Consider the following 121,896-nt stretch of genomic DNA (forward strand, 5'->3'; position numbering starts at 1 on the left):
ATCTTGCCCTAGTAGCAGAGAATAATTAGCACTACACTAAAAACTGATCCAATATCCAATACGGATGAACAAATCTTAAAAAACAAATCTCAAAAGGATCAATTTATTTACAAGTATCTAACTTCATTCCAGAGCAGAGCTCAACATGATAAAATTCACAGTGTCTGACATCCAATAAAAAATTAACAGATTTGAAAAGAAGCAGGAAAACCCAACTCAAATTGAACAGAAAAATCAATAAATTGAAATAGACACAGAACTGATACAGGTGTTAGATTTAAGAAACAATGACATGAAAATAAAAGTTATAACTATATTTCAGATACTCAAAAAATTCACTAGAGATATCCATTAAAAAAAACAAATTTAACTTCTTTAGATGGAAATGAAAATGTGTGAGATGAAAATTATATTGAATATGGCTAGCAGTAGATTAACCATTGCAGAAATAAGTGATCAGTGAATTTGGAAGACATAGAAACAAAAACTATAAAACATAGAAACTATAAAACATAGAAACAAAAACTATAAAACACACACGCAAAAAAAAAGAATTGAAAAAAACAAAGCCTATCAATAGTCATGGGAAAACTTCAAAGGGCCCAATACAAAGGCAGCCGAAGTCCTTGAAAAGAAGAAGAGAGTGGACAGAAAAAAGATTTGAGAAAATAAGAACCAAAAATATATTCTAAATTTGATCATTATAAACTCCAGACCCAAAAAACTGTCTTAGTCTGTTTGGGCTCCTCTAACAAAAATACCATATACTCAGTGGTATATAAACTACAGAAATTTATTTCTCATGATTCTGGAGGCTGAGAAGTTGTCTTCAGATTTGGTGTCCAGTGAGAGCTCGTTTCCTGGTTTGTAGATGGCTGTCTTTTCACTGTGTCTTCACATGGCTGAAGGGTTGATGGAGTTCTGTGGGGTCTCCTTTACAAGGACACTAGTTCCATTTCTAAGGGCTCCATTGTTATCTCTTAATTACTTCCCAAATGTGGACATACCAAATACCATCACTTTGGGGATTAGGCTTCAACATATGTATTTTGGGAACACACAAACATTCACTCTGTAGCAAAATTCAATGAACTCAAAGCACAATGTAAAGAAAACACATAGCACATGAAAATCAAATTACTTAAAACCAGAGATTTAGGGACACCTGGGTGGCTAAGGGCATGATCCCAGGATCCAGGATCGAGTGCTGCATCGGGCTCCCTGCGAGGAGCCTGCTTCTCCCTCTGCCTGTGTCTCTGCCTCTCTCTCTGTGTGTCTTTCATGAATAAATAAGTAAATTTTTAAAATAATAGCCCAGAGATTTAAAGAAACCAGAGTAAAAAAAATTAAATTATGTATAGAAGAACAAAAGTAAAGATGACAGAATATTTTTCATTGTAAGCAGTGAAACTGAGAAAACTGTGGAGGAATATCATAAAGTACTGGAATAAACATATATCATCAGAATAGAATTTAATACATAGTGAACATTTTTCATAAGCAAAGGTGAAATAAAGATGCTTTCATTTGGGACACCTGGGTGGCTCAGCGGTTGAGCACCTGCTTCAACCCAGGGCATGATGCTGGAGTCCTGGGATCAAGTCCTGCATCAGGCTCCCTGCTGGGAACCTGCTACTCCCTCTGTCTCTGCCTCTCTTTTGTGTCTTTCATGAATAAATAAATAAAATCTTTTAAAAAATGTTTTTATTTATAGACAAGCAGAAAAAAAACCTTGTCATCACCAGTAGACCTACACTACAAGAAATGAAATGAAATGAAATGAAATGAAATGAAATGAAATGAAATGAAATGAATGAAATGAAATGAATGAAACTGTTTAAGACAGTCCCTTTAGGCAGAAAGAAAATGGTAACTAATGGAAATTTGTATCTATACAAAGGAGTGAAGAGCACTGGGAACAGATATCTGTATGGGTAATTATAGAAGGATATCTTTTTATTGTTTCAAAAATTTAAAAGATAAGAGACTTTTTAAACAAAAATAGTAACAATGAAGAATGGAATTTATAACAGAAGAAAAAAATGTAATGTATGACAACAATAGCACAAAGTCCAGGAAGAAAACATGAAAATATACTGCTGTGAGTCTCCTACTAGACATGAAATAATGTAACAGCAGTCAAGCTTAAAATGTTTTAAGTTAAATGTGAATGCCATAAACTGTGAACAACCACTAAAATAACAATAAAATTACAGCTAATAGGCCAGAAAAGGCAAGAAAATGGATCATCAAAAATAATCAATAAATTAAAACAGAAAAAGAGGAAAAAGTTAAGATAGTATAGATAGAACAAACAGAAAATAAACAGATGATAGACTTGAACTATATCAATAATGACATTAAATGCAAAGGCAGATTGTTGGATTGGTTAAGAAAATAAATAGCCAAATATATGCTGCCCACAAGAAAAATACTTTAAATGCAAAAATACAAATAGGTTAAAATTAAAAGGATGGAAAAAGACATATTATACAAACATTAATGAAAAGATAGCTGAAATGGCTCTATTAGCATCACAGTAGATTATAGAACAAAGAAAGAATATTATCCAGGATAGAGAAGGTCATTCTATAACAATAAAGGGATCATTCATCATAAGAACGTTATAATACTAAATGTTTATATAACAATAATCATTTACAATAAACATAAATGATAAATGCTTAATATTATCTAACAGACCTTCAGAATTCATAAATAAAAATCTGATAAAATTAGGTGAAACAAAGTCACATATATAGGACATACCATTGAGCAAAAGAAAGCACGTTCTTTTTTTTTCGTATATTTTTTTTATTGGAGTTCGATTTGCCAGTATATAGCATAACACCCAGTGCTTAGTCCATCAAGTGCCACCCTCAGTGCCCATCACCCAGTCACCCCAACCCCCCGCCCACCTCCCTTTCCACTACCCCTTGTTCATTTCCCAGAGTTAGGAGTCTCTCATGTTCTGTCACCCTCACTGATATTTCCCACTCATTTTCTCTCCTTTCCCCTTAAGAAAGCACATTCTATTCAAGTTCATGCAGAATATTTACAAAGAGCGACCATCTTCTGAGCCACAAACTATATCTCAATAAATTAAAAAAGATTCATTATAAGATACATTATAAGAAGTATCTTCTCTGTTCACAGTAAACTTAAGTTAGAAAGCAACCCAGGAAGATAACAGCAAAAATCCCCACATATATGGAAACTAAAGAACATGCTTCTATAAACCTTGGGTCAAACAAGCAATAAAAAAGGAAATTAGAATTAAACTTTAAAAACCAGTACATAGTGAAACCCCAATGCCAAGTGGAGGACAAAAACAAAGACAGTAGAGGAAGTTAAAGCCTTTAGTGCCTATGCTGTGGAAAACATTAAATATAGCCCAACTCTTAATTGGATTTACATAAATCCTTCTATTAAAGGCCTAATTGCTTTAGTTTCTATTACCTCATCCAACATGTATGACTTTCAGCAAAAAATTACAAGGCATGCCAAAGGCAAAAACAAAACAACACACACAGACAGAAAACAATTGAAGAAGCAAATTCAGCATCAGAATGAAACTCAGATATGACACAGAAGTTGTAGTTATCAGGCAGGAAATTTAAAATGATTATGAATGATATGAAAAGGTCTCCACTAGAAATAAAAAAGGAAACATGCAAGACCAGATAAGCCACATAAGCAGACACAGAAATTTGACAGCATTTTTTTTTTGTCTGTGAACTCAAAATGGTCAAGAGAGAGTTAGTGACCCTGAAAAGAGATGAACAGAAATTTCCCAAACTAAAATGTTAAAAAAAAAGAAAGAATGACAAAAAGAGAACAAACTATAAACATTCAAAAACTATGGGACACTATCTAAAGATGTAACATCTGTGCAATTGGAATACCAGAAGAAGAGAGAAAGCAGAAGAAATATTTGAAATGATAATGGCTGAGAACATCCTAAACTATTTGACAGATATGGAAGCACAGATCCCAGAAGCTCAGAGAATACCAAAAAAGGATAAACACTAAAAGTATTACACCTAAGCACATTATATTCAAACTGCATGAAACCAAAGACAAATGGAAAATCTCAAAGGAAGTTACGGGAGAAAAACATATTGCCCATGGAGGGATGAAGATTAGAATTGCAGTCAACTTCTTGTCAGAAACCATGTAAGCAAGAAAAGGTAGAGAGTGAATTGGAATCCATCAGGGGAGTGGAATGAATTATATGCCCAGCAAAAACAGTGTGCTGAGTAAAAAAAGCCAGGTCACATGTGGTACAATGAAATTTATATAAAATATCTGGAATAGGTCAAGCCATACAGACAAGAAACAGATAAGTGGTTTCTGAGGGTTGAGGAAAGGAAGTAATGAAAAGTGACAGCTTCATAGGTGGGAAGTCTCCTTCAGGAGTGATAAAAATGTTTTACAATTAGATAGAAGTGATCGTTGCACAGCACTGTGAATGTAATAAATACCACTGAATCATATGCTTTATGTGACGTGGATTCCACCTCAATAAAAAATAACGTGAAGGAGAAATAAAGATTTATGTACAAAAACCAAAGGAATTCGTTGTTGGTGTACCTGGCCTGCAAGAAATGTGAAAAGGCAGAAGAAAAATGACATAGATCAGAAAAATAGGTCTGCATAAGAAAAGGAAAGAAGGTCAGAGAAAAAAAGCGAAAATAAAATTAAACTTTCTTTTTTCTTATTATTAATAGATATAAAGGTTAACCATTCGAAGCAATAATAACAGCAGTATTTTGGGTGTTTATAGCATATGGACAAATGAATGACAGGTATAAGGTATAAGAAAAGGTATAAGAAAAATTATTTGGGAATACTCTATTACAAAATATTCACATTATGTATGAAGTGGTATAGGGTTATTTGAGGTGAGCTTAGGTTATTTAAAAGTATATATTGCAAACTTCAGGTAAATCACTGAAAGGTTTTTAACAGAAGTACAACCGATATGCAAAAGGAGATGGTAACATAGAATCACATAAAAAGATCTGTCAAGACTAGAAAAGGTGAGGGATCCCTGGGTTAGCGCCTGCCTTTGGCCCGGGGCATGATCCTGGAGACCTGGGATTGAGTCCCACGTCGAGCTCCCTGTGTGGAGCCTGCTTCTCCCTGTGTCTCTGCCTCTCTCTCTCTCTCTCTCTCTCTGTCTCTCATGAATAAATAAATAAAATCTTAAAAAAAAAAAAAAGAAAAAAAGACTAGAAAAGGTGAGCAGGGAGCAGTGGGCATCAGCAGGGAACAGTGGGCAGCAGCATGCAGCAGCTCTTTCTACCCCCAGGTCCTGTCCCCATGCTTTAATAAAATCACTATTTTGCACTGAAAAAAAGAAAACCAAAAATAAGAAAACAGAAAAGGTAGAAAAGGGAGAAGGGAGATAAAAAAGAAAAAATACAACGAATAGAAAACAGTTACAAAGGTAGTAGATATTAATTTGACTCCATAAAAAAAATCATCTTAATCATGAATGGTTTAAATACACCGATTAAATGACTGTGATTGTCAGCATAGATAAAAAAGACAAGACCCAGCTCTAAATTGTCAATAAGAAACTCACTCTAAATTATAAAGACTCAGATACTTAGAAGTAAAGGGATAGAGAAAGATATATCATACTAACAGTAACTGTAAGAAAGCCGAAGTATTTATATTAATTTCAGTTGAAGTGTAATACATATAAAGGAGTTAATTCCCTAAGAAGACATAACAATCCTTGTATATAAGTGTTGAGTTGCTAAATTCTACACCTGAAATTAATATTACATTGTATATTAACTAACTAGAATTGTGGAGGCCGAGAAAAATTAAGGCCATCCCACCTAAAGTTTAGCATTAGCACAAGTACAGCCATCTTAGGCCCCTGTGAATAAGAGCTGAACTTTATGGGAAAAACTGCAGAATGTCCTCAATGTCCTCAGCAGGTAATCCCATATCAGAAAGACAACAGAGCCCACGCCCATGGTAGAAAGTCTCATATTAGAATGAAAACAGAGCTCAATGCCCTTGAAAGCCCCACATCAGAATGTAAACAGAACTTGGAGAAATTCTTCCACCCCTTCTGAAAATCCCCTACACCAGCCTATAAAAAACCCAGCTGGAACCCATTTCGAGGTCCAAGTCGGTGCTCCGCTGTGTCGGGTATACTTGGACCCAAGCTCCAGCTTGCTAATAAACCCTCGTGTGCTTGCATCGGTGTCGGCTCCTCGGTGGTTTCTCGGATTCGCAATCTTGGGCACAACAGAATCTAATTAAAAACTTCTGGAAAAACAACAACAATCCTAAACGTATATGTACCTACATCAGAATATCAGAGTACATGAAGCAAAAACTAATAGAACTGAAATGGAGAAATAGATAAATCGACTATTACAATTTGAATTTTAAACATCCTTATAATAGTCTCCTATTGCTGTTCTAACAAATTACCGCAAATTTAGTGTCTTAAAACTACACAAATTATCATATTAAAGTTCTGAAGTCTGGCAGATCTCACTGGGCTAAAACCAAGGTGTTGGGAGGATTCCATTATTTCCTTCTGGAAGCTCTATGGTAGAATCTGTTTCCCTCCCTTTCCAGTTTCTAAAGGCTGCTCATATTCTCTGGCTCATGGTCTCTATCCTTCATCTTCAAACCAGAAATGGCAGGTTGAATTCATCTCCTACTGCATCACTCTGACCTTTGTTTGATCTCCTTTTTTCACTTTTAAAGATCTTTATTATAATAGGCCCATTCAGATAATCTTGGATAATCTTCCTATCCTACAGTCAGCTGATTGACAACCTTATTTTTTTCTGCTATTAAGATAATCCCTATTTACTATGTAATATAACATAATCTTACAGATTCTGGGAATAAGGATGTAGATATCTTTAAGGGGCCATTATTCTGCCTATCATTCTCTGCTATCACTAATTGATAACTCCAGATTAAGACCAGGTGATCAAGATTAACGTCAAAAGTGTTGTCATGTTGACCACATGTACCCTTGACATGATGTGACTGTCTACACTCAATAGAGTGTGGGCTTCATCCCCAAAACACATAACTCTTGTCTAACCATTTAAGAAAAATGAAGACAAACCCTAATTGAAGGACATTCTATAAAATACTTTGTCAGAACTCTTCAAACCATCAAAGTAATTAAAAATAAATTATGAGAAATCATCATAGCCAAGAGTGGCCTAGGTTGACATGACAAATTAATGTAATATGGTATCTGGATAAAATACTAGAACAGAAAAAGAGAATTAGGTAAAAACTAAGGAAATCTGAATAAGGCATGAACTTCAGTTAATAATAATGCATCAACATTGGTTTATTAGTGTGAGTATAGCACTATGTAAAAATGTATAATATATAAATATATATAAAACGTATATCATTTTATACAAATGTTTAAAATGCTAATAGGGTAAACCAGGATGGAGTACATGGCAACACCTGCACTAACTCTGGGCTCTTCTATAAATCTAAAACCATTGTAAAATTGGGTGGGGGAATGGACAAAATAGGTGAAGGGGATTAAGAGGTACAAACTTCCAGTTACAAAATAGAATCATCACAGGGATGAGAAGTATAGCACAGGGAATATGGTTAATAATATTGTAATAATATATGATGACAGCAACTACCTTATTGTGGTGAGCATGGCATAATGTGTAGAATTGTCAAATCACTATGTTGTACACCTAAAACAAATATGTTATGTCAACTATACTTCAGTAAAAAGTCATTGTAAAAATTAATATAAATACACACATAGTGGAATCCACAATTTTTGAAATTCATTAACCTATTTATAAATTAAGAAAGAATTGATTAAAAATGGGAACAGTGAAAAGAAATATATATGCAATGTTATATATACATAACAATATATATACACTGAGACAAGGAGAAATCTTCACCAAGTAAATCTCTATGAAAAGATTATCTATAAAAGGACATGTTCTAATATGGGACTTTCTACCACTGGCTGGGCTCTGTTGTCTTTCTGACATGGGATTCCCTGCCAAGGACATTGAGGACATTCTGCAGTTTTTCCTGTAAAGTTCAGCTGTTATTCACAGGGGCCTAAGATGGCTGTACTTGTGCTAATGCTAAACTTTAGGTGGGATGGCCTTAATTTTTCTCGGCCTCCACAATAAACTGGAAAGGAAAGAATTTACTTCTGGGAAATGTTAGCTGAAAAGGGTTGTATTAAAGGATAGCACACAAACTACTTGGTAATTATAAAGCTAGATTCTCATGAACATGAGCAGTAATAAAACTCCCAGCCATCATGGGAGCTGTTTAGAGAAAACACCTGTATCACCAGTGTCTACGTTCCACTTGAGAGGAAAGCCTCTAATGTGGGAAAATTATAGCAAGCAAGGAGAATGTTCAAAGAGGGTGGAAAACCACAAATGACAACTGATGCTCCAAAGATTTAAGTGCAGAGCATTCAGAGAGTAAATTATCCTGCAAAAAAAATATAGAGAGAAGTGGAAGGTTGGCAGAAACGGTAACTTGAGAAAAGTTGAGGTATTTTAAAGAAGTATAAGGTATGATCTTAAGCAATTGCTGAAGTGTAAGAACAGATACATCATTTAGTATGATACCAGGAATAGTCTCCTTCTGGTGACCTAGAAGTTATGATATTGAACTTGGAAAAAAAGCAACTTTTATAGAATCATAAAGTAAATGTTTTCTGTCGGTACTCAGATTGGAGATAACCAATGAGCAAAAGGGAAAAGACTTGTGTGTACAAATATCAATATTAATACCCTTAACAATATAGAAGCTAAAGTGTAACTGGTATAACTGAGTTAAGATTGGACAAATACAGGGCACCTGGTTGGTTCAGTCAGTAGAACATGGGACTCGGGGGTCCCTGGGTGGCTCAGCGGTTCAGCACCTGCCTTTGGCCCAGGTCGCGTTCCTGGAGTCTTGGGATCGAGTTCCGCGTCGGGCTCCCGGCATGGAGCCTGCCTCCCCCTCTGCCTGTGACTCTGCCTCTCTCTCTCTCTATGTCTATCATAAACAAACAAACAAACAAAAAAGAACATGGGACTCGATCTTGGGGCCATGAGTTTGTGCCCCAAGTTGGGTGTAGAGATTATTAAAAGATAAATTAATTAATTTTTTAAAAAAGGACTGGACAAATACATTTGAGTGGGTGGTAGGGAGAATATGTGGAGAAAAGTGAGAAAGAGTGAATAGTCTGATAAAATGTATAATTCCCAGTGCACCAGAGTGTCTCAGGCCACTAAGAGCTCAACTCTTGGGGATCCCGGGGTGGCGCAGCGGTTTGGCGCCTGCCTTTGGCCCAGGGCGTGATCCTGGAGACCCGGGATCAAATCCCACGTCGGGCTCCCGGTGCGTGGAGCCTGCTTCTCCCTCTGCCTATGTCTCTGCCTCTCTCTCTCTCTCACTCTATCATAAATAAATTAAAAAAAAAAAAGAGAGAGAGCTCAACTCTTGATTTCAGCTCGGGTCATCATCTGAAATGGATCCCTGCGTTGGGCTCTGTGCTCAGTTCAATCTTAAATATATATATAAATCTTAAATATATATATATATATATATATAATTCCCAGCAATGCTTTTTAAAGCTAATACAATTTCTGTAGATGCTGCCCTCTCATGTTTGTGGAGTATACTGCAAGTAAGTCTAAGACCAGGCTGAGTATATAAAAAAAAGCTTCTGAAAACAAATCAAGAAGCAATAAGAGAGTCATTTCTAGTGTCTTTTAACCTTTTGAGCAATACTAGTAAAAAGCCAACTACTATAGTCATGTAAGGATATATAGTATGCAATTATTTTTTTATTTATTTATTTAAAAGAGAAAGAGCACATAAGTAGGGGGGAGGGGCGGGAGAGAGAGAATCTTTTTTTTTTTTTTAAGATTTTATTTATTTATTCATGAGAGACACACAGAGGCAGAGACACAGGCAGAGGGAGAAGCAGGCTTCTGTGGGACTCAACCCCGGCACTCCAGGATCATGCCCTTGAACCAAAGGCAGCTGCTCAACTGCTGAGCCACCCAGGTATCCCAGAGAAAGAGAATCTTAAGAAGGCTCCATGCTCAGCTTGGAGCTTGCTGTCAGGCTTGATCTCATGACCCTGGGATCATAACATGAGACAAAATCAAGAGTCAATCAACTGACTGAGCCACCCAGATGCCCCTACAGTAATTTAAAATACATGTGTCATTTAAAATTTATAAATAAAATATGTGTTACCATGAAGAAGGAAAAATGCTTCTATAAAGAGTGGAGAAGAGAAAATCATGAAACTGGAGTGCATGGGAAGGAAATGCTTCATAGAAAGAGCTAATAGTTTTCTGTCTGGGGAAATGACAAGAAAGAGAAGACTAAGGGTGAAGAATAAGGGCTACCTCTTTTGCAAGAATTGAGAATTCTCCCTTGGTAAGGGCATAAATCATTGGTGGGCAAGAAATATCCCCATAATGGAAACAAGAATTAAAGTTATCCAATCTCACAGCCACATGTTGAAGCATTGTTTTTTAAGTGTGAAAAATATTGGAATCTCATAAAACTACAGAGCCTAGGTGATTCATATATTAAATATGATAATTCTTTAACTTCTTTAAATTGAAGTTGAATACACAACTTAAGTTGAATACATTCAGCCGTATCCTTTTACAATGACAAGTATCATCTATGCCTTATGCACTTGGTAGAATTACATAGCAACTGCTGACACTTGAAAAGGCTGCCTGGAGCCTACACCATAATAATAATCCACACAATAAGACCCCTTGCTTTTGCCCCTAAAAAGTGGCCTCTCCTGGAACAATCCTTTTCTTTACTAATAACTTTCTTGCTCATACTCTCCTATAAAACGTGACATTTTATATAACTCCTTGAAGTATCTCTTGCTAGACGGAGCTGCTTGATTCATGAATTGTTTAATAGAGCTATTTAGGTCTTCAAATTTACCTTGTTGAATCTTGTTATTTATATTTAACAATATATTTATTTACTGTTATATTTAACAGTATAAAGCAGGACTTCTGTTAGTAGTAAATTCTCTATGTATGTGCAAGACATACACAACAGTAATCAGTATACATTCCTGAAATAATGGAAGAAAACTGATGCTGGAAAAATTTGGTACTTTTTTTTTTAAGATTTATTTATTTATTTGAGAAAAGAGAAATTAGGGGGAAAGGCAGAGATGGAAGGAGGGAGAAAATCTCAAGCAGACTCCACACTCAGAGCAGAGTGCAGTTCATGGCTTGATCTCATGACCCTGAGATGACCTGAGCCAAAATCAAGCCAGATATTGAACTGACTGAGCCACCCAGGTATCCCAAGTTTGGTGCTGTTAATAACAACTCTTAAATTAGGCATTTGAAAACAGAGTGCTGGAAGATGCTTTATTTGCCTAGGAAAAAGGAAGAGAGAAAAGAGGTGATACAACCATCTGTGACAAAAGTGATACAAACTGGCTGGCTCCAAATGATGAGAGAGCAGAAGGCTAGTTGAAGACAAAGCATGAGCTGACACCCTGCAACCTCCTCCACTTCCCCCACACTGGGTGGGATATATGTGACATTCCTCCAGGAAACTTCCAACTATCTTGATGTTAATGCTTTGCTAGAGGGAAAAAATGTACTTAACTTGATAGTTGCAAGGCCTCTAGTACCTTAAGATCTGCTTTAGCATATGAAAGTCTTTTTGGACACTTCCTTTTTTTCTTACTTCCCCAACCTCATAGTATATAATCAGTTGCTCATCACAACCCCAGTGCAGCTCTATCTGCCCACTGTCTTGTCCCTGTGCTTTAGTAAAATCATCTTTTTGCACCAAAGACATCTCAAGAATTCCTTCTTGGCTGTTGGCTCCAGACCCCACCTATATCCCAAAAGTGCATTACAAGGACCCAGAGGGGGTTCCTGCAGAACCAACTAAAAGAATCCTTGGCTTTGCACAGGATTGAAATCAAATGTGAACTGAAAGAAAGTGGGAGCCAAGTTTATTGAAGACATAGAGAGATAGAGCAGATGCAGAATGTTTGAGAGACTTAGAAAGCAGAAGAAGTCTCATCTTTGCTTGGGGCCCCAGTGTTTTTATTAAGGGTTATGGTCTGGTGTAACCTGTCTTCTCAGGCATCCAGAAGCTGCTTAAAACAAAGATTAGGGTTTAGGTGTCCTCAATAAGCTGCTTATGTCTGGGAACCAGGAGTCACGGTGAGTGGTCTGGAAAACGTAAATGACATTCCACCCAGTCACTCCTTAGATGTTATCTATTGTACTGAAAGACTCCAAAAATATCATTAACTCCTTGATCTTTGTAATGAGGACATATATTATCTGAACCATAAGGCATGTATAAGATGGGGGTGCAGGTAAAAAGTCTTTTTTTCATGGAGTCCCGTCTGTTTTCCTATCCCCAAAGGATAAACAAAGTCCCCAGTGAGAACATGTAAGAAAGAAAAGGATTCAACAGGGTTCAAAGAGTAATGTTTTGACTAAAAAAATAAAGTTTATATATACACCATGGCCAATGTGGAAGAAAGTAGGGTGAGATTTTTCTAACATTCCATAATTGGTATTTTCTACTCCTATATCTTAAAATAAATATGTGTTATATTTGCACACCAACCATCCTCTCCCAATTTTTTTGCCTGAGAACCCCAAAATTCTTTTGAGAAACGATGTCTTCCTATTTTTCCGTAAATGACTTTTGAGTGAGGCTCCAAATCCTGGACTATGGGTTAAATAGGTGATTAAGGCTGAGCCAGTTCACATATCAAATCTCTTCAGCCACAATAATTGTTTTGGGAAGAAGTATGCTACCTAAGTTGATCCATTTAGAGGGAATCTCTGGACTTACAAAACCTACCAAGAGGGAAAGCTCTGTATCTTTTATTTGATTTTTTTTTTTTTTTTTTTTTTTTTTATTTATGATAGTCACAGAGAGAGAGAGAGAGAGGCAGAGACACAGGCAGAGGGAGAAGCAGGCTCCATGCACCGGGAGCCCGACGTGGGATTCGATCCCGGGTCTCCAGGATCGCGCCCTGGGCCAAAGGCAGGCACTAAACCGCTGCGCCACCCAGGGATCCCTGTATCTTTTATTTGGCTTAAATCTTTTAAGATATGAGCTTGGCAATACTGTGGATAACTGTAAAGATGGATCCTACCTCAATTTGAAGTTAATTTGAAGCATGGCAGAGCCAAAAGATGGAGGTGTGGCCCTGTTATTATGCCATTTCTGGAAGGCATTTCTTTTCTGTCAGAGAAGATACTGAATTCATTTTTTTCATAAATTAGATTTATCATCATTTTAAAAATACAAATCTCTAACATATATATTGCTATTATTTATTATTGTTGAATACTTAATACATGGAAAATAATCTTTGGTGACAACAAGGATTTTTTTTTCCTTCTGCTTTTTTTAGGCAACCTATGCCATTGTTTATGGCAAATGCTGCCAGTGATATATAAATCTACACTCTGAAGTCAATTTTATATTTCATATCCTATATGCAAGGGCATCCCGCTGTCCTTTCTATTTTTTTTTATTTTAATTCCAATAAAGTCAACATACAGTGTTATGTTAGTTTCAGGTATAAAATATTCCACTGTCCTCTTGATTTTGTATATCAAAACTATAATCTCAACATCTAGATTTATTTGTAAAAATTACATTCATTCCTGAAATATTGTTTGTGTTGTTGGATATCTGTCTAGAATCATGTAATATGTACTGTTTTGAACAAGATTTTGGCTGGTTTAAAAGAAAAAAAAAGATGAACTGTGCAATAATTTTTTTTGGTGAGAATGTCTTGGTTGATTTATAAAGTTAATCATTAATTCATTTACTCTAAAAGAGCTACACAGATGAACCAAGGATACATAGCTATAAAATTGAAAACCTTTGCATTAATAATAAAGTTAGGGAGGAACCAAAGATAAGAGCAACATAATTTGTCCATAAATTAATCCTAGGGCTTTCTTGGTGTCAGATTATACAAATGGCATTTATATGCATTTTCCAACAACTGCTTACAAAAATGTCTTAGTAGTTTGTGATAGTTAAACATCAAGGGAAGCAATATGCTGAAGAGGCTAGTAGCAAGAGAAAAGAAGGAACTGTTTCAGGCGTGATCATGTTCCCTGACAGGTAAGGAAAGGGGTCTTACTAGGTGGATTGCCTCATCTTCCTTTGGGAGATGGAGGGTCCTTGTGACAAATCACCTCATTGGTGCTGACCAGAAAATTCTAGATGGATTGGGTTAAAATTCTACTCCTGGCAAGTTGAAACTGCAATTAAGTCTTGGTTTGCTCTCCTGGGGGCAAGTGACTCCATCTTGGGCCTGGCTTTCTGGTTAACACCAGTATCCTCTGACAATTAATAATCAAAACCCAAACTATATTGAGTGTTTTCATAGTGCCCAGTTAACATTATACTAAATTTCATGTACAACATCTTATTAGATCTTACAATTGTGGAGGCCGAGCAAATTAAGGCCATTCCGCCTCAAGTTCAGCATTAGCACAAGTACAGCCATCTCAGGCCCCTGTGAATAAGAGCTGAACTTTACCCTACTTCAGTTACAGGAAAAACCACAGAACGCCCTTGAAAGCCCCATATCAGAATGAAAACAGAGCTTAAGAAATTCCTCCACTCCTTCTGGAAATCCCCTAGACCAGCCCATAAAAACCCAGCTGGAACCCACCTGGGGGTCCAAGTCCCTGCTCCGCTGTGTCAGGTATACTTGGACCCAAGCTGGAGCTTGCTAATAAAACCCTCATGCACTTGCATCGGTGTCGGCTCCTTAGTGGTTTCTCGGATTCGCAATCTTGGGCACAACAACAATACCTTGTGAAGTTGATATCATGTTCATTTTAAAGGTGAAGAAAGCAAGACTTAAAATGTATAAACTGGAAAATGGTAAATCTAGACTTCAAACTCTAACTAGTTCAGCTCCCGTGTTCACTACCCACTACAGAGAGAATGTTTGAAACACAGGATATGAAACTGTCCTGACACTAGTAATCCCAAATGTCAGGATGCAGTGCAGACAAATATTTTTTTTTGGCCATTGCCATGTACATCCCCTATATTGCAGTCTTCTTTATTGAGGGTATCTATGACCATCTATGCACTGCCCCTCCGATACTCAAGCATTCATTGTGGACTATTAAAAACAAAATAAAAAACACCAGAAGTTACCTCTTATTAAATAATAACAGAGGCTGCATTCATAATTTTGGAAAACCCACTAAGGATAAAATCAAGCCATTTGTTTTGGAGATTTTAAAATGGTACCTAAGACACAAGTAGCCTAGGTGCTGGAGTTAGAATTCCTCCTTCTCCTCCTCTTCATTCTTTCTTCTCCTCCTCCTTCTTCTAGAAATGCTTCTGTGAGCTCACAGACAGACACAAAAAGGATGTCTAAAATGTTCAGCAACCTATATTTCAGATCACAACTTTTAAAATCCCACAATTTGGATGTAGAGATGAAATTTAAATGGTTATCATAGATCTGAGATGTTGAGAAGATTTTTCTAAAGATTACAAGTTGAAATGGAAACCTAGATACTCCAAAATACTGAGCTTTACAGAATATTTAAAGTCAGAATCAATGAGAGTTCTGATCAGATTATCCAAATGAATTTATAAATTTACATGCCAGAATGAGAGGTAGAGCTCACGATTCTCTAATTTATCTACAAGCAATTCAGAAAAAAAAATTAAATAGACTAGTTAATATAACAGATATAAATGATGTAAAATTTGGGATTCAGGAGTGAACAGTCAAGAAAGAAATCTTGACATGTTTTTGGTGCAAAAAAAAAAAGTGGTTTTATTAAAGCATGAGGAATGGGACCCATGGGCAGAAAGAGCTGCACTGGGATTGTGAGGAGTGGTTGATTATACACTTTCAAGTTGGGAGGGGATTAGGGTATAGTGTTAAGTCTCTAAGGAATTTGGAAGCAAAGTTACCAGGACCTTGAGGGTCATCTACTACTGTCTAGTAAAACCTTAGTCATGCGACCCTTCAGATGCATATCAGTGGGCCATATGTTTAGGGGATTGTAGCTAACATATATCTTGGTAGAGTAGAGATAAAGGAAGTTTCCAAAGAGAATTTTACAGGATCCTGGAGGTCCGGCTAATGTCAAGCTAAGGTTTTCTTTTGTCTCTGGCATTGTATTAACATGAAGGCAGTTGGGCTCCTGGAGGAAGATCACCTGGCCTGTCCTAAGTGCTTGTCAATGGGCTGGCTCTAAGTTACAATGCAGTTTAATTTTTTCTGTATTTCTTTTGCCTTTGTTTTCCACATCATAAGGAAATGTGCTCTGGCTTCTCTACATTTATAAGATGGCTAGAAATTTTATTTGTTGTAATTACAGAGTAATGACCTTCAATTTCTTCATAAGCAAGCTCTTACTCTTATAATTTCATTTCAAAGATCACCCTTGCCTAATATATTCTTTGAAATCAGAGTATTTAGAAGATAAAGAAAATGAAATAACACTTTCAAGATAGAACCAAAGGATTCTACCATAGCTTTACTCCAAGGCCAGTTATACTGTAATTTCCTGTATGATTTTTAGTGACATTCAAGTTTTATGAGGCACCTCAGTATCTTTACACTCATGAAGATAGTGATATTGATAAAGAACACTCAATGCATTGTGGGTGAAACTCTTAATGAGAATAACAGAGTTCAAGTATTTCCTGTCTTTGCCCATTGTGGTGGGTGTGATTAGAGAGTCCTTGAACAATGTACTCCCTTCCACCTCACTCTGCCTTGAAGACTCAGCATGAGCTACTAGATAAGAAATAGACATGGAGATGTCAGCATAGGCTTGTGGGTCTTAATCCTGGGTGCATTGTATAATCATTTGAGAATATCATTTAAATTACTGATTGATAACTCTACCTTCTGTTCTTCTCCTCCACTACCAAGAAATTTCTATTTGATTAGTCTGAGGTGGAATCCTAGTAATGATACTTTTTGTGAAGCTCTTCAGGTAAACCTAGCAGGAAGTTGGAATTGAGTATTACTGATCAAGAAGTAGGGTTAATATTTCAAACCAGTTGAGTAGCCAAATGGATTTTCATGCCAGTCTTTATTGTGCTGTGCCACATAACCAAGGACAATGAGAATCTGTATGTGGTTTGCTGGCTAACCAAAAAGTTTTAGATTTTTTGTATTTTTACTAAGCAGAATTTGGGATTGCTTTTATATTTTTTTAAAAAGACTTTATTTATTTATTCATTAGAGAGAGAGAGAGAGACGGGCAGAGACATAGGCAGATGGAGAAGCCGGCTCCATGCAGGGAGCCTGATCTGGGACTCAATCCTGGGTCTCTGGGATCACACCCTGAGCTGAAGGTAGACACTCATCTGCTAAGCCACCCAGGCATCCTTAATTTTATACTTTTGGTGGTTGTGATACAAAAGAAGTCTGCAGTTCTTTTCCTAACCCTATTTCCTCTGCCTGCTTTCTCATTCCACCCGAGGCAGTTAAGAGATGCTATGAATTACTCTAATTCAAGAATAATAGGATAGAATAGGGACTTCCTGTATTAGGATTATTCCTGGTCTTTCCATGAGACTGGGGAAAAGAGGAGAAAATAAAGCTTCTTTTCATAAATCTGGACAGGTGAGAAAGTTCGAAGAAGTTAAGGCTCCAGTTGTTACTACCTAAGATTGAGGCAAGTAGCATAGATAAGTTCTGCTTTAGGCTTTGGGTGAACATTTTTGGAAAATAACACTGGTAAGGACATTTCCCCTGGGCAAGTTTTCTCTCCCCATCAATGGGCTAAATAGAGACCTTAAAAGGAAAAGGGTAAAATTCCCTTTTTCTTTCAGGTATTGTCAAGAGACTTAAAACCTCTCCCATACTTTTGATTGCCAGTTTACATGGGGTAAAGTACATGATTATGCTATTCAAAATTACCCTGTGCCTAGACCCAAGGCATCTAGACCCAGGATAGAAGAAGGTTCAGAGCAGAAATACATAATAGTTCTATAAGAAGTTGGTGTCTTCAGTTTCTCCTTCTCACTTTATTCCCATTATTGACTTATGCTTTTGGACAGTCAGGTAGAACAAGGGTAACTGGCATTTGTGGATGCAAAATCTCACATGGAAATTACTAGTTCTCTATAATAGAGTAAATGTCTATGAATTATCAATTAAACTTCGAGCTAGGATAATACCATGCTGAGCAGCATTTTGAAAATAGCAGCCAGATTCTTAGAGGAGACAGGGACTAATTTTGAGGGTCAAGGCAGGCTATTCTGCATCTTCAAATATGTAATGTAACCAACCTTAAAGACACGACATATAAAGTGAAAAACTGCTACATTTAAAGAAAAACTGGATGAATTCTGGAAATCAGCATGCATTTCTGAGGCCATGGTAGTAAGTGAGTAACTGTAATCCACATTTTCTGATAGAGTCCCAGTGAATTAGCTATTTAGTACTGTATAAAAAATTACCCCAAAATTCAGTGGCTTAAAGCGATAAATGTATATTATTTCTTAGGTCAGAAAGTGGGGAGCAGTTTAGCTGAGTAGTTTGGCTTAGTCTGCATAATGTTGCAGTCAAGGTTTGGCTAAAGCTGCAGTCATCTGAAGGCTTGACTGGGGCTGGTGGATCTACTTGCAAGAAAATTCATTCATATGGCTGTTGACTGGAGAACTCAGTTCCTCATCATGCAGCTGAACAAGTGATGAGAGAAAGAAAGGGATGGGAGCTGCAATGTCTTCCATAGCCTGTTCCTGGGATTGATATACCATCACTTCTGCTGTTTCAGTTGATCATAGTGATGTCTAGGCCAATTCTGATAAAATGTGGGAGAGGACTGTACAAGAGTTAATTACTGGAGGTTGAGAGACATTGGGGATCCTTGTGGAGACTGGTTATCATATCCTCCTAGAAAGCAAAACATTTTCATTATTTGCTCCCCCATTACTGACAGTGCTTTGCTTTTTTTTTTTCTCTTAAATCAACCTTTTTCTCCCTGTTTCTATATTTCTATCTCACATAAAATAGAGGGACCATCATATTTTCCATATTTCCTACTGCTATAGGAATATTGTAGTAAAATAGGATTTTCTTCTTTTGAAAACATGATATTCCTAGGAGAGAATTTTAGGGCTTTTGTTCCATATTTGTGAGCAAAATATTCAAAGATATGATACTGAAGACATTGTGGATATATGAAGGCATGGTTACAATGAAAGGATGAAAAATAATTTTCTTCTCTCTCTTCCAACTCATACATTAATGTCATAAAATGATAAATGTATCTTCCTTACAATTCAATAGTCTTAAACGTCTAGTAGGATTGTCTGGGGTTACTTCCCTCATACTAAAAATTGTTGAAATACCTCTTTTTGTAATGATTGAGGTATAATTTGCAGACATATATTTTTATAAGCCCAGCTTTCAAGTATAAACTTTGACATATGTTGACAAATGTACACACCCAAATAATCCATATTCCAATCAAGATATAGAATATCAATTTTCCCCCAGGCAATCGGATCTAATTTCTTTTTTTTTTTCAGATCTAATTTCTATCACCAACGTTTTAGTTTTGCCTTTTCAAGAACTTATAAACTGTAATAATACACTATTGTATTTAATTTCTGTCACTCAACATAATGTTGTTGAGACCATGTATATGGTATAAACTATTGTATATGTCAATAGTTTATTCCTTTTATATTTTTCAGTTGAGTTCTATTGCATGAATATGCTACAATTTTCCCACTTATTTTCCTGCTGATGGGCATTTGGGATGTTTCTAGGTTTGGGCTATTATGAATAAAGTTGCCAAAAACATTCACTTTAAAGTCTATTGTGGACACATTTCATTTATTTTATAATTTTATTTTCATTCCTTGTCATTTATTGTCAAAAAAACAACATGATCTAGGATCATATAATTTTTGTTACTTGTGTATTATTTGTTTGTTTTCAATTTTGTTTTTGCTTTATTCTGTTAATATAGTGAATTAAGCTGTAATTTTTCTTTATGTATTACAGTTTTTATTTATTATTGGCTTTGACATACTACTATTTTAATTAGATTTTTCATCTGTGCAACCCATTCTGTGGGTTGTCTTTTCATTCTCTTGATTGTGTCTTTTGATGTATTAAAATAGTCTAATTTATGTAATTGTTCTCAAGGAAGACGAGGGTTGTTCCCTGTGCTGTTGATATGATATTGAAGAAACCACTGCCAAATCCAAGTTCATGAAGATTTTATCTTCTTTTCTTTCAATAGTTTCATGGTTTTAACTCTTAAATTTAGGTTTTTGGTACACTTTGATTTAATTTTTTAATGGTGTATGGTAGAGGTCCAACTTCATTCTTTTGCTAATGGATGTCGAATATTCACAACACCCTTTGTTAAAAAGACTATTCTTTTTACATTGAATGGTCTGGGCAACCTTATTGAAAATTATTTTGCCATATATGTAAGAGGTTACTCCTGGACTCTGTTCTTGTTTATTACTCTATATGTTTATCCTTATGCCAATACCACTCTGTTTTGATTACTATGGCTCTGTGCTGAGATTTTAAATTATGAAGTGTGAATCCACCATCTTTGTGAGTTTTTTTATATTAAAAATTGTATTTATTTAGAAATTTAAGGCTGTGTAAGATATGTTTTTAAACTGTACAGTGTCTTTTTGCCGTTAACACACTACCAAATGTGTCTTTAGAGAGCTCTGTCCTGTGATATTTTAGTAGTCACTAACCTTGTCTGGTACAGTATGGGGGTTGTAAATTGGCATGGAAATTCAAGCCAGGTTCTTGTTGGTACACAGCACAAATTAATTATATATGAGATAGTCGTTTCCATCATCAGTTGTCTCTGATGCAACTTATATTAAATAATTGTTCTGTTAACTGAATGCCACTCTGTATCCTCTTCCTTCTTTTTCTTGCTTTATACAGCCTTGATGACTTCCTTTTTTGCTGCATCAGGCTTTCCTTTAGCTTGCTATGCAACAATATCCTTTTAGTATTTTTCCTTAGCAGTTAGCAATTAACAGCTTAGCAGTTCCTTTTATAAGACTGCTTGTCATCTGCAGCAGTGCTATTCCACATCTCTCACAGTTTCTTTGCATCATTACCAATGAATAGATCAGGATGTCCTTTGATATTTGAGTGATACTCAGAAAAAAAAACAGGAACAGGAAAAAGGCTGAGGGAGGCCTCTTGACTGAATTGGGATCCTTGAACTTCCTTTTTGTTTCTCCTTTAGAGGAGATATAAGTTTTAATTTCTCTTTCATAATGGGGCTTATCTGCCTTTGCCATGTCTTCAAATTTTCCTTTCTCTTTAGCAGACATGATCTCCACTTCTCTGAGCACTTCTTTAAAAACTCTGAGAAGTTGACTGAAGTATCTAGGTGCTTCTTGTGCTCCTCCTGGCAAGTTTGGACAAAGAATGTGTATGATGACATCATCCTCTCAGCTTCTTAGGATCTCCTCTGCACGTGTTTAATTATTGTCTCAGTGAGGAATAGAACTGCCCAGTGCCATCTGGCTCTCACTTGCCCTGGAACTGTCTCTCTGGAGCTCATTGCACTGCAATGTCTGTGAGAGTGGGAGCCAGACACAGTATCTTTGTTATTTTTTTTCTTTTTATTTATTTATTTATTTATTTATTTATTTATTTATTTATTTATTTATTTTTTATTGGTGTTCAATTTACTAACATACAGAATAACCCCCAGTGCCCGTCACCCATTCACTCCCACCCCCCGCCCTCCTCCCCTTCCAACACCCCTAGTTCGTTTCCCAGAGTTAGCAGTCTTTACGTTCTGTCTCCCTTTCTGATATTTCCCACACATTTCTTCCCCCTTCCCTTATATTCCCTTTCGCTATTATTTATACTCCCCAAATGAATGAGAACATATAATGTTTGTCCTTCTCCGACTGGCTTACTTCACTCAGCATAATACCCTCCAGTTCCATCCACGTTGAAGCAAATGGTGAGTATTTGTCATTTCTAATAGCTGAGTAATATTCCATTGTATACATAAACCACATCTTCTTTATCCATTCATCTTTCGTTGGACACCAGGCTCCTTCCACAGTTGGGCTATCGTGGCCATTGCTGCTATAAACATCGGGGTGCAGGTGTCCCGGCGTTTCACTGCATCTGTATCTTTGGGGTAAATCCCCAGCAGTGCAATTGCTGGGTCGTAGGGCAGGTATATTTTTAACTGTTTGAGGAACCTCCACACAGTTTTCCAGAGTGGCTGCACCAGTTCACATTCCCACCAACAGTGTATGAGGGTTCCCTATTCTCCACATCCTCTCCAACATTTGTTGTTTCCTGCCTTGTTAATTTTCCCCATTCTCACTGGTGTGAGGTGGTATCTCATTGTGGTTTTGATTTGTATTTCCCTGATGGCAAGTGATGCAGAGCATTTTCTCATATGCATGTTGGCCATGTCTATGTCTTCCTCTGTGAGATTTCTGTTCATGTCTTTTGCCCATTTCATGATTGGATTGTTTGTTTCTTTGGTGTTGAGTTTAATAAGTTCTTTATAGATCTTGGAAACTAGCCCTTTATCTGATATGTCATTTGCAAATATCTTCTCCCATTCTGTAGGTTGTCTTTGAGTTTTGTTGACTGTATCCTTTGCTGTGCAAAAGCTTCTTATCTTGATGAAGTCCCAATAGTTCATTTTTGCTTTTGTTTCTTTTGCCTTCGTGGATGTATCTTGCAAGAAGTTACTATGGCCGATTCAAAAAGGGTGTTGCCTGTGTTCTTCTCTAGGATTTTGATGGAATCTTGTCTCACATTTAGATCTTTCATCCATTTTGAGTTTATCTTTGTGTATGGTGAAAGAGAGTGGTCTAGTTTCATTCTTCTGCATGTGGATGTCCAATTTTCCCAGCACCATTTATTGAAGAGACTGTCTTTCTTCCAATGGATAGTCTTTCCTCCTTTATCGAATATTAGTTGACCATAAAGTTCAGGGTCCACTTCTGGATTCTCTATTCTGTTCCATTGATCTATGTGTCTGTTTTTGTGCCAGTACCACACTGTCTTGATGACCACAGCTTTGAAGTACAACCTGAAATCTGGCATTGTGATGCCCCCAGATATGGTTTTCTTTTTTAAAATTCCCCTGGCTATTCGGGGTCTTTTCTGATTCCACACAAATCTTAAAATAATTTGTTCTAACTCTCTGAAGAAAGTCCATGGTATTTTGATAGGGATTGCATTAAACGTGTATATTGCCCTGGGTAACATTGACATTTTCACAATATTAATTCTGCCAATCCATGAGCATGGAATATTTTTCCATCTCTTTGTGTCTTCCTCAATTTCTTTCAGAAGTGTTCTATAGTTTTGAGGGTATAGATCCTTTACATCTTTGGTGAGGTTTATTCCTAGGTATCTTATGCTTTTGGGTGCAATTGTAAATGGGATTGACTCCTTAATTTCTCTTTCTTCAGTCTCATTGTTAGTGTATAGAAATGCCACTGACTTCTGGGCATTGATTTTGTATCCTGCCACGCTATCGAATTGCTGTATGAGTTCTAGCAATCTTGGGATGGAGACTTTTGGGTTTTCTATGTAGAGTATCATGTCATCGGCGAAGAGGGAGAGTTTGACTTCTTCTTTGCCAATTTGAATGCCTTTAATGTCTTTTTGTTGTCTGATTGCTGAGGCTAGGACTTCCAGTACTATGTTGAACAGCAGTGGTGAGAGTGGACATCCCTGTCTTGTTCCTGATCTTAGGGGAAAGGCTCCCAGTGCTTCCCCATTGAGAATGATATTTGCTGTGGGCTTTTCATAGATGGCTTTTAAGATGTCGAGGAATGTTCCCTCTATCCCTACACTCTGAAGAGTTTTGATCAGGAATGGATGCTGTATTTTGTCAAATGCTTTCTCTGCATCCAATGAGAGGATCATATGGTTCTTGATTTTTCTCTTGCTGATATGATGAATCACATTGATTGTTTTGTGGGTGTTGAACCAGCCTTGTGTCCCAGGGATAAATCCTACTTGATCATGGTGAATAATTTTTTTAATGTACTGTTGGATCCTATTGGCCAGTATCTTGTTGAGAATTTTTGCATCCATGTTCATCAGGGATATTGGTCTGTAATTCTCCTTTTTGGTGGGGTCTTTGTCTGGTTTTGGAATTAAGGTGATGCTGGCCTCATAGAACGAATTTGGAAGTATTCCATCTCTTTCTATCTTTCCAAACAGCTTTAGGAGAATAGGTATGGTTTCTTCTTTAAACGTTTGATAAAATTCCCCTGGGAAGCCATCTGGCCCTGGACTCTTGTGTCTTGGGAGGTTTTTGATGACTGCTTCAATTTCCTCCCTGGTTATTGGCCTGTTCAGGTTTTCTATTTCTTCCTGTTCCAGTTTTGGTAGTTTGTGGCTTTTCAGGAATGTGTCCATTTCTTCTAGATTACCTAATTTATTGGCGTATAGCTGTTCATAATATGTTTTTAAAATCGTTTGTATTTCCTTGGTGTTGGTAGTGATCTCTCCTTTCTCATTCATGATTTTAGTAATTTGAGTCTTCTCTCTCTTCTTTTTAATAAGGCTGGCTAATGGTTTATCTATCTTGTTAATTCTTTCAAAGAACCAATTCCTGGTTTTGTTGATCTGTTCCACAGTTCTTCTGGTCTCGATTTCGTTGAGTTCTGCTCGAATCTTTATTAACTCCCTTCTTCTCTTGGGTGTAGGATCTATTTGCTGTTTTTTCTGTAGCTCCTTTATGTGTAAGGTTAGCTTTTGTATTTTAGTTCTTTCCAGTTTTTGAATGGATGCTTGTATTGCGATGTATTTCCCCCTTAGGACTGCTTTTGCTGCATCCCAAAGATTTTGAACGGTTGTATCTTCATTCTCATTAGTTTCCATGAATCTTTTTAATTCTTCCTTAATTTCCTGGTTGACCCTTTTATCTTTTAGCAGGATGGTCCTTCACCTCCACGTGTTTGAGGTCCTTCCAAACTTCTTGTTGTGATTTAGTTCTAATTTCAAGGCATTATGGTCTGAGAATATGCAGGGGACAATCCCAATCTTTTGGTATCGGTTCAGACCCGATTTGTGACCCAATATGTGGTCTATTCTGGAGAAAGTTCCATGTGCGCTTGAGAAGAATGTGTATTCAGTTGAGTTTGGATGTAAAGTTCTGTAGATATCTGTGAAATCCATCTGGTCCAGTGTATCATTTAAAGCTCTCGTTTCTTTGGAGATGTTGTGCTTAGAAGACCTATCGAGTATAGAAAGAGCTAGATTGAAGTCACCAAGTATAAGTGTATTATTATCTAAGTATTTCTTCACTTTGGTTAATAATTGATTGATATATTTGTCAGCTCCCACATTCGGGGCATATATATTGAGGATTGTTAAGTCCTCTTGTTGAATAGATCCTTTAAGTATGATATAGTGTCCCTCTTCATCTCTCACTACAGTCTTTGGGGTAAATTTTAGTTTATCTGATATAAGGATGGCTACCCCTGCTTTCTTTTGAGGACCATTCGAATGGTAAATGGTTCTCCAACCTTTTATTTTCAGGCTGTAGGTGTCCTTCTGTCTAAAATGAGTCTCTTGTAGACAGCAAATAGATGGGTCCTGCTTTTTTATCCAGTCTGAAACCCTGCGCCTTTTGATGGGGTCATTAAGCCCGTTCACATTCAGAGTTACTATTGAGAGATATGAGTTTAGTGTCATCATGATATCTATTCAGTCCTTGTTTTTGTGGACTGTTCCACTGAACTTCTTCTTAAAGGGGAATATTAAGAGTCCCCCTTAAAATTTCTTGCAGAGCTGGTTTGGAGGTCACATATTCTTTCAGTTCCTTCCTGTCTTGGAAGTTGTTTATCTCTCCTTCCATTTTGAATGAGAGCCTTGCTGGATAAAGTATTCTTGGTTGCATGTTCTTCTCATTTAGGACCCTGAATATATCCTGCCAGCCCTTTCTGGCCTGCCAGGTCTCTGTGGAGAGGTCTGCTGTTACCCTGATATTCCTCCCCATAAAAGTCAGGATTTCTTGTCTCTTGCTGCTTTAAGGATCTTCTCTTTATCTTTGGAATTTGCAAGCTTCACTATTAAATGTCGAGGTGTTGAACGGTTTTTATTGATTTTAGGGGGGGGATCTCTCTATTTCCTAGATCTGAATGCCTGTTTCCCTTCCCAGATTAGGAAAGTTTTCAGCTAGAATTTGTTCAAATACATATTCTGGCCCTCTGGCCCTTTTGGCGCCCTCGGGAACCCCAATTAAACGTAGGTTTTTCTTTCTCAGGCAGTTGTTTATTTCCCTTAATCTATCCTCATGGTCTTTTAATTGTTTGTCTCTTTTTTCCTCAGTTTCCCTCTTTGCTATCAACTTGTCTTCTATGTCACTCACTCGTTCTTCCACCTCGTTAACCCTCGTCGTTAGGACTTCTAGTTTGGATTGCATCTCATTCAATTGATTTTTAATTTCTGCCTGATTAGCTCTAAATTCTGCAGTCATGAAGTCTCTTGAGTCCTTTATACTTTTTTCTAGAGCCACCAGTAGCTGTATAATAGTGCTTCTGAATTGGCTTTCAGACATTGAATTGTAATCCAGATTTTGTAACTCTGTGGGAGAGAGGACTGTTTCTGATTGTTTCTTTTGAGGTGAGGTTTTCCTTCTAGTCATTTTGCTCAGTGCAGAGTGGCCAAAAGCAAGTTGTATTGGGAAAAAGAGAAAAAGAGAGGAGAGAAAGAAGGAAAGAAAAGAGAAAGAGAAAAAAAAGGGAAGAAAAAAAACGAAAAAAAAAAGAGAGAAGAAAAAGAGAAAGAAAAAGAAAGGAGAAAAAAAAGGGGGTGGGGAAGGAAACAAATCAAAAAGCAAAACAAAACAAAACAAAACAAAACAAAAACAAAAAAAAACAAACAAAACAAAACAAAACAAAAGAACCACCGGGGAGTATCTTCTGATTCTGTGTACTTTAAGTCCCTTGGCTTCTCCTGGAGGTTGTCCGTCTAGCTGGTCTTCTGGGGGAGGGGCCTGTTGTGCTGATTTTCAGGTGTTAGCAGTTGGGGGAGCTGCTGTGCCCCTGCCTGGTGCAGGGCTCAGTGGGGGTTGTTTACCCCGTGAGGCCGCAGGAGGAACAGCCCCAGTGGCGGGGCAGCTCTGGAAACCTGGATTCAGCTCCGGCAGGAACTCCGTCTGCAGGGCCTGGAGGCTCCGGGGCGGGGCCGCTGATCTGCTCAGCTCGGGGCAGGAGCGTCCTTGGGGTCCTGGGCCCTCCCGGCCTCTGCCTGTCCCGGGGGAGGCCGGATCCTGGGCTGTGTCCCGGCGCCCTGTGCTCCGGAGCCTGCGCTGGTGGATTCGCGCTCCCGCCCCGCAGCCCCCTCCGCGGAGCTGCCACCCGAGCCCCACCGAGCTGCTCCTGGAACCGCGCAGCCCCCTCCGCACGGAGCCTCTTCCTCTGCCCGAGCCCCTCCGAGCTGCTCCCGCCCCGCAGCCCCCTCCGCGGAGCCGCCGCCCGAACCCCTCCGAGCTGCTCCGGGTCCCGCCGGGTCCCGCCGTGCGCGCTGCAGCCCTTAGGGAGCTCGGCGCACTCTCCTGGGCGCGCAGTTGCTCTGTTTCTGTCCCGGGGAACCCGAGGGCATCCCCGCCCTCCTGGATCCTGCTCCACCTCCCCACGAGCCCCTTTCCGCCCGGGAAGGTCGGTGCAGCTCCTGCTCCTCCGGGACGGGGCTCTCCTGTCCTGGGGACACTCGCCCCGGCCTCAGCCCGGCTCCTCGCGGGGCCCCTCCCCCTTGGAGGCTTTTGTTTCTTTATTTCTTTTTCCCCATCTTCCTACCTTGATAGAAGCGCGAACTCTTCTCACTGTAGCATTCCAGGTGTTCTCTCTTTAATTCTCAGGCCGAATTCATAGATTTTCAGGATGATTGGAAGGTTTTCTAGGTAATTTGGTGGAGACAGGTGATTTGGGGACCCTACTCTTCCGCCGTCTTGCTCCTCCCCTGTTATTTTTTTTCAAGATTGTTTTAGTTACTTGGTATTTCTTGAAATCACATAAACCTTAAGATGGCAATGATTTTTTTTCTTTTCATACTTTAAAAATATTATTCCTCTCATACCTGGTTTACACTATTTTAAGTAAGAAATCTGCTTCCATTTTTATATTCATTCCACTTTATATAATGTTACTTTTTTCTCTGGCCTCTAAGATTTTTTTTTTTTTTTTTTGTCATTGGTTTTGAGAAATTTGCTTTTGATGTGATTTGGTTTAGTTTTCTTTGTTTTTAGTATTGGTAGAGATACAAATCTTTGGATTTGTTTTGCATCAAATTTGAGAAAAATTTGGGACATTATTTCTTCAAATCAGACATTCTGGACCATTTGAATTATATCACAGCTCACTGATGCATTCTTTATTTTTTTCCCCAACTTCCTATCTTCTCAGTATCTCATTTTGGATTGATTCTGTCTTTGAACTCACTAATCTTTTCTTCTGCAATGCCTAACCTGCAGCTAATCCTATCTAGTATAGTTTTCATGCCAAACATTTTAGTTATCCTGTCTAGAATTTTGATTTGAGTCTTTTAACATATACTTTCCATGTTTCTACTTAACATGGTCAATCTTTCCTCTAGCTTGTTGAACATATGAAATATAGTTATATTTATTTTTAATGTATCTACTAACTCTCTCATTTATGTCATTTCTGGTTATACTTGTCTACTGATTGAATTTTCTCCTATTTCTGGGTCATATTTTCTTGTTTCTTTGCATGGCTGGTAATTTTCAATTGGATGTCAAACACTGGGAATTTCCCTTATTAGATGATAGATATTTTTGCATTCCATAAGTAGTTTTGAGGTTTGTTCTAAAACACAGTTTCTTGGTATGATTTGATCCTTTTGGGTATTGTTTTAGGATTGTTAGGCAGAATCTGAAACTATTTTTAGTGTAGAGCTAAATTCTCCCCACTACTAAAGTAAAATTGTCCTCAGTACTCTACCTGATGTCTTGAGTTGTGAGGTTTTTCACTTTAACTGTTGGAAACTAGGACTATTCTGGACCTTGTGTGGATTCCATTGACTGTTCCCCCAATTCTTCCCAGGTGATTCCTTCTCCAACCTTGGGTAGTTTCATCTATATACACTGTTCAGTGCTCACATGGAGACTTAAGGGGAGCACTCTATAGATCTCTGTGATATTCTTTCCCTCTGCTTGTACAGTTATTTCTTCTCTGGCACTTTGCAAACCCTAGCCACTTTGGTTTCCCTGAATTCCTAAATTGATCTACAAGTCAGAAAGAAAGGTAGATTCTTCTGGGGTTCCTGGAAACTCTCTAGGAAGTCAGCTGGGACAATTGTAGGGCCTTCCTCACTTGTTTTCCATCTCTCAGTTATCATTGTCCTTTGATGTCTGATGCCCAATGTCTCAATAATCATTGTTTCATATATTTTATTCCGTTTTGTTGTTGTTTGAAACCCCTGTTACTCTTTCTTGATCCAAAGCAGAAATTTTATGTTTAAGTTTTGTTTGAGATTTCACTGAACTCATAGAACAATTTTGTGGCCATTTATATCTCTTTTAATAATAGGTATTTTAAACATAAATTTTGAACTTAAACATACTGAAGTTTTGAGCCTTTTTCTTAGTATTTATTCAAGTGAAATAATTGTATATTTAGCAACTACAAAAAATTCCACAAATTATTGGCATTAATGAGTTTATTAATTATTTTTAATGAGTTTATTATTTTATTTTTTAATGAGTTTACCAAAATATATAAGAATACTATTCCTAAGTATTTTATGATGCTGATGATAATGTGAATTACATACCTTTTTAAATTGTATGTTCTGTATATTTTGGTTCTAAAGAAATGCATTGGTTCTTAAATATATTCTTATATCTAATAATGTTGGTATAATATTATGTGCATGTTATATGATTTGTTACTTTTCTGACCTTTTCTTCAATTATTATACTCCTGGCTCCTTTACACCAGTCAAATCAGCCTCTTTCCATTCCTTAAAAACAGCAGGCATGTTCCTATCTTACAGACTTTGTTGTAGTTGTTTCCTCTGACTGGAAATTTCTTCTTCCAGAAATCCACTTAGATAACTCCCTGACCTCTCCTATTCTTACTCAGGTATTATCTTCTCTCAAAGCCCTGTTTGACCCACTCAAATTTAACCCCATTCTCTCTTGCAGCTGTCAATAGTCCCCACCTATTGCTAATATTTTCTTTTCCCTCAGTAGTTGTCACTTTCTAATGTGCTGTATTCCTGAGTTGTATGGTAATTTCACTAATGGTCCAAATTCTTCACCTTTCTCAATATGCATGCTCAGAAAAACTTATTCTCAAAACGGTTATATCATAAAGATGGAGAACAGTTTACCTATTGCCAGGAGTTAGGAGCTGGGAAAAGAATGAACATGAAAATATAGTATGGCTTTAAAGGGGTACCATGAGGGAAACCATTGTAGTGATGCAAAAGCTCTGTGTTGTGATTGAGCTGTTGGTTATATGAATTCACACACGTGATAAAATTGCATGGAACTACACACACGAATACAAGTGCAGGTGAAACTGGTGAAATCTGAATAAGATGTGAGGGGTGGTATCCATGGTAATTCCCTGGTTTTTACATTGTACTATGATAAATTCAAACACCAATGGTGGGGATATAAAATGGTGCAACCAGTTGGAAGTCAATTTGCCAATGTCTTACAAATTTAAGCTTTTTTCTCTGCTATGAGGTAGTAATTTCACTCATGATATTTACCCAAGCAAAATATAAACAAATACCCACAAAAGAGCTGTACAACAGTGTTAGGGCAGAATTACTCATAAAGGTCAAACACTAGAAATAACATAAATGTCATTAGGTAAATGGATAAACATTTGTCATATATTAACATAATGAAATAATACCAATAAAAAAAAACAATTTTCTGGTAGATTTAAAATTAAACAGTTATGGTGAATGAAATCAAAACAATATTTGCTTCAGGGTAGAGGAGTGGACTGGAAAGGGGCATAAGGAAGCTATCTGGAATGATAAAAATTCTCTTCCTTTTTGGGTTTGTAGAAACAGAGTTGTATATATCGGCCAAAACTCAAAAATCTAAGAATGTTATTTTAGATGTAACCTAAATCAATGAAATTACAATATCTAACTTGTTATATTTTTTATTGGAATCTTCCTACATCTTCAATTAAATAATATCTACTAAATTTATAAATATAGAGTAAATTTTAATAAAACCCATTACAGTGATCCTGGTTTTATAAATTTTGCATTCTTTCAACTGTAGTCATATATGTTAATTTTAATATTTGACACATAGAAGTTCAGAACTGTGTTCATTCCTAGTGAATTGAATTCTTAATATGGCCAAGTTCCCAAAGGGTGTTGCCTGTGTTCTCCTCTAAGGATTTTGGTGGATTCTTGTCTCATATTTAGGTATTTCACCCATTTTGAGTTTATCCTTGTGTATGGTGTAAGAGAATGGTCCAGTTTCATTCTTCTGCATGTGGATGTCCAATTTTCCCAGCACCATTTATTGAAGAGATTGTCCTTTTTCCAGTGGATAGTCTGCCCTGCTTTGTGGAATAATGACTGACCATAGAGTTGAGGGCCCATTTCTGGGTTCTCTATTTTGTCCCATTGATGTATGGGTCTGTTTTTGTGCTAGTACCACACTGTCTTGATGACCACAGTTTTGTAGTACAACCTGAAATCCGGCATTGTGATGCGTCCGGCCCTGGTTTTCTTTTTCAATATTCCCCTGGCTATTCGGGCTCTTTTCTGATTCCACACAAATCTTAAGATGATTTGTTCCAACTCTTTGAAGAAAATTTATGGTATTTTCATAGGGATTCATTGAACGTGTACATTGCCCTAGTTAGCATAGACATTTTTACTATATTAATTCTTCCAATCCATGAGCATGGAATATTTTTCCATCTCTTTGTGTCTTCCTCAATTTCTTTTAGAAGTGTTCTATAGTTTTTAGGATATAGAACCTTTACCTCTTTGGTTCAGTTTATTCCTAGGTATCTTATGCTTCTGGATGCAATTGTAAATGGGATTGACTCCTTAACTTCTCTTTCTTCAGTTTCATTGTTAGTGTATAGAAATGCCTCTGATTTCTGGGCATTGATTTTGTATCCTGCCACACGGACAAATTGCTGTATGAGTTCTAGCAATCTTGGGATGGAGTGTTTTGTGTTTTCTAGGTACAGTATCATGTCGTCTGCAAAGAGGGAGAGTTTGACTTCTTCTTTGCCAATTTGAATGCCTTTTATTTCTTTTGTTGCCTGATTGCTGAGGCTAGGACTTCTAGCACCATATTGAATAGCAGTGGTGAGAGCGGACATCCCTGTCGTGTTCCTGATCTTAGGGGAAAGGCTCCAGTGTTTCCCCATTGAGAATGGTATTTGCTGTGGGCTTTTCTTTTCGTAGATGGCTTTTAAGATGCTGAGGAATGTTCCCTCTATCCCTACACTCTGAAGAGTGTTGATCAGGAATGGATGCTGTATTTTGACAAATGCTTTCTCTGCATTTATTGATAGGGTCATATGGTTTTGTTTTTCTCTTGTTGATGTGATCAATCACATGGATTGTTTTATGAGTGTTGAACCAAACTTGCATCCCAGGGATAAATCCCACTTGGTCATGGTAAATAATCTTCCTAGTGTATTGTTGGATCCCATTGGCTAGGATCTTGTTGAGAATTTTTGCATCCATGTTCATCAGGGATATTGGTCTATAATTCTCCTTTTTGGTGGGGTCTTTGTCTGGCTTTGGAATTAAGGTGATGCTGGCCTCATAGAATGAGTTTGGATGTATTCTGTCCCTTTCTAACTTTCAGAACAGCTTTAGTAGAATAGGTATTGTTTCTTCTTTAAACATTTGCTAGAATTCCTCTGGGAAGCCATCTGGCCCTGGAGTCTTGTGTCTTGGGAGGTTTTTGATAACTGCTTCAATTTCCTCCCTGGTTATCAGCCTGTTCAGGTTTTCTATTTCTTCCTGTTCCGGTTTTGGTAGTTTGTGGTTTTCCAGAAATACATTCATTTCTTCTAGATTGCCTAATTTATTGGCATATAGGTATTCATAATACATTTTTAAAACCATTTGTATTTACTTGGTACTGGTTGTGATCTCCCTTCTTCATTCATGATTTTATTAATTAACGTTTTTCTCTTTTGTTTTTAATAAGGCTGGCTAGTGGTTTAATCTATCTTATTAATTCTTTCAAAGAACCAACTCCTGGTTTTGTTGATCTGTTCTACAGTTCTTCTGGTCTCTATTTCATTGAGTTCTACTCGAATCTTTATTAACTCTCTTCTTCTGCTGGGTGTAGGTTTTATTTGCTGTTCTTTCTCCAGTTCCTTTAGGTGCAAGGTTAGCTTGTGTACAACAACTTCCTAGATACATCTAAGAAGGCAAGGGAAACAAAAGCAAAAATGAACTATTGGAACTTAATCAAGGTAAAAAGCCTCTGCACAGCAAAAGAAACAGTCCACAGAACTAAAAGACAACCTACAGAATGGGAGAAGATATTTGCAAATGACCTATCAGATAAAGGGCTAGTATCCAAGATCTAAAAAGAACTTATGAAACTCAACAGCAAAGAAACAAACAATCCAATCATGAAATGGGCAAAAGACATGAACAGAAATCTCACAGAGGAAAACACAGACATGGCCAACAAGCACATGAGAAAATGCTCCGCATCCCTTGCCATCAGGGAAATACAAATCAAAACCACATTGAGATACCACCTCACACCAGTGAGAATGGGGAAAATTAACAAGACGGGAAACCACAAATGTTGAAGAGGATGTGGAGAAGGGAATCCTCTTGCACTGTTGGTGGGAATGTGAACTGCTATAGCCACTCTGGAAAACTGTGTGGAGGTTCCTCAAAGAGTTAAAAACAGACCTGCCCTACGACCCAGCAGTTGCACAGCTGGGGATTTATCCCAAAGATACAGCTGCAGTGAAATGCTGGGACACCTGCACCCCGATGTTTATAGCAGCAATGTCTAGCCAAACTGTGGAAGGAGCTTCAGTGTCCATCGACAGATGAATGGATAAAGAAGATGTGGTCTATGTATACAATGGAATATTACTCAGCCATTAGAAACATCACATACCCACCTCTTGCTTCAAAATGGATGGACCTGGGGATCCCTGGGTGGCGCAGCGGTTTGGCGCCTGCCTTTGGCCCAGGGCGCGATCCTGGAGACCTGGGATCGAATCCCACGTCGGGCTCCCGGTGCATGGAGCCTGCTTCTCTCTCTGCCTGTGTCTCTGCCTCTCTCTCTCTCTCTGTGACTATCATAAATAAATAAAAATTAAAAAAAAAATGGATGGACCTGGAGGGTATTATGCTGAGTGAAGTAAGTCAATCGGAGAAGGACAAACATTATATGGTCTCATTCTTTTGGAGAATATAAAAAATAGTGAAAGGGAATAAAGGGGAAAGGAGAGAAAATGAGTGGGAAATATCAATGGGGGTGACAGAACATGAGAGACTCCTAACTCTGGGAAATGAACAAGGGGTGGTGGAAGGGAGGTGAGCGGGGGGACTGGGGTGACTGGATGACAGGCACTGAGCAGGGGCACTTGACAGGATGAGCACTGGGTGTTATGCTATATGTTGGCAAGTCAAACTCCAATAAAAAATACACACACAAAAAAATTCTTAATATGTCTTGTGTCTACTTATTTTTCAGAATGCCTTTGCCTTAATGATTAATTTGTTCCATTTACTTAATAAAGTTACAAATGGGGATCCCTGGGTGGCGCAGCGGTTTGGCGCCTGCCTTTGGCCCAGGGCGCGATCCCGGAGACCCAGGATCGAATCCCACATCGGGCTCCCGTTGCATGGAGCCTGCTTCTCCCTCTGCCTGTGTCTCTGCCTCTCTCTCTCTCTCTGTGTGACTATCATAAATAAATAAAAATTAAAAAAAATAATAAAGTTACAAATGCTTTACTTTGGTATGTAATATAACCATTTATAACTCTTGATATAATCCTTTTTTAAAACTCAAAAATAAGGTGAGAGATATTAAGAAGACCTAAATGCATGGATAAATATATTAAGATCATGATTTGCAAGATTCAAGATTTTTTTAAAAAAAGATTTTATTTATTTATTCATGGGAGACACACACACACACACACACACACAGAAGCAGAGACATAGGCAGAGGGAGAAGCAGGCTCCCAACGGGGAGCCTGATGTGGAACTCTATCCCGGATCCCAGGATCATGCCCTGAGCCAAAGGCAGACACTCAACCGCTGAGCCACCCAGGTATCCCAGTATCAAGATATTTTAAATGTCAATCTAGCCCCCCAATGATATATAGTTTTTATTGCAATTTCATGTATAGTACAAAAATTTACAATACTCCAACTGTGAAATTTTGGGGAATGCAAAGCATCTAGAATATCTAAAATAAATTTAAAAACCCAAAGACATCCAAATTAATTACTTATAATAAAGCTATAGTAATCTAGAAATTGTGGCACTAATGTAAGAATCAGCAAACATATATATTTAATTGAAATTGTCACTCACATATATAATTATTTGAATTTTGACAAAGAAGCCAAAGCATTCCAGAGGAAAAAAAACATCTTTTCAATAAAATGTTCCCCCCAAATTTGGGTAGATATCTGTATTTTAAAAAATAAGAGTCCTCATCTCTGCTTCATATTATAGTCAACAATACTTTTAAAAATCAGAGTCATAAGAATAAAAGCAATTAGAAATCCAAGCATAAACGCTTAAGACATAACATTTTTAGAGTATATATAAGTACATATCTTTCTTTATAACTTAAAATAGGCAAACACATTCTAACAATTTCCAGATATAAAATCACAGAAGATAAAATGATAAATTAAACTTAATAAAAATTTAAACTTCTTGCACATCAAAAGACACAAAATAAAATAAGTATGCAAACCACAGATTGAGAGAAAAGAGTTTCAAAATATATAACTGATAAAATACTTATATCCAAAGATAAAGATTTCTACAGCATACACAATTTAAAAACAGATGACTTGATAAAAATCGGCTGAGTTTTAAAAAGATATTTCAAAAAATAAGATATCCAAATTGCCAACATGTACAAAAAGTCATGTTCAACTTTATTAGTCATCTAAGAAATGTTAATTCAAAGCAGAATACAATCACCAGGAAGAATAAAATTGGCAAAAATAAAAAAAGTCTAACGAGATCTTATATATTTTGTAGGGAGTGTGAAATGGAACTTTGGAAAAACTGGTTCTTTGGAATAAGATATAGGAGTTTCTTTTAAATTATATCCATAAACCTGAAGTCTAACCCAGCAATTCCATTCCTCGGTTATTCTCAAAGTAATTTTTTTTAAATCTACAAAATGACATGAGAGTTGATTATGTGCATCATTTATGTGCTTTCAGAGATAACACAATTGGTAGCTTGAAGCTGACCATGGTGAAAGTATTTGTGTCACAGAAATCAGTAGATACTACAGAGCAGAGCTGATTTTTCTCACGAAGTCATCAAATGCAAATTTAATATCATAAGAAAAAAATTGTATACAATGGAATATTCCTCAGCCATTAGAAAAGACAAATACCCACCATGTGCTTCGACGTGGATGGAACTGGAGGGTATTATGCTGAATGAAATCAGTCAATCGGAGAAGGACAAACATTATATGGTCTCATTCATTTGGGGAATATAAAAAATAGTGAAAGGGAATAAAGGGGAAAGGAGAAAAAATGAGTGGGAAATATCAGGGAGGGAGACAGAACATGAGAGACACCTAACTCTGGGAAACGAACTAGGGGTGGTGGAAGGGGAGGTGGGCCGGGGGTGGGGGTGACTGGGTGACCGGCACTGACGGGGGCACTTGATGGGATGAGCACTGGGTGTTATTCTATATGTTGGCAAATTGAACACCAAATAAAAAATAAATTTATTAAAAAAAAGAAAAAATTGAAAACAAATCAATAATTATAGTTAATTATATGAGTACTGAAGTTTTTTATTAGTGATGTCAAACTGAATGGATTGATAAATGAATGGATAGAAGGATGCAGAGTTAATAAACAAATGGAGTTAAATGTTAACGATAGAAATTAGATTGTGAGTATATAGATATTTACTGCAAAATTCTTGATCTTTGCCAGATTTACAATCTTTTAATTAAATATGTTTTGGGGGATGCCTGGGTGGCTTGGTGGTTGAGCATCTACTTTCAGCTCAGGGTGTGATCTCAAGGTCCCAGTATCGAGTCCCACTTCGGGCTCCCTGCATGGAGCCCGCTTCTCCCTCTGCCTCTGCCTCTGCCTCTCTCTCTCTCTCTCATGAATAAATAAAATTTTTAAAAAATATGTTTTGGGGAAATATAACAATGCAGAGTTACTACAAAATTAATAAAGATAAAAACTTTTCTTAAAAAGGAAAAGTATGGCTGTGCAGGGCGTGTTTGTGTTGGAAATATGTTTCCATGCCTTGTTCCCCAATTTAGAGATAGTTAAGATTTTGAATACTATGCTATGAATATTGGTTGAATTTTGAATCACAAGAATCTATAAATTTGAGGAATATTTCTTCATATTTGATTATCTTTAAGTAGGAAAACAGCCTAGTCAGGCTAATAATTTAAAATTTTATTGTGCCTATAGGGCTAAATATAGTATAATACTGTGAGGTAAAAAGCCATTGAAAAGTAAAGATATGGGTCACCTGGGTGGGTCAGTGGTTGAGCGTCTGCCTTTGGCTCAGGTTGCAGCTCAGGGTCCTGGGATTTACTCTTGCATTAGGCTCCCCGAAGAGAACCTGTTTTCCCTCTGCCTATGTGTCTGCCTCTCTCTGTGTCTCTCATGAATGAATAAATAAAATCTTTTAAAAAAATGAGTAAAGTCACTCATGTGACTTTGTGGTACTTTGTGGTACTTCGTTATAGGAGTCCTGAGAAAATTGTAGAGCCATGTCTTTCTGGACATGAGGGGGCGAAGAGAGTATGGTTTGTTCTGCAACCTCAATTCTTTGATGACTAGAAGAAAAGTAATTGGTTGTTCAACTTTTCTTGTAGTGATAATTTACAATTATTTACATATGGGATTAAAATGGAAAGTGTACAATTTTGGTCATTTACTATTACTTCTTATTAACACAAATCAAACTTTCTTAGAGAAGTACTAATTCTAGACCTGGAGAAGGCAATGTATAAAGTTTGAGGAATGGGATGTATATAGTCTTGTTTTTTTTTTTTAGATTGTATTTATTTATTCATGAGAGACACACAGAGAGAGAGGCAGAGACACAGGCAGAGGGGAGAGGCAGGCTCCATGCAGGGAGCCCGACCTGGGACTCCATCCCAGGTCCCCAGGATCAGGCGCTGGGCTGAAGGCGGTGCTAAACCACTGAGCCCCCCGGGCTGCCCCTATATAGTCTTTCAAAAGCTCCCATATGGCTCTGAGAATCTGCACAGCTATGTTGTAGGCTCAGCTAGAGACTCTGTATAGTTGTGTGTATGCTCAGAAAAGACCTGAAAACAATCTTGATCTTTCACTTATTGCTGACCCTGATGCAAGCAGAAAGTGAAAACAAGGCGTGCTGTAAACTGCCTGCCTGAGCACTTAATGTACATGTACAGCCTCAATATACACATACAGCTCCTTGTCAAAGACTGGGATTTCTTTTTGGTGCCAAAAATGTTCTCTGTTCAATCATTAGCTAATGACCAAGCAAGCTGAATGAGATTTCAATGGCTACAGCAAACAAACAAAAATGTAAATTTGAGGAATTAGGCTTTAAAAAAAGTCTTTAAATAAACATACAAGCAGCAACAACATTTCTAGAGTTGAAACATCACAATATTTCAAATATCTAGTTTTCTTTCTTTTTTAAAAAATTTGTTGAAATTCAATTTACCAGCATGTAACACCCAGTGCTCATCTCATCATGTGCCTTCCCTAATGCCCATCACCTAGTTACCCCATCCCCCCACCCACCTCCCTTTTTGCAACCCTTTGTTTCCAAGAGTTAGGAGTCTCTCATGGTTTGTCTTCCTCTCTAATTTTTTGCACTTAGTTTCCCCATTCTCTTATGGTCCCCTTCACTAGAAATGTCTAGTTTTCAACAAAAGAGTCATGAAGCAAGCAATGAAGCAGAAAGCATTGTTAATACATAGGGGAAAAAATAAATAGCAATTGTTCCTGAGGAAGTCCAGATATTGTACTTGGCAGATAAAAACCTTATTTTTTTTTCCTTTAGAATTATTTTATTAAATCATAAATGTGTAATAGCTTCTTAACTCTACACATGTATTCACTTTTTTAAAAAAGGAAAAATATTGTATCTTATTACACCATGATTCTGGCTAATAGCTTTTCAAAACTTTAAGAAAAACCTTAAGAAAGGTTTTACATACATACAAAAACCAATCAATATAATACACGATATTAAGAGAATGATGAGAAAAAACACATTATCACCTCAAAGGAAGAAAAAAAATGACAAAATCCAATGTCTTTTCCTAATTAAAAAACAAAACACTTAACACACTAGAAGGGAATGTTTTCAACTAATGAAGGCCATTTATGAAAATAATATCATAATAAATAATGAAAATATCTAATCTTTCCTCTAAGTTCAGGAACAAAAAGATATCCACACTTACCACTTCTATTCACTGGAGATCTAGACAGAGACCAAAAACAAACAAACAAACAAACAAACTGCATGTATTCAAATGACTAAATGAACAATTGCAACTAAAATGTTTTATGAGTCTATAAAGTCCAAAGTCCAGAGTACCCTTGCTTCTGGAATAAGTCCATATTCCACCTAGCTACAGAGAGCAGTGTTAAGATACCTTCATGCTACTGGTGCATGTGACTGAGCTTCTGTCTAATCCAGGATTTTGCCCTGGGTGGTAAAATCACTCATTTCTGTGCTTGTATAAGGAACACAAAGACATTTCAGAATCCTGCCAACACAGCTCAGAATAGAGTTGGGAATTTCCTTTAGATTACAATTGAACGACCTGAAAAGAACTCCTTCCTGAAATGGTGACTCAGCAAATAGGTCAAGATACAAATTTATGTATGAATAATGAGACACAAAATAGTAAGTTTTACTTGTTTACTGCTATTATTATTTGTGTGTGTGTGTGTGTGTGTGTGTGTATAAGTCCACATGTCTAATGTTCCTAAGAAAAGTATTTGAGCCACAAAGATAGAGCAGACACCAGGGTGCAATAGCTAAGAGTTGAATCTATTATTCTGTCAGGTCTGGTCAACCTGACATCTCGTTTCTTCTCACTCCATAATTATAAATGGTCCCAAAGTTCTCAGTTTGATAACCTCTCTCATTAGATATTTCTTTCCAATAAGAAGAAAGATTCTCCTTTTTCATTTTCACCCATGCACTCTAATTTTGGAGAATCTCTGTGTCCCTATATTTTTCTCTTCTATCAGTAATGCTCCCAGGTGAGATGTTTTCTATGTAGTTTAAATTTTGCTGTACTCTCTAACCTCACAATTCCAACTCCTAGCTCACTTCAATCCATCCTTTTCTATATGTCATTAGAATGTCATTTATTTCAAAAATATGTCCAAGAATTAGTATTTAATATATGTGATATTTACATTCTAAAAGTTGAAAAAGATGACACAATAGGATTAAAAACTGATACTCTCATACTGGCCACTCTGTGTAATAATGAAATAAAAGCTTTTTTAAAGAAACATATTGCTGTAGAATTCTAAAAGGCTATTAATATTCATAGTGAATGAATTTTAAGGTGCACCAACTAGGGGTCTTAGGACTAGAGTAGGATCCAACCTATACTGATTATAATTCTGATTCATAGTAAGTACTTTAAAAATTGATATTTACTAAGACTGTCAATACGTGAGTAACTTTTTATGGTTGGGAAAATAATCAAGGACTGTCCAGATGCAAAATGGAAATTGTTCACCAGTGGAGTATCATTCAAGTTATTACTTGCATAAGATTTATATTATACTCTAAAAATGCTTCTTGCAAGAATATGGCATTGGACTACTTTGATGTTTACTTTCCATTTTTATTTGCTTTATAATATTTAAAAAAAGTGTTTCCCTTTTCCACAATAAGCTGTGTGAAACATAGTTGTGTACAATTTCTCCTATGTTTTCTTGTTTTATATACAAGACCATGTCTTACACAGAGGCATTTTTGCTACTATTGACTAACCTATTTAGAATTTTAGGCAAATATAACAGAATAGGAAATATAGTTTGTCATATTCTCTTTCTCAGTAATAATTCCATATCACTTTTGAAATTTAAGACAATTTTTCTCATTGTCTTAATTATGATTTTATGTATGTCATATATAATCCTTTGCTTAATGTCAAAGTAATATTCAGTAGTGGAAAAATATGAGGACAAAAATAAATAACTGGGTGATGGGCACTTGATGGGATGAGCACTGGGTGATATGCTATATATGTTGGCCAACTGAACTCCAATAAAAAAAAAGAGAGAGAGAGAGAGAATGAGAGTTTGGGGGTGGGGAGATAAGAAACAATGTTTTATAGAAATACAAATCAAGTTACATTTCAAAAAAGAATGGAGTGGTAGACATACCTGCTGTAGAATATTTAAGGACATTGAAAAATGAGCAGCTGAGTTAGCAATAAGTCACTATTATTGATCTCTACGAGGGCATGTACAACAAATGGAGAATTAGTGTTACTATACATGACAGCTAAAACAAAAGCAAGTAGTCTGGTCTTCCTATTTTAGAGGAAGAAGATGAGATGCAACATCAAAAGTAACAATCCAAAGATGGCCAAAGTACTTAGGAGGACAGCCGGACAAAAGCCTCCTGCTCAAATAGTACCAATGGTGATTATGTACATAAATCCAAGCCTCCTTATCAGGCATTTGGCTGAGAAAAAAACAAAGATTTATCTCTAGCAAGAAGAAAGATGAAAATATAAAACAAAAAGAAATGAGGATATAACAGAGTTGTATTATAATAGCCAGATCAATTGAGTAAGAATAACTATATCTCAGCTATTTAAATCCTTGTATTTATCTCATTTATTTAAGTCACTTGTCCTTAAAAAAATTTAAATCATCTGAATGACATATAGGACTACATGATGATCTTCAGCAGTATTTTCTGCAAAACCTTTTTGGTAGGTAATCATTTCTTTTTCTTTTTTTAATTGAAAAATAGTAAAGACATAAAGTTAGTTTCAGATATACAATATAAAGACTCAACAATTTGATACATTTCTCAGTACTCAAGATAAGTGTGCTTTTCACTGGGTATTGTAAATGATGAATCACTGAATTCTTCTGAAATTATATTACACTATATGTTAACTAGTTAGAATTTAAATAAAAAGTTGAAACATTAAAAAAAATGTGCTCATAACCCCTTTATCTATTTCACCCTTTCCCCCATAAATCACCCCTGCAGCAACCACTACTGTGTTCCCTATATTTAAGAGTCTGTTTATCTATCTTTTTTCATTATTTATTCATTTGTTTTGTTTCTTAAATTCCACATATGAGTGAAATCATAACTTGTTCATATTTCTCTGACTGGTTTATTTCACTAAGCATTATACCCTGTAGGTCCACCCATGTTGTTGCAAATGACAAGATCTTGACCTTTTTATAGGTGAGCAATATTCCAAGATAGACAGATATCACGTTTTTATCCATTCATCTATCCATGGACACTTGGGTTACTTCCATATCTTGGCTATTGTAAATAATGCTGCAATAAACGTAGGGGTGTTTTCATATATCTTTTCTATTACTATTTTCATTTTCCTTGGGTAAATATCCAATAGTATAATTACTGGATCATAGGGTAGTTCTGTTTTTAATGCTTTTTTAAAAGATTTTATTTATTTATTCATCAGAGACAGAGAAAGGCAGAGATGTAGGCAGAGGGAGAAGCAGGCTTCATGCAGGGAGCCCGATGTGTGATTCGATCCCAGGACTGCAGGATCATGCCCTGAGCCAAAGACAGATGGTGCAGATGCTGAGCCACCCAAGTGTCCCTATTTTTAATCTTTTGAGGAAAATCCATATGGTTTTACACAGTGGCTGCAGCAATTTAGTTCCCATCAATAGTTCACAAGGATTCTTTTTCCACATTCTTGTCAACACTTGCTATATCTTATCATTTTGATTTTAACTATTCTGACAGGTGTAGGTGATAGCCCATTGTGGTTTTGTTTTGCATTTTCACGATAATTAGTGATTTTGAGCATCTTTATATGTGTCTCTTGGCCATTTATGTCTTCTTTGGAAAAATGTCTGTTTAGGTCCTCTGAATATTTTTAAGTGAATTTTTTGGGGAAGGGGGGTGATGAGTTGTAGAAGTTCTTTTTTTAATTTATTTTTATTTAAAATCAATTAGTTAACATATAGTATTAGTTTCAGATGTAGAGTTCAGTAATTTATCAGTTGCGTATAAGTTCTTTATATATGTTGGATATTAGTCACTTATCATATATATTATTTGCAATGTCTCCTCCCCCTCAGTAGGTTGCCTTTTTGTTTTTAAAAAATATTTACTAAGTTTTTAATTCTAACTCCAACATCGTTAATATAGTGTTATATTAGTTTCAGGCGTACAAGGTAGTGATTCAACAATTGTATACTTTACCCAATGCTCATGATGATAAGTGTATTCTTAACCCCCATCATCTATTTCACTTATCCTCCCACCAATCTCCCCTTTGGTCACCCTCTGTTCTCTATAGTTAATAGTTTGTTTTTTGATTTGTCTTCCTTTTTGTTTGTTTGTTTTGTTTCTTAAATTCCACATATGAGTGGAATCATATGGTATTGTCTTTCTCTGACTGATTTATTTTGTTTAGCATTATACTCTCTAGATCTATTCACATTGTTGCAAATGACAAGATTCATTCCTTTTTATGGCTGAATAATATTCCCTTGTGTGAATGTATGTATGTGTGTGTATTTGGAGAAATGTATGTATATGTATATATACATAGATGTCTGTTCGTGTCTTCTGCACACTTTTTAACTGGATTTTATTGGGAGGGTGTTTTTTTTACTATGTATAATTTTTTATTGGAGTTTGATTTGCCAGCATATAGTATAATACCCAGTACTCAACCCTCAAGTGCCCGCCTCAGTGCCCATCACCCAGTCACCCCAACGCCTTGCCCACCTCCCCTTCCACTACCCCTTGTTCGTTTCCCAGAGTTAGGAGTCTCTCCTGTTTTGTCATCCTCTCTGATTTTTCCCATTCATTTTCTCTCCTTTCCCCTATAATCCCTTTCACTACTTTTTATTTTCTCCGTATGAGTGAAACCATATGATTGCCCTTCTCTGATTGACTTACTTCACTTAGCATAATACCCTCCAGTTCCATCCACGTTGAAGCAAATGGTGGGTATGTGTCATTTCTAATGGCTGAGGAATATTCCATTGTATACATAGACCACATTTTCTTTAACCATTCATCTTTTGATGGACACTGAGGCCATGTTAAAGTCTCCCAGTATAAGTGCATTATTATCTAAGAATGTCTTAACTTTGGTTATTAATTGACTGATATGCTTGACAGCTCCGATATTAGGGGCATAAATATTCATGATTGTTAGGTCCTCTTGTTGGATAGATTCTTTAAGTATGATAGAGTGTTCCTCTTCATCTCTTATTATACTCTTCGGGATAAACTTTAATTTATCTGATATGAGGATGGCTACCCCTGCTTTCTTTTGAGGACCATTTGAGTGGTAAATGGTTCTCCAACTTTCATTTTCAGGCTGGAGGTGTCCTTAGGTCTCAAATGAGTCTCTTGTAGACAGCAAATAGATGGGTCTTGCTTTTTTATCCAGTCTGAAACCCTGCGGCTTTTGATGGGATCATTAAGCCCATTCACGTTCAGAGTTACTATTGAAAGATATGAATTTATTGTCATCATAATATCTATTCAGTCCCTGTTTTGTGGCTTATTTCTTTGGGTATCCTCTTTCTTTTACAGAGTCCCTCTTAATATTTCTTGCAGAGCTGGTTTGGAGGTCACATATTCTGTCAGTTTCTGGCTATCTTGGAAGCTGTTTATCTCTCCTTCTATTCTGAATGAGAGCCTTGCTGATAAAGTATTCTTGGCTGCAGGTTCTTCTCATTTAGGATCCTGAATATATCCTGCCAGCCCTTTCTGGCCTGCCAGGTCTCTGTGGAGAAGTCTGCTGTTAACCTAATACTTCTCCCCATAATTGTTAGGGATCTCTTGTCTCTTGATGTTTTAAGGATCTTTTCTTTATCTTTGGAATTTGCAAGTTTCACTATTAAATGTCAAGGTGTTGAACGGTTTTTATTGATTTTAGGGGGGGACCTCTCTATCTCCTGGATCTGAATGCCTGTTTCCCTTCCCATGTTAGGGAAGTTCTCAGCTATGATTTGTTCAAATACACTTTCTGGTCCTCTGTCTCTTTCAGCGTCCTCTGGAACCCCAATTAAATGTAGATTTTTCCTTCTGAAGCTGTCATTTATGTCCCTTAACCTTTCCTCATGGTCTTTTAATTGTTTTTCTCTTTTTTCCTCAGCCTCCTTCCTTGCCATCAACTTGTCTTCTATGTCACTCACTCCTTCCTCTATGTCATTAATCCTCCTTGTTAGGACTTCCAGTTTGGATTGCATCTCATTTAAATGATTTTTTAATTTTGGCATGATTAGATCTAAATTCTGCAGTCATGAAGTCTCTTGAATCCTTTATGCTTTTTTCCAGAGCCACCGGTAGCTTTATAATTGCTTCTGAATTGGCTTTCTGACATCAGATTGTAATCCAAATTCTGTAACTCTGTGGCAGAGAGTACTGTTTTTGATTCTTTCTTTTGTGGTGAGTTCTTCTTTCTAGGGAAAGAATCTGGTGTGAATTTTTAAAGTTCCCACTTCTGGGCTTTCCTGTCCCAGAGGCTTTCGCCACCCAGCGTTAGCCTAGCTCCTAGTGGGGGCCCCTCCCCCACTTGATTCTTTTTTTTTTTATTTTTTCAATCTTCCTACCTTGTTAGAAGCAAAAACCCTTCTTTCTGTAGCATTCTAGCTGTTCTCTCTTTAAAACTCAGGCCAAATTCATAGGTTTTTCAGGATGATTTGAAAGTTATCTAGGTAAGTTGGTGGGGACAGGTGACTTGGGGACCCTCCTACTCTTCTGCCATCTTGCCCCGCCCAGTTTATGGTCATTTTAGTTTGAAGACATTCTTTTCTCTTGTCCTCTCCATGTTTTAAGTATATGTTATTATATTTTATATCCTTTTTGTGAGTTTTTACTTATTTTTTATAGATATATGCATTTTTACTATTTTGTGTTTTCTACTTTTTTACTGTCACTTTTGGTCTCTCTTTTCCAATCACAGTCCCCTTTAATACCTCTTGCAGGAGTGGTTTAGTGGCCATGAACTCCTTTAGTTTTTGTTTGCCTGGGAAACTTTCTCTCTCCTTCTATTCTGAAGATACCCTTGCTGGATAGAGTATACTTGGCTACAGATTTTTCTCACTTAGCACTTTGAATATATCATGGCACTGCCTTCTGGCTTGGAAAGCTTCAGCTGAAAAATCTCCTGCTAGTCTTATGGGTTTTCCTCTCTATGTTACTTCTTCTTTTGTCTTGCTGCTTTAAAATTTTTTTCTTTATCACTATGTTTTGCCAGTTTAGTGACAATATGTGTTACTGTTGGTCTAACTCCTGTCGTGTTTGATGGCAGTTCTGCCATCAAGACCCAATTGTGCCTCTTGGGTCTGGATGTCTGTTTCCTTCCCCAGAATAGGGAAGGTATGAGCTATTAGCTCTTCAAATAAATGTTCTCCCTTTTCTCCCTCTTCTTGTTTTGAGACTCCTATAATATGAATGTTATTATGTTTGATGGAGTAACTGAATTCCTTAAGTCTATTCTCACTTTGCATAATTCTTTTCTCTCTTTTGTTCACCTTCATTATTTTCCATTATTTTGTCTTCTAGTTACTAATTTGTCCCTTTGCTTCTTCCAGCCTGTGTTCATTGAATCGAGTCTGTATCCAATATAATTGATTGCACTCTTCATCTCTGATCAACTCTTTTTAACCTCTTATATCTGTGGTAAGAATCTCCTTTTTGTCTTGTCTTCTATTCTTTTCTTAACCCCAGTGAGTATACTTGTACCACTTTAAATTCTCCATCAGGTATGTTATTATATCTGTTTTGCTCTGGATTTCTGGCTGTGACCTTATCTTGTCCTTTCATTTGGCATAAGTTTTTCCATCTTTGTTTTTTTTTTTTTTTTTTTTTTTTTTTTTTTTTTTTTTTTTTTTTTAGTTTTTCCATCTTTGAATTTTGTCTAAGCCTCTCCCTTCTCTGTGTTAGAAATTATGTCTCCTGCTCCTGAAAATTTTGGCTTAATGAAGAAGAGATCACGTAGTGTCCAGGGCCTGGAACTTAGGAAATGTTTCTTATATGTGCTTTGTGTGCTCTGTTATTGTGTTTTGGCTGACTATCCTTCAGGCCTGCCATCTACAGAGGCTCTGCTTGCCTTCTGTGGGCAGTGCTTTGTCTCTGGCCTGAATGTGGCAAGTTTTAAGTAAGTGTGCTCTGGTCTGCTTGTGATGGGATAATTGACATCACTTCCACCAGAATGGAGGCCTACAAAACTCTCTGGTTGGGAAATGTGATGTAGGTAGTAGTTTGTTCTGGTCTTCTAGGGCAGGGGCCACTACACTGAGACTGAGGCAAGCTTGACTGAGAAAGGCAGTCCTGCCAGAGTGCGAGGAGATAGGCTTTAATGAGCAAGTTAAGTAGATGTGTCAGCATTGTGCTGCTTCCCAAGGTGGATTTGTGTTTATGCTGAGGGGCAGGGCAGAGACATGGTGACAGCCAGTTTCTTTGTTCCCAGAGATTGTCTCTGTGAATGCTGCCTCTCAGAGATATGCTTCAAAAAAGAGTGAATAATCTCCCCACTGTGTGCCCCAGGTGTTTTTCAGATCTCTTTTTACACACTCTCTGTCCCCCAGGTTATTTGCCTGTCTTCTTTCCAGAAGCAGGGCAGTGCCTTCAGGTCTCTATCCCACCCAAGCCTGCTGAACTTTAAAACTCCAGTTCCACTGATTGTAAGAACTCATGAAATTTAGCCTCTTTCATTTCCCAAGCTGATGGATTTGGAGAAACATTCTCCTTGTGCATTCCACTGTGTGTTCCTTTCTTCCTTGCCTTTCTCTTGACCACAGCTCTCTCTGATTTCCACAGCACCTGCTATTCATTTCTCCCATAAACCATATCTCTGCACCTGCTACTTTTTTAGGGTGTCCTCTTCTCTCCCTTTAATTGTGGAATTAGTTCTGTCACTCTTCATGGTGGTTTCTTTGGTATTTAGGATGATTTGATAGTTATCTAGTTATGTCCATGGGATGAGATGAGCCTATGGTCCTATTCTGCTGCCATTTTCCCTCTTAATGTCTTCTATTATTTTTTCAAGTCCAGTGAGTATCCTTATAATCATTGTTTTAAATTCTTCATCATGCATGTTACTTATATCTGTTTTATTTAGATCTCTGGCCTTGGTCTTATCTTGTTCTTTCATTTGGGAGAAATTCTTGTCTTCTTATTTTGCCTAAATCTCTGCCACCTTCTCTCTGTTAGAAAACCCAGTTATGTCTCCTGCTCCTGAAAATAATGGCTTATGAAGAAGAGGGCATGTAATTTCCAGGGCCTGGTGCTTTAGGAAGTGTCTCCACTTTGTGCTGCATGTGCTGTACAGTTTTGCTCTGACTGCTCTATTCTTCAAGCAGTGGTCTTCAGAGGCTCTCCTTGCCTGTGGCAAGTGTTTGGTCCCTGGTCTGAATATAGTGAGTTTAACTAGGTGTATTGTGGTCTATTGGTGAAATAAAACCTGTTACTTCCTCCACCAGAGGAGGCCCTGCATACTTCTCTGGTTGGGAGAAATCATGTGGGCAAGGGTTTCTGCTGTCTTCTGGGGGAATGACATGTCATGCTGGGACTGAGGCCAGCTTGGCTGAGAAAGGAAGTTCTACTAGAGTGCAGGGTGTGAGGCTTGGTGTATGCCAGTTAGGCAGTCAGTATTGGTATTGTGCTAGTTCCCACAGGTGGCCATGGGCTTCTGATAAGGGACAGGAAAGGGAAATGATGCCAGCTAGTTCCTTTGTTTTTGGAGAGGTGTCTCTGTGAACTCTCCCTCTCAGGGACACACTCTGAGGGGGGGAAATAATTTCCCCACTGTGCACCCCAGGTACTCTTCAGATCACTGTTTCCATGCTGCATCTCTATGAATTGTTTGCCTTCTTTCCAAGAGCAGCCCCAGTGCCTTCAAGACCTACTGGAGCCAAGCTCCCTGACATTTAATACTTCAGGTTAGTCCCCTTTGATGGCAAGAATTCATGAAATTTAACCACTTTCGCTTTCCAAGCCAATGACTATGGGAAATTTTCTCCTGGTTCATTCCTCTGTGTGTTCTCTCTCTCTCTCTCTCTCTCTCTCTCTCTCTCTCCCTCACTCTCTCTCTTTCTCTCTCTGTCACTCTCTTATCCTTCTTCATAAACAGAGCTTCCTCCCCTGTATAGAAGCCAGAGATCATTTCTTCCTTAAATTATGTCTATGCACTTCCTAAATTCTTCAATGTGGTATCTTATCTACCTTTAGTTGTGGAATTTTTTCTTGTCTTCAGGCCAGTTTCTGGGGTATTTAAGATTATTTGATAGTTACCAGTTGCATTCATAGGTGGAAGCAATCCTGGGGTCCTGCTAGTCTGCCACCATTTTCTCACTCTGTTGTTTTCTTGCTATAGTGTCATTGCATAATGAATACATGTAATTCAATAAGAAAATAATCCACTCCAATATAACTTAAGATGTTTTTTTCAAAGTCTACTTTGGCCTTCCCTTCTTTTCTTGTTTTGGCATGACTGGTATTCCCTGGTAATAAAACAAAGACAAAATGTAGTTGTATTGTTATAGTCAAGTGACTCAAATGATGTTATAACTCCATCACTGCACTACAAACTGTCTTGATTACAACTCCTCATCTTTGTTATTGTAGTGAAAAGCAGTTATAAGCCATACACCATGATTGAACATAGTTGAGTTCTGTGGACACTGACATTTGAATTTCATATTATTTTTGCATCACTTTTTTCTTTTTTTCAATGACTTTACCTTGTTTTTTCTTTTTTTTTCTTTAAATTCAACTTGCCAACATATAGTACATCCTTAGTTTCAGAGGTAATTTTCAATAATTCATCATTTGCATATAACACTTAGTAATCATGTCATGTGCCCTCCTTAATGCTTGTCACCCAGTTACCCTATCCACCCTTCAACAACCCACCCCTTCAGTAACTCTCAGTTTGCTTCCCAGAGTTAAAAGTCTCTCATGGTTTGGCTTCCTCTATGATTTTTCCCCTTCACTTTCCCCTCCTTTCTTTGTGGTTCCTTGCATTATTTCTTGTATTTCACATATGAGTGACACCATATGATAATTCTCTTTCTGTTATTGGCTTATTTCACTTAGCATAATACCCTCCATTTCCATTCATGTCGATATAAATGGTAGGTATTCATCCTTTCTGCTGGCCAAGTATTATTCCTTTATATAAATATACCACATCTTCTTTATCCATTGATCTGTTGAAGGACATCTCAGTTCCTTCCACAGTTTGGCTATTGTGGACATTGCTACTACAAACATTGGGGTGTAGGTACTCCTTCATTTCACTACATCTGTATCTTTGAGGTAAATACTCAGTAGTGAAATTGATTACTTGAAGGGTATCTCTATTTTTAACTTCTTGAGGAAACTCTATACAGTTTTCCAGAGTGGGCTGTACCAGCTGCATTTCCACCAACAGTGTAAGAGGGTTCCCCTTTCTCCACATCCTTGCCAACACTTATTGTTTCCTGTCTTGTTAATTTTAGCCATTCTGACTGGTGTAAGGTGGTATCACATCGTGGTTTTGATTTGTATTTCCCTGATGACAAGTGATGTGGAGCATTTTTTTCACATGTCTGATTTTAAAAACTGAAATCTATCCTGAAATCACAAATCTTCCAAAAATATATATTAGACTTGATTTGGTTTCTGGACCAAAGTCTGGCTATATCATTTTTGGCTCCATAGAGTATAGTAAAGTGATGAGAAGAGCCCTGAAACTTGACAGATATTCCCTCATTTACTGTGAAGTGTTCACACTCAAGAATTTTTCAAAACTCATGGAATGAGCATCTCCCTAACCTTTGGCCCACCCTGAGATATTCAATCCCATGCTGTCTTCTGAGTGGCTGCTGTCATCTCCTTAGCTTTATCTCTGAAAATTGCTTAGCTTTATCTCTGAAAATTGAAACTTGGTCATAGACCTATAGGTTACTGGAAGTATAGAATAAAACTTGTATGGTAGAAACAGCAATAAGGGAATCCTGGGTGGAGCAGCGGTTTAGCGCCTGCCTTTTGCCCAGGGCGCGATTCTGGAGACCCGGGATCGAATCCCACATCGGGCTCCCGGTGCATGGAGCCTGCTTCTCTCTCTGCCTGTGTCTCTGCCTCTCTCTCTCTGTGTGTGTGACTATCATAAATTTAAAAAAAAAAAAAAAAGAAAGAAACAGCAATAAGATGGTCTGGATGTTAATAAGAAAATTCTTTGGCATTGATTTTTCAGAGTTCCACCCTGGAGTAGATACAAACTTCAATTGCCTCTTACTCCTAGAGACCTTCATCATTATTATTTCTCTGTTCATAAAGGAATATCGTGATAGTGGTAAGTTAGTAAATATGTAAAATCATGATATCTTAAGTGTTTACTACTCTAATTTTGACATGGTTTCTGAATGATGATTATAACAGAGATAAGCAGGCTCTAACTTCATTATAAAAACAGAATTGGAGGTTAAAAATGTAATAGTCTCTTTTGTTTACTTTTCACTTTTTAAAAAAAGATTTTATTTATTTATTCATGACAGACAGAGAGAGAGAGAACAAAAGAGAGGCAGAGACACAGTCAGAGGAAGAAGCAAGCTTCCATGCAGGGAACCTGATGTGGGACTCGATCCCGGGTCTCCAGGATCACACCCCGGGCTGAAGGTCCTGCTAAACCACTGGGCCACCAGGGCAGACCACTTTTCACTTTTTATATTTACTTCTAAGCAACATATTTAAGAGAGATTTTGACAAACTACAATTCATCAAGTATATTATTCCCAGAATTATAAAGGTTCTGAAAACATGTCTCTAAAATTAACAGTATAAATAATATTTAACAGAGAAATCCACAGTATTTGAGTTACATGTAAAATATTTGATTATTTTGATAACTTGTCATTAAAAGAAGATTTTCTCTCTCTTCCATTATTTCAACTGTTAGGATTAGAAATAAATGGTTGAAGTTGTAAAGTACCATATTTGACTCTATATAAAAAAGAATTTTAATAATGAGATCTTTCTTTTTATTAAGTATTTTTCCAAAAAAGTCATGAGTTCAATCCACTGATAGCATTTAATCAAAATCTTAATGGTCACATGAAGGAGTTATTTTTCTAATTAGAGAATAGGTTCTTATATTAGAGAATGGATACTAAGTTAGATGGAGGATTAAAATAGAATATATTTTATCATAAACAACGTGAAAGTATAAGAAATTCTTAATTTTCAAGCAAAAGTTATGGGGAAATGTTAAGGAATTTTTACTACATTTTTTCACAATTTTTAACATTGTTTTCTGCAAAAAAAAAAAAACCTCATTAGAATAACATATTATACAGTACCTACAAATTCAAAAATCCTGAACATGTAGAAACAACCAAATAAATAAAGTGGGATTTTGTCACTATTCATAGAAGGCAATAGGAATAAATTATTATTATTGAATGAAATCCTACAAAATATATTTTATTCTGAAAACAAAAACACTGAATTAAAAATACTATTAAATAAAAGCAAGACAAAATAAAAAAATTTAAATGAATATAACATTGTCAACACAACAATAAAAATGGATATTGGTACAAAACAGAAGCAAAGTTTGAACAAATATATTTTAACATTCCTAATCATACATTGAAACACTCACTATACTATTAGAATCTGGTACAAAATATATAGTCATGCAATCTAATTTAAGAATTTCAGATACAAAATCTGTATAAGGACTAATTGCAAATATTTTACCAGAGACTATTATTAGAACTGACAATAGGAAAGCTGCTGTTTTAATCTCATAGGTGATAAAAGAGATAGACTGGTTTTTATTTGTGTGACTCTTGCCCCAATAAGTCATTATAACTCTAATGGGAATATTCAGACCTACGAAATTGCAAAGATTCTGCATGGTCAGCCCCAGATGTGGGCCCACAAAGCTAGTTATATCCATGTATTCTTATGTTAGTCCTCATAGTGCTACACATATACTGCATATGTAACCACTAAAATCCTGCAATGACATTTTTCATGAAAAGGATGTGTGCAGGACTGGCTTCATAGATATGCAATTTATGCAGCTGTTCAGGGCTCAGTGCTGAGAATATCCTTGGTATAATGTTCTTTCATTATATTGAATTTTTTGTAAGTTTATCTTTGAATATCTGTTTTATAAATGAAGTCCAGTAAGACAATAGACCATGCATATGAGCAGAGAAAGCAGTGAATTGATTCACAGTACATGCAAGCATTTGTGTTCCAGCAGCAGTCCACACACAGTGGGCTCAGGCTTCCAGGTAACACTATCGGTGCACCAACAGTGATTGGCCCAGTGCATTCCCAAATACCTGTGGCAGAACAGAACACCATGGGGCCAGGGAAGTGACTGGGCTTTGAACTGGGCCCAGATATGTGACAGTGACATTGGCAGCAGCAGCAGAAGTGGCATTAGTGGCTAAAGTTGTGGAGAAGAGGAGGTTTTCATGTGTGCAGGGAAAGGGCCTGCCATGGGAAGCCAACTTGTCCATCTGCCCCCAACCCCTATTCCTAAGGCATGTGCACAAATATTAACTCTCTGTTCCAAGTATTGGGAGAGGAACTGCCAGAGATTAGTCAGTATACTTTGCCAGTAAATAATTTTAAAATAAAAGTGTACAAATGGACATTGTAATGATTCATATGTGAAAGAATTCTTCAAACGGTTTAGAGTTTGGGTTTTGAAAAACCACTAAAACAATGCACAGAAAGATTCACAGGCTTGCAAATATTAGTTAAAGTTAAAGGTTGTCACATTCAATTTATAAAATAACATGTTTATACAAAGCTTTGGATGAACTAGTATTAATGAAGGTCATTTTTTAAAAAGATTTTATTTATTTATTCATGAGAGACACAGAGAGAGAGGCAGAGACACAGGCAGAGGAAGAAGGAGCCTTCATGCAGGGAGCCTGACATGGGATTCGATCCCGGGACTCCAGGATCATGCCCTGGGTCGAAAGCAGGCACTAAACCACTGAGCCACCCAGGGATCCCCGAAGAAGACCATTTTTGAGTTAATTTACTGTGTAATCAAAAATCCAACTTTACAGTACATTAAAAAAACATTTTGAGTTATAAACAAATACTGAAGCTACTTTCAGTTTCTTGTATAGCATATACCAGTTACTGGAAATGTCAGAGAAACATCAAAATAACATTGTACAAATTTACCTTTAAGGTAGAACTTCCTGATTGGCAGAGTAAGAATCTGCGTAAATACACTTCTCCAAAAAAGTAAATAAAAAATATACAAAAAAAAAAGGCAAGGAAAATACTGGGCTTATTGTCAAAATCAATCAACTCTAGAAATTAAACAATGTTGTGCAACAATTCACAGCTTATTTCTTTGGGAAGAACTGCTAAACTACATAAGAACAGTACAAGTTTGTGCATTGTAACATGGCCTACTCCTGTCCCTCTCTCTCCAACTCTGTGATAGCCTTTTTTTTTTTTTTTTTAAAGATTTTATTTATTTATTCATGACAGAGAGAGAGAGAGGCAGATGTGAGACTTGATCTTGGGTCTCCAGGATCACACCCCTGGCGGAAGGTGGCGCTAAGCCACTAGGTCACCGGGACTGCCCTGTGATAGCCTTTAAAACAGCAGCCTGGCAACAATGGTAGCTGTGAAACAAGCAAAGTATTGCCATATTGACCTGTCTCACAGCTCCCTGGAAAAGCACCATTCACAAGATGTTGCCATTATTTGATCAGGCTTAGAACTTCCTTAATGGGAAAAACTCTATCCTCAGGGAATTTGTCAAAAATAATCAACTGCACATTTTTACATCTACCTAGAAATATGATATCAGTCAGGCAAATAAGAATCGGAACAAAACTTTTAAAGGAAGATCTGGGCAATGAGATGTACAAAGGGGACTTTGAGAAATCCTGACTTGGAAATCTAGAAAACTGCTCGCACGTGCAGGGCTATGTTGAATGCCCAGGGGAGCCTAAGAGCATTCCAATCTCTCACCTCTAGCTGATTGAAGCTGGAAGCAGAAAATGGAGACTAAAGCAAAGTTGTAAACTTTCTAAGCAGACAGGCATATCCCAACCCATACAGAGAACCCCTTAGCAAAAGTTGGAAATGTTTTACCTCAAGGCAATAACAAAATCTCTGATTAATCATTAGCTGACCAATAAGCTAAGTAATCAGAGACTACAGTGGCTACACACTACAGGGAAGTCAAGAGTCAGGCAAATCACTAACCACATAAAGAGCAGCAACAACAATAACATGCCTTGGAGGAAGGAGAGGAATTGGATTTCTAGAGTTGACACAGTACTAGTTTTTATCCAAAAATTTGGAGACACACAAATACACAGGAAAGTATGGCCCATACATGAAAAAAAGGCAGACACTGTGCCTGAGGAACTTGGGGTGTTAAATGTTGGACTTATTAGGCAAAGATTTTTTAATTAAATTATTATAAATATATTAAAGCATGCAAGGAAATCAATTATTTGAATTAAAGAATTTTTTTTAAAGATTTTATTTATTTATTCATGAGAGACACAAAGAAAGAGAGACATAGGCAGAGGGAGAAGCAGGCTCCCTGTGGAGAACATGATGCGGAACTCAATCCCAGGACCCCAGGATCAGGACCTGAGCGAAAGGCAGATGCTCAACCCCTGAGCCACCCAGGCATCCCTGTAGCTTGACTTCTAAATGCTAAGCATTTAATATCTGAGAAGTATACTCAGTTGGCCCCATAAAATACCAGAACTCTAAGGCTGTTCCTCCAGGGAAACCTGGATATACACAGATGGGAGAAATTGCATAAACACACACATGCATATCACACACATGCAAAAATGATGAAACTCAAATGAGGTATGTTGCATAGTTAACAGTATTATACCCATGTCAATTTCTTGGCTTTGATATCTTACTACAGTTATACAAGATATTTTCTATCATTAGGGGGATCTGAGTAAAGAATATACAGAGCTTTATATAAAAATGTTTAAAGAAGGGAGGGAGACTATGGTTGCTGGGCTACATCAAGTAAAATAAAAGAGATTAGAAATGAAAAGAATGAAAATTCACAGCAGATAAATAGAAACTGGAAAAAATAAGGGCAGCCCAGTGGCTCAGCGGTTTAGCGCCGCCTTCAGTCCAGGGCGTGATCCTGGAGACCCGGGATCAAGTCCCACACAGGCTCCCTGCATGAAGCCTGCTTCTCCCTCTGCCTGTGTCTGTGCCTCTCTCTCTTTCTCATGAATAAATAAATAAAATCTTAAAAAAAAAGAAACTAGAAAAAATAGTTAAATCAAAATTTTAGAATTGAAAAATATAACATCTGAAATTTAAATATTACTGCATTAGCACAATAGGAAAATGCAGATGATAAGCAAAAAGACCAGAAGATGGAACATAAATCCACAGAATTTTCCTAGCTGAAGAACAGATAGGAAAACATAGACATAATGAACAAAAGCCTTGGAGATGTGAGATAATATGAAAAGTTCTAGCACAGGAAACAGTCAACAAAACTAAAAGACAACCTAAGAGATGTGGCAGATAGGAGATGATATTTGCAAATGACATATCTGATAAAGGGTTAGTGTCCAAAATATATAAAGTTCTCTATACAAAGGATATAAGCCATCCCCACATCTCTTCCAGCCTTATCTACAATAGCCAAATTATGGAAGCATCCCAAGTCTCTATCGATAGATTAATGGATAAAGAAGAAATAGAATATATACAAAATAGAATATTATTCAGCCATAAAAAAGAATGAAATCTTGCCATTTGCAACAACATGGATGGAGCTAGATAGTGTAAGAGAAACACCCAATAAACAACCTGATTAAAAGATGAGAAGACATAAATGGACATTTCCCCAAAGAAGATATACAGATGGCCAGAAGATGCATGAAAAGATGCTCAATATCACTCATTATCAGGGAAATGCAAGTCAAAATTACAATGAGATATCACCTCACACCCATCAAGTAACTAAAATTAACAACACCAGCAACAAGCCTAGAAATATTACAATCATAATTTTTGAAAACTGAAGATAAATAACTCTTGGAGGTATCTAACGTAAAACAACAAAGGAGAAATTTTCAAAACCAGGTTATTTCACACCAGAAATCATAGGAACAAGAATACAATAAAGTGAAATCATTAAAATACTGAAAGAAAAGACTGTCAACCTAGTAGTCTATATATTCAGTGAAAATAGACTTCAGCAAAAAAGACAAAATAAAAACTTTAATGCATGGAAAAAAGAAAAGTCAAGAAAAGAAGAAACTAGTTACCACATTTGTCCCATAAGAAATGCTAAAGAAACTTCTACAAGCATACAGGAAATAACAGAAGGAACAAATGAGAAGGGAAAAACATATGAATAGAAATAAGATAAAGAGATTGTGAATCCTGAAAATTAAAAATTTCTTCTATTTTGTTTTGAAAATGTGAAATAAGGAGTTTTCTCTTCATCCATAAACAGAAGATTTAATTAATTAATGACCTGATAAGTCTTACCCTCTTTTAATTTATTTTTATGTTGTATCAGTTATTTTAAAAAATTAATTATTTAATGCATTTATTTAGAGAAAAGGGAGGAAGTCAAAGGGAAATTTATCTCCACCAAAATAGAAAATATATTATTGAAGGAAAACCTGTCTTGGATAAAAGCATTGCTCTTGGTACTTTAGAATTTTGTAAAAGCAGAATTTGCTCCTAAAAGAACTAATATTTGATCATCTATATATCTTTATTTATGAATCACTTCACTTATTTTATCAATATTTTTCATATGATTTACAGAGAAAATAAAAAATGGTGAGTTTCAAATCTTAAATCACTTAGAAAGTGTATCATTGCAGCAAACTCAGTAAAAAGAAAATAAAAAGAATAAGACAATAAAAAGAAACGGGGTTCAGTAGCTTCACATTATAGCAAATAAAATTTTCCTCCCAGTATACCAATCTATTACCAACTCTATTGCTACACTTGCAATTTGTTTCAATTTAATATGTAACAGATTTTTCCTGTTTTGTTTTTTCTAAACTCTCCAAATTTTTGTCTATTTTCTTTTTCAGGAGCAAGGAGGGAAGAAACTAAGCAAAAGACAGGTAGGCATTTCATCTTCACATAAGTACAAATCATGCAGTTTAAGCAATGTCAGCTCTTGACTGATGAGAGTAGCACTGGGCATCTTGGCGTTGTGTTGAACCAAGGACTTTGTCTATTAGTAAATGAATTGGTGACCTTCTGTTATTTCATTTGCAGGTCCCTTCTATTGATTTGATTTCTTACTTTTATTGAGATAAAATTCAAACATTAAATAACATTAAATTAAATTAACCATTTTGACAGTTCAGTGGCATTTAGTACATTTAAAATATTTTATAATTATTACTTCCATCTAGTTCCAAAAAGAATTTCATCACCCCAGGTAAACTCCATACTCTTTAAGAAGTCACTTCTCATTCTCCTACCACTCCTAGTCTCTGGCAATCACTATCTGCTTTCTATTTCTGTGAATTTCCCTTTTCTGGTAGGATCTCATATCCATGGGATTAACAAATATGTGACATTTTGTGTCTGCCTTCTTTCACTTACATAAAATTTTTGAGGCTTGTATTCATATTGTAGTACATATCAGTACTTTATTCCTTTTTACGATTGAATAAGAAAGACTTCATTGTATGGGTGTAACACATTTTGTTTATCCATTGACCTTTGGGATTTATCTAGCTTTTGACTTTTGTGAGTAGTGCTGCTATGAATATCTTTGCACAGGTATTTGTTCAAATACCTGTTTTCAATCTGGGGGCTATAGACCCATGAATGGAATTACTGGATCATACAATATACTATGTTTAACTTTTACACAGTATGCCAAATTATTTTCCACTCTGGTAGTACTATTTTACATTACAAACAGCAATGTATTAGAGTTCCAATTTCTCCTCTACTCACCAATACTTGTTATTTTCCAATTTTTAAATTATGGTCTTACTGGTACCTATAAAGTGGTATCTCATTGTAATCTTGATGTGCACCTCCCTAATGACAAAAGAAGTTGAGCATATTTTCATGTCTTTCTTGACCATTTGTATATCCATGAATAAATGTCTATTCAGGTCTTCTGCTCATTTTCTTTTTGTTTTATTTTATTTTTATTTTTTTATTTGGAGTTCAATTTGCCAACATATAGCATAACACCCAGTGCTCATCCCACCTAGTGCCCCCTCAGTGCCCATCACCCAGTCACCCCAACCACCCGACCACCTCCCCTTCCACTACCCCTTGTTCATTTCCCAAGTTAGGTGTCTCTCATGTTTTGTTACCCTCACTGATATTTTCACTCATTTTCTCTCCTTTCCCTTTATTCCCTTTCACGAATTTTTATATTCCCCAAATGAATGAGACCATATAATGTTTGTCCTTCTCCGACTGACTTATTTCACTCAGCATAATACCCTCCAGTTCCATCCACGTCGAAGCAAATGGTGGGTATTTGTCGTTTCTAATGGCTGAATAATATTCCATTGTATACGTATACCACCTCTTCTTTATCCATTTTCTAAAAGGTTTGTTTTTCTTTTTGTCATGAAGTTGTAAAGCTTCTTTATATATTCTTGATATTAGGCCCTCAAAACATAATTTGCAAATATTTTCTCTCATTATGCACATTATCTCTTCACTGCTTCTGTTTTGATCCATAATTTTGACTTTTATGAATTCAGGTTTATTTATTATTTTTTTAAGATTTATTTTGTTTGAGAGAGAGAATTTGCGTGTGTGCGTGCACACGTGCATGTGTGCACATGAGTGGGGGAGGAGCAGAAATAGAGGTTCCTCATGCAGATTCTCCACTGCGTGGGGAGCCTGATTAGGGGCTAGTTCCCACAGTCTTGAGGTCATGACCTGAGCCGAAATCAAGAGTCAGATGCTTAACTGACTGAGCCACCCAGGTTCTCCACTGTACCTCTATTTTTTTAAAAAGATTTTTATTGTTTTATGCTCTCAAATTTTGGTCTTTGATCCATTTTAAGTAAATACTATATATACAGAAGAACATAAAATAATGAATAAGACAGGCCTGTGTATATAATTTAATAGTTGGAGGTTTTGGTTGACCATTTTCTTTTCTTTTTTTTTTTCTTTTTATTTTTTATTTATTTTTTTTTTGGCTGACCATTTTCAAAGCACTCTAAATGTCCTATCCTAATAGGAAAAATGAAGCATAATGTTAAATTGCTAATTAGATTGTTAAATAAAGTGGCTGAAATAAGAAAAAAAAAAGGTATGTCTTATACTATTCTTTAATTTTTTGAAGGTCTTCCAAACTCTTCACATAATATTGCTGTGTATTTCATAGTATTGCATAGCACTACATAGTTACATGGAGACTGTTGCTTTACCCTAATGCTTTTTTTTTCTCTTTTACTGAAAATATATTTTTCTAGTAATAGAATACTCACTTTGAATAAAATTCCACTCTGAAATAAGGACTGTGGGAAACTCAGCAAGTAATGTAGCCTTGCTCTAATCTCAGTTTATTCTTCTGCCTAAGCATCATAACTTCCGAAGTACTTCTGGTAACCAAATGTGATGCTGCTTATGAAGCATGTATCACAGTGCTTAGTGCAGAGAAAGCGCTTAATGAATGTCAGTGGGAATGCTGGGGATGGTGGTGACAATGACAATGATAATGATTATGATAATGATGGTAATGGCAATGGTGATGATTATGACAATGATATCATGCCTAAAGAAGACTTTAGGAAATTATTTTGAAGGGTTCAGTCACAAGAAATTTAATTAAATTTACAACTATTTTACTGCTTTACTATTTGACATGTTTGTTCTGTTTATTTTTTTTTAATTTTTTATTTATTTATGATAGTCACAGAGAGAGAGAGAGAGAGAGGCAGAGAGAGAAGCGCCAAACCGCTGCGCCACCCAGGGATCCCTGTTCTGTTTATTTAAGAGTCTATTTTATGGTTTGTCTCTCTCTTTTTTCACCTATTTCATTCTTTTAAATTCCATATATGAGTGAAATCATATGGTATTTATCTTTCTCTGACTGACTTATTTCGCTTAGCATAGTACACTCTAGCTCCATCCATGTTGTTGCAAAATGGCAACATTCTTATGGCTAAATAATATTCCATTATATATATTTATATATCATACATATATATTCCATTACATATATTATATTATATATTATATATATATAAAATGCACACCACAATTTCTTTTTTTAAAAGATTTTATTTATTCATGAGAGACACAGAGAGAGAGAGAGGCGCAGAGACACAGACAGGGAGAAGCAGGCCACTTTCAGGGAGCCTGATGCACACCACAATTTCTTAATCCATTCAACAATCAATGGGTATATGGGCTCTTTCCATAATTTGGCTATTGTAAATAATGCTGCTATAAACATCAGGATGCATGTGCCCCTCTGAACCAATATTTTTCTATACTTTGGGTAAATACCTGGCAGGCAATTGCTGGATCATAGGGTAGTTCTATTTTTAACTTTTTGAAGAAATTCCATACTGTTTTCCAGAGTGACTGCACCAGTTTCCACTTTTGAAGCCTTATGAGCAATTCTACTAGGAATATTCACATACACATCTTTGAGTGAAAATGTATTTTATTTCTCTTGGTTATACACTTAGGAATGGGAATTCTAAATCATAAGATAAATTTATGTTTAACATTTAATAAAATCATCAAACTGTTTACCAAAATACCATTTTACATTTGGGCAGCAATGCATGACACCATTTGTTATTATCTATAATCCTTATTATGTTGAATATTTTATCATGTGGTTTATAACCATTTTGTATTCCTTCCTTGATGAAATATCTATTATTTTGCCTTTAAAATTTTTTTATTTAAAAAAAGATTTTATTTGAGAAAAACAGCAAGCTAGAGAGAGAGTGCACATGTGGAGGTAGGGTCAGAGGGAGAAGGAGAATCAGACTCCCCACTGAGCAAGGATTTCCCCATGGGGCTCTATCCCAGGATGCTGGGAACATGACCTAAGCTGAAGGCAGATGCTTAAACAACTAAGCCATCTAGGCATCTCTATTTTGTCATTTTTCAATTGGAATGTTTGTCATCCTATTTTTTACTTTTAAGAAATCTTACATATTTGGATACAAATCTTTTATCAGATAAATCATTTGAACAAATTTTCTTCTAGTCTGTGTATTGTTCTTTCACTTTCTTATCAGTGTATTTTAAAACATAGCGGTTTTAATTTTGATGAAGTCCAATATAGCAGTTTATTTTATCATAAGCTTTTGGCTTCCTATCTCAGAAGTCCTTGCATAATTCAAAGTTTCAAATATTTTTCTCCAATTTTTACTTACTGAAGGTTTTATAGTTTTAGCTCTTGCCTTTAGGTCTATGACACATTTTGAGTTCAAATTTTGTGTAGCGTGAGGGAAAGATCCCAAGACATCTTTTTGCATGTGGATATCTGATGTGCCAGCACTGACTCTTGAAAAGACTATACCTTTCCCCCATTGAATTGCCTTGGCATCTTTTGAAAAAATCAAATGATCATGAGTTTATTTCTGGTTTCAAAATTTTATTCCACTGATCTATTTGTCTGTCTTCATGCCAACACCATGTTCTCTTCATGTAGAATAAAAACAATAAATTCATGTAGAATAAGATAATAAATAATTAAAATTAAATAAATAAAAATAAATTCATGTAGAATATAAACAATAAATCACTGAAATGAAAAACATCAATTCATAATTTTATACTCCATGAAAAAAATCTTTTAAGAATACAGATAAAATAAAGGAAAACTAGGAGACTTCATCACTAAGAAATCTATTCTAAAAATATGACAAAAAAAGCTGTTCTGAAAGGAACACAATAGGAAACAATAGATAAAGGAAAACAATAGCATAGGGAAAACTAGGAACATCAGAAATTAATAGAAGCAACAAAAATAATAAATGTGTAGGTAAATGTGAAATAATATTTTCTAAGTTTAATATTTAAACTTAAAAATATGAATGACTATTGAATATAATAATTTTAACAGTGTGTGTTTCTCAGATATGTGAAATATACACCTGAAAACTATGACATAAGAAAAGGAAAGTAATAATGCACGTATGAATTTAAGATGTCTACATTTTACTTGAAGTGGTGGAATATTCATTCTAAGTGGAATAAGAAAGTTTAGGTATGAACTTTTTAAATTCCTAGAGCAAATGTAAACAAATAGAATGTAAAGATTTATTGCCAAAATACAAATACAATAATTAAGTTAAAATAGAATACTAAAAAGTGCTAGAATAACTCACAAGAAGGCAAGAATGAGGGAACAGAGAAAAAAGTACAGGGACAAACATTAACCAGATGTAATACAGCGGTTCAAATCTATCTTAACAGCGGTTAAGATAGATATCTTAATTCTAAATGAACTAAATATGTCAATCAAAATGCCAGAGATCATCATATTGGACTTTTTGAAAGGCCCAATTACACACTATTAGAAACCCACATTGAAAACAAATATTGGTTAAAATAAATAAAAAATATAAATAATAAATAAATAGGATAGAAAAATATGTACAATACTAACATATGCTGGAGAAGACATATTAATAAGAAAAATAGAACACAAAATATAAGGGATACAATTAGACATTAAATAATCATAATGGGGGCCTAGCTCAGATTATGATGCTAAGGTCTTGGAATCAAGCCTCATGTCAGGTTTCCTGCTCAGCGAGGAGTCTGCTTCTCTCTCTTCCCTCTGCCCCTTCCCCGGCTCACTCACTCTCTCATTCTCTCTCTCTCTTCTCTCTCTGTGTCTCTCAAATAAATAAATAAAATCTTTAAAAACAAGAACAAACAAAAAACCTCAGTAAATTCTTTGAGATCATTAATACTCCTAAATTAACAGAAAATATTAACTTTGTAGCAAAACGTCAAATACATGAAGTGAAAACTGATAGAAAGGCACCTGGATAGTTGGGCATTGGCCTTTGACTCAGGTCATGATCTCAGGTCCTGAGATTGAGTCCCAAATTGGGCTCCCTACAGGGAGCCTTCTTCTCTCTCTGCCTACGTCTCTGCCTCTCTCTGTGTCTCTCATGAAAAAATAAATAAAATCTTTAAAATAATAATAATATTTGAAGATATCAACATTCCTCTTTCAGTTGACAGGAAACAATAGGATTTAGAATAACTAAATAACAATCTCAATCAATTTGACATTGATAAAACACTCTACAAATGATTGTAGAACTGTTTTCAATTGCACATAGAACATAAACTAAAAACAAAATCCAGGTGACAGACATATTTTAACATGTTTGAAGTAATAGAAATCATACAAATTGTGTTCTATGATCATAAATTAATTATATATCAGTAACAGAAATATGAACAAATTATACACTACCCCCCAGGATTTGGATATTAAACAACACACTGCTAAACAGAATATGAATCAAGGAGGAAATAATCAAGAAATAAAAAATATTTTGGATGAAAATGAAAATGCATCATATCATTATTTATGAGTGTCGTTAAAACAGTACTTAGAGAAGAATTTATTATATTCTTATATTCAAAAAGTCTCAAATTAGTTTTTTTATTTATTTATTTATTTAAGTCTCAAATTAGTTATCTAAAACTCCACATTAAAATTCTTTAAATGAACAAAATAAACTCAAAGCAATTAAAAGGAAATAAACAATAAAGATAATATCAGAAATGAATTCTATTGAAAGCTGAAAAATAGAAAAAATTAATAGCTAAGTTTGTACTTTGATAAAATAATGAAATTGATCAACCCCTAGCCAGACTGGCAAGTAAAACATATACATGTATGTATGAGAAGGCAAAAATTACCAAGATTAAGATGAAAGAAGGCAATGACTAAAGACTTAGAGACATTAAAAAATAGACAATATTGTGATCAAAGTTCAAGCCTATACATTCAACAAATTATAAGAAATACGCAATTTCCTTGAGAAATGCCAATGGCAAAAATTATTACAGAATAAATAGATAATCTAAATTGTCCTATGTCTACTGAATAAATCGAATTTGTAATTTAAAATTTTTCAACAGAGAAAAATCCAAGCCCAGCTGGTTTCAATGGGAATTCTACTGAACATCTGAAGCAGTAACATCAGTTTACAAACCACTTCCAGAATATAAAAGAGATAGAAAAATATTTTATCTCGCTTTATAAAATCAACATTATCATGATACAAAAAATCAGATAAAAATTCTAAAAGAAAAGTACAGGTCAATATTTCCAAGAACATAGAAAAAAATTCTCAAAATATATTAGCAAGTAAATACAGCAATATATGCAAAAGATAATATAGTGTGATTAAATCAAGTTTATTCCAGGAATGCAAAACTGGTCCAAGATAAAAAAAAAAAAGTGACGAATATAAATTACCATAGCATGATCTAAAAAAGAAAAATAATGTGATCACTACAATAAAGACATAAAACATATTCAATAAAAATTAAATATCCATACTTCTATTCTTGTTGAAAACTATCAACAAACTAGAAATATAAGTGAAAGTCTTTAACCTGATAAAGGGCATCTACAAACAAAAAAACTACAGTTAACATCACAATGAATGAAGACTGAATGCTTTTCCTGCAAAACTGGATGAGAGACATGGATGTCTGCTCTCATCACTCTCATTAAACATCATAGTTGGTAGAGATTCTAGCCAGATCAATAAGGCAAGAAACAGAAATTAAACTATGCATATTGGAAAAGAATAAATAAGACATTCTCTATTTCTGGGTGATATGATTGTCTACATAAGGGGATACAAGAAATCGGACTCTAGAAAGAATAAGTAAGTTTAGTAACAGAAAATTAGTCCCGTAAAAATAAATTAAATCAAAAAGCAAAAAAAAAAAATGACTAAACAAAGATTGGGACCTGGTAGATCAAAATCTAAATGTGGAAAAGGGACTTGAAACTATGTGGGAAGTAAAGTGGCTACCCAGGAGAACTATTCCCTCTGGGGAAAATGTCTTATTGATAGAGAAAAGAAAGGAGGAAAGAATCAACTAAGGGAGATGAATGAAGGCTCATTTAGAATGGAAGAGGAAAAAAAGATAGATAATTGGTCTCCCCTGTTGCCAAAACCATTAATAAAGTAACTGTAAAGATGAGAACATAAGTAATAAATAAAAACATCTTTGGGCAGCCCCGGTGGTGCAGCGGTTTAGCGCCGCCTGCAGCCTGGGGTGTGATCCTGGAGACCCAGAATCGAGTCCCACATCGGGCTCCCTGCATGGAGCCTGCTTCTCCCTCCGCCTGTGTCTCTGCCTCTCTCTTCGCTCTCTCTGAATGAATGAATAAATAAATCTTTAAAAAAATAAATAAATAAATAAAAACATCTTTAAATACTCTGTCCATTAAATAAATGAAGAGAAATACCCAAGCAATTTCCATACATGACTTTAAGTAAAAGTCAGAAAATGCAAACGAAGTCCTTTGTGCAAACAAAAATATCCCCTAAATTAAGTATAAAACTGAAGAAGTCAGTTATATCATATTGTAAACTGTATTAAATATGTTTAAGCAAGCATTTCAAGACATGGGGGAAAAAAAGAACACCTTGAATCAAAAATGCAAATACAAAGGCAGAAATGCAAAAATAATAAAGAAATTGCACAAAGGTTCACCGAAATCAGAAAGGAAATTTTAAAAGAATAAAGAATAAAGATAATAGAATAAAGATAATAAATTTTGTAAAGAATATTGAAGAAAACAAAAAAATGGAATTTTTAAAGGTTTCTCTTTTAAGTAAAAAGGATCAGAAACAAGTAGTAGAAATGCCAGAAAAAAAGATTGAACATTCCATATTAGTGATTCAAAATCTTGAAAATCAAGAAGAATGAAGAAAATTGAAAAAGAAGAAAATCAAAATAGTGAACCAGTAATCATATTTAAAAGCAAAATTCATGGGATGTCTGGGTGGGCTCAGTGGTTGAGCATCTATCTGCCTTTGGCTCAGGGCATAATCCTGAGTCCTGGCATCAAGTCCCACATTGGGTTCCCTGTGGAGAGCCTGCTTCTCCCTCTGCCTATGTCTCTGCTTCTTTCTCTGTGTTTTTCATGAAAAAAAAAAATAAAATCTTTTTAAATAAAATAAAAACGCATGAAAAATTTTCAAGTAAAAGAAAAATTGACCCAGAAAAATTAATTCTGAAACAAATTCTAGTATTAATATCAAAGGTTAAAGATAAATTTAAAAAATCTTTAGGATCCCCAGAAGAAAAGAAAGACTACCACCAAAAAAAAAAAAAAAAAAAAAAAAAAAACTTTTATCAGTAGTATATTTTTCAAAAACAATACAAAATTGAAGCAATTTTTCAGGAAACTTAAGAAAGGAGGATATTAGTCCTAAGGATTCTAGTAAAGGATAAGCTTTAACCAACCAAAAGATGACTGAGAAACTTTAACAAATAACAGTGAAAGAATGATGCCAGCAAAATGCAAGTATGAAGCTCTCTTGATCCTCAAGAAAACCCAAACAGAGAAATTGGCTGAATAAATTTTTTTTTAATTTATTTTTATTTTTATTTTTTTTGCTGAATGAATTTTTAAGTGTTCTGGAAAATAGTCAAACATCTACAGTAACCAAATGAATGTCCAATTAAGACTGAAACATGTTCAAATGATAAGAAAGTTTGTAGCATATTTACTTGCCTTTTGCCCTCCTCTACCACAAGGGTTAGGGGAAATATCAGCACACCTCCCACTTCTGTTCCTTATTTACAACAGTCTAATATGCCTGGGGACTACCTTCAGGGCTGATATCTGTCTTATCTAATTTGGATCTTAGACATGAAAAAGTGCAATGCATTTGTTAAAGAAAGTAGTAAGGAGCCTAGACCCAGAAACCCTTTTGGCAAGTCATTAGAGGTGGAGACATACAATAGACAATCTCAGACTCTGAGAGACATGGGAGGAAACTCTGGAAAGTTAAGGAATTTAAAAGTACCCAGGTACATGAGAGAATTGAGAAAAACACATGAAGACCAACATAAGACACTGCTCAAAAGAGACCGGAGAAAACCTTAAGCTTTCATCTTGGTATTATCCCTACGCTCAGATCATGCCCAGCTAATCAGTGAAGGAATTCCTTGGTACAGAAAGATTCAGGAAAGACTGGGGGAGGGCTACTTTTTCAAATGTATAAATTTCAACAATAACAACAATAACAACAAAATAAAGGCATACAAATAACAAGAAAACATTACCATCAGATGAAGAAAATAAATTTGCAGATCATACCAGAGGAAACACAGACATCAGGTTTACAGACAAAGTTATTCAAAACTGTCTTAAATATATACAGAGAACTGAATAAAAACACAGACAAATAACTAGAAGAAATCAGAAAGACAATATAGTAACAAAATGAAAATATCACTACAGAAATAGAAATTATAGAAAAGAACAAAATAGAAATTCTGGAACTAAAAAATATAATAACTATTAGAGATGTTCAATAACACATGTGAGTAGGCAGAGGAAAGAATCAGTGAATTGAAGATAGGATAGTTGAAAAGGTTGAGTCTGAGGAGTTGGAAGAATATAGAACGGAGTAAAGTGAGTCTAGTCTAAGAGGTTTGTGGGATATTATCAAGAGAGAGCAAATATATGTGTGATGGAGGCCCAAGCAGTAGGAGAGAGAAAGAAAGAGAGATTATATAAATAATGGCTGAAAATTTCTGAAATTTGATAAAATATGTGGATCTACAAATCCAAGAAGCTCAATGAACCCTCCAAGAAAAATATATGAAAAGTGATTCACAGCAAATGGTATAATCAAACTTTTGAAACGTAAAGACAGAGTCTTGAAAACAGCAAGTGAGAAGTGACTCCTCAAATATAAGGGATGCTCAATAAAATCATTCGCCTATTTCTCTCCAAAGACCTTGGAGGACAGAAAGGGAAGGCAGCTATAATGGGGAGAAAAACTTGTCAGCCAAAAATACTATACCTAGAAAAACTGAGCTTCAAAATAAAGGAGAAATTAACATTCTCAGGTGAAAATAAGCTGAAGCATACCTTAAAAATAGGCCTGTCCTACAAGAAATGCTGAAGGTATTCCTTCAGGTTGAAATAAAAGAATGTTAGATGGGAACTGAAAGCCATATAATGCTATAAAGATCACCAAGAAAGGGAAATAAATGGGCAAATATAAAAAAACAATATTATTGTGATTTTGATTTGTGATACCACTTGTTATTTTCTCTAGCATTTAAAAAAACAAATGCATAAAGAGTTATTATAAATCTATATGAGTCCAAAATACATAAAGAGGTAATTTGTGACAATTTTAATAACATAAACTGGGGACAGAACAATGGAGGTGTATAAAAGAATTTTTGGTGGAACAGATCAACAGAACCAGGAGTTGGTTCTTTGAAAGAATTAATAAGATAGATAAACCATTAGCCAGCCTTATTAAAAAGAAGAGAGAGAAGACTCAAATTAATAAAATCATGAATGAGAAAGGTGAGATCACTACCAACACCAAGGAAATACAAACGATTTTAAAAACATATTATGAACAGCTATATGCCAATAAATTAGGCAATCTAGGAGTAATGGATGCATTCCTGGAAAGCCACAAACTACCAAAACTGGAACAGGAAGAAATAGAAAACCTGAACAGGCCAATAACCAGGGAGGAAATTGAAGCAGTCATCAAAAACCTCCCAAGACACAAGAGTCCAGGGCCAGATGGCTTCCCAGGGGAATTTTATCAAACGTTTAAAGAAGAAACCATACCTATTCTCCTAAAGCCGTTTGGAAAGATAGAAAGAGATGGAGTACTTCCAAATTCGTTCTATGAGGCCAGCATCACCTTAATTCCAAAACCAGACAAAGACCCCACCAAAAAGGAGAATTACAGACCAATATCCCTGATGAACATGGATGCAAAAATTCTCAACAAGATACTGGCCAATAGGATCCAACAGTACATTAAGAAAATTATTCACCATGACCAAATAGGATTTATCCCTGGGACACAAGGCTGGTTCAACACCCACAAAACAATCAATGTGATTCATCATATCAGCAAGAGAAAAAACAAGAACCATATGGTCCTCTCATTAGATGCAGAGAAAGCATTTGACAAAATACAGCATCCATTCCTGATCAAAACTCTTCAGAGTGTAGGGATAGAGGGAACATTCCTCGACATCTTAAAAGCCATCTATGAAAAGCCCACAGCAAATATCATTCTCAATGGGGAAGCACTGGGAGCCTTTCCCCTAAGATCAGGAACAAGACAGGGATGTCCACTCTCACCACTGCTGTTCAACATAGTACTGGAAGTCCTAGCCTCAGCAATCAGACAACAAAAAGACATTAAAGGCATTCAAATTGGCAAAGAAGAAGTCAAACTCTCCCTCTTCGCCGATGACATGATACTCTACATAGAAAACCCAAAAGTCTCCACCCCAAGATTGCTAGAACTCATACAGCAATTCGGTAGCGTGGCAGGATACAAAATCAATGCCCAGAAGTCAGTGGCATTTCTATACACTAACAATGAGACTGAAGAAAGAGAAATTAAGGAGTCAATCCCATTTACAATTGCACCCAAAAGCATAAGATACCTAGGAATAAACCTCACCAAAGATGTAAAGGATCTATACCCTCAAAACTATAGAACACTTCTGAAAGAAATTGAGGAAGACACAAAGAGATGGAAAAATATTCCATGCTCATGGATTGGCAGAATTAATATTGAGAATACGTCAATGTTACCCAGGGCAATATACACGTTTAATGCAATCCCTATCAAAATACCATGGACTTTCTTCAGAGAGTTAGAACAAATTATTTTAAGATTTGTGTGGAATCAGAAAAGACCCCGAATAGCCAGGGGAATTTTAAAAAAGAAAACCATATCTGGGGGCATCACAATGCCAGATTTCAGTTTGTACTACAAAGCTGTGGTCATCAAGACAGTGTGGTACTGGCACAAAAACAGACGCATAGATCAGTGGAACAGAATAGAGAATCCAGAAGTGGACCCTGAACTTTATGGTCAACTAATATTCGATAAAGGAGGAAAGACTATCCATTGGAAGAAAGACAGTCTCTTCAATAAATGGTGCTGGGAAAATTGGACATCCACATGCAGAAGAATGAAACTAGACCAGTCTCTTTCACCATACACAAAGATAAACTCAAAATGGATGAAAGATCTAAATGTGAGGCAAGATTCCATCAAAATCCTAGACAAGAACACAGGCAACACCCTTTTTGAACTCGGCCATAGTAACTTCTTGCAAGATACATCCACAAAGGCAAAAGAAACAAAAGCAAAAATGAACTATTGGGACTTCATCAAGATAAGAAGCTTTTGCACAGCAAAGGATACAGTCAACAAAACTCAAAGACAACCTACAGAATGGGAGAAGATATTTGCAAATGACATATCAGATAAAGGGCTAGTTTCCAAGATCTATAAAGAACTTATTAAACTCAACACCAAAGAAACAAACAATCCAATCATGAAATGGGCAAAAGACATGAAGAGAAATCTCACAGAGGAAGACATAGACATGGCCAACATGCATATGAGAAAATGCTCTGCATCACTTGCCATCAGGGAAATACAAATCAAAACCACAATGAGATACCACCTCACACAAGTGAGAATGGGGAAAATTAACAAGGCAGGAAACAACAAATGTTGGAGAGGATGTGGAGAAAAGGGAACCCTCTTACACTGTTGGTGGGAATGTGAACTGGTGCAGCCACTCTGGAAAACTGTGTGGAGGTTCCTCAGACAGTTAAAAATATACCTGCCCTACGACCCAGCAATTGCACTGCTGGGGATTTACCCCAAAGATACAGATGCAATGAAACGCCGGGACACCTGCACCCCGATGTTTATAGCAGCAATGGCCACGATAGCCAAACTGTGGAAGGAGCCTCGGTGTCCAACGAAAGATGAGTGGATAAAGAAGATGTGGTTTATGTATACAATGGAATATTACTCAGCTATTAGAAATGACAAATACCCAACATTTGCTTCAACGTGGATGGAACTGGAGGGTATTATGCTGAGTGAAGTAAGTCAGTCGGTGAAGGACAAACATTATATGTTCTCATTCATTTGGGGAATATAAATAATAGTGAAAGGGAATATAAGGGAAGGGAGAAGAAATGTGTGGGAAATATCAGAAAGGGAGACAGAACGTAAAGACTGCTAACTCTGGGAAACGAACTAGGGGTGGTGGAAGGGGAGAAGGGCGGGGGGTGGGAGTGAATGGGTGATGGGCACTGGGGGTTATTCTGTATGTTAGTAAATTGAACACCAAGAATTTTTGGATTCAGTTGAAGTTAAGTTGGTATCAATTCAAAATTATATTATTATAACTTCAGAATGTTATATGTAATCTTTTTGAAAGATGTAATCCCTCCCAAAATATATATCTATAATATGATTAATAAATACATATGCTTTACTTATAATAAAATATATTTATAATATTTATATATAATAAAATATATACTTTATAATGCATATATACACACACAATATGCAAAGCACAAAAAGAAATGAGAAGAAAATTAAATTACATCACAAAAAAATCTACAAAACACAAAAGCAGGCATTAGTGAGGAAAAAAGGGACAAAAATGCTTTCAGACATACAGAGAACAAATTACCAAGTGATTAATGTATCCATTGCTTATCAGTAATTATGTTAAGTGTAAGTAGGTTAAAATCCCCAATTAAATCATAGATTGAGAGATTAATAAGAGAAAAATAATCCAATTTTACATTGTCCAGAAAGGACTCACTAGCTCATCTGCCACAAATAGATTGAAAGTGAAAGAATAAAAAATGTATTTCGTGTAAATAACAACCAAAAGAGAACTGGGGTGCCTATACTAATATCAAAGTAGAATTTAAATAAAAAACTATTACAAGAGATAAAGAATGATGTTGTGAAATGACAAAAGAGTCAATTCGCCAAGAACATATAGCAATCATAAACATATACACCCAACACCAGTACTTCAAAATACATGAAGCAAATATTGGCAGCATTTAAAGAGGAATTAAATAGCTCTTCAATAATAGTTGGAGATCTCAGTACCCAACTACCAACAATGGATAGAACTAGACAGATTATCGCTAAGAAATAGAAGTCTTGAACAGCACTGAAATACAATTGAATCTAACAAACATATACACAACATTGCACTCAACAAAAGGAGAATACACATTTTTATTGTGTATCAAACATGCTTCAGGATAGATTATATGTTAGACAAAAAACTCCAATTCTTAATAAGTTTTAACGGACTGAAATTATACAAAGTTTTTTTTTATCACAATGGACTGAATGTGGAAATCAAGAGCAGAAGGAAAAATTAGATTATCCCCAAATATGTGGGAATTAAACAACATGCTCTTAAACAACAAATCTGTCAAAGAATAAATCACAAGATAAATTAGAATATACCTATGGACAAATGAGAAGGAAAATATGGCATGCAAGATGTATCAGAGGCTGCAAAGGCAGTGCTAATAGGAATATTTATAGCCTTAAATGCCTAACCTAAAAAATAAGAAAGAATTCCAATTAACAACCTCATTTTATGCCTTAAGAACTAGGTAAAGTAACAAACTAAACCCAAAGCTAGCAGAACAAAGGAAATAATAAAGACAAGAGTGATTTAAAAAAAATACAGAATAAGGAAAATCAATCAACCCAAATACTGATTCTCTAAAATAATTAATAAAATTGACGAGTCTCTCACTTAATTGACTTTAAAAAGGGGGGAAGACACAAATAACTAAAATCAGAAAGGAAGTGTGATCTTATAATTATTTTATAGAGGTTTAAAGTATCATAAGAAAGTACTATAAGCAATTGTACACAAATTGGATAACCTATATGAAATGCAAAATTCCTAGAAACACACAACATACTAAGACTGAATGATGGAGATACAGAAAATCTAAACAGACCCATAACTACTGAGGAGATTGCATTGGTAATTAAAAATCTCCCCACAAATAAAACCATTAAACATCTCTCCACGAATCTTCCCGGGACCAGATAGTTTCAATGGCAAGCTCAATCCAACATTTAACAAAGAACTAAAACCAATAGTTCACAAAATCTTCAACGTTGAAGATCAAATGTTTCCTAACTCATTCTATGAGAACACCATTATTCTGATACCAAAGCAAAACAAAGACGTTTGAATATTGATATCAGCAAGAATCCTCAACAAAATATGAGCATAGGAAAGTAAGCATTTAGATGTGCCCCCTATGGAGTTTATTTCTATCTTGCCTCATGGAGCACCAAATTACCTGCAGTGTCTGGTGACTTCACACAACTACTAACAAAGGAAAAGGGAGGCTATGCTCCTACAGCAAGAACTGCTTTGTAGGATTGGGAAAAAAGGCAGAACTTGGGTTTTTCCTCCATCAAGGAGAGAAGTGAAAGAGGACTTACCCCCAGTAACACAGACCACTTTACATGGACTTGGTTTCCATCTGGCCTCATTTTGAGTGCCTGACAGCAGCAACAAAGTAAAGTTTTCTTCCACAGCTGGCACTGTTTGGTTTGATTGAGATGAGGAAGACTGAGGGTTTTTTTTTTTTTTTGATTTTTGTTTTCAAAAAAGGAAGGAAGGGAGGGTGTCATTGGCCATAGTTGTAGAGTGCACTCCCCAAAAGGTCAGCCTCAAACACTGCAGACCAGTGAAATTATCTCTCAGTCAAAACCAGTCCATAAAGACCGGGAGAAGTAGCTTCATTTTCAAACATGCAGACAACAAAGCAAACATTCGAGGAACACGAAGAATCAAGAAAACATGGCACAATCAAAGGAAGAAGGCAAATCTCCGGTAACTAACCCTAAAGAATGGAGATCTGTAAATTGTCTGACAAAGAATCGAAAATAATAATCTTGGGATCCCTGGGTGGCGCAGCGGTTTGGCGCCTGCCTTTGGCCCAGGGCGCGATCCTGGAGACCCGGGATCGAATCCCACATCGGGCTCCCGGTGCATGGAGCCTGCTTCTCCCTCTGCCTGTGTCTCTGCCTCTCTCTCTCTCTCTCTCTCTCTCTCTCTCTCTGTGACTATCATAAATAAATAAAAATTAAAAAAAAAGAAAATAATAATCTTAAAGAAGCTCAGTGAGTTACAGTGGAACACAAATGGACAACTCAACAAAAGCAGGTAAAGAATACATGAATAAAATGGAAGTTCAACAGTAAGAAATTTTTTTAAAGAAACAAATAGAAATACTGTAGCTGAAGAGTATGAAAACTAAATTGAAAAATTCACTAGAGGTTTTCGAAAACAGACTTGAATGAGCAGAATGTACAACCAATAAAAACAAAGGTCATTTGAAATTATGCTCTCACGGGAACAAAAAGAGAAAAAGAGAGAAGAGAGTCTAATGGGCTATGGGAATCAATCAAGTGAATCCATATGTGCATTATGAGACTCCCACAAGAAGAGAAAGAAACAGAGTGCAGAAAGTCTATTTAAAGATATATTTACAAAGACAAGGAAATAGACATCCAGGTTCATGAAGCCCCAAGAATATAAATAAGTTTAATGTATGCATTATAATTAAATTATCAAAAGTCAAAGACAAACAGAGAATTTTTAAAGTGTAGGAAAAATGATCCATGAAAAAAAGAAGCCCCCATTAAGAGTGTGAGTGGATTTCTCAGCAGAAATCTTACAGGTCTAGAGAGAGTAAGATATGTTCAAAACACTGAAAAAGTGCCAAACAAGAATATTATGCCCAGAAAATCTGTACTTCAAAAATAAAGGAGAGACAAACATTCTCATATAAAGGGGTTCTTCATCACTAGTGATGCCTTATATGTCTAATTCTTCAAGCTGAAATGAAAGGAAACTAATCAGCAGCATGAAAGCACATGAAAGTATAAAACTCCCTGGTAAAAGTATAATTAAATACAATATATTCTAATACTGTATTGTGGTACATAATCAATTTCAACTCTAGTATGAAATTTAAAAGATAAAAGTATTTTAGAAATAATAACTATAATAATTTATTAATGGATACACGATATAAAAAGATGTAAGCTGTGACATCAATAATACATAGTGTGGGGAGGAGGAAAAGTGTAATGCTGTCCAAAGCAATCAAAAGTTGCTCACAGTTTAAAACAGACTGTTATATCCATAAGATGCTTTATGCCAGCCTCATATTTATGTAAACACAAATAAAAAACTTGTAGTAGATACACAAACTATAAAATTAGAGAAAGGAATGAAAGCATACCACTACAAAAAAAAAAATCACAGTATTATGAAGGAAAACAAAAAGAGAAGAAAAAAAGAAATTGAAAACAATTAACAAAGTGGCAAAAATAAATTCTCACCTATATATAATTACTTTAAGTGTAAATAGATTAAATTTTCCATCAAAAGGCTCTAAATTAAATTGGCTAGTGGAGTTTTTAAATAGTAAGACTCAATTATCTGCTCCTTACAGGAGACTCACTTTATTTTTTTTTAATTTATTTTTTATTGGTGTTCAATTTACTAACATACAGAATAACCCCCAGTGCCCGTCACCCATTCACTCCCACCCCCCACCCTCCTCCCCTTCTACCACCCCTAGTTTGTTTCCCAGAGTTAGCGGAGACTCACTTTATACACAGGCTCAATGTGACGGAATGGGAGAATATATTCCATAAGAATTGTAAGCAAAACGGAACAGGCCTGACTAAATACCATACAAAATCAACTTTAAGTCAAAACTGTCAAAATAGACTTTAAGTCAAAACTGTCAAAGAAGGTCATTTATTATGATAAAAAGGGTCAATTTACCAATAAAATATAGCACTTTAAAAAAATACATGCTCCAACGTTAAAGCCCCTAAATATACAAAGCATGTATTAACTAAAGAGAGAAATATATGGCAATACAATAATTGTATGGAACATCAGTGCCCCACTTTTTTGAATGGATAGATCATCCACATAGGAAATCATAAGGAGACAGCAAATTTGACAACACTGTAGAATAAATTATCCTAGCAGACAAATAAAGAGGAGTCCATCTAGCAGTAGTAGAATACACATTATGCTCAAGTCTCAAGGAAAATTCTCCAGGATAGATAATATGTTGGGCTGATACAGAAACCAGAGACACAACAGAAAACATCAATGAAACTACAAGCTATTTTTTGTAAATATAAATTTGACAAATCTTTAGCTAGACTAAGAAAATAGGCAATATTCTTCCATAAATTCTTGATAATGTGGCCCTGCCTCTCTACCACATCTTAATCTGGGGACTTTTTATTATTCAGAAATTTAAAAATCTCACACAAAGTTCATTCTATCTTATGTTTTAAAGAAGAAGCAAATGAGGGCAGTTCTGGTGGCTCAGCGGTTTAGCACCGCTTTTGGCCCAGGCTGTGATCCTGGAGACCCAAGGGCTCCCTGCATGGAGCCTGCTTCTCCCTCTGCCTGTGCCTCTCTCTCTGTGTGTGTCTCTCATGAATAAATAAATAAAATCTTAAAAAAAAAAAGAAAAAAGTTAATGACTAAAAAATGCAAAATAGACAAAAAGGAAATAATATGGCACAAAAATAACTATACATATTTACATATAAACAGACATACTTCTGGTGTACTTTTATTTACATATTTATGTGTATATTATGTATAAATGAACATGTCTTTGCATGTACATGTAATATGTAAAATTACATTTAGATTGTTACCAAATTATTATTTGAAAGTAATGTACTGAGGAACAATTTTGTGCATAAAGCTTATCCATAAAACCATATAATTTTTAGTATACAGTCATACATATGGAATTTTTAGGTTAAAGTCTATACATGTTTATATTGAGTTTGCTGTTTTTCTGTCTTGAAAAGTTCCATCAATGGTGGCTAAAATGTTTCCCTGAATCTTCCCTGAAGATACAATATATATAGTATATATATAGTATAGATGTAGATATGAATATAATTGTAGACATACAAATGATATTTCATAGTGCAACCTGCTTTATTGTACTTTCATAAATATAAACAGTTGCTGTCTGCATGTTTGTGTGTGATTATGACCCTCTTATACTTCTTAACTCATTATTTATCTGAGTCAGTGTACCTAAGTGATAGATTATAAACCTTGTTTCTAAGTATATCCAGATATTTATGAATTAAATGAAAGTCACATAAGTCCTTTGAATTATAGTTATAAAGTGGGAATAAATAACACCTATATCCCAGGGCTGCTGTGAGGATTAAGGATGATTATGAGAAAAAAACCACAATGCCTAATATTTAAAATATAGTATGTATTCAGTAAATGGTAGATTTATTTTTGCTGAATTTGTACTCAGATATCTGATTCAGTGACTAATTTTTAGATACCTTAAACATAATCAAATATTAACATTGGAAGGAAGTTAGAGTTTAGTTTTTCTTATATTTCAAAATGTTTTGTCCAGGGGCACTTGGGTGGCTCAGTGATAGAGTGTCTGCCTTTGGCTCAGGTCATGATCCTGGGGTTCTGGGCTGGAGTCCTGCATCAGGCTCCCTACGGGGAGCCCTCCTTCTCCCTCTGCATCTGTCCCTGCCTCTCTCTGTGTGTCTTTCATGAATAAATAATTTTTTAAAATCTTTTAAAAAAATGCTTTGTCCATTCTTGTCATTTGCTTTTTCATTTTCTTTATGATGGCTTTTGAATTGCAAAATATTCCTGTTTGGTCAAGTATGTTAATTTTGGCTAATTTTGGCTATAATGTTTATTGGATGTTATTTTTAGGAAGCGTAAGTGTTAGAAATATATTCACCTGTATTCACTTTAAGGTTTTTCTCATGGCTTCACTTTTTTATACTTATCATTATAATTTATTTGGTATATGGAGAGAAGTATTACTCTTCATTCTTTTCTGCTTCTGTAATTATAGCTGTTTTAAAATCTACCGGAGTGATGCCTCTCCTTTTAGTTATTAATTCTTCTCAGAGTTATTAGGATGAAATGCACATTTTATGATAAACAAATTATGATCAAGTGATTTCTACCCTCTCATTCTTCTCTAATCAAATTCAAAGCTGGATATAAATAAATGTTACCCACTCTTCTTTAAGACTTTTAATATTGCTGTGATTCTTTAATTATCTGATAGTTCTTGGCCCTAAGAATGATGTGGCTCATTTAATTATGCAGCTGCCTTCAAAAGAGTTTTCCTGCACTTTAACAGGTAAGGAAAACATGCAAGAAACACTATTATTAAGGGAGGCCCCTTCAAATACAATTACTTCTTCTGGGTCAGAAACTGTGGGCCCATAGTATTATTTATCTAATCACTGCTCTTTTATGTTATTTGGAATTACAAGAAATGTCTATCTCAATTTTCTTTCAGAAATATTAAAAGAAACTCCAGATTTCCATGCAAAGGGGTTTTACATAGGGGATTTAAAGTTGTTACATATTAATTGTGGGTGCACATTTAATTTTAGAATATTTTTAGCATTACAAAAAGAAAAAAACATAATTATGAGTAGCCACTTTCCACTTTCCTCTTCTTCCAGTTTTTGGCAACCATTAATCTACTCTTTGTCTCTATGGATTTGCCTACTCTGGATATTTCATATAAATGGAACAATATAATATGCAGTTGTTTGTGATGGGCTTCTTTCGCTTTCAAGTTTTATCCATGTTCATTTATTTTTATTGGTAAATAATATTCCTTGTATGGATATATGACATCAGTTTATGAACATTTCAATTGTTTTCACTTTTTGGATATTCTGACAACATTAGTATGAATATTTGTACACAAGTTTTTATGTGGACTTATGTTTTCATTTATTTGGGGCATATTTCTAGGAACAGAATTCCTGGATCAAATGGTAGTTATATGTTTACTGTTTTAAGGTGCTATCAAACGTCCAAAGTGACTGCACTTCTTTCATGTGGTCTTGATTTCTTGTGTTTCTGGTTGTCATTGACTATACTGGTCATTTTATTTATTTATTTATTTATTTATTTATTTATTTATTTATTTATTTATTTATATTATTATTTTTTGGTCATTTTAGTTTTTAAAAAGTACTTGCAAAAATAATTTTATGCCTATAATAACATTCTTACCCAAAAGAGCATTCACTTAATTTTGATAGTTTCCTTTAAATGCACAAAAGTTTTTAATTTTGATATAGTCAAATTCATCTATTTTTTTCATTTTGTTGTTTGTGTTTTTGTTGTCATGTCCAATAATTTATTATCAAAACAATGTTGCAAAGACTTTCTCTATGTTTTCTTCTAAAAGTTATATGGTATTAGCTCTTATTATTATGTCTTGCTCTATTTTGAGTTAATTTTGTGTATGGTAGAAGACAAAGGTTCAGTTTCACTCTTTTGCATGTAAATATCCAGTTTTCTTAGCATCATTCTTTTTTTAATTTTTTTTTAATTTTTATTTATTTATGATAGTCAGAGAGAGAGAGAGAGAGAGAGAGAGAGAGAAAGGCAAAGACACAGGCAGAGGGGGAAGCAGGCTCCATTCACCGGGAGCCCGACGTGGGATTCGATTCCGGGTCTCCAGGATCGCGCCCCGCGCTAAAAAGAAGGCGCCAAACCGCTGCGCCACCCAGGGATCCCCCTTAGCATCATTCTTGAGAAGGTTGTCCTTTCCCCTGTGAATGGCCATGTTACCTTGTCAACAATCAATTGACCATATATATAAAGATTGATTGATTTCTGAACTCCTTTTCTTGTTTCATATATTTGTCGTATATCTTGGTCCATACATCTGTCCTTTTGGCAATATCACACTGTTTTGATTGCTGTAACTTTGTAGTAAATTTTGAGAACAGGAAGTATGAATTTTTCTGTTTTGATCTTCTTTGTTTTGGTTATTTTGAGATGCCATATGAATTTTAGGATGCTTTTCTGCTTTACAAAACAAAACAAAACAAAACAGAACACCTAAATATTGTATGGATTGCATTGACTTTGTGGAATATAGTGGGTATTATTGTAATCTTAACAAATATTAAGCCTTCCAGTTGGTAAACTTGGGATGTCTTTCTATTTATTTATGTCTTTGATTTTTCAACAATATTTTGAAGTTTTCAGTGTACAGGTCTTTTGTTAAGTTTTATTTATTTTATTCTTGGGGTGCCCGAGTGGCTCAGTCTGTTAAGCATCTTGTTTTTGGCTCAGGTCATGATCCCAGAGTCCTGAGATCGAGTCCCACATTGGGCTCTGTTAGGCGGGAGCTTGCTTCTCCCTTTCCCTCTGCCTGCTGTTCCGACTGCTTGTGTGCTTTCTCTTTCTCTCTCTCTTTCTGTCAAATAAATACAATCTTTTAAAAAATATTTTATTCTTTTTGATGCTATTGTAAATGGGATTGTTTTCTTTATCTCCTTTTAAATTTCTCATTGTTAATATATTAGTGAAACTAATTCTGCATGTTGACTTTATATCCTGCAACTTTGCTGAATTTGTTTTCCCCCCCCCGCAAGTGTTTATTATTATAAGAACATATCATCTGTGAAAATAAATAATTTATTCTTTCTTTCCAATTCGGATGCCTTATATTCCCTTTTCTTATCTAATGTTCTGGCTAGAACTTTCAGTATATTGAATATAAATGGCAAAACCAGCCATCCTTGTCTCATTCAGGAATTTAGAAAAAACCTTGCAGTCTTTCACCACTGAGTATAATGTTAGTAGTAGATTTTTTACAGATATCTTTAATTGTGTTAAGGAAGTCACCCTCATTCCTAGATTATTGAGTATCGTGAAAACGTGTTGAATTTTTTTTGAATTTTTTTCTTAATTACTTTTTCTGCATCAACTGAGATGTTCATGGGTTTATTTTCTTCCCTTCCATTCTATTAATATTGTGTATTACACTAACTTTTGTATATTGAACCATCCTTATAATCCAGTGGGAGTTCTTCCCACTGTATCATCCAGAATAATCCTTTTAGTATGTTGCTGATTTTGGTTTGTTTTAGTACTTTGTTGAGGAATTTGCACCAATATTCATAATGGATATTGGTCTGTAGTTTTCTTTTCTTGGAATGCCTTGTCGGTCTTTTGTATCATTATTGGGAGAGCAGAGGCATTTATAATAGTATGATTGGTTAACAATTATCAATTAGATACTAAATCTCTTTTTCTAGCCCATATAGCAGGCAGTTTACCTCCTTTAGTCCATTAGATGTGTCTTCTCTGCAGAAGTGGCACAGAGATCATGATGCATAAGGTGATTCTTGTTTCCATACTAAATACTGGGATATTAGTTGAACATTTACAAACTGAATGATGAAAAAATTTTTTATTTTAATTTTTAATTATTTTTATATTTAAAATCAATTATTAACTATAATGTACTAACAGTTTCAGAGGTAGAGTTTAGTGATTCATCAGTTGCATAGAACACATATAACACCCAGTGCTCATTACATCACGTGCCCTCCCTAATGCTCATCAACCAGTTACCCCACACTCCCACCCTCCTTCCCTATAGCAACCCTCAGTTTCTTTCCTATAGTTTAGAGTCTCTTATGGTTTGTATTCCTCTCTGATTTCATCTTATTTTTCCCTCCCTTTCCTATGCTCATCTACTTTGTTTCTTAAATTCCACATATGAATGAAATCATATCATAATTGTTCTCTGACTTATTTCCCTTAGCATAATACCCTCTAGTTCCATCCATGTCATTGCAAAGGGTAAGCTTTCATTCTTCTTGATGCCTGAGTAGTATTGCATTGGATATATATATGCCACTTCTTTATCCATCATCTATTGATGGACATCTGGGTGCTTTCCATATTTTGGCTATTGTGGGCATTACTGATAGAAACAGTGGAGTTCATATGCCCCTTCAAATTACTGCTTTTGTCCTTTGGATAAATACTTGGTACTGCAATTGACAGGTCATAGGGTAGCTCTATATTTAACTTTTTGAGAAACTTCCATACTGTTCTCCAAAGTGGCTATACCAGTTTGCATTCCCACCAACAGTGCAAGAGGGTTCCCTTTTTCTGCATCCTCACCAATGCCTGTTGTTTCTTGTGTTGTTAATTTAGCCATTCATAGAGGTGTGAGGTGTTATTCATCGTAGTTTTGATTTGTATTTCCCTGATGATGAGTGATGTTGAGCATTTTTTATGTGTCTGTTAGCCATTTGAGGGCCTTCTTTGGGAAAATGTCTATTCTTGTCATCTGCCTATTTCTTAACTGGATTAGTCTGTGTGTGTGTGTGTGTGTGTGTGTGTGTGTTGTTGAGTATGATAAATTCTTTATATGTTTTGCATACAAACCCTTTATCAGATATGTCATTTGCAAATATCTTCTCCCATTCCATAGGCTGCCTTTTAGTTTTGTGGAATATAGTGGGTATTATTGTAATCTTAACAAGATTTTCCTTTACTGCACAAAAGCTTTTTATCTTGAGTTCATTTTATCATAGTTCATTTTTGCTTTTGTTTCCCTTGCCTCCAGAGATGTGTCTTGTAAGAATTTAATCATGTTAATCAAAGTGGTTGATGTCTGTGTTCTCCTTTAATATTTTGATGATTTCTTCTCTCATACTTAGGTCTTTCATCTATTTTGAATTTATATTTGTGTATGGTATAAGAACATGGCTCAGTTTCATTATTCTGCACACTGCTACGGAGTTTGTGTAACATCATTTGTTGTAGAGACTTTTTTCCCATTGGATATTTTTTCTGCTTTTGTCAAAGATAAGTTGACCATATAGTTGTGGTTTCATTTTTGAGTTTCCTACTCTGTTCCATTTCTATGTGCCTGTTTTTGTGACAGTATTATACTGTCTTGATGACTACAGTTTTGTAATATAAATCGAAGTCCGGTATTATGACACCACCAGCTTTATAAATGTGGTATATGTTATGAATTGATTTGCAAATATTGAACCCTGCATAGAGGCCAGAAATAAATTTCACTTGGTCGTGGTGAACCATTTTAAATGTACTGTTGGACTCAACTTCCTACCATCTTGTCAAGAATTTTGCATCCATGTTCATCAGGATATTGGCTTATGATTCTCTCAAAAAATCAGCTCTTAGTTTCGTTTATCTGTTCTACCATTTTTTTTGTTTCTATATCATTTATTTTTTGCTCTAATCATTATTATTTCCCTTCTTCTCCTGGCTTTAGGTTTTACTTGCTATTGTTTTTCTAGCTCCTGTAGGTGTGAAGTTAGATTATGTATTTGAGACTTTTCTTGCTTCTTGAGGTAAGCCTGCATTGCATACTTCCCTGTTGGGACACCTTTTGTTGTAACCCAAAGTTTTTGGATGATCATTTTTTCAGTTTTGTTTGTATATATTTTTAAATTTATTCCTTGATCTCCTGTTGACTCATTCACTGTTTACCGACATGTTGTTTAACCTCCATGTATTTGTGGTTATTCCAAATTTTTTCTTGTGGTTATCATCACAGTGGTCTGAAATATACCACTGTGTTGTGGTATATTTGTGGTATAGTGTTGTGGTCTGAAAATATACATGGAATGATCTCAATCTTTTTTGCAGCAGTTAAGATCTGATTTGTGACCCAGTATATGATCTGTTCTGGAGAAGGTTCCATGTGCACTCGAAAAGAATATGTATTCTGCTGCTTTAGGATGAAATGTTCTGAATATAGCTCTTTAGTCCACCTGGTCTAGTATGTCACTCAAAGCCATTGTTTCCTTGTTGATTTTCTGCTGAGATAATCTGTCCATTGCTGTAAGTAGGGTGTTAAAGTCCTCTACTATTATTGTATTATTATCAATGTATTTATTTATGTTTATTGATCCATTTTTATATTTGGGTGCTTCCAATTTGGGGACATAAAGATTTATAACTGTTACATCTTCCTGATTGATAGACCCCTTCTTCATCTTGTTACAGTCTTTGTTTCAAAATCTAGTTTGTCTGATATAAGTATGACTACTCCAACTTTCTTTTAACATCCATTAGCATGATCAATGGTTTTCTGTCCTCTCACCTTCAATCTGCAGGTGTCTTTTGGTCTAAAATGTAAGTTTCTTGTAGACAGCATATAGATAAGTCTTGTGTGTATGTGTGTGTGTGTGTGTGTGTGTGTGTGTTTATCCATTAAGATGCTCTATGCCTTTTGATTGGAGCATCGAGTCCATTTACCTTCAGAGTGATTATTGATAGATATGAATTTAGTGCCACTGTATTAGCTATACAGTTGGTGTTTTTGGTGATGTTCTCTGTTCCTTTCCAGTCTTTTTTGCTTTTGGTCTTCTTTATTTTTTCCCCACTCAAAGGGCATTCTTTAATGTCTCTTGCAGGGCTGCTTCATGGTCAAGAACTTTAGTTTGTGCTTGTCTGGGAAACTCTTTATCTCTCCTTTTATTATGAATGACAGCCTTGCTGGATAAAGAATTCTTTGTTGCTTATTTTTCCCATTCTGCACGTTGAATATATTATGCTACTTTCTTCTGGCCTGCCAAGTTTCTGTGGACAGACCTACTGCAAACATGATTTATCTCCCGCTGTGGATTAAAAGCTTTTTCCTCCTTGCTTTTTTCAGGATTGTTTTCTTGTATGTGTGGAATTTTATCTATATGACTTGGTATAGGCCAGTATTTGTTGAATTTGATGGGAGTTCTCTGTCTTTCAGATTTAATGTCTATTTCCTTCTCCAGATTAGAGAAGTTTTCAGTTATAATCTTCTCAAATTAAATACTGGCCCCCTTTCCCACTCTTCTTCTTCTGGGACACATAAGATATGACTGTTCTTATACCTTAAGGTGTCACTAAGTTTCCTTAGTATACATTTATGATTCAATGTTTCTTTCCCTCTTCTTTACAGCCTCATTATTCTCCATATTTTGATCATCTATATCTCTGATTTGTTCCCTTGTGTCACCCATCCTTGTCATTGCATCTATCTACTGCATCTAGTCAGTTTTGCATCTCAGGTAAAGAATTTTTTTTTTTTTAATTTTGGCTTGACTAGTTTTTAGCTCTTTTATCTCTGCAGTGCAGTAAGGGATTCTTCAGTGTCTTCTATACTTTTCAAACCCACATAGTATCCTTATGATTGTTGTTTTAAATTCTGGTTCAGGCATCTTATATCAATTTTGATTAAATCCCTGGCTATGATTTCTTCCTATTCTTTCTTTTGGCATGAATTCCTCCATCTTGTCATTTTGTCTAGGTCACTTTTTTATGTGATTTTATAAAAGCCTGTTATATTCCTGCTCCTGAGAGTAATGGCTATATTGAGAGGTCCTACACTGTTTTGAGCCTGGTGCTTCAGGAGGTGTTTCAGAGTGTGCACTCTGCTATTGTGTTTTGGCTGCTGTTTCTCTCAGCTCAGACTGCTGCAGAGTCTCTTCTTGCCTGCTGTGGGGGTTGTTTGGACATTTTCCTCTGTGTGGCAGGTTTTAACTGGATATTTTTGGTCTGCTTGTTAAAAGAGGCTAGATTCTGTTTCCTGAAGATTGCAGCAGCCAAAGGTCAGTAGACTTGGTGCATGTGAGGGGTTTGTGCCGGTCTTCTGTGGGAGAGCTTGCTGTGCTGAATCTCAGGCAGACTTGCCCTAGGGGAGATGCACCTGCAGGGTGCAAGAGGGGCAAGGCATGGTGTAAGCAGCTCCAGACTCCACTGGGGATGCTATGTTGCTCACTGAAGTTGTTCTGATGATAGTGCTGATGGGCTGGGGGGAAATGGCATTACCACAGTCTCCTGTCCCCAAACAGGGACTTCACACCTGCCACTCTTCAGAAATCCCTCACCAAATGGCAGATCAGCTCCCCTCTTTGTGTCATTAGGTTCCTTCAGATCCCCACCTTCACCCTGTCTGTGTCCAGTTTACTTAGCAGGTAGCGTACTCTTATGCTTTATCTCAATAGTGCAGCTGGGTTTCAAAACCCCAAATTTTAGGGACCTGGTGCAACATGGACCTGCACTAATCCCCCAGGGGAGGGTCTTGCTGCACTGTGGTGGGTGCTGGTTTGCCCCAGAAAAGCACTCCAATGAGTACACAGTGGTTCAGAGTCTATAGTAAAGAATAGCAGACGGCTGACTCTTAGATTTACTGCCCACACAGGATCTCTGTTTTTATACTAGTGACCAGGGCAGCATCTTGACACCTGCCAACCATTTGTCCCCTGAGAGGCCATGCCACCACTCCAATAATTGCATCTCAATAATTAGAATCATTTTTTGCCCTGTGACCCAAGAGGTCTCGTATTCTGCCCTCCTTCCCAACAGGAGCATCACTAAGCCCACTAGGAATGATCCTGGCGATGGCCTGGACTTAAAATACTTCAGACTTGCAGGTACATGGCTTATAAAAACATGTGGTAGGCATGCATGGCACGCCAGGGTGAGGCTTATGGTGCTAAAAAGGGAGAGAGTATTAGTAGGAGCTACCACAAGTATCTGACTGTCTAGGTTGGGGAAAGAGGAGAAAAAATAATACCCACAGGTTCTTTTGCTCCCTGAGAAATCTTCTGTAGATTCCTGCCCCTGCAGGACACATTATAAGTTTAGTCAATAAATCTCCTTCAGGTATATCCCAGATATCCTTCTAACTGCTGTATCTATGCTATGTCTCTTGCTTAATTATTTAGTATGCTTGTTCTTTGATGGCAGGAACTTGGTTTCCTATTGGACTCCAGCTCTCCTAAGGTTCAGCCTGCTGATTTTTAAAGTTCCAAGAGTTAAACCTTGCTGGTTTTCAAACCCAGATATTATAGGGACTCATCTTCCCAGTATGGGTCCCCAGGGCCATGGGTACCCAGTGTGAGGTGTAATCTCAGTTTTCTGTGCCTTCTGATGTTCCTTTAGTTTACGGTTGGTCAGGCTGGGGATTTGGTTCCTAGCCAGATCTTTCAACCTTTTTAACTTTTCTGGATGTGGCTTTGTCTCCATGATCTGTTCAGCCAGTTCCCAGGTCATTCTCAGAGTTGCATACATGTAGATGTTACCTGGGTATGTCATCGGATGAGGTAAATTCAGGGTCCTCCTACTATGTCATCTTCCTTATCTCTTAATTTAAATTTTTGAGGATCTTCTATACTCTTTTTTTTATGGCTGTACCAGCTTATAATCCCACCAACATAAGGTAACAACTGTTGGTAAGAATGTGGATAAATTGTTAATTTTTAGTCTATTGATTGTTTGCTTTACTATGAAAAAGCTTTTTAGTTGGTACAATGCCACTTGTCTATGTTTGTTACTTTGTCTGTGCTTTGGAGGTCATATCCAAAAATTCGTTGCTGATACCAATGCCAAGAAGAGTTTCCCCTACATTTTCTTATGGTAGCTTTACAGTTTCAGGTCTTCTGTTTAAGTCTTTATTCTACTTCAAGTTGGTTTCTATGGTACAAGAAAAGGTTGAAGTTTATTTTCTGCATGAAGATATAGAGTTTTTGCAACACAAAAGGCACTATCCTTCCCCATTGTATGTTTTGACACATTTTTCTTCAAAGTCAATTTATTGTAAAAGTGTGGATTTATTTTGGGGCTTTCCATTCTGTTCCATTGGTCTATATCTGTTTTATGTTAGTACCATGCAGTTTTCATTACTATACTTAAAAAAAAATTTTTTTTATTGGAGTTCAATTTGCCAACATATAGCATAATACCAGTGCTCATCCCACTAAGTGCCCCCCTCAGTGCCCATCACCCAATCACTCCAACGCCCCACCCACACCCCCTTCTACTATCCCTTGTTCATTTCCCATGTTTGGTGTCTCACATGTTTTGTCACCCTCACTGATATTTTCACTCATTTTCTCTCTTTTCCCTTTATTTCCTTTCACTAATTTTTATATTCCCCAAATGAATGAGACCATATAATGTTTGTCTTTTTCTGATTGACTTATTTCACTCAGCATAATACCCTCCAGGTCAATCCATGTCGAAGCAAATGGTGGGTATTTGTCGTTTCTTTTTTTTTTAATAAATTAATTTTTATTGGCGTTCAATTTACCAACATACAGAATAACACCCAGTGCTCATCCCGTCAAGTGTCCCCCTCAGTGCCCATCACCCATTCACCCCCATCCCCCGCCCTCTTCCCCTTCCACCACCCCTAGTTCGTTTCCCAGAGTTAGGAGTCTTTATGTTCTGTCTCCCTTTCTGATATTTCCCACACATTTATTCTCCCTTCCCTTATATTCCCTTTCATTATTATTTATATTCCCCAAATGAATGAGAACATACACTGCTTGTCCTTCTCCGATTGACTTACTTCACTCAGCATAATACCCTCCAGTTCCATCCACGTTGAAGCAAATGATGGGTATTCATTCGTCGTTTCTAATGGCTGAGTAATATTCCATTGTACACATAGACCACATCTTCTTTATCCATTCATCTTTTGATGGACACCAAGGCTCCCACCACAGTTTGGCTATTGTGGACATTGCTGCTATAAACATCGGGGTGCAGGTGTCCCGGCGTTTCACCGCATCTGTATCTTTAGGGTAAATCCCCAGCAGTGCAACTGCTGGGTCGTAGGGCAGATCTATTTTTAACTATTTGAGGAACCCCACACAGTTTTCCAGAGTGGCTGCACCAGTTCACATTCCCACCAACAGTGCAAGAGGGTGCCCCTTTCTCCACATCCTCTCCAACATTGGTTGTTTCCCGTCTTGTTAATTTTTGCCATTCTCACTGGTGTGAGATGGTATCTCATTGTGTTTTGATTTGTATTTCCCTGATGGCAAGTGATGCAGAGCATTTTATCATGTGCTTGTTGGCCATGTCTATGTCTTCCTCTGTAAAATTTCTGTTCATGTTTTTTGCCCTTTTCATGATTGGATTTTTGTTTCTTTGCTGTTGAGTTTCGTAAGTTCTTTATAGATCTTGGATCTGATAGGTCATTTGCAAATATCTTCTCCCTTTCTGTACGTTGTCTTTTAGTTTTGGGGACTGTTTCTTTTTTTTCTTTTTTTTTTCTTTTGTGGACTGTTTCCTTTGCTGTGCAGAAGCTTTTTATCTTGATGAAGTCTCAATAGTTCACTTTTGTTTTTGTTTCCCTTGACTTCTGGATGTATCTTGCAAGAAATTGCTGTGGCCAAGTTCAAAAAGGGTGTTGCCTGTGTTGTCTCTAGGATTTTGATGGAATCTTGTCTCACATTTAGATCGTTCATCCATTTTGAGTTTATCTTTGTGTATGGTGTAAGAGAATGGTCCAGTTTCATTCTTCTGCACGTGGCTGTCCAATTTTCCCAGCATCATTTATTGAAGAGACTGTTCTTTTTCCAGTGGATAGTCTTTCCTGCTTTGTCGAATATTAGTTGACCATAAACTTGAGGGTCCACTTCTGGATTCTCTATTCTGTTCCATTGATCTATGTGTCGGTTTTTGTGCCAGTACCACAATGTCTTGACCACAGCTTTGTAGTACAACCTGAAATTTGGCATTGTGGTGCCCCCAGCTATGGTTTTCTTTTTCAATATTCCCCTGGCTATTCGGGGTCTTTTCTGATTCCACACAAATCTTAAGATGATTTGTTCCAACTCTCTGAAGAAAGTCCATGGCATTTTGATAGGGATTGCATTAAATGTGTAAATTGCCCTGGGTAACATTGACATTTTCACAACATTAATTCTTCCAATGCATGAGCATGGAATATTTTTCCATCTCTTTGTGTCTACCTCAATTTCTTTCAGAAGTGTTCTGTAGTTTTCAGGGTATAGATCCTTAACCTCTTTGGTTAGGTTTATTCCTAAGTATCTTATGCATTGGGGTGCAAATGTAAATGGGATTGACTCCTTAATTTCTCTTTCTTCAGTATCATTGTTAGTGTATAGAAATTCCACTGATTTCTGGGCACTGATTTTGTATCCTGCCACACTGCCGAATTACTCTATGAGTTCTAGCAATCGTGGGGTGGAGTCTTGAGGGTTTTCTATGTACAGTATCATGTCATCTGCGAAGAGGGAGAGTTTAGCTTCCTTTTGCCAATATGAATGCCTTTTATTGCTTTTTGTTGCCTGATTGCCGAGGCTAGGACTTCTAGTACTATGTAAAATAGCAGTGGTGAGAGGGGACATCCGTATCTTATTCCTGATCTTAGGGGAAAGGCTCCCAGTGCTTTCCCCATTGAGAATGATATTTGCTGTGGGCTTTTCGTAGATGGCTTTTAAGATGCTGAGGAATGTTCCCTCTATCCCTACACTCTGAAGAGTGTTGCTCAGGAATGGATGCTGTATTTTGTCAAATGTTTTCTTTGCATCTATGGAGAGGATCCTATGGTTCTTGTTTTTTCTCTTGGTGATATGATCAAACACATTGTTGGCTTTACGAGTGTTGAACCAGCCCTGTATCCCGGGGATAAATCCCACTTGGTCATGGTGAATAATCTTCTTAATGTACTGTAGGATTTTATTAGCTAGTATCTTGTTGAGAATTTTTGCATCTGTGTTCATCAGGGATATTGGTCTATAATTCTCCTTTTTGGTGGGGGCTTTGTCTGGTTTTGGAATTAAGGTGATGCTGGCCTCATAAAATGAGTTTGGAAGTACTCCATCTCTTTCTATCTTTCCAAACAGCTTTAGTAGAATAATTCTGGTTTCTTCTTTAAACGTTTGATAGAATTCCCCTGGGAAGCCATCTGGCCCTGGACTTCGGTGTCTTGGGAGGTTATTGATGATTGCTTCAATTTCTTCCCTGGTTATCAGCCTGTTCAGGTTTTCTATTTCTTCCTGTTCCAGTTTTGGTAGTTTGTGATTTTCCAGAAACGCATCCATTTCTTCTAGATTGCCTAATTTATTGGCATATAGCTGCTCATAGTAAGCTTTTAAAATCGTTTGTATTTCCTTGGTATTGGTGGTGATCTCTTCTTTCTCATTCATGATTTTATTAATTTGAGTCTTCTCTCTCTTCTTTTTAGGCTGGCTAATGGTTTATCTATCTTATTAATTCTTTCAAAGAACCAACTCCTGGTTTTGTTGATTTGTTCCACAGTTCTTCTGGTCTTGATTTCGTTGAGTTCTACTAGAATCTTTATTAACTCTCTTCTTCTGCTGGGTGTAGGATCTATTTGCTGTTTTTTCTCTAGCTCCATTAGGTGCAAGGTTAGCTTTTGTATTTGAGTTCTTTCCAGTTTTTGGATGGATGCTTGTATTGCGATGTATTTTCCCCTCAGGACTGCTTTTGTTGTATCCCAACAATTTTGAATGGTTGTATCTTCATTCTCATTAGTTTCCATGAATCTTTTTAATTCTTCCTTAATTTCCTGGTTGACCCTTTCATCTTTTAGCAGGATGGTCCTTAACCTCCATGTGTTTGAAATCCTTCCAAACTTCTTCTTGTGGTTTAGTTCTAGTTTCAAAGCATTATGGTCTGAAAATATGCAGGGGATGATCCCAATATTTTGGTATCAGTTAAGACCTGATTTATGATCCAGTATGTGGTCTATTCTGGAGAAAGTTCCATGTGCACCTGAGAAGAATGTGTATTCAGTTGTGTTTCGATGTAAAGGTCTGTAAATATCTGTGAAATCCATCTGGTCCAACGTATCATTTAAAGCTCTTATTTCCTTGAGGATGTTGTGCTTAGAATATCTGTTGATTGTAGAAAGTATTGTGTTTAAGTCAGCAACTATAAGTGTATTATTATCTAAGTATGTCTTAACTTTGGTTAGTAATTGATTGATATACTTGGCAGCTCCCATATTCGGGGCATAAATATTCATGATTGTTAGGTCCTCTTGTTGGATAAATCCTTTAAGTATGATATAGTGTCTCTCTTCATCACTTACTACAGTCTTTGGGATAAACTTTAACTTATCTGATATAAGTAAGGATGGCTACCTCTGCTTTCTTTTGAGGACCATTTGAATGGCAAATGGTTCTCCAACCTTTTATTTTCAGGCTGTAGGTGTCCTTACATCTAAAATGCGTCTCTTGTAGACAGCAAATAGATGGGTCTTGCTTTTTTATCCAGTCTGAAACCCTGCGTCTTTTGATGGGGTCATTAAGCCCATTCACGTTCAGAGTAACTATTGAAAGATATGAATTTATTGTCATCATGATACCTATTCAGTCCCTGTTTTTGTGGATTGCTTCCTTGGACTTCCTCTTTTACAGAGTCCCCCTTAATATTTCTTGCAGAGCTGGTTTGGTGGTCACATATTCTTTCAGTTTCTGCCTTTCTTGGAAGCTGTTTATCTCTCCTTCTATTCTGAATGAGAGCCTTGCTGGATAAAGTATTATTGGCTGCAGGTTCTTCTCATTTAGGATCCTGAATATATCCTGCCAGCCCTTTCTGGCCTGCCAGGTCTCTGTGGAGAGGTCTGCTGTTAATCTAATACTTCTCCCCATAAAGGTTAGGGATCTCTTGTCTCTTCCCGCTTTAAGGATCTTTTCTTTATCTTTGGAATTTGCAAGATTCACTATTAAATGTCGAGGTGTTACTGGGTGATGGGCACTAAGGGGGGCACTTGGCGTGATGAGCACTGAGTGTTATGCTATATGTTGTCAAATTGAACTCCAATAAAAAAATAAAAAATATATATATGTCGAGGTGTTGATCGGTTTTTATTGATTTTAGGGGTGATCTCTCTATCTCCTGGATCTGAATCCCTGTTTCCCTTCCCAAGTTAGGGAAGTTCTCAGCTATGATTTGTTCAAATACAGTTTCTGGACCTCTGTCTCTTTCGGCACCCTCTGGAACCCCAATTAAATGTAGATTTTTCCTTCTGAGGCTGTCCCTTTCCCTTAACCTATCCTCATGATCTTTTTTCTCTTTTTTCCTCAGCTTCCTTCCTTGCCATCAACTTGTCTTCTGTCACTCACGGTTCTTCTACCTCGTTAACTCTCCTCATTAGGACCTCCAGTTTGGATTTCATCTCATTTAATTGATTTTTGATTTCAGCCTTATTAGATCTAAATTCTGCAGTCATGAAGTCTCTTGAATCCTTTATGCTTTTTTCTAGAGCCACCAGTAGCTTTATAATTGTGCTTCTGAATTGGCTTTCTGACATTGAATTGTAATCCAAACTGTGTAACTCTGTGGGAGAGAGTACTGTTTCTGATTCTTTCTTTTGTGGTGAGTTTTTCCTTCTAGTCATTTTGCTCAGGGCAGAGTGGCCAAAAATAAGTTGTACTGGAAAAAGGAGAAAAAGAGAGAAAGAAAATAAAAGGGGGTTGAGGGGGGGAACAGAAAGCAAAAAACAAGGGGGAGTATCCTCTGATTCTATATACTGTAAATCCCTCGACTTCCCCTGGAACTTTCCAGTGCTGCTTGGTCAATAACTTGCTTTTTCCCTGTCCTTCCAGCTGCTCTTCTGGGGGAGGGGCCTGCTGTGCAGATTCTCAGGTTTTGCACCTGGGGGAGTTTCCCAGCCCCCTGCCAGGTGCACGGTTCAGTTGGAGCTCTTTATCCCTATGAGGCCTCTGCTCAGTCCCAGGTACAAGGTGACACCAGGAGGAACAACAGTGTCGGCAGCCAGCTCTCCAACTCTGGAGTCAGCTCCCTTAGTAACTACACCAGCTCCCAGTCCGCAGGGGCTTGGATGCTCCGGGGCGGGGGCGGGGTGGGGTGGTGGCGGTGATCTGCACAGCTCCGGCCCCCTGCAGCAGGAGCGTCCTTGCTGCCTTGTGTCCTCTCGGCCTCCGCCCGTCCCGGGGGCAGCGCTGGATCTTGGGCTGTGTCCCCCGGTGCCCTGCGGTCCCCGACGGGCGCCGGCGCCGCTGGAATCCCGCTCCCGGGGCCGCGCAGCCCGCTCCGCACGCAGCCGCCGCCTGAGCCGCTGCCTGAGCTGCTCCCGGGGCCCCACCGGGCGCGCCCTCCAGCCCTTTAGGGAGCTCGGCCGTGGGGTGTGGCGCGCTCTCCCTGGGGCGCAGGTGCTCTGTTAGTGCCCCTGGGAGCCTGAGGGCATCCCCGCCCTCCTGGGAGCCCCAGCGGCTTTCCCTCCCGGGGCTCCCCTGTCCTGGAGGCTCTCACCGCCGGCCTTAGCCCTGCTCCTCGCAGGGCCCCTCCCCCTTGGATGCTTTTTTACTTCTTTATTTTTTTCTGTCTTCCCTCCTTGATAGAAGCGCGAACTCTTCTCACTGTAACATTCCAGCTGGTCTCTCTTTAAATCTCAGGCCGAATTCGTAGGTTTTCAGGATGATTTGAAAGTTATCGTCAACTCCTCTCCCAGGCGCCGCCAGCGTCCTCGCCACCGCGCGGGAAGCCAGCTGCTCCTGGGCTGCGGCCACTGCATCCACCGTGGCGGGAAAGCAGGCCGCTCATTACTATACTTTTGCAGTATATTTTGTACTCATGTTGTGTGATGCCTCTTGTTAGGTTTTCTGTTTGTTTTGTTTTCATTTTTGGTTTTGCTCAACATATCTTTAGCTATTCAGTTTTTTTGTTGTTCCATATGAATTTTAGGATTTTTTTCATAGAAATAGAAAAGAAATTGGAATTTTGATAGGGATTGCATCATATCCATAGATTGCTTTAAGTAATATGTACTTTTTAATAATATTAAATTTTCCAATCCATGAACATGATATTTTCTCATTTGTGTCTACTTAAATCTTTTCAACAATTTCTTATGGTTTTCAGTAAAACATCTATAACTTCCTTAGTGAAATTTACTCTTAGATATTTTATTCTTTTTGATACTACTGTAAAGACATTAGTTTTCTTAATTTCTTATTTAAATAGTTCACTGTTAGTGTATAGAAACACGACAGATTTTTATATGTTTACTTTACATCCTGCAAATTTATTGAATTTACTAGTTCTAAACATTTTTAGTTGGTCTTTGAGTTTTTCTACATATCATATCAAGCCATCTGCAAACAGAATGTTTTATTTTTTCCTTTCAGGTTTTGATGACTTTTTTTTCTTGCCTAGCTGGGACTTCCCGTATTATATTCAAAAGAAGTGGTGACTAAAGGCATCCTTCTGTTGTTCCTGATCTCATAGGAAAAGCTCTTAGCTTTTCACCTGTGAGTATGAGTTTAGCTGTGTGTTTCTCATTTATGGCCCTTATAAAACCGAGGTACATTTTTATGTACCTAACTTGTTGAGAGTTTTTATCATGAAGAGGTGTTGGATTTTGTCATGTATTTTTCTTTGCATCTATTGAGATGATTACCTGATTTTTATACTTATTTTTGTTAACGTGGTATATTATGCTTATTGAGTTGCATATGCTGATCTCCCTTCATCCCAGGGTAAAACCCATTTGATCATGGTTTCTGACTTTTATTATATGCTGTTGAGTTCAGTTTGCTAGTTTTGTTGAGGATTTTTGTATTTATGTTCATCAGGGATATCGACCTAGAATTTTCTTATAGTGTCCTTTTCTGCCTTTATATGAAGATAATGCTGGCTTTGAAAAATAAAATTGCAATTGTCCTCACTTCCTCAATTTTTTAGAGGAGTTGAGAAGGATTGACATTAATTTTTAGCTTAACATTTGGTAAAGTTCATCTGTAAAATTATTAGGTCTTGGGCTGTTCTTTATGAGAGGGCTTTGAATAGTGATGCAATCTCTTTACTCATTATTGGTCAGTTCAGACTTTCTATTTCTTCATTTTTCAGTCTTCATATGTATGTTTGTAGGAATTTATTCATTTCTTCTAAGTTATCCAATTTGTTTTTCATAGTGATCTCATGATCTTTTGCATTTCTGTTGTATCAGTTGTGAAGTCTTCTCTTTCATTTACAATTTTATTCATTTAAGTCTCCCATTTTTTAAGATAGTGTAACATCTGTCAATTTTGCTTATCTTTCCCAAAAAACCAACTCTTAGTTTCATTGATATTTTCTGTTGTTTTTCTTGCTTTTATTACATTTATATCTGGTATGATTTTTTATTATTTCCTTCCTTTACTAACTTTGGGTTTAGTTTATTATTGCATTTCCTTGAAGTTTCAAGTTAAGTTGTTTATTTAAGATCTTTCTTCTTTCTTTCTTTTTTTTTTTTTTTTCTTTCTTTCTTCTTTCTTAATGTAGGCACTGATCACTAAATTTTCCTCTTAGGACTGGCTTTTGCTATTTCCCTTATGTTTCCATATGCTGTGATTCCCTTTTCTCACCATTTTTGAGAATATCTCAAGAAATTCTGTGAGTTTTCTTTAGTCCTCTTTGACCAATTGAGTTTTCAGGACACGTTGCCTAATCTCTTTGTATTTGTGAATTTGTTAACTTTCCTCCAGTTATTGATCTGTAGTTTCATATCATTGTGATAAAAAATATACTTGATATGCTATCAATTTTCATAAATTTGTCAAGACTTGTTTTATAACCTAACATATGATCTATCCTGAAGAATGTCTCTTGTGCACTGGAGAAGGATGTGCATTTGGTACTATTGAATGGGATGATCTATATATGTCTCTTAAGTCTGTTTGATATAAAGTGTAGCTCAAGCCCAATGTTTCTTTGTTGATTTTACATCTAGATGATGTATCCATTGATGAAAGAGAGCACTGACATCTGCATCATTCTTGTTTATTTCTCCTTAGATTTTTTAAATCTCCATAATGTGGATGGTTTCTTCCAAAGTGAAAATAACACAGCTGTTTTACAAATATTTCTGCTTTTTTTTAAAGATTTACTTTATTTATTCATGAGACACACACACACACACAGAGAGAGAGAGAGAGAGAGAGAGAGAGAGAGGCAGAGACACAGGCAGAGGGAGAAGCATGCTCCATGCAGGGAACCTGACATGGGACTCGATCCCAGGTCTCCCGGGTCTCCAGGATCACACCCTGGGCTGAAGGCAGGTGCTAAACCTCTGAGTCACCTGGGCTGCCCTATTTCTGCTTCTTCAATTAATTTTCTCCCTTCTTTTTCTTTCTTCACTCTCATTCCTTTCCTATCAATTTTCTCTCTTATTTTCTTTAATTTTTTATTTTATTTTATTTTATTTTTATTTTCTCTTTTCATTAGTTTACTTCAATATGATAATGGTCACCATCATGACATGGGGAAAGTAAAGCTTGGAGACACAGAAATAATTGAGAATAAGTAATTGAAAAGAAAGTAGAAAGGGAAGAACAGAAGGATGAAGTGAGGGAGGAAGGAAGAATAAAATTATGACAATACCATTTACCTTTAACATTTTTTCTGGTTAAATACTCAAACTTCTTTAGTGATTATTTGTATCAAATAATTATTTGTGAGGATTAACTGATAATTCAATTGGATACTCTTACAATATTTTCTGAAGTAAAAAAGTGAAAGTGACCAGAGCTGAAAAAAGATTTGTATGTATTCATTGGAATTATTCACTTTCTAACTTATTTTTTTAAAGATTGATTGATTTGAGAGAGAGTCAGAAATAGCTAGAAAGCTCCCAAGTGGGGAGGAGAAGGAGAAACAAGGTCCCTGTTGAGCAGAGCACCTGACACAGGGATTGATCCCAGAACCCTGGGATCCTGACCTGAGCCTGAGGCAGACGCTTAACCAACTGTAGTCACCCAGGTGTCCCTTCTTTCTAATTTCTTGCGATGAATTACAAAATCATATACCAAGAGTTGACAAAAGAGTACTACTTGTTACTATGTAGCTGTATATATATGTACATATATATGTATATATGTACAACATATGTTCATATGAATAGACATGTAATTGGTGAGATTACATTTGTATGGATACACATATATAGAGAAAGAACATATGTTTATATATATGTGTGTGCATGTGTTATCTACAAATACAGAAAGGTATATATAGAGTTAAAGAACATGTTAGAGTAAGAAAGAATAATAACATTATAAAAAAAATCCATAAAATGTAACCACTAGAAATAATATTCCTCATTAACTGTATAATTCACTAAAATCATCACTCTTTCCTCTGCCTTTTTTTAGTTTCTGGAGAACATTATGTAAGTCAAAATGAGTTCTCCTGCTAGCAAGGAGATGACTGTGTGTCTGTGTGCGTGTGTGCCTGTGTGCAGCATCCTGTTAGTTTTTACTTTACATTCTTAATTTTTAACAAATTTTAATTTTCTTCATTTATGTTTACTTTGATATTTATGTTAATAAAACATTAATTTTTTGTTTTGTTTTTCAGAACTTGAGAAAAGTAATGGTAAATATTCTGACAACCCTTTAGTCCTGCACTATGATGCCTCTCATCACTGGCATTTCTTGCCTTTTCACTTGCATGCCATCCCTTTGCTTCCCCTTCTCTTGAATGTCTGCTTTCCCTCCCCATTGTTTGGTTTCTGCACTTTTCCCATATTAGGTTTCCTTTGCTTCTGTTTTCCTGTCTTTTCCATCTTTTCCTATATCTCTCTTTCTTTCATTCTATGCCTTGTCAGTGTGTAAAAATTATGAAGTTGGTGAAATAAAGGAATTTATCCAACAACCACATGGTTTTCGTTCAATTACATTTATTGACAATACTTTACTTAAGTCCTTTATCATGTATTCCAGAGAGGGGTGCTCATTACTATACAAATGATACTTCCTCCATCTTTAAGAGATGGACGAGCACTCCAAAGTTACTGAGTTAAATCGTTGATCCCTTTTCCTTCTGTAAATTCTGACATTATTCACTGTCAAGTGTGAGACTGAGGCTCACTCTTTTATTGCCATTAATCATTAGTCAACTCTTTTATTGCCATTAATCATTAGTCAAGTGTTCTCATGTGTGTAAGTACTTTTAGATAATTTTGCCTGGTTTTTTTCTTTCCAGCCATTATAATTACACTTTTTCTTTACATTTTAATTTACCCAGGGATTAATTTTGCAAGCGCCATCCTTTTGAATCTTTGTACAGGAGTTTTGTTTCTCAAGGAAATTTCATTGATATTTCTAAATCTGATTTTTTTTAATGTGAGTGACATGAGAATCTACTATCCAATGTTCCTACCAAATTCTCTAATAAGACCCTAAAATAGTCATAAAGTTTAATATCTCTTCTTACCTATATATTTTTCCCATTTTATTTATGTTTTCACAAGGATTAGAATGTAAGATATCATCTGAATTTATATAGCAAAGATGTTATGAATAATCCTAAAGATACAATTATTGGTGGCTAAGTGTCATTATTGCATGCTTACTTAACACTTTTGGAAAACCTATCTCACATATATATGTTGTGCTTTATATTCAAAATGGTACAAGGCCAATGCAAAATGAATAATTCGGCACTGGCTATCCCAGAGAAAGTCCTATGTACCATTTCACTGGGTCTTCTTTCCTTTTTTTTTTTTTTTTTTAAGATTTTATTTATTTATTCATGAGAGTTCAAAACTAATGGCCTAACCTTACGTTGGGGTAATATATATCTGCCAAACAAAAATACTATCATTCACACATGCATTACTAAAAAAATTTACCTCACAGAAGTGATTTACCTACATAAATCAAAGAGAGAAAGAAGCAGATGGAGAAGCAGGCTCCATACAGGGAGCCCAATGTGGGACTGGATCCCAGGACTCCAGGATCACGCCCTGGGCTGAAGGCAGGCGCTAAACTGCTGAACCACCCAGGGATCCCTGGGTCAAATTTTCTTAAAATAAGTGCTAAATGTACTTTTTAAAGGAGTGAGAATGATAAACTAAAATTACCTATTGTTGGCGAAAATGCCTTTGGAGCTTAATGTTTCCAGTTCTCAAAAATGTCAGTCAGTTTGCACCAGAAGGAAACCATAGAAGTGTTTCAAGTTTTTCCCTCCTCCCTTCCTAATATTAGTCTTTCTTTTTGCATGAATTGGTTCATCTTCTGTGTTTAGATAAGTAGGTAAAAAGCAAATTTAATTAACTTATTATTCTGTGTATGTCTTTGTTTTATCTAATTCTTGTACCTTTGTCTTCAACTCTCCATCATCATCTTGATCAACTCCAAGATACACATATTTTTCTTGATCTTCCTTCATTATTTTATCTTTCCAGCTAAAGTTTGCAGTTTTGTTTTATACTTCAACTTCCCTCATTATTACTTCCATATGTTTTTACCCTTTGATTTATGTAGGCAAATCACTTCTGCTAGGTAAATTTTATTTATAAGGCATGTGTAAATGATAGTACTTTTGTTTGTCAGATATATATCACCCAACGTAAGGTTAGGTCATTAGTTTTGAACTGAATTCTCATCACGTAATGCTTTATTTTCCTTCTTTTTAAGTTATTTGGTTTAGAAATAGTTAGATTTTCTTTCCACCAATGGATAGAGGTGATAACAACCCTGTTTTTCTTATGAGGAAAATTAGACCAGGAGGTATATAATTTAAGAATATCTAAAACTGGGAGATAGAGATAAGGATTTATAGGTGAAGTGAGGATCCAAACAATGCAAGAAAGATGGGAAAAGAGTCAGGCAGAGGAATTAACACCAAAAACAGTAGAGGTTGAAGGATTTTGTACACGAGAGAGCTTTTCTCAACACTCACTGTTTTATTTTATTTTATATACACTATGCTCAACTTAAAAATACATGAAGGTATTTCTATAGCACTCAGGATATTTATAGAATTCTTATATTACCATTAACACATATTTTATTTCCCTCAAATCAATTTCAGCATCAATTTTAGTCCACTTATTTCTCCTTTGTTTATAAGAGATACAGGTGCTAAGCAATTGGTGCTTAGCAATATATGTTAGAATGGGGGAGAAAATGGGTTAGAGCAAAGCAATGTCACTCAATTCTTTCCATTTCTTCTGAGTTCAACACTAAAAATTCAGTGTTTACCAAAGCTTGTTTTAAAAGTTCTATATATTGACAATTAAGTTATAGCACACTTGTTAAACTCAAAGAATTAGAAACCATAAGACTTACAGAAAAATCTGTGTCCACACATTACAGCCATTCATTTCTCGATGATTTTAATATCCACAAAAAAGACTTTTCCAGGATTTATAGGTTGATTACTATTTATACAAGTTTTGTTTTCACTTAATGACAACTTGCTTATGTATACTTGTCAAAGTAATTGACAAAATTATAAAATTAATTTTAAAAGACCACTACCAGTAAAATATTTTATAAAATTATCTTATTTTATTAAATACATATTTTGGTCCAAACCTTGAATTCCCTAAAAACCTAAAACCATCTATAAGGACATAAGTGTGGGATAATATTCTAGGTGGCCTGACACTTCAACATTTGTATAGTACTTACTTATTTCAGAAAATTCACTCATTTTCCTCCTTTATGAGGATAAGCATGTGCTCTCTTGCAAATTTTTCAGGTTTTTTGTGTGCTTTTTGTTTACTTTTTTCTCATTATGTTCATCCTAAAAATTTATGTTGCATTGGCAATTTTCAACTCATCTTACTTTTCCATATTTATTCCCTTTCACATTTACAAAATTTTCTCCATTTTATTTTTCAGGAGCACTTCTGGAAGAAATTGGTAATTATTTTCAGACTCATATTCCTTTGGTGGTCCATTTTATTGCAATGATTGTTGCACTGCATTGGAAGTTTTCCAATCATCTGACTTTTCCATATTTATTCTCTTTCAAATTTACAAAATTTTCTCCATTTTATTTTTCAGGAGCACTTCTGGAAGAAATTGGTAATTATTTTCAGATTCTTATTCCTTTGGTGGTCCATTTTATTGCAATGATTGTTGCACTGCATTGGCAGTTTTCCAATCATCTGACTTTTCCATGTTTATTTGCCTTTACATTTAAAAGTTTTCTCCATTTCTCTTTCAGGAGAACTTCATGGAAAAATTGGTAAATTTTTTCAGACTCACATTCCTTTGGTAATGTATTGTATAGAAATGATTTTTTTCTTGGCATTTTCTAATTCTTTAACTCATTACCCACCCCATCTTTGCTCTTCATTTTCTTGAATTTTCAATTATTCTCCACTTTATTTGTGCTTCCTGAAATTCTCCAATATTAATGTCCCTAATCATTCTCTCTCTCCACCAGTTTCCTTTCCTTTCCTTAATTTGCCATATATTCTTCGTCTTCTATCTTCCAGATACTTATTATAATTTCATTTTAAGGTTTGTGAGATGCAAAGGACTAGGTTAAGAAGAATGTGCTTGTTTGAATACAAGATATATTCTAGAAAACACCATTTCACTTTGATTTTCCCACATGTTATTTGAATTGGAGTGCCCTGTACTGTGAATATGAAAATATCCTAAATCTGAAAGGATCAGATTCCAAAGTTTCTGAGTTAAGTTTTTTTTTCTTCCATTGGCCTTTTAAACACTCTGAACATACTGTATTCATGTATAACCCTGAGACTTGCTATTGAACTCCCCTTGACCATATTATCAAGTGATCAGACCTATATAAATATTTTTACATGACTATAACTGGGTATTTTCTCACTCAACCATACTTATTACTCTTCTTTCACTTGCACTTTTATCTGTTCAATTAGTAATTCAATAAATTGTTTTTGGGGATCTTTATACATACATTTTTAAAAATTATTTATCAGAGAGAGAGGAGAGAGGGGCAGAGGAAGAGCGAGAGAGAGAATCCTCAAACAGACCCCACACTGAGCGTGGATTCTGATGTGGGGCTCAATCCCAGGACCCTAATATCATGACCTCCAAAATCAAGAACTAGATGCTTAATTGACTGAGCTACCCATGTGCCCCATGCAAGCATTTTTCATCCAATTAATCTCATTGATACTATATCTCTGAAGTCTAAGGTTATGTTCTAAGATATTTCTACACCAATTTCAGTATCTCACCACAAGAATTATTTAAATCTTCATGTCCCTACATATCACATGGTATTCAATGATATTTATTCAATGGAATGGATTTCATGTGATTCCTTAAATAGGGAATGGACATGACTTGGCCATTTTGCAAAAACAATCATTAGCAGATATAGGGCTTTAATCATATCTCATTTCTAATGTTTAGAAAACCTTTCTCATATATATGTGTCTATATGGTTTCTCTCACATAGGAGGAAGGCATAGTATAACTCTGGTGAGAAACAGAATCTTTCTGAGAACCCTGTTCATTTGGCTTCCTGGATTTTGCAACCATGTTATTTAGTTAAGATGATCTTCATTCAGCCATGAGTTAACATAGTCAAATAAAATAAGGCTGTGAATTAATCAGTGGACAAAAATGTGAATAGAGGCACCCCAAAACATGACCTCACATTATTTATGTGAACAATATTTCAGTATCCCCTTTTACAGTATTTGTGGGAACTTTATATGATGTAGCTACTGCAATACTGAGATTTAACAAATATATTTAAAGCAGCTAATGGCCACTCTAAAGCTAACAAACTGGATAAATAGGAACCAAAACACTGTGAAAAGGAAGAAGAATATTTTTATAAATTAAACAACCAGAACTAAACTCCTAAAATTTTTGTCAATTCATTAAATTAACTCTATTCTCCTATCCTTTATTTACCAGTGAATATCTCTAGAAAGCAGTGATCTCTGCACCCCTGTTGTATGCCTCTCTGAGTGTTCACCTGAAATCTTATAGGGTTAATTTAAAATAAATTTTTCAGCCAATTCAAATTTTCTTTGTGGTTATCTCCCACCATTTGTACATTGATCTTTCCATTTGTACTTTTGTTTTTTCACTATGACTACAGGGAAAAATATTAATTTTTGATATTCCATTACTTTTGATCTCCTTCAAAATGATAGGTTTCTTGGGTGTCTGTAACATTTCCTGCATTTTAATCTGTATGCCCTCCATTACCACCCCTCTCCTTGATGTATACTATTCCTCTGCCAACATGCAGGTGACACATGGCAAAAAGACACGTGAAAAGATGCTAAACATTAATTATCATCAGGGAAATACAAATCAAAACTATGGTGAGATACCACCTCACATTGTCAGAATGTCTATAATTAACAATACAGGAAATATCAAATTTCACAAGAATGCAGGGAAAAGAGAACTCTCTTATGCTGTTCATGGGAATAAAAACTGTTGCAGACAGTCTAGATGGGTGTTCCTTGGGATCCCTGGGTGGCGCAGCGGTTTGGTGCCTGCCTTTGGCCCAGGGCGCGATCCTGGAGACCTGGGATGGAATCCCACGTCGGGCTCCCGGTGCATGGAGCCTGCTTCTCCCTCTGCCTGTGTCTCTGCCTCTCTCTTTCTCTCTCTGTGTGACTATCATAAATAAATAAAAATTTAAAAAAATAGATGGGTGTTCCTCAAAAAGTTAAAAATAGAACTATGCTGTAACCTAGTAATTACACTAGTAGTTATTTACCCAAAGGATACAAAAATACTAAAAAAAAAAAAAATACTGATTTTAAGGGGCACATGTACCCCAATGTTTTATAGCACATTATCATCAAGAGCCAAATTATGGAAAAAGCCCAAGCATCCATCAATTGATGAATGAATATAAAAAATGTACCTGATTTCACTGATATGTGGAATCTAAGAAAGAAAGCAGATGAATGTAAGGAAATGAAAACAAAGAAGAGAGGCACACCATAAAAGGGACTCTTAAGGGAAAAATGGGGGTTGCTTGAGAAGAGGTCGACATGGCATTGGGCTAAATGGGTGATGGGTTTTAAGTAGTGTATTTGTTGTGATGAGCACTAAGTGTTATATGTAAGTGACGAATCATTAAATTCTATTCCTGAAACTAATATTGGACTATATGTTAATTAGTTGGAATTTAAATAAAAACTTGAAACATTAAAATAAATAATAAAAATAAATAAATAAATATTGGCAGAAGGACTAAATGTCTTAAGAATATTTCAAAGTAACATCTTAATTATGAATTATTTTATGTGGACAAAAGAAATAATTGACCTAGGAGGTTTCTGAAAAAAGCCTAATATAATCATTCTAATTTTAATATTCTCTCTTTATAATGACAATTTTAATTATATTGTTGATATTTCGGGAATGGGATTTAGGAAAATATCTTTTTAATGTACATTCTAGGTGTCATGTGACTACCTACAATGTACAGGTTTGGACAGATGGGTGCCTTTACTGTATTTTTTTTTCATCACAGTTAAGTACCTTTCATATATATATACATACATATACATATTTTCATTTTATCTAAAATAGGTGATATTCCAGTGAAGGAGGAATGATTGATATTGTGAATTCCAGATGAAGACATGTCCTCCCTGCTCTCATAGTTTATTTACTAATTTAGTTCCTTTTGAAGGAAGGGGTAGAAGGATGTAAAACATTGCCACTGATTGGTGAAATATCGTCTGGAACCTCAAGGTTCCAATTTCAACAAATACGAGTCCACTTGGACCACAGAGTAAATTAGGAAACAAGTTCCAATTTTTGATCTCCTCCTTTCCTGACATTGTGTTTTCATTGGAATAAACTGTTTTTTCTTCCTTTTATTTTAGAGGAGAATGAAAATAAAACAAATACCAGTAATGTATTCCATTGTGTACCTTGTCATTTTCTCATATATTTTTTGTACCCTTGCCTTTGTCATAATGATCATCTACCTCAATTCAAATGTATACATCATTTTATGATTTGTCTCAGTATCTTACCTTTCCAAATCATCGTCTCTTCCTATCAATATTTCCATTATTGTCTCTTTCATTTGTCTTGTTTCAATCAAGGAGGCATCATCTTTCTGACAAATGAATTCATTAGTAAGATGTGTGTAAAGCTGAAATATTTTTAAAGTTCTAATGTGTTAGTTTTATCCAAGAAGGATTCACTTGATTTAGAACCCTCTTCATTGCTTCCTCTTCCTTTCCTACTATGTAATTTAGAAATGATGAGATTTTTCTCACAAGATGGGTATGAGATGACATTATTTTCTTTTTTCTGTGAAGAAAATTGTACTAACAGGCATCTAAATTTAGAAAAGTTACAATGTGGGAGACAGAGATGAGTATTAATAGATGTTTTAGACTATCAAATACAAAGAAGATGGAAAAAGGACTACACAGTGGATATACATGCCAAAGAGATTTCCTCCAAGAATATAAGGCAAGGGCAGCCCCAGTAGCCCAGTGGTTTACCGCCGCCTTCCACCCAGGGTGTGATCGAGTCCCACATCGGGCTCCCTGAATGGAGCCTGCTTCTCTCTCTGCCTGTGTCTCTGCCTCTCTCTCTATGTCTATCATGAATAAATAAATAAATAAATAAATAAATAAATAAATAAATAAATCTTTAAAAAAAAAAAGAATATAAGACAAAACACCCCAGATACCGAAGCAAACTTGAAAAAAGAAAAGCAAATTGGAAACATGATTCTGAGCTTCAAGTTATATTACAAAACTGAACAAAACAGTATGATGCTGGTGCAAAAATAGATACATAGATCAATGGAACAGAATAGAAAGCCCAGAAATGATCCCACAATTATATGGTCAATTAATCTTTTACAAACAAAAAAGAATATCCAAAAGAAAAAAGACAGTCTCTTCAACAAATTCTGTTGTAAAAACTGGATGGCAACATGAAGAAGAATGAAACTGGACCACTTTCTTACATCATACATAAAAATTAATTGAAATTGAAAATGGACAAAAGACCGAAATATGAAATAGGAAACCATTAAAATTGGTGAGGGGAACCAAGTCAGCAACCTCTTTGACATCAGCCAAAACTTCTTTCTAAATGTGTATCTGAGGCAATGGAAACAAAAGCAAAAATACTGGGACTTCATCAAAAGAAAGGCGTCTGCACATTGAAGGAAACAAACAAACAAAAAGTGAAAAGGAAGAAGATATTTGCAAATGACATATCTGATAAAGGAGTAGTGTCCCAAATGTATAAAGAATTTATATGACTCAACACCAAAAAAATAAATAACTCAATTAAAAAATTTGTCAGAAGACATGAATAGATGAAGAAGACAAACAGATGGCCAACAAACACATGAAAAGTTGCTCAACATCACTCATCATAAGGGAAATACAAATCAAAACTATAATGGGATCCCACCTCACACCTGTCAAGTGGCTAAAATCTAAGTAACAACAGGTGCTGGCAGGGATGTGGAGAAAGGGGAACCCACACGCATCGTTAGTGGGAATGCAAACTGATGCAGGCACTCTACAAAACAGCATAGAGGTCCCTCAAAAAGTTAAAAATAGAGCTACCTTATGATCCAGCAACTACACCACTAGATATTCACCCAAATAATACAAAAGTATGAATTCTAAGGGATACATGCACCCTAATTTTTACAACATTATCTACAATAGTCAAACTATGGAAATAGCCATGTGTCCATCAACTGATGAATGGATAAAGAAGATGTGAGATATATACATATATATCAAATGAAATATTACTTAGCTATAAAAAGGAATGAAATCTTGCCATTTGCAATGATGAGGATGTAGCTAGAGAGTATTATGCTAAGCAAAGTAAGTCACTCAGAGAAAGATGAATATGATTTCCCATATGTGGAATTTAAGAAAGAGAACAAATGAACATGGGGGATAAAAAAGCCAGAGAGAGGTGATCAAGAAACAGACTATTAAGCATACATAACAAATTTTTGGTTACCAGAGGGTAACTCATGGAGATGGGCTAACTAGATGACAAGGATTAAGGAGTGCACTTGTGATGAATAGCTGGTGTTGTATGGAAGTGCTGAATCACTAAGCATACACCTAAAACTAATATTACACTATATATTAACTAATTTGAATTTAAATAAACTCTTAAAAAAGAGAATGTAGGACAATTAAAAGTCCTACATACACAAAATCTTGGAATCATATAAATTGTATAAGGATATGATTGTATCCTTTCAATTACTGCTTTTTACAAAATGTCAATTTAATAAGTGAGCTAATCTTTTGAAATTTCCACGGAAGTTTCCTAAGGGATGTCAATAAAGCATAAAGCCACATTTTAGGGAAAAAATAAAATGAGTGTTTAAAACACACTCTTCTAACATTTTGTTTATACAATCAGCATTCATTTTCCTCTATAACTCATCTTAAAAATTTCATTTCTTCCAAATATATGAGTCAGTAATCAACATACATTATATTTTCTGTTTGTTTTTAAAAGATTTATGTGCTGAGAAATTCTCTGCTTAATTGTAAATTACTGGAAATAGAAAGATTTTAGTTAAAGCTCATAACTTACTACTTTGACCTTCTGAAGTAAATGATAAAATCCAAGACGATAGATTTTTAAAGCTATTTTGGAAAGTCCTACCAATTAACAGCTAAATTAAAGTTTGTTAAAGTCAAAGAATTAGAAATAATTTGAATTGCAAATGATTATACCCAGTCTCAGTCAGTGACATTTTCTAAAAAGACCTTTTCAGGGGCACCTGGGTGGCTCAGTTGGTTAAGCGTCTGCCTTCAGCTCGGATCATGATCCCAGAGTTCTGAGATTGAGCCCCACTTCAGGGTCTCTGCTCATGAGGGGACCCTGCTTCTCCTACTCTCTCTCCCCTGCCTCTCTCTGTTACTCTGTCTCTTGAATAAATAAATAAAATCTAAAAAAAAAAAAACATTTTAGGATTTATACATAGTTTACCACTAATTATACAAATAATGTTTTCACTTAAAGGCATCTTATTTAGCCTGACAAAAAAAAGAATTTTCAAAATTAATAATCTACTTCAATAAGCTACTAACAAGTTAACATTTCTTAGGAAATTATGTTATTAAATATATATTTTGGTCTAAACTTGAATTATTTATATACATAAAACTGTCTAGAAGACAAATATGTTAGATGAAATTCTAGTAATTCCTCTTTCCACATCTTCATCATTCTTCTCTTATTCAGTTAATTGTCGAAAAATTGTTCTCACTTTTCTAAGATAAAAATGTACTTAATTGCTATTTTTTTCATGTTCTGTTTCTTGGTTTTGGGTTTGTTTGTTTCTGATTGCATTTATGTTACCAATATGGTGTGCACTGAAAATTTTCAACTCATTTTCATTTTCTTTGTTAGTTTTCCTTGACATTTACTGACATTTACATGAGTTTTTTTCTTTTTGAGAAGGACTTCGGCAGGAACTTGGTAACTTTCTTCTGGCATTCTTTTTACTGATGTCTTCCCTAAGAATATTTTTTTTCTTTGCTTCCTTTCGTTCCTTTGATTTATTCTTAGGCTTCTATCTTCCAGATGATTGTCATAATTTCATTATAAGTTTGGTGAGATGAGGTGATTAGGCTAAGAAGAAGTGGTTTTCTCCATTTAATAGAAAACTGCCCTTTAAATTGAGTCCCCCAACATGTGTTCTGAGACAAAGTGCCCATCATTTTGTATATAATATTGCCCCAGTTCTTAATGGATGGGTTCAGACTCCAAAGTTGCCAAGTGTGAGAAGTTCCTCCTTTTGGTGGCCTTTTACACACTTTGCATATTACTGACATCAAGTGAAACCTTGACACATGAGAGTCTCCTTCTCTTGACCATATTTCAAGTGGTCCAAGGTATGTAAGTATTTTTGGATGCTTTGCCTGCTTACTGTCCCTTTCCAGTCATAGTTATTACTCCTCTTTCATTTTTACTTGAATTCATTTAATTATTAATTCAATAAATTGCTCTTCCTTCATCCACTTTTTTCACTCAAAATTCATTGATGACATATCACTAAAGTCTAAGGCAATTTTCTAAGATATTCCTACACTGATCACATAAGAAGAATTATTTAAATCTTCATGTCCTACACTGTATAGTATACAGATTGTATTTTGCAAATTGTAGTGAAGTTTTTACATGGAATGTACTTTAGAGATTCCTTTAATTGATTTTGAAATGAATTTTGCTTGGCCAATATGCAGACACAAACATTTAACTGTGTCTTCCTTAAGATGTTAACATCTATAACATACATGTGTGTTTATGTCTTTTCTCTCAGCTAGGAGGAAGGCTCAATACAAGTTCGGTGAGTAATGCTTATTTCTTGGAAAGCTCTATTCTTCCATCTCTTGGGTCCTTCCTGAAAGTAGCAAAATAGTATGCAGAAACACAACAAAAATGTCTATGGTTGCCAAAGAAGCATCTGTAGCATTAGCTTTCTAAATTTAAAGAGTTTTAGTAAATTCTCTCAGAAGTGCAAACTTCAATTGATTCAGTATTTCTTCCTCCTTTCCTCCATCCTTCATCTTGATTTTAGGCTCTCTCTTTCCTGCTCCTGCTCCCTTGTCTTGCTTCTATATTGCTACTTGGCCTACACATGATCTTTTTTACTATGATATTTGAAAAAAAATGAAATATGAAAATAATACAGAATTAAAAGAGGAAGCCCAAGGATTTTAGAAGAAGAAATGGGACAAAGGGAGAAATGGAAAAGACAATAAGAGAAAACAGGGAAGGAAAAAAAGTAAAAAGTTTCCTTCTTTCTCTCCCCCGCCCCAGACTGGAGGAAGGCACAATTATATGCTGGTAAGTGATATGAACTCTGATACAGAAAATCCTACTATCGAAGATATTTTAAATCAATACCTACTGTGTGCAAAGCAATGTGCTAAAAATCAAAGCAACTCCAAAGCATGCATCCATGATCTCAGTAGATTACTCAATGTTTTAGTAGATAACAATGTGTTATCTACTTAAATTTTAGCAGTTTTGTTATTTTTGAGCACAGGTTGAGCATAGGTAGAGTGGTATTGTCTGCTAAAAATCTGAGAAAACTAAAACAAAAAATAAGTTATTTGATCAGATTTGCCATATTCCCTATTTCCTTTCAACAACCTAAATATTTAATTGCTATTTATCCTGAGGGAACATTATATAAAGAGAACATAGAGATGTATCAGATCTTCAAGTCAAACACAATTTAGCAAAAGGTAAGTAGATATTTAAGGTTATGGTTTCCTTCGGTTGCTCTTATTCCTAAATTAATCCTAGGGCATTTATACTCATTGTATTCTGGTGAGACAAGCAGCTATGTTTCAGAGGATGAGATCTCATATACATTTGTTCCTTATAGATTGGAGGAAAGAATTGTTCCAGGCTGGTAAGTCTATGATGATACAGGAGGGATCCTGCTCCTTATGGGCCAGTCTCAGGAAAAGATGGGCAGAGGGGAGTTACATCTACTAAGGGCAAAAGAAACCCTCACAGAGGGGGAAACCTCTGGCTCAGGCCTACTGAGATCCTTCCCAGAATAATAATAGTCCACTTGTCTGCAGTAAATGTGACCCTGGATGCAGCCACTGCCCATCCTTCCCTCCTCCTGTCTGAAGACAGGAGACAAGTAACCTGGCAAGAAGAACATCAAGATCTACCTAGCTCCACCCAGAGATTCCACTCCTATCCCTGTGTGCTGGGTCAACTGCACATCAGCTCTGGGAGAGCCCACTGGGAAGTTAAGGTCGAGGGTGCACTTTCCTGGGACCTGGGAATTTGTATAGATAATGTAACAAGGAAGGGGAGCATCACAGTGTCCCCACAGAATGGTTTCTGGGCCATCAGGCTCTATAAGGGAGAGTACTGGGCCCTCACCTCCCCAGAAACCTGTCTTACTATAAGAGAAAAGCCCCTCAGTGTGGGGATATTCCTGGATTATGATGCTGGAGATGTATCCTACTATAATATGACAGATGGATCCCACATTTTCTCCTTTACCCAGATAACATTCAGTCGTGCTATAAGACCACTTTTCAGGCTTTGGTCCCCCGACTCAGGTTCCCTAACCATCTGTCCATGGAGGTAATGTTTAATTCATTTATGAGAATTATATGAGAAATATATGAGAAACGATTATTTTTGGCCCCAGTGATGATTATAATTCTCTCCCAAGGAGATGCTAATTGATGCTTAATTGTAAATTACTGGAAATAGAAAGATTTTAGTTAAAGCTCATAACTTACTACTTTGACCTTCTGAAGTAAATGATAAAATCCAAGACGATAGATTTTTAAAGCTATTTTGGAAAGTCCTACCGATTAACAGCTAAATTAAAGTTTGTTAAAGGCAAAGAATTAGAAATAATTTGAATTGCAAATGATTATACCCAAGGAGATGCTAATTGATATTTTCCTTCATCTTACTGATCCATTGTTATGATTGTCTGAGACACAGACTGTGATTGCCCCTCATATCAATTCTCCCTTCTTCCAGTTATAGATGTTTTCATACAATTACCTTGACCTATGACATCCCCATATGAACATTAGATTTTTTTACCTTCACTTGCTGCATGTGACTAATTGATGGCTGGTGTGTTATAAACTAATTATTCTGTATGATTCCTGGAATGTATCCTTAAAAGAAAATTGTATTCTTCTTTTCTTCTTTACATTTTCTTCTAACTGGAATGTGTTATGATGAATGGAACTGAAAGAACATTTGTGACTATGTAATATGACATGAATGGCAGAGAAATTAGAATAGACTTGGGTTTTGGGCTTCTTTATGGACCTACTCCATTATGTAACTTCAGAATTCTTTTCTGTGTAAAATAAACTTTTATATCTTTAAGACATTTATATATTGGATATTTGTCATTTGTGATTGAATCTATCCCTGACTGATGCACTCTCCATTTAAATATGACAGCAAAAAAAAAAAAAAAAAAAAATATATATATATATATATATATATATATATATATATATATATGACAGCAGATGACATCCACAACTGAATATTTAGGTGGAACAGGAGATGTGAAGTTCAGTGCTTGATTACTTGGCTACTTACACTCTTGCATTTCCTTACTTTTGCATTCAGTTTAATTAATAATCCCACCTTCTTTGGAGCACCCTTGTGGCTGAGCCAGTTAAATGTCTGACTCTTGATCTCAGCTCAGGTATTGATCTCAGAGTCATGAATTCAAGTCCTGTGTGGGGCTCCATGCATGGCATGGAGCCAACTTAAAAAAATTATATTTTCTTTAAATTTCCAATTCTACTGTCCCCTTATTCTCAGTGTATGACTGTATTCGCTCTTTGAATGAAGAAGAAAGAAGGAAGAAAAAGAAAAGAAGAAGAATATATATATACATATGTTTTTCTTTCTTTACAATTTTGGGATCTAGTTTCTTCTAACATACAGAAAAAAATACAACCAGGACCTAATATATCACTCTGTTCTAGCCACTTGTTTGATTATATTCTCTTTTTTCCCTCTTTTTTCTTTCTTGGTTTCATAATCTCTTCTGATTTGTCTAGTGTATGCTTTGTGGAGTCGTGGTTGATATTTTTGTATTTTATTCTCTGATTCATCTATTCTTCTATGGAAAAAATGAGAGGACAGGAAAACTCACCCCAGAAAAGAGAACAAGAGGCAATACTAACTGCCAGAGACTTAATAAATATGGATAAAAATAAGATGTTGAAGCTAGAATTCAGAGTAATGATTATAAAGATACTAGCTAGGCTTGAAAAAAGCATAGAAGAGAATCCCTTTCTGGAGAAATAATAGAACTAAAATCGAGTCTGGAGAAATAAAAAAAGGTATTACTGTGTTACAATAAAAAATGGAGGCTCTAACTGCTATAATAAATGAAGCAGAAAAGAGAATCAGTGATAAGAAATATAAAATGATAGAAAATAAAAATACTGAGAAAAAGAGAGATAAATAACTACTGGATCATGAGGGGCGGATTTGACAGATCAGTGATACCATAAAGTGAAACAATATTAGAATAATTGGGGCCCCAGAGGGAGAAGAAAAAGAGAGAGGAGAGAGAGAGAGAAGCAGAAGGTATATTTGAGTAAATTATAGCTGAGAACTTCCCTAAACTGGGGAAGGAAACAGGCATTCAAGTCCAGGAGGCACAGAAAACCCACCTCAAGATCAATAAAAATAGGTCAATACCTTAACATATAATAGGTAAGTTGGCAAATTTCAGGCACAAAAAGAAAATCCTGAAAGCAGCTTGGGACAAGAGATCCTTAACCCATTGAGGTAGAAACATGAGGCAAGCAGCAGACCTATACATAGAGACCTGGCTTGCAAGAAAGACCTCACGTAATACATTCAAGGGGCTAAATGGGAAAAAATATGCAGCCAAGAATACTTTATCCAGCAAGACTCTCATGCAGAATAGAAGGAGAGATGAAGAGCTGCCTCATCAGGACAAACAAAAATGAAAATTTGTGATCACTAAACCAGCCCTGCAAGAAATATTAAAGGCTATCCTATAAGTAAAGAAAGAGCCCAAAAGTAACATAGACCTGAAAGGAAAGAGACAATATACAGAAACAATGACCTTACTGGTAACACATGGCACTAAATTAATATCTTTCAATAATTACTCTGAATGTAAATGAGCTAAATGCTCCAATTAAAAAATAAAGAGTATCAGATTCGATTTAAAAAAAAGAGAGAGAGAGACTCATTTTAGACCTAAAAGCACCTCCAGATTGAAAGTGGGGGGATGGAAAACAACTTATCATGCTAATGGATATCAAAAGAAAGCTGAGGTAGCAATCCTTCTATCAGACAAAATAGATTTGAAACCGAAGACTGTAATAAGAGATGAAGAAAGTCACTATATCACAATTAACGGGTCTATCCAACAAGAAGACCTAAGAATTGTAATTATTTATGCTACTAACAAAGAAGTGGCTAATTATATAAACCAATTAATAACAAAATTAAAGAAACATATTGATAATAATACAATAATAGTAGGTGTTAATATCCCACAATGGATATAGATCACCTAAGTAGAAGATCAACAAGGAAACAATGGCTTTGAATGACACACTGGATCAGATGGACTTCACAGATATATTCAGAACATTCCATCTTAAAGCAACAGAATATTCATTCTTAGTGAGTTACATAAATCATTCTCCAGAATAGATCACATACTAGCTCACAAATCAGATCTAAACCAGAACTAAAAGACTGGAATTATTTTCTACATATTTTCAGACCACAATGCTTTGAGACTTGAACTCAAACACAAGAGGAAATTTGGAAGGAAAACAAATACATGAAGGTTAAACACTACCTATTTAAAGAATGAATGAGTCAACCAGCAAATTAAAGAATTTTTAAAAATTCATGGAATGAATGAAAATGAAAACACAACTGTTCAAAACTTTTTGGATGCAGCATAAGTGGTCTTAAGAGGGAAATATAGAGGAATACAAGCCTTTCTCAAGAAACAAAAAAGTCTCAAATACACAACCTAACCTTCCACCTAAAGGAACTAGAGAAAAAACAGCAAATAAAGCCTAAACCCAGTAGGAATAGAGAATTCATAAAGATGAGAGCAGAAGTCAATGAAATAGAAACCAAAAGAACAGAAGAAAAGATAAACAAAACTAGAAGCTGGTTCTTTGAAAGAATTAATAAGATTGATAAACCCTGAGCCAGACTTAATCAAAAGAAAAGAGAAAGGACCCAAGTTAATAAAATCATGAAAGAGGAGAGATCATAACCAACACCGAAGAAATATAAACCATTATAAGAACATACTATGAACAACTGTACACCAACAAATTAGGCAATCTGGAAGAAATGGATAAATTCCTAGAAACATATAAATTACCAAAACTGAAACAGGAAGGAATAGAAAACCTGAACAGACCAATAACCAGCAAGGAAATTGAAGCAGTCATCAAAAATCTCCCAACAAATAAGAGTCCAGGACCAGATGGCTTCCCAGGGGAATCCTACCAAACATTTAAACAAGAATTAATATCCAAATTTCTGAAGCTATTTCAAAGAATAGAAATGTCCTTGATGGGATGAGCACTGGGTGTTACACTATATGTTGGCAAATCAAACTCTAATAAAAAAATATATACAAAAGAAAAAATAAAATAAATAAAATTAAAAATAGAGTACTAACATGGAAAGATTGCTAATATGTTGTATAACGATAAAGCCAATTGACAGTACAATATAAAAAAAAAGAATAGAAATGAAGGGAAAACTTTCAAACTCATTGTATGAGGCCAGCATTATCTTGATCCATAAACCAGACAAAGACTCCACCAAAGGGAGAATTACAGACTAATATCCCCGATGAACATGGTTGCAAAAATTCTCGCCAAGATACTAGCCAATAGGATCCAACAGTACATTAAAAGGATTATTCACTACAACAAAGTGGGATTTATACTTGTGCTGGAAGGGTGGTTCAACATCCACAAATCAATTAATATGATACACTACATTAATAAAAGAAAGGACAAGAATCTCTCAGTAATGCAGATAAAGCATTTGACAAAGTACAGCATCCTTTCTTGATTAAAACTTTTCACAGTGTAGGAATAGAGGGAACTTACATTAGTATCATAAAAGCCATGTACAAAAAACCCACCGTGAATATTTTCAATGGGGAAAATAATGAGAGCCTTTCCCCTAAGGTCAGGGACATGACAAGGATGTCTAATCTCACTATTGTTGTTCAATATAGCACTAGAAGTCCTAGCCTCAGCAATCAGACAACAAAAAGAAATAAAAGTCATCTGAATAGGCAAAGAAGAAGTCAACTCTCACTTTTCACAGATAACATGATACTCTATGTGGAACACCCAAAAGACTCCACTCCAAAATTTCTAGAACTCATAGAGGAATTCAGCAATGTGGCAGGATATAAAATCAAGGCACAGAAATCAGTTGCATTTCTATACACTAACAATGAAACAGAAGAAAGAGAAATTAAGGAATTGATCCCATTTACAATTGCACCTAAAAACAAGATACCAAGGAATAAACTCAACCAAAGAGGTAAAGGATCTGTACTAGAAAACTACAAAAAACTCATGAAAGAAATTAAGGAAGACACAAAGAAATGGAAATATGTTCCATGTTCATGGATTAGAAGAACAAATGTTAAAATGTCTATGCTTCCCAGAGCAATACATACATTCAATGCAATTCCTATCAAAATCAACTCTATGGTCAGTTAATCTTTGACAAAGCAGGAAAGAATATCCAATGGAAAAAAGACAGTCTCTTCAACAAATGGTGTCGGGAAATTTGGACAGCCAGATGCAGAAGAATAAGACCATTATCTTATGCCATAAACAAAAATAAACTCAAAATGGAGGAAAGACGTAAATGTGAGATAGGAATCCATCACAGTCCTAGAAGAAAACAAAGGCAGCAATCTCTTTGGCCTTAGCCATAGCAACTTCTTGCTAGACTTGTCACCAAAGGCAAGGGAAACAAAGGGAAAAATGAGCTATTGGGACTTCATCAAGATATAAAGCTTCTGCACAGCAAAGGAAAACAGTCGACAAAACCAAAAGACAACTGACAGAATGGGAGGTGATATTTGCAAATGTTTTATCAGATAAAGGGTTAGTATCCAAGATCTATAAAGAACGTATCAAACTCCAAAACCAAAAACTCCAGTCATGAAATGGGCAGAAGTCATGAACAGATATTTCTCCACAGAAGACATACAAATGACCAACAGACACATGAAAAAAATGCTCAACATTTTTGGCATCATGGAAATACAAATCAAAACCACAATGATATATACCACCTTACACAAGTCAGAATGGCTAAAATTAACAAGTTAGGAAACAATAAATACTGTCAAGGATGTGGAGAAAGGGGAACTGTCTTACACTGCTGGTGGGAATGCAAGCTGGTACACCCACTCTGGAAAACAGTATGGAGGTTCCTCAAGAAGTTAAAAATATAGCTATCCTATGACCCAGCAATTGTACTACTACATATTTAACCCAAAGATACAAATGTAATGATCTGAAAGGGTACCTGCACCCCAATGTTTACAGTAACAATATTGACAATAGCCAAACTGTAGAAACAGCCAAAATGTTCATAAACAAATGAATGGATAAAGATGTGGTGTATATGTACAATTGAATATTACTCAGCCATCAATAAAATGAAATCTTGCCATTTACAACAGTGTGGATGGATGGATGGAACTAGAGGGCATTATGCGAAGGAAATAAATCAATCAGAGAAAAACAATTTTAATATTATTTCACTTATATGTGGAATTTAAGAAACAAAGCAGAGGAGCCTAGAGTGACAGAAAAATAAAATAAGATTATATCACAGAGGGAAACAAACCATAAGAGACTCTTAACCACAGAAAACATACTGACATTTACTGGAAGAGAGGGTGGTGAGGAGATGGGGGTAATGGGGTAATGGATATTAAGGAGGGTATGTGATATAATGAGCACTGATTGCAACTGATGAACCACTGAACTCTACCTCTGAAACTAATAATACACTATATGTTAAGTAATTGAATTTAAATTAAAATAAAAGAAATAAAAACAAAAATTCAAGGAGATCACTCTGAAATCATATACAATGAAACTGTGACACATGTTTGATCCAGACATAATAAAGAATATAAAAATTAGAAAAAGAAAAATCACATAAAAGAAAAATTTGGTGACCCAAAACACCTTAAATTTTCACTAAATAAAAATAAAAAAATATAGAAAAAAAGAAATAAAACAAAATAAACACAAAAGAAGTAGCAATGGAGAAAAATGAAATATAAAAAAAGCTGTAGGACATACACAAAATCAATAGTAAGACAACAGAAGTAAGTATTTCCTCACTAGTAATTATTTTTAAAAGATTTATTTATTATTTGAGAAACGAGGTGGGGATACTGAGGGAGATGATCTCTAGCAGACTCCCAGCTAAGCACAGATCTTATTGGGGGCTGGATATTATGACCCTGAGATCATGACCTGAGCCAAAATCAAGAGTTGGATGCTCAATCAGCTGAGCCACCCAGGCTCCCCTCATCAGTAACTGGGGAGCTGGTAAAGGTAAATGGATTAAACCCTCCAATAAAAAGGCACAGACAGGCAAAACTGACATATATAAGTAGAAACAATATCAGCCAAATTTTGAAACAATATCATCCAAATTTTAATTTATGTTTCCTACAAGAGACTCACTTTAGATACAAAGATACAAATAGATTGAAAGTAGAATGATAGAAATTCCATGCAAATATCAAAGAAAAAAGCTATAGATAGTACTGTATGTATAGTATATAGTAATCTATAATAGTATTATCAGACAAAATAGACTTTAAGTCAACATTTATGTCAAAAAATTGTTACAAGATACAGAAAAGGGTATATTTTTAAAAGTGACAATTCACCAAGAATATATAACAAATAGATATATAAATGCAGCAAACACCAGAACCTCACAACAAATGCTGCAAACACTGGCAGAATTGAAGAATAGGTAGTTCTACAACAATAGTTACATACTACAATCCTCCACATTCAGTAATAGATACAGCAACCAGCAAGATGAATAATAAGGAAAAAAAAGAACTTAGACTACACTATAAACTGATTAACAGACATATATAGAACATTTCATCCACAAAAACAGAATACACATTGTTCTTACGTGCACATGAAACACTCTCCATGATGGAACATAAGTTACAGACAAATATTAAAACATTTCAAAAGGTGAAATAATGCAAAGTGTATTTTTTATAACAGACTAAAATAGAAATCAATAACAAGAAAAACTGGCAATTAAAAACCTGAAATTAAGTAATACACTTAAATTATCAATGGGTTAAAGAAGAAATCACAAGGAAAATTAGAAAATACCTATGACAAATAACAGTGAAAATACACACACTGAAACTTGTTGAATATAGCTAAAGCAGTATGAAGGTAAACATTACAGCTGTAAATATATGTATTGAAAAATAAAAAATAAATATCTCAAATCAATAATCTAATTGTATACCTTAAGGGACTTGAAGAAGTTCAAACTAAATCCAAACCTAACATGAAGAAGGAAATAACAAAGATGAGTGTAGATAAATAAAATAGTGAATAGAAAAAGAAAAGAGAAAAAAAAATCAATGAAACCAAAAGCTGGTTTTCTGAAAAGATCAAAAAACTTGACAAACATCTAGCTAGACTAAGAAAACAAGAGAAAAGACTTATATAAAGAGAGCATAGGGATGTGCCAGATCTTCAAGTCAAACATAATTTAGCAAAGGTAAGTAGATATTTAAGGTTATGGAAGAGTATTTCCTTTGGTTGCTCTTATTCCTGAATTAATCTAGGGCATTTATACTCACAGTATTCTGGTGAGACAGGCAGCTATGTTTTAGAGGGTGGATTCTCATGTACATTTGTTGCTTATAGATTGGAGGAAAGAAAAGTTCCAGGCTATGATGATGCAGGAGGGATCCTGCTCCTTATGGGCCAGTCTCAGGAAAAGATGGGTAGAGGGGAGTTAGATCTAACCAGGGTAAGAGAAACCCTCAGAGAGTGGGGAACCTCTGGCTCAGGCCTACTGAGATCCTTCCCAGAATAATAATAGTCCACTTGTCTGCAGTAAATGTGACCCTGGATGCAGCCACTGCCCATCCTTCACTCCTCCTGTCTGAAAACGGGAGACGAGTAAGCTGGCAAGAAGAACATCAAGATCTACCCAGCTCCACCCAGAGATTCCACTCCCTCCCCTGTGTGCTGGGGCAGTTGGACATTAGTTAGGGGAGGTTCATACTGGAGGTTAAGGTTGAGGGCACACTTTCCTAGGACCTGGGAATTTGTATGGATAATGTAATAAGAAAG

General features: G+C 35.9%; 1 protein-coding gene and 1 pseudogene across 2 annotated transcripts; one reads left to right on the top strand and one right to left on the bottom strand.

Annotated features, from left to right (window-relative positions):
* Window positions 1-20,969: 20,969 nt before the first annotated feature.
* LOC144316734 (high mobility group protein B1-like 1 pseudogene) lies at window positions 20,970-21,608 on the bottom strand (annotated as a pseudogene).
* An 18,405-nt stretch (window positions 21,609-40,013) lies between these two features.
* Window positions 40,014-113,854, top strand: LOC144316908 (butyrophilin subfamily 1 member A1-like). Of its 2 annotated transcripts, none has more exons than XM_077902659.1 (11): window positions 40,014-40,151; window positions 51,706-51,804; window positions 58,559-58,591; window positions 99,573-99,590; window positions 102,848-102,868; window positions 103,013-103,033; window positions 103,176-103,196; window positions 111,273-111,299; window positions 111,773-111,799; window positions 112,347-112,373; window positions 112,549-113,854. In XM_077902659.1, the coding sequence occupies exons 1-11, from the start codon at window positions 40,091-40,093 to the stop codon at window positions 113,070-113,072; spliced, it is 879 nt and encodes a 292-aa protein (XP_077758785.1). In that variant the 5' UTR covers window positions 40,014-40,090; the 3' UTR covers window positions 113,073-113,854. The 2 variants fall into 2 exon arrangements, with proteins under 2 accessions (XP_077758785.1, XP_077758784.1); XM_077902658.1 differs by lacking the exon at window positions 40,014-40,151 and adding an exon at window positions 49,267-49,408.
* The last annotated feature ends 8,042 nt before the right edge of the window (window positions 113,855-121,896 follow it).

The sequence above is a fragment of the Canis aureus genome, chromosome 7, assembly GCF_053574225.1.
Source record: "Canis aureus isolate CA01 chromosome 7, VMU_Caureus_v.1.0, whole genome shotgun sequence".
Lineage (NCBI taxonomy): Eukaryota > Metazoa > Chordata > Mammalia > Carnivora > Canidae > Canis > Canis aureus.

What these genes read in the sequence shown, in the direction of transcription:
- LOC144316908 (XM_077902658.1), top strand. Translation starts at nt 49,324, where the DNA reads ATGAATTGTTTGCCTTCTTTCCAAGAGCAGCCCCAGTGCCTTCAAGAC. An exon ending in AGCACTTCTGGAAGAAATTG is followed by an intron (nt 103,034 to 103,175) that starts GTAATTATTTTC and finishes TTTCTCTTTCAG; the next exon opens with GAGAACTTCATGGAAAAATT. An exon ending in GAAAGAATTGTTCCAGGCTG is followed by an intron (nt 112,374 to 112,548) that starts GTAAGTCTATGA and finishes ACTTGTCTGCAG; the next exon opens with TAAATGTGACCCTGGATGCA.